This window comes from Carassius gibelio, chromosome B18 (assembly GCF_023724105.1).
Source record: "Carassius gibelio isolate Cgi1373 ecotype wild population from Czech Republic chromosome B18, carGib1.2-hapl.c, whole genome shotgun sequence".
Taxonomy (NCBI): domain Eukaryota; kingdom Metazoa; phylum Chordata; class Actinopteri; order Cypriniformes; family Cyprinidae; genus Carassius; species Carassius gibelio.
This window is the reverse complement of record NC_068413.1, coordinates 16,156,549-16,300,727: the sequence shown is the minus strand read 5'-3', so window position 1 is coordinate 16,300,727 and position 144,179 is coordinate 16,156,549. Positions and strand designations below refer to the sequence as shown.

Below are 144,179 nucleotides of genomic sequence, written 5' to 3'. Positions count from 1 at the left end.
ATGGACAGTCACAGAATTTGTCAAAGTTAGCAATTAATCAAATCAAATCTCCATTTGGACCAGTATCTGTAAATGTTATGCCACAAAAGTTGATTGAAATATGAATCCTGCGTGTTCTGCGCATCTCTGTGTGAATGAATGAATGGTTTGTTTACTACAGGCTGAAGTGCGTGACACAGTCATTTCAGCATCTGCCGTCTCAATGAGGACTTAAATACATAAACAACATCACCAGAACTGTTCTGAGTCACTTCACAAGCATTTTACCCTTTCATTTGAGTAAAACCAGTGTCAATTTAAAGGTATTCACGGCAACCCGCCAAAATAGAAGTTCATTTTTACATAAAGGCATTGTGCTAGAAATATCACTATTATTTAGTAGAGTATATGTGATACTGCTACTACTGTTGACAAAATTGATAAAACTTTATTTTTTTAAGAAATGAATCACACAATATTTCTTCCATATTTTATTTTTAATAACAAATCCCCTTTATTTACCAAAAAATAAAATGTGTTTAAATTTCCTTAATTAAAAGGTGAAACTTGTTTACCGTTTTTCATAATTATATTACTTGTTGAAAAACTTTAAACACAATTGTAAATAGGTATAAAGAATGACATTGGTTTTATTTTCAGTGATAAAAAGTTTTTGTTTGTTTGTTTGTTTGTTTTTGTTTCATTAGCAAATTTTTGTGTTTTGCTTTGGTACCGAAATTTGTACTGAGAACCGTGGTATTGGTACTGAAAATATGTATAAAACGATATGATTTTTTAAAAGGGGTCATATGATGTTGCTAAAAGGAACATTATTTTGTGTATTTTTGCTCCATGCCCCACTTTCTGAAAAACGTTGATTTTTGGGAAATGGAGTCTGGGGTGAATGACAAAGGTACAGGATAGTGTCTTGTGAGCATGGCATCGCTGTGGAAGAGTATTTACTGGTGTGTTGTTTCTCTGCTGCAGTGAGGCTCGTGTCAGAGGCGTTCAGATGCGATGGTGGCAGCCACGGCACGAGGGCGCAGGACACGATCAGTGGGCGCTGGACCATGTGGAAGTCATTCTGTGAGTACTCCTGCCTACAGACATCAAACCAGCCTTCTGATAATCATTTCTCCATCACTCAGACATCAGTAAAATCTATCAGAAAGCTGACACCTGTGAGAAAAGTGCTTAGATTTGCCAAAATATGATCTTATTAGGCTTATAATGAAGTATGCTTATTATTAATACTATAGTTTCTAGATAGTGCTGCATTGCTGATAGACAGTAAACACTCCCTGTTCTCATCCTACACACACACACACACACACACACACACACACACCTCTCACTCAAGGTCTGGTTTCTCTCTCTCTCTCCCCCCCCCCCCCCCCCCCCCTCTCTCATCACTGCCCTCCACATGTTCACTGCACTCCTCCGTCTGCCTCCACCATCCTGCGCTGTTCTGCAACAACCTTTCCCTTTCCTGACCTCCACTTAAATGTATGTTCCTCTTTGGCCCCTGTTGTTTTCACTCCCAACACTCGACTCTGTTGGCACTGCATCCCTCTGTTGCTCTGGTCCTGCTGTCGCAGGTCAGGGCTCTTTCACCCCCAGACCTTTGTGCAAGCCAGCAACAGCCCTGTCCTGCATCTTTTAACCTTTCCTCTCTTCTGTATTCTGCTCCCTATGGCATGGCTGTAGTGTCAGGTAAGTGCTTTGCTGTTCCCAGAATGCACCAGTGTTCCCTGCCTTTGGTCTTCCCTCATTGACCCTTTCTTGAACATCACTGTCAATCAATCAATCACCTTTATTTATATAGTGCTTTAAACAAAATACATTGTGCCAAAGCACTGAACAACATTCATTTGGAAAACAGTGTCTCAATAATGCAAAATGCACTGTAGACCTCATCACCCCATACATGTGGAAAAAATAAAGGAAATAGCACATGAAAAGTTAACTAAAGTTCATCATAATTTAGGTAAATCAATTACAATTGCAATTGCAGCACAGCACATTCATTAGCTGTTAGCAATACAATGTTATCTTGAACAATATGCAAATATTAATCAGTAGGACCATATTTCAAGAGGCACTGAAAGTAAATATACAGTTTTGTACAGAAGTTAACATTTTTATTTTAAGATTATGCCTTTTGTTTTTGCCCAGTACTGTGTGCATGTCAAACTTTCCATTGTTGTTTTCCCCTGTATCCTACCCATCTAATCTAAAGACTCTTTCCTCTAAGAAAGTGGTGTAACATACAGCCAAGTATAGTGACCCATACTCAGTGCTCTGCATTTAACCCATCCGAAGTGTGTACACTCACACACACACACACACACACACACACACACACACACACAGAGCAGTGGGCATCTTTTATACTGCATCACCCAGGGGTTCAGTGCCTTGCTCAAGGACACCTCAGTCGTGGTATTATCAGCCCAAGACTCGAACCCACAACCTTAGGGTTAGGAGTCCAGTATCATCCAGGTCACTGGAGTATGTGACAATAATAATAATCTTATACACAGCTGGAGCGTCAAAAACAATCTAAGCACAAGACTGTATACCAGAGGATGTACTCAAGCCAACATAAAGCAAGATGGTGTAGCAGTGAAATGAAAGACCCATCGTACACTTACTGCTCACTTTATCAGGTGCACCTTTCTTATTCTGGGTCAGACACTCTATTCTCCCAGAACATGATTGGCTGATTACACACCTGCATTAGCATACAGATGTACAGGTGTCCCTAAAACAGGCTACTGAGTGTATAAGAGTGAACCATTGTGGACACGACTCTTACATACAAGAGCAAAAGTGACAATGATGTAGATAATCTGAACAGGATGAACAGATGAACTGAGAAAGGAGAGAAAGAAGCCCATTGATCCATTTACACATTGATCACACTTCTCACCATCAGAGAGTCAGATCCCACAATTAATGCGTCCTATTGTGGTGAGTTAAAGGAATAATTCACACAAAAATGAACATTTTGTCATCATTTACTCATGATGAATGAATGTAAAAGTTAATGTGCCATGTCAGTCTTTTAATAAATAAAATTACTTTTATATGCAACCTTCAGTTTAAAAGTTTTAAAAGTTCTGCTTAAAGGGGTCATATGATGCGATTTCAAGTTTCCTTTCTCTTTGGAGTGTTACAAGCTCTTGTTGCATAAAGAAGATCTGTAAAGTTGCAAAGCCTAAAGTCTCAAATCCAAAGAGATATTCTTTATCAAAGGTAAGAGTCAACCACACCCCACTAAAATGTCTAATTTTACCAAGCCCCCACATCTCCGTCACAATGAAGGAAGATTTGCATAACACCACCCAAATGTTCACGCAAAGAGAGCAGTAACTTTTATTCTCTCTGTTGCTGCCAGCGTCATGTCGTGGAGAAGCTGTGTGTTTCGTTGTTTGGTCTTCCGAAAGAGGACATGACTAGAAATCAGTGGTTAATTTTTATGAACAGCACTGTTCCAGAACAGTTCAGACCAAATATTCAGATGTGTGCAGCACATTTTACAGAGGATCAGGACTGTTTCTGAACCAGAAGCCTGCAGTGCATCTGTGGCACCATGTTTCTATAAAGTTGGGCAGTTCAAACTTTGCAAGGACAGTCTGGCACTTCAGTCTGTAAGTATGTTTACATATTTAAAGAATTTGCCAATAATGATTCAAACGTTAGTTTTGAGCAGTGTAGAGTAGCACTTGTTTGTTGTTTCTCCAATCATAAATGCAGACGTGGTAAAAAGACAGTGTAAGTCATTATAATCAGTCATTATGTCCCCACTAGATGCAACAAATGCCTCATTTGTAATGGGTTTTATTAGTTTCGTCGTGCCGGGACACACAGCATCACAGTATGGTGAGGGGTGTTACATTTTGACATCACTACAAACTGGATAGCTGGCCAATCAGAGCACACCTCGCTTTTCAGTCTGATGAGCTTGGTAAAAATCTATGCGTTTCAAAAGGTGGGGCATAGAGGAGAAACAATAATGTGGAAAATAATGTGTTTTCTGAGACTTAAACTTAAACTTAGAGTTGTTTTAACTTTTTTAAAGTGTATTAAGATGTTGCCACAAGCCTAATCAGATTAAAATGCAGTCAAACATGACATGTGTGTGCATGCTTGGTAAAGAGCTGGTTCCCTGTCCCAGGTCCCTTATTAGGGGCCAAGCACCGAAGGTACCCTATTGTGTTTGTTCCCGTTCTTCTTCTTATTATTATTCCTTTTTCCGACAAGGAGTCTATGGCAGCCCATAGAACCGATTGCGGGAAAGTTGTTATGGTTTGGCATTCTGATAGAGGACAGTGCCAACATTAAGTACACCAATTTTGGTGTGTCTAAGACATTCCCTCTAGCACCACCAACTTTCCAAAGTTTCACTTTGATTTTGTTAATAACTTTTTAACCGTAGGGCCAATCAACAATTTTTCCTCTGATTTCTGAGCTCATTCCGATTTGATTGCACGCTATCAAGTAATTTTCCGTCATAGAAGTATGGCCGCCATTTAGAATTATTTGAAAAACCTACTTTTTCAAACTCGTCCTAGATGGTTTTTCCGATTTACACGAAAATTTAACCAGATCATCTTTAGTCAGTGCTGACCAAAAGTTATGCAACTCAAATTGTTTCTTCAAACCGTTTTCGATAAACGCTCAAACAAATTTTACGTAGCGTTTACAAAAACAGTCGTAAGGCTGTATCTCTGCAACGATTTATCGTATTCAGACCAAACTTGGTACACGTCATAACAAGCATGACCTGAGGCTACATGCTGTGTTTCAGCGCAGCGCCACCTACTGGTCCAGAGATATGAAAAATGGCTATTTTTGCTTACATCTAAACAGTTTGTCCAAAAATCATAAAAATGTTCTTGTTAGATTCAGGGCCACATGCTGAGTCGACTGATTTTCATCGACCATTTCGGCCATTTTGACTGTTGGACATTTTGAATTTTGTGCTAAAATGCTGTATTTTCAGAACGCATCAACGGATTGTTACGAAACATGGTATGGGTCATCAGCACAATGTCCTGAAGGAGCGTGAGAAGTTTCGAAAAAGCGCCACCTAGTGGTGATCATCTTTTTTTAAATGCTTATAACTTTGAGTGTGGTTGACTTATTTTCGCAAGACTCATCAAATTAGTCTCCTGAAACCTTACCGAGTCCTATGATACCAAACATGCTAGGTTTTGCCTACCGTTTGTGTAGCGTTGTGATTTAGGGCTTAAAAACAATTTGGCTATATCTTCAAAACCGCTTGTTCGATCGAGACGAAACCACCGTCAGAGGTTCGGAAACATAGGTCGATAGCTATACACCAATGCCCAAATGCCAAAATATTGATAGTAAGGGGTAGTAAAATTCAATCAAAGTCAAGAGTCAGTCATTTTTTACGTGATTTTAATGGTGGATGACTGAGACTCTTGGTGGCGCTATAATAGAACAAAACATGAAATTCCCATTGACTTCAATGCAGTTTTCTGATATAGAATGCTATACTAAACAAATGCATTGGTGTAATATTACGAAACTCAGAATGTGCCAACAACACCAACCCCTGAAGGTACTCAAAATATTTCGAAACAGCGAAAGTTATAACAAAATTTCCAAAAAGGCCAATAACTTTTGAATAAATCTGGCTATTGAAATGACGCTGGTTTTAATAGATTCCTTGGGTCAAGCCGAGAACATAGATACCAAGATTTCCTTATTTGGCCAAACTTCCTGTCCGCCATCTTGATTTTCTGTCAAAACCTACTTTTTCGAACTCCTCATCAACCGTTGGTCCGATTTTCACCAAAATTTAATCATATCATCTTCAGACTGAGCCACCTAAAAGATATGGATTTGGTGTCTATATACGAAACAGTTCTCATTTAGCGCATCAACAAATTTGCTGGAAGGATGCCAACATGCATTTGAGGCTATATCTCAGCAAAGCTTTGACATTTTTGCACCAAACATTGGATGTGTCATCGTCACCTCACACTGACCATTCCACACTAATTTGGTAACAGTGCCACCTATTGGTTACACGTGATAAACCAATAAATCCTATTACTAGTGGTCGTGTTTTTGTTTTCAATCCATTTTGCCTAAAATAATCTTAAAACGGTTTTAATTACTCATTCCTGCCGTTTTGTCTGAAGCTTGCTTCTGTAGTGCTTGGCCCCGTTACTGCTGCTTGCAGCTATATTTTGTGAATATATTTGTTCATGAGCCATTGCTAACTCTGTGTGTGGTGGCTGTATCTCCACTAGTCCAGAGACTCACAGATAAGCACAGATCCCTTCACCGGTCCCTCACCCTCATTACAGCACCATCTCCCCATCCTGTCCCTTCATGCTTTGCAGACGCCCCTTCCTGTCCTGGCTGCGTTCCTGGCTCATTGGTCCCATCCTGACGGACAGAAGAGGCAATGACAGGCTAAGCAATTAGCGACTCTCAGAATTCTGTCTGTCTGTCCTAATCACAACCTCTCGCTCTTCTTACGTTTGATCTCTTAATCTTTTTCCATCTGCCAGTCTTTCCTCAAGCTCCAACCTCAAGCACTACCGTATAGATGTTTCCACTCAAAACCTGAACCGGATTGTTGTCTTTGTCACCAAAAAATTACGATGCACTAGCTCCAAAAGACCATGAAATGATACTTTGACAGTGTTTGAGGTTAGGAGTGAACGATCTGTTTGATTCTGTAGTTTGTGGATTCAGTGCTGTGTGAATAATTAAAGAAGTCTAGTTAGGAATTAGAGTAGTGATTGCACATGAAAAATCTTTCCTTGCATTGGTAAACCTGTCTGCTTTCCTCTTCACAGCACCCGTAAACAGAACTACATGATGAACTACTCCAGACAGACTGGTCTACATCACTACTACAACAGGAAGAGGCGGGCACTGCGGCAACGAACCTAAAAGATTCAAGAGAAAAAGCTGCCGCTCACACGTTATTCTGTTGGCTACAATCCGCTTTCCCTGATGAGAAAACAGCATGTCAGGTCACTTCTGTCAGCATCTGGCCATACTCTCTCATCTGAACGATACATTGGACCATCTAGTCCCATTTCTAGCCAATCAATGCCTTCCCAGAGCAGTGTGATGGGAAAGACAAGCACCTAAATGTGGCGATTTTTGTATACTATCTATGAACTATTGGGTTCCTAATTCTGTTTATTATAACCTTGTTTGAATTCTCCTGATGTGAACGACTGCAAAGCTCTCCTGCTCTCACCTCACTTTCTGCCACACTGTGAAGTTCTTCTGATGGTTCTGATGCTGATAAAGCTCTGAAGAGGAGAACCGAAGACGACTCGTGCTGAAGCAGTTCCTTGGATGAAGATAATGACAATGTGTTTTGCTGTTGTGTGTCTGTGGGTTCGTTTTGTGATGCGTTGATTGTGCTGTTCAATTGTTTGTTAGTTTTATACTAACTTGTATCTTTTGGGCTTGGATCATTTTTCCTTTGTGAAGCAAGGCTTGTGGAGAAGTCAGGCTTGGAGAGGCAAAAAAGAAGCAAGCAGAGAATGAACAGAAATACATTTAAAAAGAGAGACTAATGATGTTTTGTTGTTGTTGATAAATCACTTTTTTTTATATATCTTGGTTCCTTAAGAATATTTATGGTGAATGGTTCTCCACTAAACCTATTTAAAATACACTGTGGGTGAAATCTGTGTTGTTGATGTTTTTTCTGTTTGTTTGTTTTTGGTTTCAGTTAGGTTTAAGTTATAATGTCAGGTTCTCGGTTCTCATCCAGTTGTGCTGTTACACATCTCCTCATCTCCACTCTTTCTTTGATGACCTGTCAGTGTTGTTTATGATGTTACCTTCTCCCCTCTTGGTGTAGCTCTCCAATATAGCAAGTTCCTGGTATATATATATACATATATTGTATAAAAATATATATATGCAGGGATCCATCAGCCTTATAAAAGGGAAATAAAGAACTGTCAAAACCTCCAGCAGAAGAGTGGTGATTTATTAAGGTGTTAGATACACGCAAACGCTCGTACCCAATTCATATCAAATGTGACCCTGTACCACAAAACCAGTCATAACTTTGGGTACATTTTTTGTAATTGATATTTATAAAGCTGAATAAGCTGAACAAATTATCTTTATGGTTTGTTATGAGGACAATATTTGTCTGAGATACAACTATTTGAAAATCTGGAATCTGAGGGAGCAAAAAAATCTAAATATTGAGAAAATCATCTTTAAAGTTGTTCAGATGAAGTTCTTAGCAATGCATATTACTAATCAAAAAATAAGTTTTAATGTATTTACAATAGGCAATTTACAAAACATCTTCTTCCTAATGAGTTTTGGCATAAAAGAAAAATATTTTGCCCCATACAGTGTATTGTTGCTTCTGTGCTGCAGGGTTATATATCCAGACTTATTTAAACCGTTCAACCGCCGAAACAAACGATAAGATTTGCACGTGTCTTTTTTATCATATTTAGTCAGTGACGCCACGTTAGACAGTTATGTACACTTATTTACACACACCGTAATTCTGATTCAACTATAGTCTATTTAAATATCCTAAAATATTTGATTTGTTTAAAACAATTATATACTGCTTTGTCGGGAGGAAAAGAAAGAGATTGAAGTATTTTATACAATTTTGTTTTTACATTCATTTTGATATATTTACTCCTAAACAATACAAGGACAGTGAATGATTTTGCACAATGTAATGTACACACAATCTTCCACTGACAGGGAATTATGAAAACATTTTTGCCCAAGTTCTGGTTTTATAAATCTGAAAAACTTAGAAATTCTATTAGAAAATCTATCTTTTGTGCGTGCGTACACTTATAAGATGAAATCCACGGAAAGTTATCTACATGAGGCTCCTGGTTTTCCATTACACTCAGAATCACGTGACCTGTCTGAGACTTGAACCTGGGACATGCAGTGATCAACACTTCATAGCCACGCCCTAGCAACCATTAAGAGCTACCTAGCAACCTAAATCCAAAGAGGGATATCTTCATGTCTGAATATCATAAAGGCTTGGGGGTTGGTTTATATCATTCATGCTGGCAAGCAGACTTTGAAGTATCATCATTGGCAGCTGCCAGGCCACTCCCTAGCAACCAAACACAGTACCCTAGCAACCATTTAGTGAGTCTTATATCTTTGCAACAGAAAATTGTATCGACGTGGGAGTTGGTTCTTTTGACCCATTTTGGCTAGTAAACAGGAATTACAACATGCTAGTCATGCTAGTAGTCAATAGCTTCATTCTAATATTGATTAGCTAAGTGCTAAATCAGGCTAAGAACTCTATAAAACTATATAGTAATGATCTGTAACAACTAGTAGATGCATAGCAAACACCTCAGTTACCCTAGTAACCATCCTAGCAACGTCATATACACCCTGGGGTTCCTAGCAACCACACAGGTTACCATAGCAACTGCCTAGCAACCACTCAGAACACCATAGCAACCGCCTAGCAACACCTTAGCAACCACCTTATGTAACCTAGCAACCACATAGCAACACCCTAGCAACCACCACAAATATCCTAGCAACCATTGTACCCCAATGGATTATGGGGGAAACTCTGTGCTGTGCTTTCTGTCCTGAAATCCTCCTGTAGCAACCTCGTTCCTCGTTCTGAGCCAGTCACGTGTATGGAGCCTTCTCTTGAATTCACTTCACAGACACACTTATAATGTGAAAGTGAAAGCTACACGCTGTTTACATCATCATAGTGTGTGCTTACTCTCTGGTGATTATAATGCAGAAAGAGACGATGGTCTCTGAGTTTGTAAGAGCCCAACAGCAGAACTAGTTTTTCTTGTATGATAAGGCAAGGCGAGTTTATTTCTATAGCACATTTCGTACACAATGGTAATTCAAAGTGCTTTACATAAAATAAAGTAAAATAATCATTAAGAAAAAAAAAAAAACAAGCAATTTTAAAACTTTTAAAATTATTAAAAAATTTACTTAATTAAAATGAATTTAAAAACAGAAAAAAAAAAACAGTGAAAATATAGTGCAATCAGCTCGGACATCGCACAGTGCTCATTTAATAAATGCACAGCTAAACAGATGAGTTTTGAGTCTAGATGTAAATGTGACTAGTGTTTTAGCACATCTGATCACTTCTGGAAGCTGATTCCAGCTGCGAGCGGCATAGTAACTAAAGGAGGACTCCTCTTGTTTTGTGTGAATCCTTGGTATTTCTAACTGACTCGATCCTAATTATCTGAGTGCCCTGTTAGCCTTATATTCAGTGAGCATATCTGCAATATTATTTCGGTTCTAGGTCATTTAGTGACTTATATACGAGTAAAAGTACTATAAAATCAATCCTAAATGTAACTGGAAGCCAGTGTAAGGACCTGAGGAGGACTGGTGTCTCAGTTCCTGACATTGAAATGGGGGCAATATACATGTTGAAAATAACAATTATGGAAAGTCTTTGGAGTCTGCCAGACAGTCATCTTTAACCCCGCAGCACTGAGGGAGTCTACACAAACATATCACCTCATGTGTGTTAAACGCGCGCTCACGGCAGCGCAGAGTAGAGTCAGTGCTTCCTCCAGACCGCAGGCGGCGCTGTCTCTCGCGCAGCGCAGTGTCAGTGCTTCCTCCAGACCGCGGGCGGCGCTGTCTCTCGCGCAGCGCAGTGTCAGTGCTTCCTCCAGACCGCGGGCGGCGCTGTCTCTCGCGCAGACTCACGGACGCTGCGCTGTTGATCCGAGCGATCTTCAGCGGATTCATGCTACTTATCTCGCTCTAAACACCGTTTCTCCTCCTTTCACACCGTTTCTGGCTGTTCGGGTGATTTAAGTGAACGCCATGTCCTACAACTACGTTGTGACGGCGCAGAAGCCGACGGCGGTGAACGCCTGCGTCACGGGTGAGAGTTGTTTATCTCCCGCGCTTCGGGCCTCCGCGGAGAAACACCGATCGGGCGTCACTGTCGTGTTTCGATCATAGACTATAAAGAAGGTTTAGATCCGTCCGCGTGTGTCTGTAACACCGACCGACCCACCGATTCTGTGTTATTTTAATCGATATGGATCCGTTGGCGTGTCTGTGACGCTTCGGTGAATATGTGACAAACTTTAGTTTAGGTGTGCTGCTCGTGTCACGAGTGTGTGTTCATACCCGCGTGATGCTGCAGGTAAACACACCTGTGTGACCGCTGTCCGTCAGAAACACGCTGGAGGACACTGACTAGCATCAGAGCAGCGCTAGCGAGGAGTGTTAGCTGGTGTGTGTGGTGTTCATGTCGGTGTGTTGTCTGTCTGCAGGTCACTTCACATCTGCGGAGGATCTGAACCTGCTGATCGCCAAGAACACGCGTCTGGAGATCTATGTGGTCACTGCTGAGGGTCTGAGGCCGGTCAAAGAGGTCGGCATGTACGGCAAGATCGCGGTCATGGAGCTCTTCAGACCCAAGGTGTGTGAGACAGAGCAGAACGGATCAGAAATCATTGGTTGAGGTTTTGCTTTTTTATCAAATTGTACTTTAAATATGAAACCACAACCTTCAGTAGGTGTTTGGGAAAGTGTGCACGAGGGACTTATTGGATATTGTCATTGTTAAAACAATTCTCTTGTCCTAGATGATAAATGTGAGATGTGTTTGGTATCAGTGCAGAAACACCGGTAGAGTCGAGACTGTGTCTGTCAGAGCACTGCAGTTATTCACAGATATCTGCAGCATGTCAACACGTGTCTGATTTGCATACTGTTATTAAAAGCTGTCCGTTTGCTTTATGTGAAGGGTGAGAGCAAAGATCTTCTGTTCATTCTGACCGCTAAATACAACGCCTGTATCCTGGAGTACAAGCAGAACGGAGACAGCATCGACATCATCACCCGCGCTCACGGAAACGTGCAGGTAACACACACACCTGTCCAAACACACTGCATCATACGGCCTCGGCCTCGTCTGACCGCTGCGTCTGTGTCAGGATCGGATCGGCCGTCCGTCTGAGACCGGGATCATCGGGATCGTGGATCCGGAGTGTCGTATGATCGGCTTGCGGCTGTACGATGGGCTGTTTAAGGTCATTCCTCTGGACCGTGATAACCGCGAGCTCAAAGCCTTCAACATTCGTCTGGAGGAGCTGCAGGTCATAGACGTCCAGTTCCTGTACGGCTGCCAGGCGCCCACCGTCTGCTTCATATATCAGGTATGGATCTTCATGAGCCTTGTGTTTGAGAGCGAGTGTCCAGTCTGCTCATGTAGCTCTGTGTGTGTGTGTGTGTGTGTGTGTGCAGGATCCTCAGGGTCGGCACGTCAAGACATACGAGGTTTCTCTCAGAGAGAAGGAGTTCAACAAAGGACCCTGGAAGCAGGAGAACGTGGAAGCTGAAGCATCGATGGTCATCCCAGGTGAGGGGACGCTTACTGACCGATCTGTTGAGCTCTTTTATTTAAATGTTTGTTAATTCATTCTCACAGGCTTTTAAGGTTAGCATAACCCTCACTGGACTGTTCTGATGTTCCTGAAGTTGAAGACATGCTGCTTCGAGTCATTGTTGTGAAATGTTGTGTGTTCTTCTATATTCAGTCCCAGAGCCGTTTGGAGGAGCTATAATCATCGGACAGGAGTCCATCACTTATCACAACGGAGACAAATACTTAGCCATCGCTCCTCCAACTATCAAGGTGAACGCACCTGCTCATGTCCTGCTGTGGTGTTATGCTGTGGGCTGTGTATTCTCATGTTCTCCTTGATTAAAGCGTGTTTCAAACATCACAGCAAAGCACCATCGTGTGTCACAACCGCGTGGATCCGAACGGCTCGCGGTACCTGCTGGGAGACATGGAGGGACGACTCTTCATGCTGCTGTTGGAGAAAGAGGAGCTGATGGACGGAGCTGTGGTGCTCAAAGACCTGCGGGTGGAGCTGCTGGGAGAGGTGCGTCACACATACTTTACTCTACATTACTCTACTCTACACCACGCTCCTCTCAGAGGAAGCTCACGCCTAATGTTCTTTTACAGGACACCTATTATGGCCCTTTTTCCAAGATGTATTATATCTCAGGTGTTTGTGAAGTTTCAGCTCAAAATACCCCACAGATCATTCATTATATCAGTTTGATCATGCCTATATGGAGTGGAAGCAGAAACAGGCTGTTTCAGTCCATTTCTCTTTAAATATCATTGAGCTGCTGCTCTAGAATGGAGTGAAAGTTAGTGTCTGAAATGAGTTGAAAGCTGATTTTTCTGCATAACCCCAGAACATTAGGCTCATGAAGAAGTGACCGTGCAGATCAGTTTTCAGCTGTGTGTGTGTGTGTGTGTGTCACTAGACCTCCATCGCCGAGTGTCTGACGTATCTGGACAACGGTGTGGTGTTTGTGGGCTCCAGACTTGGAGATTCTCAACTAGTTAAGGTTGGTATTCTCACAGATTGATTATTGTTCTGTGATAATGACATGTTTGTTAAGGCCAGTGTGGTGTGTGTGTGTGTGTGCAGCTGAATGTGGACAGTAATGACCAGGGTTCGTATGTGGCTGTAATGGAGACCTTCACTAACCTGGGGCCGATAGTGGACATGTGTGTGGTGGACCTGGAGAGACAAGGACAGGGTCAGGTGAGAGACGTCTGCGCTTCACTGCAGGTCAGACGAGGAGAGAAGCTGTGTGCATCATCGTGTGTGTGTGTGTGTGTGTTCCTGTAGCTGGTGACGTGCTCCGGAGCGTTTAAGGAAGGCTCTCTCCGGATCATCCGGAATGGCATCGGGATCCATGAGCACGCCAGCATCGATCTGCCCGGCATCAAAGGTGCGCTCCGTGCTCTCCGTGCTCTCCGTGTTCATCTAGCTGTGCTGCTGTGAATACACACTATATCTGTGCTGGTTTCCTGCTGTTCAAACACTGCTGATGTTTCAGTCCGGTTACTTGTGCAATTAAGGCACCCCAATTACTTTAATAATATTTGAACTTCATAACATTATTAGCATCATCCAAAAAATCATCCAGTTTTATGCATTGAGTGTTTCAGTTTAGCAAGTTAATTAAGTACAATAATTTAAATAGAAGCTCATTGCAGATCTCTTCACCCTCAGTAAACTGATGTCAGACATCAGCTGAGAGCTGAACTTCCTGTCAGACCTAACCCACAGATTGATCGCTGTGACCTAATGTGATCTTTTGCTCTTTTGGGTGGAGCAGCGCTGACTGATAGTGGATTTTGTAGCGTGACTTTGTGCTGTTCTGTAGCAAATATCAGATTAAATGAGCGCTTCAGCCGGTTGCATCTTACATGTGCATTTGACAACAGCATTTCTGACACAAACTGAAGAAATATTGCTTCCTTCCTTGCTTTATCAGCAGGGCTCTGACACAAACATCTGCTAATAAACTGTGTGTGTGTGTGTGTGTGTGTGTGTGTGTTTGCAGGTCTGTGGCCTCTCCGCTCCGAGTCGGGCAGAAACACTGATGACATGCTGGTTCTGTCGTTTGTGGGTCAGACCAGGTGAGAAGTGTTGGGTTTCAGTGTTTCTAACAGTGTACCGCTCGTATAGAAATAAGCAGATTGTTTCTGCCAGCAGGAGGCGCTGTTAGAGGTTCAACAGCTGTATACAAAGCAGTGCTGAGCTCACAAATTACTCACAAGATGGAATAAAAATGACATCCAGTATTTTCTTACAGTGATATATTATCATCCGCGGTGATTTTTGATTTAGAAACTTGTAGTGTTCGTTTATTCAACTAGGTAAAGTATTTTGGAAAATCTGTTTGTGGCGGTCAGTTCTGATATTGTGATGGCCTGCCTCAAATAAATCAATGTATGGAAAGCCCTGAGTTTACTCTGGTCTAGAGCTGACACACACCTCGCTTAATCACTACGGTCATCTGTGTGTGTGTGTGTGTGCAGGGTGCTGATGCTGAGTGGAGAGGAGGTGGAGGAGACGGAGCTGCCGGGGTTTGTGGATAATCAGCAGACGTTCTTCTGTGGGAATGTAGCGCATCAGCAGCTCATACAGGTGCGTGTGAACACACACACACACACAGAGACGCACACACCTGAGCTGTACTCTTCTGTGGTGGTGATCACGTGTGTGTGTGTGTGTGTGTTCAGATCACGTCGGTGTCTGTGAGGCTGGTCACTCAGGACAGCAAGGCTCTGGTGAGCGAGTGGAAGGAGCCTCAGGGCAGGAACATCAGCGTGGCGTCCTGCAACAGCACTCAGGTGGTTCTAGCTGTGGGTCGAGTGCTGTATTACCTTCAGATCCTCACAGGAGAACTCAAACAGATCAGGTACTCGCTCACACACACACACACACACACACACACACACACGGAGAGAGACATAGACAAACCGAGACATGCACACACATACAGCGGCACACACTCACTCACTCACTCTCTCTCACACACACACACTCACTCACTCTCTCTCTCACACACACACACACACACACACACAGCCCTAACATCTAGTTAAATAGCTAAACAGTGTTTCCCTTTGTGTAATAAGTTACAGAAAATGTTAAACGCACCAACTTAAATAATAAAATACACTTACCAGCTGTGGTCCATAAACAACACCTTCTCCAGACAAAGAGGGAACTGCTCCATCTTTCAGGAATACTTTGATCCTAAGTCCTAACCAGTGCTGCCTAGTTCCTCTAAACCGAGTGTACCCGTACCGAGGTGTGCGCTCAGAGCTTAGAAATATCTGCTGAATCAACACAACATGGGTGTCATTTAAGAGAAGGGCTGCCTGAGCTCCAGATGCTGTAACCTTGGTTTACTTCATGATGATATCAAACACAGTTTAATTAACAAACAGCACACATGGTGGGAATCATCACAAAAAAAAACAAATCTCCTAATTTTATTTGTTTCATGAGATATTGAACATCAAATAAGAATGACATCAAAAATTTCTCTTTACCACACTGATTTTATGACCTATTTCTCAGCATGAAAATATTCAAATATTATATTTCCCCATAAAAATATAGAAAGATATCTATCAGACGATAAACTATAAACCCTCATTGCTACAGGAACATCATCAAAAAATAATCTTCCTCCTACCTTATTTCGGTCCAGAGATTTTGAATGTCAAATAAGACCATATGATTTTTTTTATTCTTTGAGCTTTATCAGTATTTCTCAGCAGGAGATGCCCTTATGAAATATTTTTTAAACATTTAGACTCTCCTTGCTACAGTCTTCAAATTACTCAAGTCACTCAGAAAAACATGGCCTCAGGGCTTAAAGGGTTAATATGCATCGTTCAGAGGCAAGATGAAAACATTTTATTCTACAAATCCTGTCGTGGTGATCGAGCTGCAGGTGATATAGGCCGAGAGTGTGATTTATTATCAATGCAACACTTCAATAAACAAGACCTTTGTGTGACGAAACCCGTTCCAGATGAAGTCAAAGCAGAATCAGCTGGAGCAGCATGCAGTGTTTCTGTAGCTCAGACACTAGAAAGTGCTGATAACAGCAGAATACTTTGGGTTTAGTGTTCAGGGAATAGATGAACTAATCATATGTACTCCTTGAAGGAAATGTGTGCCATATTCATAAATGAAAGCACCCTGAATGAGTCATTGTTTCTGAACATCTTGCTTGTGTGAATGATTCAGTGACTCTAGTGCGGTCTGCTGCTGTAATTATGATACATCCCCAGCACTAATGAGCACGGACTGAGAGTCTGTCTGAAACAGTGCTTCTGTATCAGTACACTCGAAGCATCAGTGCTGTGATCAGCTGTGATGAGGAGTGTGTGTGTGTGTGTGCAGCTCTACAGAGATGGAGCATGAGGTGGCGTGTCTGGACATCACTCCTCTGGGTGAGAGCGCAGGAGAATCCAGCATCTGTGCTGTGGGACTCTGGACCGACATCTCAGCACGCCTGCTCAAGTTACCCTGCTTCAGCCCGCTGCACAAAGAGATGCTGGGCGGAGGTGAGATATACACACTCACACACTCACTCACTCTCACACACTCACTCACTCACTCTTTCACTCTCACACACTCACTCTTCCACTCACTCTCACACACTCACTCACTCTCACACACACTCACTCCACTCTTCCACTCACTCTCACACACTCACTCACTCTCACACACACACACTCACTCCACTCTTTCACTCACTCACTCACTCTCTCTCACACACCCACTCACTCACTCACACACCGACTCACTCACTCACTCTCACTTACTCTCACTCACTCTTACTCACTCACACACACTCTCTCACTCACACACACACTCTCTCACTCACACACACACACACTCTCACTCACTCACCTCACCCACTCACCCACTCACTCTCACACACTCACTCACTCACTCACTCTCACTCACTCTTACTCACTCACACACACACACTCTCTCACTCACACACACACACTCTCTCACTCACACACACACACTCTCTCACTCACACACACACACTCTCTCACTCACACACACACACTCTCTCACTCACACACACACACTCTCTCACTCACTCTCACCCACTCACTCTCACACACTCACTTTCACACACACTCTCTCACTCACACTCACACACCCACTCACTCACACACCCACTCACTCTCACGCACTCACTCGCTCTCACGCACTCACTCTTTCACTCGCTCTCACGCACTCACTCGCTCTCACACACTCACTCACTCACTCACTCTCACACACTCACTCACTCTCACTCACACACCCACTCACTCACACACCCACTCACTCTCACGCACTCACACTCACACACTCACTCACACACTCACTCTTTCACTCTCTCACGCACTCACACTCACGCACTCACTCACACTCACGCACTCACTCTTTCACTCGCTCTCACGCACTCACTCGCTCTCACACACTCACTCACACACTCACTCACTCCACTTTCACTCACTCACTCTCTCTCACGCACTCACACTCACACAGTCACTAACTCACTCTCACACACTCACTCACACACTTTCACTCACTCACTCACTCACTCACTCACTCGCTCGCACTCACTCGCTCTCACACACTCCCTCACTTGCTCTCACTCACTCACTCGCACTCACACTCACACACTTTCACACACTCACTCTCACACACCCACTCACTCACACACCCACTCACTCTCACGCACTCACACTCACACACTCACTCACACACTCACTCTTTCACTCTCTCACGCACTCACACTCACGCACTCACTCACACTCACGCACTCACTCTTTCACTCGCTCTCACGCACTCACTCGCTCTCACACACTCACTCACACACTCACTCACTCCACTTTCACTCACTCACTCTCTCTCACGCACTCACACTCACACAGTCACTAACTCACTCTCACACACTCACTCACACACTTTCACTCACTCACTCACTCACTCACTCACTCGCTCGCACTCACTCGCTCTCACACACTCCCTCACTTGCTCTCACTCACTCACTCGCACTCACACTCACACACTTTCACACACTCACTCTCACACACTCATTCACTCACACACTCACTCACTCTCACACACTCATTCACTCACACACTCATTCACTCACACACTCACTCTCTCACACACTCACTCTCTCACACACACACACACTCACTCACACACTCACTCTCTCACACTCACTCTCACACACTCACTCTCTCACACTCACTCTCACACACTCATTCACTCTCACACTCTCTCTCACACACTCTCTCTCACACACTCTCTCTCACACACTCACTCTCACACACACACACTCACACACTCACTCTCTCTCACACACACACTCACACACTCTCACTCACAGAAAGGTGCTGTAAAAAAGAGCGAGAGGGAAGCTTGAAGAACACGTTTTCTTTCCTTTGCACAATATTTCTATTTATTCACCTTTATATAAGAATTTTTAAAAAGCACTTTTCCCAAACTCAAGCTGAAGTCTTTGAGAGTCAGGCTAATGATGAAGGGTGAGTCTGGTGTGATGCGGGACATGTTCCTGTGCTCTGAAACAGTCTTCAGTCTGGAGCTGATCCTCTTTCAGCGTGTCGCTGTGGTCAAAGACGCCTATCTAGAAATTACTGACTAGAGTTCACTCACTGGGAAACGCGCTGCTTCAGTCGCTGTTTGTCTCAAATGATCAATTCGAGTGTTTAAAATATCTCCACGTATATCTGTAGCTTGAGGAATGCACACTTTATATATCCTGTAGTCCCAGTGAGGCGTATCAGAGCAGCACTTATTCCTACAGCTCTTGAGATGCACTTTATAAAGGTAATGGCACTTATGTAGATTGTGCTTTTATTAATAATTGAATTAACTGTCACTATTCATTGAAATCTATTTCTGTTGCTGTGTATGATTAATGAATGAAAGTGTCTGGAGAAGCCTGAGCGTCAGACGTTCATGAAATGTGCAGTGCGAGTGTGTTTCTGCTGTGCTCAGGTTAATGCTGGATAGAGTTAGTGTTAGTGAGTCTTAAAATGTGCATTCTGTAAACATATCTAAATAATACTTGGTTTCCTGTAGAAGATTATAGATTCACAGTGCTGTCGTTTTGGTGCCGTTTGGTGAATCAATCTGAAAAGGTGTCTGAAGCATGAATGTGTTTGCTGAACTGAAGAACGTGTCATTTCCTGTCACATGTCTCTCACTGACCGTTGATCGTGTCCTGTAGAGATCATCCCTCGCTCCATCCTCATGACCACGTTTGAGGGCAGTCATTACCTGCTGTGTGCGCTGGGAGACGGGGCGCTTTTCTATTTCGGACTGGACATTCAGACAGGTGAACCAACACACACACACACACACACACACACATCTAGTGGACTGTTTACTTTTTAAACATGTTTCTATGTTTTTAACACATTCTAAGGAGTTAAATCTTTGAAGCAGGATTCAAGGATTTTTTTTCTTTTTGAATTCTTCTATTTTTCTTTTTCTGGTTTTTATTATCCTACCGAAATGTAGCCATGTAACCATTAACTGTGATATAAAGGTGATTTCCACTGCATGGTGCGGCATGGTCCAATTCGGGTTGGTTCACTTTTGGGGGGATTTCAACTGGGTACTGTATCTGGTAGCTGGTCTTTTTTTACACTACCATCTTAACTGAGGTTCTTTACATTAGGTGTGACGTGTAAACCCTGCTGACCACGGACTGGCCAGAGAGAATGATCAATACCTGCGTCATTGAACTTGAGACACAAGACACCAGAGCCGCTGGATTTAAATCATCACAGCGTGTGTCTTTTGAAAGAAGGCGGCTATTTTGAACGAGCGCATCTTTTGTTTAACAACCGAAAAATGTCTGTTTGGTGGTCTGTAGAGGAAGTGCAGACGTCCCTCTCTGGCCGAGAAGCAGATCCAGCGACAGCTTGCTGGGGTGATGTGTTTAGTCACGGTCACTGTAAAGCTGAACTGAACTGCAGCGGAAACACAAACCCAGCCGAGCTGCACCACGCAATGGAAAGATTGGTGTGATACCAGCATATGTTACCAATTCTTGATTCTAATTCGATACCACAGCAAAAACTAATATAGCTCAAACGCCATTAAAGACGAGTAAACTGTAATAAAATAAAAATAAACAAATTACATGCAATTGCACAAATAAATACAGTAGAACAACTAAAATAAATATTGCTTCAAGCTTTTCAGGCAGATCTAGCTTTTTTTACTCTAGAGGAGTAATACATGTGTCTGATGTGCTCTGTGTGTGTGTGTGTGTGTGCAGGTGTTTTGAGTGAGCGTAAGAAGGTGACTCTGGGCACTCAGCCCACGGTTCTGCGCACCTTCCGCTCGCTCTCCACCTCCAATGTGTTCGCCTGCTCCGACCGGCCCACCGTCATCTACTCCAGCAACCACAAACTGGTCTTCTCTAACGTTAACCTGAAGGAGGTCAACTACATGTGCCCGCTCAACTCCGAGGGATACCCCGACAGGTACAGCACCAGACAGATCACACACACGTCTGGAGCCACAGATGGAGCTGATGCTGATGTCCTCTTCCTTCTGTCACAGTCTGGCTCTGGCCAACAACAGCACACTGACCATCGGCACCATCGACGAGATCCAGAAGCTCCACATCAGAACCGTTCCTCTCTACGAGTCGCCCAAGTGAGTGTGTGACCTCTGACCCATGAACACATCCAGACTGCAGCTCTTAGCTTGGCTGGAAAGAGTTATCGGTGCACTTAACCACGGATGTCGATCATTAATTGCTAATCACAGTTAATTTATAAGAAGACTCCTGCCAGGTGACTGTGTAATTATGAGAGCAAAAGCTGACTGGAGTGGTTGCATTTAATTTAAGCTCATTCTTGTAAGATGACATGAGAATTGTTGATTTACTTTTAAAGTAAGGATAGTTAATGTCCATCAGACTCAGTGAGTGATGGTGTGTGTCGTTGCAGGCGGATCTGCTATCAGGAGGTTTCTCAGTGTTTCGGAGTTTTGTCCAGTAGAGTAGAGATGCAGGACACCAGCGGGACAACAGCAGCCGTGCGGGCCAGCGCCAGCACACAGGTGTGTGTGTGTGTGTGTGTGTGTGTGTGTTTGTGAGAGTTGGTAAGAGTGTTGAGTGTGTTTGTGTGAAAGTGAAGGAGTGAGCGAGTGAGTGTATGTGGGGGAGAGTGAGTGTAAGAGAGTGAGATAGAGTGAGATAGTGGGAGTGAGTGTGAGCAGGGCTTAAAGTTCTCCGGCACTGTGCCGGATTTCCGGCTTGCAGCGTTTAATCCTACAAAAAAAATACAAATAAAAAAAATCTTGTTGATTGATATCACTTTTGAGTCCATGCATGGTATGACATTAACTTACAGTAACTAACATTAGTAGCCAGTCAGAGTGTTTTGCTTCTATAAACACGAGACACATAATAGTATTCAATCGCAGAGTCGCAGCCCTGATAAATGGAGAAGCGCGACAAAAAGCAGTGAGGCGAAATGGTCAAATATATCCATCCAGCGTGTATTTACACAGAAAAGCTCACTATAAAGCAGCGCAGCTTTGTAAACAGCTCCGAGTAATCATGTCATCTCCATCAGAATGATGTTGCCAAAACATATTTACATGGATTTCTGAAAAGGTCCTGTTCACACATGATCTATTAATGGTAACTTTACCAGTGAAGACTGTGTGTGTGAAAGGGGCGAAACTCTTCCTCTGTATACGCTGTGAATTTTAATTGGTTAATGTAATCTGGAAATACTGTGTGCTTTATATCACTAGATTTGTAACCTAAATCATTTATAAACCTTTTGCCAACACCGCAGATATACCAACCTATGTCTAAATAAGACATTGTATTGTAAAATTAATAAATGTTTCTGCACCTGGCCAGATATAAAGATGTAATGGATTTAAACATTGTTTAATCAAGCTGTAAAGTGAACGTCACCAAGCCGTTGGCGCTAAATACAACTGCATTGTTTTACTTTTTGTAATAAAAAGACAAACATTTTATTGAAAACTTCTTAAAAACAGTATTAAAATATTGCCCCATTCTAGTGAACCAAGGATCTGTACTTTGTCTCATCTCATGAGCTCAGTGTATTGTTACACCCCTAGTGTTAATAAGTGGTGATGCACTGTAGCTCATGAGTTTACAAGTGTAGGATACAGCTTTCATTCTTCAGGTCAATCATATATTCATGAAAAAGAAAATCAGTAGAATAAAGAAAGCAATAACTTTGCCATAGTATCCTTTCAAATGTTAGAGTTGTCACAGTCATTGCATGCTTTTCTTCTTTAACCCCTTGTGTGAGCATGGGCGAGTTAGCGTGGGAGAGCGTGAGTTTGGGTTTGTGTGAGTGGAGGGAGTGAGTGGGAGTGAGTGTGAGTGAGTGTGAAAGCATAACTGGGAGAGTGTGAGTGAGAATGAGTGAGTTTGGGAGAGAGTGAGTGTAAGAGAGTGGGAGAGTTTGTGTTTGTGAGTGGGAGGGAGTGTGTGAAAGCGTAAGTGGGAGAGAGTGTGTGTGTGTGTGTGAGACTGTATGTGAGTTTATGCGTGTGTTACCAGTGTTGTGTATTAATGTGTGTGTGTGTGTGTGTGTGTGTGTGTTCTCAGGCGCTCTCCAGCAGTGTCAGCTCCAGTAAGCTGTTTCCCAGCAGCACTTCTCCTCATGAGACGTCGTTCGGAGAGGAGGTGGAGGTGCACAGTCTGCTGGTGGTGGATCAGCACACGTTTGAGGGTGAGTGTGAGCCGTCAGCTGGAGTGTGTGTGTGTGTGTGTGTGTGTGCTGACGCTCTGTCTCTCTGCAGTGCTGCACGCGCATCAGTTCCTGCAGAATGAGTATGCACTGAGTATGGTGTCCTGTAAGCTGGGCAGAGATCCTGCGGTCTACTTCATCGTCGGCACGGCCATGGTGTATCCGGAGGAGGCGGAGCCTAAACAGGGCCGCATCATCGTCTTTCACTACACAGACGGTAACCGCCAGACACACTCCTCGTTATTTCCACAGTCATTACATGTTGCTCAAAGTACAAACTGTTCCTACAAATATTGTGACTGTTTCAGTAATGAATGAAGTCCAGAGTTTACTTCGGTGTTGAGGTGTACGCCTCAGTGTGTGTGATGCAGGTTTCTTCATTAGTGCAGCTGTATGCACACGTCACTTCGGCCTTAAGAAGTCTCTTCATGCGTTGACCATTTCAGAATAAAATAAAACTGCTGATGTCCCACAAAACAAAATGAATTTCCATTCAGAAATAAAGTGACAAAAGTTGTATATTTGTTCGATGCTAGTGTGTGTTAAATCTTGGATCGTTCCTGGTGTTCTGTGTTTCCAGGCAAACTGCAGACGGTGGCAGAGAAGGAGGTTAAAGGTGCGGTTTACTCCATGGTGGAGTTTAGTGGTAAACTGCTGGCCAGCATCAACAGCACCGTGAGTTTCCTCCCATCATGCTGTTCAGTGTGAGGTGTTTCCTGTGCGGCGCTGACGTGTGTGTCTCCACAGGTGCGTCTGTACGAGTGGACGGCAGAGAAGGAGCTGAGGACCGAGTGCAATCACTATAATAACATCATGGCCCTGTATCTGAAGACTAAAGGAGACTTCATCCTGGTGGGAGACCTGATGCGCTCCGTGCTGCTGCTGGCCTACAAACAGATGGAGGGCAGCTTCGAGGAGGTGACGGCTGCCACTCGGCATTTTGGGATTTCTTGTAAGAAAGGAGTTGTGGTTCTTAATTTCCTGTCACTGTTTTCGCTTCCTTAGATTGCTCGTGACTTCAATCCTAACTGGATGAGTGCTGTTGAAATCCTGGATGATGACAACTTCCTCGGAGCGGAGAACGCTTTCAACCTGTTCGTCTGCCAGAAGGACAGGTAACGGACCGAGGGGTGAAGTGATCGATCAGTTGATGTGATTGGCAGGTTCTAGATTTACTCATGATCAGTTAAAATCCTGGTTCAATCGACGTGATCATGAATTGTGAATGTGGGGGAAAGATTTCACATCCGTTAGATGTCTCCGTTTCATCGAGCTGAGCGGCAGAAAGCTGCTTGAATTGAAACTGACCTGTATGTGTCTTAAAGGTACAGTTCACCCAAAAATTATAAGTACCCCATGATTGACTCCCCTCAAGCCATCTTAGGTGTATATGATGGCATGAATCTGAGTTATATTTATAAATGTCCTGGCTCTTCCAAGTTTTATAATGATATAATGATGATGACTGTTATTTTGCATCAGTCTAATAAAGCGCATCATTCCAGAATAAACGATAGCAAAACAATACACTGGGAATGAATTAAAGCACAAAATAAGAATATCTAGAGAAAAATGTAGGAGGATTTAGATATAAACAGAGGAGAAAGGTTCCTTTGCTAAAGTAAGATAACTTTTCTTCCTTTGCTTCCGTAAACATATTCTGGTTCTTGTGAGACTAGCCTGTACTCACCAGATCTGCAACTCATCTGACTTTGCTGCGTCTAGAGTTAAACTGACCAGAGAACACTTTCCCTGTTTAATACTGTAAAGCTGTTTGACCATCTGCACTGACTCCTGAACAATAAAAGCCATTCGCTGCCGTTATAAAGCTCAGAAGAGCCAGGGGGGTTTAAATATAACTCTGATTCTAAAAGAAGAAAGTCAAACACACCTAGGATTAGGGCTGCAACTGACAGTTATTTTCATAATTAATCTAATGATTATTAGAACAATTAATTGATATTTTTTTTAATTTGAATATATAAAAAAATGTTGATTTCAAGGCTGAATTTCTAGCATCATTACTTCTGTCACATGATCCTTCAGAAATCATTCTAATACACTGATTTACTGCTCCAAAAACATTAATATTATTATTATTATTATTATGGTGTTGAAAACAGCTGGATGTAAGTAAATCATAAAAATACTGCACAATATTACTGCTTTTGTTGTATTTAGGATGAAATAACTGCAGGCTTGGTGAGCAGAAGAGACTTCTTAAAGAAATACATAACAAATCTTAACGTTATCTGAAAGCTTTGGACTGGTAGAGTAACCTCTCTTAAAATACTTTACTGGGTTATGATCATCAAAACAGTCCTGAGCTAGACTGAGCTTTGATCTCTGCAAACCAAACTATCACTTTAATCTAATATTTAATAATAATGTTTAATATCGTAAAGCTGCTTGATTTAAGGTGTTGTGTAAAATACTCCAGACGTGATGTGGCTGCTCTACTGAGCTCGTGCACACATCCGCATCGCTGTAAGAAGATGCTTTTTTAACTGCTGCTTTCACACTGCCGGTTTTTCTTTTTCTTTCTCGTTGTTGAGAGGAAAGTGCGTGTCATATATTTTCATATCCAAACGCGTTCGTTTCGTGTGCGTTTCTCTGAACAGTGCTGTATCTCTTCTTCTCTTGAATTGCATCGAGGGCTGAATAAGTCTTGTACAGTCTCAGTTGTGTTTGCAGGCTCTAAATTAGGTCAAAATAAATCTAACGACTACTCGACAACACATATCTGTCGATAATGTCGACTAATCATTTCAGCCCTACCTAGGATGCCTTGAGGGTGAGTCAATCGTGGGCTATTTTTATTGTGTGGACGAACCCTCTAAGGGAAGCGACTGATGGTTGTGTGTCCTCCAGCGCGGCGACGACAGACGAGGAGCGACAGCACCTGCAGGAGGTGGGTCTGTTCCACCTGGGAGAGTTCGTCAATGTGTTCTCACACGGATCTCTGGTGCTGCAGAATCTGGGCGAGAGCTCGACTCCCACACAGGGCTCGGTGCTGTTCGGCACGGTCAACGGCATGATCGGTGAGCTTCTGTCTGAACACTCGCACTGAACCGGTCTGTGAGGACACAGAGGGAGCGATGTCCAAATCCAGTGCTATTGAGAGCAGTTTGTCAGGAGTGAGGTGAAGCAGAGTTTAGCTGTGGAGCCGTTTCACGCTCGTATCAGACTCGTTATGAAGAATGCTTGCACTCGCAACAAAATGGATAAGTTTACAATCTAATTCATAAATAAAGCCTTTTTAACTATTAAATGTACATAATGAGTGACTCATACAATCTTTTTAATGAAATACACATGTTTGCTTTAATTTATTCTCAAGATCTGATGTAAACTATCTGTTTTTGCTTTCAGTATCGTATCGGCTGACATGAGCCTGTCGCTGATATATCGGTATTTGCGAATATTCCAGCGATTTGCAGCATATATATATATATAATTATTTTAATTTTTTTAAACCGAACATATAATGCAGATTAAATGGTGTAATTACTTGGTTTGTCCAGCAGATCGCGCTCCATTGTTTGCTCATGGTGACCTGGATGAAACGCTTTAAAGCTTAAATAAAACCATTGAGGCTTTAAACGGCCACATCTCTTTAACCTCTTGAAGTGATTGTGCGTCTGGAGACCCTCTTTCGACTGAGACCCAGTGTCTGTAGCCGCTCGTGTTCAGGAGTTACCGGCGGTTAAACCGGTGGACCGATGTACTGATCCCGGAGGATGGCGTTAGAGAGAGCTCCTCGAGTGCAGGGTTGCAATGTGTTCTTTGTCAAACTCCAAAATCTGATTATTTTTAATTCATAACACCATTATTTTATTTGAAAATATGTATATATGAACACATTGTGACCATGCTTGGAACGGCCCACATAAATGAGCAAAAATGCTTTAGGTCTTGAAATAATATCAATACATTAAGCATTAACTTTATTCACCTGTTTCTCTCTTAAATAGTGTAAATTGCATCACTAGTGTCATATTATAGCACATTGTAACGCAGCGTTACAAATAATACATAACAGATTGGAGATTAAGATAATAGCCTCTTTTTTGTATTTACTCTTATATCGGTATCGGTCCAAAAAAACCATTGGTCCCGGCTCTAGCTATAAGCTCACGCTAAATTATATTCAAACGCACTTTAAACACGTTTAATGTTGAGTAAAGCACAGGATCACCTGAGATTTTCACTGTCGTAGTTTGTAACAACATCGCAGACATAGAAACCGTTTCTTAATTAGAAATGTTGAGCGTTAGCATTGCAGTTAGTTTGGACAAAAACTGATTAACATGGACAAGATGGCTTTCTTCACGTCACGTGTCGTTTCCACACACTGTTAGATTTCAGAGAGATTCAGTTGAACTTCCAGATGAACTGTGATGTCATTACTGTGTGTGTTGTGTGAGTAAATGTGAGTTTTGATGATGGTTTGTTGTGTGTTTGAGGTCTGGTGACGTCACTGTCAGAGAGCTGGTACAGTTTACTGCTGGATCTACAGAACCGACTCAACAAAGTCATCAAGAGCGTCGGCAAGATCGAGCACAGCTTATATCCTTCAGCAGCTGAGAGAGAGAGAGTGTGTGTGTGTGTGTGTGTGAGAGAGATAGAGAGAGAGTTTGTGTGTGTGTGTGAGAGAGATAGAGAGAGAGAGAGACTGTGTGTGTAAGAGAGAGAGAGAGAGACTGTGTGTGTAAGAGAGAGAGAGAGAGAGAGAGTGTGTGTGTGTGTAAGAGAGAGAGAGAGACTGTGTGTGTGAGAGAGAGAGAGAGAGAGAGAGAGAGTGTAAGTGAGTGTCTCTGTCTGTGTGTGTGTGTGTGAGTGAGTTAGTATGAACTCTGGCAGGGACTCTGTGTTGTTGTTGTTCTTGACTAGCGCCACCTGGAGGTCGTTCCACACCGAGCGTAAGACTGAGCAGGCCACAGGGTTCATTGATGGAGATCTGATCGAGAGCTTCCTGGATCTGGGGCGAGCGAAGATGCAGGAGGTGGTCAGCACGCTGCAGGTGATCATGTGTTCACTCAGAATCCTCCTGATGACGCCAGTCGTCTCTCATAGTATACCGTGATGTTTGGAAAAACTACCTCCGCACGCAAACAGCAGTATTCAGACACCTTTCAGCTCAACTTCAATATAATTGAGGATTGTGGGATATTATAGGTGTGCTCCATGTCATAGCAGTGAAGATGGTGTTTGAGTCTGTGACAATCACATATGGGTCTTGATTTTCAAAGAGTTCTTCATTTTGCAGAAGCGGAGTAGAAAAATCTTGTCCTTATATAAAACTATGAAAGTTACCGGTCTATAATGCTCTGACCTGCGGAGTTCTGACTCTTAAATATGAACATCTGTGCATCTGTGCGGATGAAGGGGTCTGTAGACAGGAAGTGATGCGATCGCTGCAGTGTTTTATAGCCCTCCCGCTACACAGCTGGTTCTGCAGCACACGCTGATGTGAGATGCACACGGTGCTGTCGGTTCTCCATCCTGGAGTGTGCTTGTGTAAACTACATCTGTCTTCATTCCCTCCTGTGTGTGTGTGTGTGTGTGTGTGTGTGTGTGTGTGTGTGTGTGTGTGCTGCAGATGGATGACGGCAGCGGGATGAAGCGTGAGGCGACGGTGGACGAGGTTATTAAAATCGTGGAGGAGCTGACGCGGATCCACTAAACGAGAGCATCACACATCTGTACAGAGCTATACATACATCAGAGTGTGTGTGTGTGTGTGTGTTTCACTCCACCTGAGTGAATCGAGTTCAGTCACGCTCACACACTCACGTCTTCATGTGCTAGTCCTGAGCCTCCAGATGAAGAAGCCAGCACCGATCCACAATCAATTTAGTGAAGCGTTTATCATTTAGGTGTCTCTGTTCGTTAATTTTATTAAAGTTTCATTCAGTACTTTGGGCCTGTTGTGTTTTCTCAAGTGTGTGTGTGTGGTCTTTTAATAAAAGCAGAAAATGTCATACCTGAGAGATGGAGTCTTGTGTCCGCTGCTACTGAACGTGTCCGGATCATGTGCACTAAACCCAGACAGGCTGATATAAGAGCCCAAATCAGAGCGGACTCTACATTATCCTGTGTATTACATGACCGCTCACTGCGTAAATAAATCAGTGGAAATCAAATATTGATTCGAGTGCATTATTTTATTATGGGAAGCAAGAGAGTGTGATGCGTGACAGAAGAATCAGCAGATTAGCATCGCTCGACTCCAGAAAGCCATCCCTGATCGTGTGCACGCTTGACTGAAGGAATAGGAGTAAATACATTAAACCACTTTTTGTGCTTTGTGTCAGCTCTTAAGAATTTTATATTTTTTTTAAGTGTTTGTCCATTTTCCCAAATTCCTGAAAACCCAGGACTGGTGAGGTGTCCTCCTGTAGATACTCTCTGGTCCACAGCCGGGTTTATCTGGTGACCAGCAGAACATCTGTTTCTGTCCTCTCTGACCCTTCTGGTGCAGGTTAACGAGAGGATGAACTGAATCAGCTTAAAGGAGGAATATGAATAATCATAACTGGTTATAATTTATTATAAATATTTACAAGATCCGCTGAAAGTATTTACCTGACCTCTCAGTGTCATCTGTCTGTCGGTTCGAAGAATGTTAATTTCCTGTTTAAGGAAAATAAATTTCTTATCGTACAATACTACTCAGAACATGTAGCAAAAATCTGCATGAGTAGAGACTTCAGTTATGAGCAAACGATGAACAACCTCACGCGTGATACAAAGTGTTACCTAGTGCCTACATAAACACTTAAACTAGTCTAACAAACAGCTGTGTTCAAAATTATTCAACCCCCTAGAGACTGCAGTACTTTACAAATACAAGCTTTTCTGAAGATCCAGGATATAATAAAACTTGCATCTATAATAGTTCACTGGCATATTAAAAGTGATATTGTCAATATATAATGTAATATATTTGAGTTATAAGATTTTTTAATAATACTGCTATGTCATAATTATTTAACATTGCTGTTTTTAAATCCCTTATTTGCATGGTGGGGAATAAAACAGTCTCAAAACACAATTAAGCTTTTAGAAACTCTATTAAAAACAGAATTAGCTTGAGCCGTTACACATACAGTTAGCCCATGCATGTGTTGAAGTTGAGTAGCAAAAATGTCGACAGAGATCTCACAAAAGCAACAGAGAAGAAATATTGTATTACTTTAGAAAGACTAAGGCTATATGAAGGTTTCCAAGACATGAAAGTTCCTAGAGACACAGTTCTCAGCCTTATTCCTTAGCTTAAAGTGTGTTTTACCAGAAAATCTTTGAGGTTGTGGAAGAAAAAGCACAATATCATAAAAACGTTTAATCAGAGCAACTGAGAAAAGTCTGCAATGTTAAGCCAAAGACTTGCAAGATGACCCGATGAAAGGAGGAAAACCATTTCAAAGCAGTGTGTAAGAAGATCACTAGACAAGTATTGCCTTCATGTGGAGACATCTTGTAGAATACCACTCTTGATCAAGAAGAACAAAAGGACAACTTGAACTTGATAAAATTCATTTGTGTGGACCTGTGGAGCTCTGGAGGAATGTTTTATGGAGTGATGTGACCAAACTGGAACTTTTTGGACCCGTGGATCAGCGGTGTGTCTGCTGCAAAACAGACAAAGCTCATAAGCAGAAGAACACCATCTGCATCCTCAAACTTGGAGGTGGATCAGTCCTGTTATGGGGTTTCTTTACTGTAGAAGGAAGTGGAAATCATGACTGTATGAAGGACATCATGGATTCTTTGAAGTATCAGGCCATTTTGACAAGAATTGTGATGCCTTTGGTGCAAAGACTGAAGCTGATGATCAATGGACTTTCCTGCAGGCCAGTCATCCCAGAGTACACATCCAAATCTACTTCTGCTTGGTTCAGGGATCAGTCACAGAATGTTCTTGAGTGACCTGTTCAGTCTCCAGGCTTAATTCTCATTTCAAATATCTGGTTGAATTTGAAGAAAGCAGTGGCAATGTGAAAACCAAAGATTATCAGTGATCTGAAAGCTTTTTCAGGTGTGGAATGGGCCAAAACTATAGTAGAGAGCTGACAGAAGCTTCTAAACACTTACAGACAGCATTTATTGGTGATTTTAAAGTATAAAAGATTCTGCACAAAGGGGGTTGAATAATTTTGAACATAAATGTTTAGAGCCAATTCAAATTTGATCATGATTCATCAATGTTCCATTCTCAGAATCACTCAAAAGTGTAACAAACTTTCTCTAATACTTTACTGATGCCTTTGTTAAATTGGTTTCATAAAATGTTATCCTCCACAGCAAATTGTCTTGCAAGTCAAGGGGTTGAATAATTTTGAACACAACTGTATCTTTACTATTTGTTTGCAAAAGTAGTAATCAAGTCTTTACACTTTGTTTAGACCCCTCCCTGACTGCGGGTGTCTCTGTTAGACAGTGTTTTCTCTGCTTCCTGTTGGCCTTGCTGGAGCTGATCATAGCTCTGTGAAGCAGTTTTTTTTCCTCTAGAATCTTACTATCACTCTCTGTTTTTTAAAGTGATAATATATAACTTAATTTACACCATATTTCTGATATTATCGATCAACCTTATCAGATTAATTTTGATCGTCCACTTTTATTTTATATCCGTGAGTGCAGTAACGTTACACCTGCGTTTTCATTAGAACCTGTCGCTGTTTTCTCCTCTCCTCTCTCTCACTCCAGTTTTTCACAAGTTCATCAAACAACCGCAGTAAGAATATTTCATCAAGCACGGTGAGTAATGGCTTCTCCTGCTATTGTTATTTGCACCGCATGCCACATGTACAGTTTATCTATCTCTGTCGCTGATGCCTAACCTGATTTTACCAAGTGAGACATGTTCCTGGGACAACATCGTTGTTGACCCTGGAACAACATTGTAATTAACCAATCAGATTTGAAGAACCAGTTTATAGATTTTGTGAAGTTTATGCTTAAAATCAGTGTTTGGTGCTTGTACATCAGTGTCATTCATCTATCATTTCCTCTGATTTTAGGGATTACTCATGGTTAAGGTTAGGTTTAGGTGTAGGGATATGGTTAAGAATATATTTTTGGAGTAAAATGTTGTTCCAGGGTCAACAAAATATGTTGACCTAGGAACACATAGGACTTGGCAAAATCAGGACGTGCGTCGCTGATGAGGGATTCACATGTGATAAATGCAGGGAAATAGTTAGGCTGACAGAGAAGATTTCAGAATTAGAGACACGCATCCAAACTTTAATTGAGGACAGTAAGAATGTTAGGGCTCTAGATACGGCTTTGGATGCGTCTAGCTCAGGGATTCCTGTACATTGTCCGGTTCCAGCAGAGCCCCTGCAGCAGGGCAACTGGGTGACGGTGAGGCAGCATAGTCGTGGGTCCAAACACAGATAATTTTAAACATAAATACAGTAAGCGCTAATGATGTTCGACTTCGCCAGTAGGAGATCACTAAAAATAACATTAAAGAGGTGTGTGAACTTGCGAGCACGATGTCAGACACTGTAATATGCTCTGGTCCCCTTCCTGCTTACCGTGGTGATGAGATGCATAGCAGATTGTCATCACTCAATGGCTGGATGTCTAAGTGGTGCCCACAGAATAACATAGGTTTCATAGACAATTGGACGAGCTTTTGGGGCAGACCTGACCTGTTTAAAAGAGATGGTCTTCATCCCTCCTGGGGTGGTGCCACTCTTCTCTCTAGAAATATGGCACATAGTCTTAGTGTTTCTACTTGACTAACTGGGGCCCAGGTCAGGAAGCAGACAGACTGGCTAAACCGACCGTCTGCTAGCTGCCTCCTGTCACAGAGGTCAGTTAATTCTCAGCACATAGAGACTCTTTCACCTAGATATCACACTATAGAGACTGTGTCTGTTCCCCGAACTAGAAAATACAAAAAACGTCCAAACCAAGTTAAGGTTAACAATTTAATTGAGGTTCAACAAATAAAAAACAAATGCAATATGGATAAACAAATGATAAATCTTGGCTTATTGAATATCAGATCCCTTTCTACCAAAACACTTTTTGTAAATAATATGAAAACTGATCATAATCTAGATGTGCTCTGTTTGACAGAAACTTGGCTAAAACCTGATGATTACATTATTTTAAATGAGTCCACCCCCCAAGATTACTGTTATAAACACGAGCCACGTCTAAAAGGCAAAGGGGGAGGAGTTGCTTCAATTTATAACAATGTTTTCAGGATTTCTCAGAGGGCAGGCTTCAAGTATAACTCGTTTGAAGTAATGGTGCTTCATATAACATTATCCAGAGAAACCAATGTTAATGATAAATCCCCTGTTATGTTTGTACTGGCTACTGTATACAGGCCACCAGGGCACCATACAGACTTTATTAAAGAGTTTGGTGATTTTACATCCGAGTTAGTTCTGGCAGATAAAGTTTTAATAGTTGGTGATTTTAATATCCATGTCGATAATGAAAAAGATGCATTGGGATCAGCATTTATAGACATTCTGAACTCAATTGGTGTTAGACAACATGTTTCAGGACCTACTCATTGTCGAAATCATACTCTAGATTTAATACTGTCACATGGAATTGATGTTGATAGTGTTGAAATTATTCAGCCAAGTGATGATATCTCAGATCATTATTTAGTTCTGTGCAAACTTCATATAGCCAAAATTGTAAATTCTACTTCTTGTTGCAAGTATCGAAGAACCATCACTTCTACCACAAAAGACTGCTTTTTAAGTTATCTTCCTGATGTATCCGAATTCCTTAGCATATCCAAAACCTCAGAACAACTTGATGATGTAACAGAAACTATGGACTCTCTCTTTTCTAGCACTTTAAATACAGTTGCTCCTTTACGCTTAAGGAAGGTTAAGGAAAACAGTTTGACACCATGGTATAATGAGCATACTCGCACCCTAAAGAGAGCAGCCCGAAAAATGGAGCGGTGCTGGAGGAAAACAAAACTAGAGGTATTTCGTATTGCTTGGTGGGAAAGTAACCTATCCTACAGAAAAGAATTAAAAACTGCTAGATCCAATTACTTTTCTTCACTTTGGATCACTCAGCAGCAGTCCAGTCCTTTTTGAAGCGAGACACTTCTGACGGTGTCTGTTGTTCAAGAATGGCTTGACTCAAGGAAAGCGACAGGTGAAACCCATGTTTTGCATACGTCTGTGTGTAGTGGCTCTTGAAGCACCGACTCCAGCTGCAGTCCACTCTTTGTGAATCTCTCCCACATTTTTGAATGGATTTTGTTTCACAATCCTCTCCAGGGTGCAGTTATCCCTATTGCTTGTACACTTTTTGTCTACCACACTTTTCCTTCCCTTTCGCCTCTCTGTTAATGTGTTTGGACACAGAGCTCTGTGAACAGCCAGCCTCTTTTGCAATGACCTTTTGTGTCTTGCCTTCCTTGTGCAAGGTGACAATGGTTGTCTTTTGGACAACTGTCAGGTCAGCAGTCTTCCCCATGATTGTGTAGCCTACAGGACTAGACTGAGAGACCATTTAAAGGCCTTTGCAGGTGTTTTGAATTAATTAGCTGATTAGAGTGTGGCACCAGGTGTCTTCAATATTGAACCTTTTCACAATATTCTAATTTTCTGAGATACTGAATTTAGGATTTCCCTTAGTTGTGAGTTACAATAATCAAAATTAAAATAAATAAACATTTGAAATATATCAGTCTGTGTATAATGAATGAATACAATAAACAAGTTTTACGTTTTGAATGGATTAGTGAAAGAAATCAACTTTTTGATGATATTCTAATTATATGACCATCACCTGTATATATAGAATTCTGTATATATGGGTTAAGGTAAGATGCAAGTCTTGATTGTCTTCAAGGAATCAAAGGGTGTGGAGGTTTGATGGTAAACGTAAGCCAATAATTGTAGATGACAGTCATCAAACATATATACTTCCCGTCAAAAGCAGTCCATAGCAACAATCAAATCATGAACCTCGTGGAAGTATTTAAGCGGGATAATCCCAACCAGGACCACAGAGTTGCTACATATTCATTTAGCAGATACAGAAAAGTCCTTCTACAAAACACAAAATGCCTCCTGTTATTTATCTGCATCAAATCCCCTATAATCAATAAGCACAAATATAATATTTTACCACTTAAAACTTAAGCATTAACATGAATGTTTTACTTTACAGGCTGTTTACCAACAGGACTTTGTTTGACCAAGGAGGTCAGCCATGATAATTTATTCTACTGCTCACCTGTCTCTTTATCTAAAAACAGTTGTCTCACTAATACCCCTAGTGGTGAGGAGTGTAAATGTGGGCTAAGTAACTGCCAGGTGTCTGTTACATATCCCTCCCCTCAGAAGAAAGCCTGACATACCCATGACACAGTTTTAAGTTCTGTACATGAAAAGTGTCAACATGTTTAGAGTCATCAAGTAATGAAACAACATAGTTCACAGGTCCTAAACATTTCTCAATTTTGGCAGAATCCTTCCATTTGGCAGACAATTTAGCCATAATTCCATTATATGCCTTGGATCAGGACGAGCTCTACATTTCCTACTTTGAAGTTTGTCTGTTTCCTTTTCTGATCATAGTAGCGTTTTTGTTTGGTTTGAGCCCATTCCACATTCTCCTTTAACGAACGGATCAAGCTTTGCTGTCTGTCTATTATCGCATAAGTAGGACTATCACAATCAGGGGGCGATGAAGAGCTCTTTCCAAAGGTCCCTTTAATTTATGTCCTAATGCAATCTCTGAAGGCGCGTACCCAGTACTTTCATGCCAAGCTATCTTGATGGCGAATCTAAATTCGGCCAACCACCTATCCCATTTTCAGTGGTGATTCTCCACGTACGAAGCCATCATTGTTTTAAGTGTATGATTGACTCGTTCTGTCAGGTTTGTTTGTGCATGGTAAGCCATAGTTAACTTTTGAGTTACTCCCCATTGTTTACAGATTACATTGATTAGCTGTGAAGTGAACTGTGCTCCGCAGTCTGACACGAGATATGCAGGTGTTCCCCATCTTGTGAATACTTCTTCCACTAAGATCCGTGCTATTTGTGGTGCTTTAGCAACTCGTAAAGGAAATAATTCTACCCACTTGGAACAGTAATCAACCACCACTAGTAAGCGTTCATTCTGTTTGCTGCTCTTAGGAAAGGGTCAACCTGGTTCAACAACTGGAGTTGATTGTAAAAGCCCTGACAGCTTTGATAGAGATGGTTTGTACTTCTGACAAAATGGGAAATTCTTACAATACTTCCATACATCAGCATGTGTTGTTGGCCATTAGGCAACTTCCATGAGCCTAAGAAGTGTCTTCATTTGCCCCAGGTGATCACTTAGTGGATTATCATGTGCATACTGTAAGAATGTTTCTTGAGGTTTGTAGGTATGATTAATTGCAGCTTTTTTCCCACACAGACCACCAGGGACACTACGGAACAACAATCGGTTTTCACGAACATAATGCACTCACGTGGGATCACAGCTAATTTTTGAATCAGCTCTCTTGCTTAGCTCTTGAATCTCAGAGTCGTCATGCTGTGCAGAAGAATGCTGAGATAGATCTACTGGCAAGTTTTCTGAATTTACATTAGATTTAATGGCTTTGACTACTGTTACCATACCTGGTGTTGAAATGGATTCCAAACTTTGGGATGATACATCTGAGACAACATTACACTGTCCCTTCTTGTATTTAACAGTGAAGTCAAACCCTTGCAAGCGGATGATCCATCAAGTCAATCTTGAAGATAGCTTGCATCAGTTTGTATTCTGAACAGTTTGGCTTTGGTCAAATCAGGTGGAACTAACACGGGCATTGCTTAGATCATGTTTGATGGTATCAAAAGCTTTTTGGCATTCCTTTGTCCAAGACCACGTGGCTTTCTTTTATTTAAGGCATGGAGTGGAGCAGCCTTATCCGAGAAATTAGGTATAAACCTATGGTACCATCATGCCAATCCTAAAAAACGCTGCACCTCTTTGAGGGACTGAGGTACAGGAAACTCACAAACTGCAGACACTTTGGATGAATCCATCTTAATTCCTTCACCAGAAAAAAAGATGTCCTTAGAATGTAAGAATTTTTTTTAAAAAAAGGTACATTCCTGAAGTTTTAGAGTGAGGCCTGCATTACGGAGACAACTGAACACTTGATCGAGATGTTCTAAGTGTTTTTCTTCATTTTCGGAGTACACTACTACATCATCGTTGTAGATCAGGCAACAATTTCCTTCAGTTCTCGAAATACATGCTCCATCATTCTTTGAAAAGACGCAGCAGCTTGTTTCAGGCCGAAAGGAAGAAGCAAAAATTCAAAAAGACCTGCAGATGTAACTAAAGCAGTCTTCTGTATGCTGTCTGGTTCCATATCCATTTGCCAATAGCCGGTTTTAAAATCAATTGTACTGAACACTGTCACTCCATGTAATGATTCCAAAATGTCCTGAATTTGGGGCACAGGGTAAGCATCTAGGTAAGTCTTTGAATTTAAACCCCGGTAGTCCACGCATAACCTTGATCCTCCATTCTTTTTAGGCACTACTACTACTGGTGATGCCCACAGGGAAGTTGATGGATGGATTATTTTCTTGTCTAATAGCTCTTTGATTTCTGCTTTTATAAACTGTTGTTTTTCTATTGACACTCTATATGATCTTTTTCTGACTGGAACTTCATTGGTAGTGATAATTCGATGTTTGACTACGGTTGACCAATCTCATTAGTGCACACTGTTTGCCATTTCAACATTAGCTCTTTCAGCGACTCTTTGTTCCATTGCTCAGTGTCAGTTTTTTTTTGGACTAACTAATATATTGACTGTAGAGTATCATCTGAAACTCTAGGAGAAGATAATGCAAGGTAGAAATGTACTAATGAACCAGATACCTGAGGCAGGAAAGGGAAATTTAAATCTTCATCTGCATCTTTCAATCAGTCGATATTGAGATCTTCTGAAATCTAGAATGATCCCTGAGGACAACATAAAATCCATTACAAGAATGATAGGTACCATCAAATCTGCATCTCTCATAATTTAGAAGGTCAGGTGGTAACACTTTAGAATAAGGTTCCATTAGTTAATGTTAGTTAATGTATTAATTAACATGAACAAACAATGAATAATACATTTATTACTGTATTTATTCATCTTCGTTAATGTTAGTTAATGAAAATACAGTTTTTCATTGTTAGTTCATGGTAATTCACAGTGCATTAACTAATGTTAACAAGCACAACTTTTGATTTAAATAATGCATTAGTAAATGTTGAAATTAACATGAACTAAGACTTATAAATGCTGTAGAAGGATTGTTCTTGCTTAGTTCATGTTAACGAAAGTAGTTAACTAACATTAACTAATGGAACCTTATTCTAAAGTGTTACCGGTCAGGTCCATTGTTCACCCATGGAATTCACAATGCAGTAATAAAAGCTGCTTTTAGGAATTTCATGAGTTTTCCTGCCCATCCAGTCCTGATGGTTGATGGGAAACAAACATTAATTTCTGTCCTCGATGGAGGCTCAACCCCGAGACTCAGCCTGAGCTCTGAGTTCAATCCTTCATTGTGCTACTGCCTATAGAGGGAGGATAAGAGAAAGACAGGAGGAGATGGGGAGGTGGGAGGTGCAGTGAGAGCCGTGAATATGCTTATAGAGGCTCGTGATGATGACTGAATGATTAGGTTCCTCCTGTTTGGAGCTTGATTTTGACCCAGTGCATTGAACACCTTGGGTCTTTGAAATCTTGATGTATACTTTCTTGAGTTCAGCATGAACCAGCCATGAGGACTGATGATGGATTCCTGTTGTGTCAAGCAAGTTGAGGCACAAAACCTCTGATTCCTGCCATCATACACATAATACAGCAAATCTTTAGAAGTCTTCTGTAATCGTGCAGATCAACGGTGAGCTTCAGATCAGAAGAAATACAATATATAAAGGTACCTGGACTTTATTAGTCAGTCAGTAATCTTCATGTCTGTGATCATCTAAAGATGTTCCAGCTGTATTAATATGTCCTGTCACACATCACTAAATTAATATTCAACTCTCTCAGTTCTGTTGATCCAAACATAAAGATGCATCGTTTTCAGTTGTAAACCTTATTAGCTGATCTGTTGTTCAGGCATGTGAACCACAAACTGCATAACATAAGCTTCAAGTCTTCATGAAAATGTTCTTGCATGTTTTGTCAAATGTGAACTCCCAACTTTTCCTTCAGTCCATTGCAACTCTTCAGTTTGATGTTACACTCCACAAACATTACTTCTGTTTCAAAACAAGTTGAACATGTAACTTAACATTTAGTCTTATTCTAAGATGGTGTTTTTCTTTAGCTACAGTACTGTGACGAGTGGGGCAGGGCCGAGGGACGTGGGAACGAGTGAGGCCGGTGGAGTGATTTGAGATGAGCGACACCTGCGACACTCACCGGTCTCGAGTCCCACGGAGGAGATGGAAGGATATAAAACAGGAGCGACAACAGTGAAGGACGAGAGAGGAACAGGCCTGGGCTTTATTTTATGTTTTGGTTTTTATCTGTGCGCATCAGTCGTCCGTGAGGGGCTGATGCACTGTTTTGTGTTTATTTTGAATTATTAAAGTTTCAGTTTGATTGTCTGCCGGTTCCCGCCTCCTTCTTCCGGATGAATATGAAGGTTTTATTATTACAGTGGCCGCCCGCGATGTGGAGGGGCGGCTGCCATCCGTGAGGGAGCAGAGGAGTGTCGTGCCTTCCGCCGAGGGCCGTCCAGTGCCACTACCAGGCACCGCGGAGGAGATCACCCAGCTGGTGAGGGCCGATAGATAGTGCCAGTGATAGAAACAGCAGGCAAAAAAGTGGAGCGGACTGAATCCAGAAGAGCTACTGAAACAGAAGCAGCTTCAGACAGACAGGATGAAAGACAACATAAAGGATGAATGCAGGAGGATGAAGGCATCTGTCCATGTGAAGTTACTGTGGATCTGATGTTTTAGATTGTCTGCAGTGTTTGATTTCTCAGGTCCATTTCATGATGTTTTACAGCAGTGTGATTGATTCGATTACAGATGCTCCTGCTGAGATATTTTCTTTCTTAACAGACAGCGCTCCAGTCTGTTGATGACTTGCAAGATTACACTCTTCATTCATCTTTCTTGATTAGGAATCATATTGAATATTGTTATTGCAGTAAAAGAGGATTTTTAACATTCAGGTGTTTCATATAATCCACTGCTATATGTAATCAACTCGAGTCTCAACTAGAGATTTATGAATCAGAGAGAAATATTGCCTCATATCATGATTCTTAGATTAAAGCGAGTGTCACACTACAGCATTCACACTGCTGCCATAAGATCGTGTGGGTGTTTTATTGCAGAGGTAGAGAAATCAGGATGAATTATTGATCAGTGAAGCTGTAATGGAAGAAAGAGAGAGGCTTATTGTATGGAGCCAAATCATCATTTAAGTGTCTGGGGGAATGTGTGTGTGTGTGTGTGTGTGTGTGTGCTATTTATGAATGTGTTTGTGTATGTAAGTATATATGTGACCCTGGACCACAAAAACAGTCACAAGTGTCAATTTCTTAAAGTGAGAATTATGTTAACAAATAACTAACACATTTTGTAAGGATAGAATAATATTTGGCTGAGATACAACTGTTGAAAAAATCTGGAATCTGAGGGTGCAAAAACATCAAAATATCGAGAAAAGTCACCTTTAAAGTTGTCCAAATGAAGATCTTAGCAATGTATTTTAAAAATCTAAAATTAAGTTTAAATATGTTTACGGTAGGAAATTTGCATCTTCACGTAGTTTTATAACAAAGTTCGGGAGAAGCAGTCGCAGTTCATTAACCTGATTAACACAAGTGGAGACCAATCAGTAATCAACTCATGACAAGGCATAAATAACAGCAGAACCTACCTCTGTTCATTGACAGTTTTCAGCAGTCAACAGCTCTTCAGCTCTCCTCTCTGCAAACCATGTCGAAAAAACCAAGCTCTTCATCTGATGAAGAAGTGAACATCGCCAGGTATGCACCTTCGCATTCCGAAGGCCACACGACCATCCTTCCTACGCCGGACGTCGCACCTGAGCCCCAGGCTTCTCCTCGCGGCCGCACACCGGCCTGATCAGACCTGCGCTCACCAAGACGCCGAGGCCAGCCTTCACCACCCCTGGCAAGACTGCCATCTTCTCCAGCATCCTCCTACCGCTCGGCCACCCTGACGATCCCACCTATCGGGAAATGGACCGTAGCTGGATTAAGGAAAGCGCTGAAGAATGCAGACATACAGGCTTCAAGGAAAATGCACAAAGCGGAGCTGTACGATCTGTATGTCTCGTTACAAGCAACACCTAAGACAACCCACAGACCAAGCAAATCCCGCACTGCCCGAAACTCACCGGTCCAGTCCCCACCGTCGGGTTCCCGCACAAGATCCGGCTTGCTTCATCAATCGACCCGGAGGAACAAGCATTAAGCGAGCCTGGGCCGCCCCCCTCAGTCCGCCAGGGCAGGTTCACTTCCTGAGGAGGCCCAGCCCTCCACCACCGCTTACACCGCAGCAGCGCAGTATGCCGCCGGGCCCAGCAGCCCCCCCACAGCTACTCACTCAGGCACTCCCGCCGTTTATAACCCTTTTCCCTTTCAGTGGCCTCCAGCTCCTCTCGCAGACGCTAGCGCGAAGCTACTGACACTGACGCGGGCCCGCCCCCGCCGGCAGCTCATGCCTATAATCCTTCCTATCACCCTTCCTTTCCTCCACATCATCCAAATAATTTTTCTCTTCAAACTTCAACAGGTCATCAAAGTGCGAGGCCTCCGATGACAGTTACAGACCCGGCGCATACCCTCCCCAGCTATTCACTCCAAACTAAAAACCAATACTCTCTTTCCACAGCAATACAGATGCCCATTCTGTCCAATGCTGTCGAAATGGAGCCACCTCACGTGTCACAAAACATCCTGGCACAGATCCTCGCAGGTATGGACGTAGATCTTTCATCTCTACTCTCTCTGCTACCCGCATACCAATCAGACAGGCAAATAGACTGCGGGGACTTCTCAGTCACTTTAAAAAATCCAACCACCCACTCATCCCGCCTACTGTCATTTCCTGAATTAACCATCGCTTTCGCTAGATACACAGAAATTATCTGTTCAGCTTTCCCCCCACAGGCGGCACAAACTGAATGATTATTTGGCTATAATAGCAGAGCTCGCGCTGTCCTATGGGAGCAGGCATTTCTACACCTATCACAAACTCTTTTCAGCTAAGAGTGCAGTATGAGTCGCCCAGTGGAACCAGTGCACATACTGGGGGGCTCTCGACCAGGATCTCCACAGCAGAGTATTTCTGGGCTGTAAAAACATTTCCTGTGCAGTTGGCAGGTCAGTGGCACACTCAACCATGTTGTGCCCCCAAGTTAATCCTTCTGTTCCACCCTACTCAGTAACCAGCCCAGTGATATCCACCAGCTATGTGCCACGTCCTGCAACAGCCTTAGCTAATCAAAGATTTAAAAACCCCTCCTTTGAAGGAATCAGGCAGCCCTGCAACCAGTTTAACGCTGGTAAATGCACCAAATCGCGCTGCCGGTACCTACATGTTTGTAGTTTCTGCGGCAGCGCTCATGCCCGCTTCGTGTGCCCAGTGTACAAATCTGCTAATAAAAATTCAAAAAATTACTCATCGACTCCTGTAAATATTTCACGCATGCACGCTGAACTAGCTCATCATCCGGACCCCGAATTTACCAAATACCTGCTGACAGGCCTCGAAAACGGCTTTAAACCCGGCGCAGAATGCCCGCTCTCACAGAACACTATCTGTAATAATCTTCAGTCCGCCCTAACAGAACCTTAAGTCGTCGACAATCTGATTAAAAAAGAAGTCGAATCTGGTTTCATGATCGGCCCTTTCGACACTCCCCCATTCAACACGTTTCGTATCAGCCCCATCGGAGTGGCTACAAGAAAATTTTCGAGTAAAAAACGTTTCATAATCGACTTATCGGCCCCGCATAATTCCCCGTTTCCAAGCATTAACAGCTTAATTCCTCTCGGTGAAAGACATAGATCAAGCAATCGACATGGTTAAAATCGCAGGTCGGGGTGCTTGGCTCGCAAAAATCGACATTACTTCAGCCTTCAAAATTATGCCTATCCATCCAGATTAATGGCATCTTTTTGGAGTGCGCTGGCGTGGGAAATACTACTTCGCCGTACGCCTAACCTTCGGAGGCAAAAGCAGCCCAAAAATTTTCAACATGCTATCAGAAGCAGTTTGCTGGATCTTGTCAAATAATTACGCCCCCCCGAAGCCATACACGCCGCCCCCTCGGTTGGTTTCGGAGGATTTTACCAAGGTCGCTGGTTCGCGTCTCCTTGGCCACCACATTTACAGGACATACCTCTATCCTCTGCGTTATTTGAGATCTACCCCATAGTAGTAGCAGCCTTTCTGTGGGGAAAAGAATGGACCACTAGCAGCATTCTGGTGCATTGTGACAATGATGCAACAGTGCATTGCATTAATAAAGGCCGCTCTCATTCACAGGCTATAATGCCTCTTTTAAGACGCCTCACCTGGATCTCAGCGTGCGACCAGTTCATCTTAGTCGCCAAACACGTTCCGGGCTCAGAAAATCAAATCGCTGATTCTCTCTCTCGCTTTCTGTTTCAGAAATTCAGGATGCTGGCTCCAGGGGCGGACAATTTCCCAACGCCCGTTCCTCCATATTCAGAACTGATATTACCGTAACACATCCGCTAAAACCCCTCCTCGACACATCACTCGACACAATCCTCCAAGCAGTTTCCCCCACAACCCTACAAACCTACGTGAGCGCGTGGAGATGTTTTAAATCATTCCACGTATCCTATAATTTACCATTCCCAGACTTTTCTCTCCTCACAATCACTTCATTCATATCCTACCTTAACAGCATCAAGAGCCTGCAAGTCGGCTCTATCAAAGGGTATCTGAGTGGCATTCAATTTTTCCACAAACTGATATACAGCGCCCCCTCACCTGAGATAAATAATTCACAAACCTCCCTCTTAATCAAAGGAATTCAACGATCCCAGCCAAACCGTCCCGACACCAGACAACCCATAACATTAGATATCCTCACCGGCAGCGGCTCGCCCATAGAGGGCGCTGGGGCGCCGACCTCCCTGTCAGTTTTTATTTTTATTTAATTTTTTATTTAATAATAATAAGCTTTTAATAATCTCTCATTTTGAAAAATAATCTGTGTTAATGACATGCTATTAATGGTTTTACTTTAGAATGTGTTTAGAACTCTCCAGAATGATATTTGCATTCACTTCATGTTGGTGTAGTCTTCCCTGGGCTCCAGTTCGCTCAGTCCTACAGTGCTGGAATTTAAGCCAATGGATACCCTGTTGCTACGCAAGAAAGTTTATATTTTGCCAATCATGGTCGTCTAATTTTATGGTTTGGGGGCTCTGAAAATATAGCCCGTGATTAGAGCAGTGCACCTGCTGCACCACGGGATATTTACCTCAGAGGAGTACGAGTGCAGTATGGAGGCGCCGATGAAGTCGAGTAGCTTTAATGAAGTCGTGGGAGTTGAGCTAGCCCCAAATTCAGTTAAATCTCTACACCTGTATCCATTTGAAAGAAGAACATTAGCGGAAAAACTAATTGTAAAAGAACTCGGACCAGACAAGCCAGAAGTGAATATAACCCAACAGGCACGAGAAAAGGAGAAAACCTACAAGAGATCATTTTCCCGAGGTTGGTTCAATCGAAACCTTTGGCTTACTAGCTGTGGTTACGCCAATGCAATCTTTTGCTTTCCTTGCTTACTGTTTAAATCAAGTGCTTGTGATAGCTCGTGGACACAGACAGGGGTAACAGACCTGAAACATATGTCAGAACGCATTAAGAAACACGAACGGGCAAGAGTGCATATGGACAACTCTGTGAAGCTAGCCATGCTAGGCCGAATTAGCATAGCCACACAGCTAGATGAGGGACACCGCATTGCGATAACAAGGCACAACGAAGAGGTGGACAGGAATCGGCATATTTTGTCAAAGATCATTGATGCCGTGAAATTTTGTGGTGCCTTTGAACTTGCTTTGCGTGGTCACGATGAGAGTGACGCATCAGAAAACCCTGGCAATCTTCCTGGGTCTAATTGATCTCATGGCCTCAATCGACCGCGAGTTGGAGGTGCACCTGGAGAACGCCACTGTGTTTAAAGGCACTTCGAAGACCGTGCAAAATGAACTGTTAGACTGCATGTTGTCAGTTCTCAGAGACCGCATTCTGGAAGAGGTGAAACAGTCGGACTATATTGCCATTCAGGCATACGAGACAACCGACATATGCACTCATTGCCAGCTTGTGCTTGTGTTACGGTACATAGATGGCCACAACAACATTCAAGAACGCTTTTTTGAGTTTATCGCGCTTCCAAATGCGACCGCTGATACGATTGCCACTGCATTATTGGAAAGACTGAGCACCATCCTTCCTGTGGGACAAGAGGGAAAATTAATTGCCCAGGCCTATGATGGTGCCGCAGTGATGAGGGGTGCTTCTGGTGGAGTGCAGCGTAAAGTGCAAGACGTCTATGGGAGTGCATATTACGTTCACTGTTATGCGCATCAGTTGAACCTCATTATGCAGCAGGCAACATCCCACATCCCAAAGATCGGACAGTTTTTTTCAGATGTAGGGGGGTTTTCTACATTTTTGATGCCATATCGAAGAGAGAGGCCTGGGGTTGTATGAGAATGTTGGAAGATGAGGTTTTCTGTTTCATCCTGGCGTTATTCCACAAAATCATGCCACATGTAGACATGCTGTTTAACCATCTGCAGAAGAGGAACATAGACTCTGTCTTCATCGCAGGGATCATCCAGAGGTTCACTCACAGCATTCAGGCCATCAGGTAGGCTATGATTTTGCATATTGGCTGAAAACATGCTTATGTAGCCTAAACAATAAAAACATAAATCCACATGGCTGAGTACAATAGAACCTATCATAAATATCACAATTTCACCAACATGTTAGACTAGTGAATTTATTTGTGATGAATCTAGATAACATTGACTAGGCCCAACACAACAATAGCACATATTTTAATACAGTTTTATTAAAATTATTTTTATATCTCCAGCAAGTTTGTTTCTGATACAGTAATTTCAGGGTGGACAGTGACTTGTGAAACTTATTTTGGATCAGGGACTCCGTTCCTTCTCTAGTTGAGGATGAGGAGTATAGGGGACCTGTACAGAAACCACCCCTGAAGAAACGGAGGGCAATGGGAGAAGAAACGCAACAGCATCTGGCAATAGAGGTAAGCAGTAACAGAAATTCTATATCTGTATTCTATTAGCAAACATGTGTTCATGTTTGTTTGAACATTTTTGTATTTTGAATTGTCATTATTAGACATATCTATCTACTGGAGAATGCAGAAATTATAAAAAAAATTTCACATTTGTGCTTTTATTAATTATTGTGTATATGGTGTGTATGTGTGAGAATGACACAGACAGCCAATAAAGCTTAGAGAGAGAGAGAGAGAGAGAGAGTGAGTGTGTGTGTGTGAGACAGAGAGACTGAGTGGATAAGAGAATGACAGCTAGTGTGTGTATTATAATTAATAAAACTTACTTGCTCATAACAAAATTGTATCTTAATGTTTTGTGCTTACTTTTCTACAATTATGTATCGTTGCATAGGTATGTGATACCATTATGAGCCATGCCAAGGAGAGGTGTTCTTTCACCAATCATCTCATCAGTGCCACTCTGTTGCAAGGAGACTTGTTTCCACAACACAGCAGAAAGTTCCCGGATTCAGCACTAGGAACCACGGTGGATGCCTATCCCATGTTGGACAAAGCCAGACTTAAAACAGAACTGTCCCTGATCTATGAAAATGAGGACTTCCAGGGTTGCAGTGGTGCACTGGCTCTCTTTCAGGTTGTAATGGAAAATAACCTTCAAGACACATTCACCGAAACTGTAAGTCTTCTCAAGATCCTCATCACCACACCAATGACAACAGCAGAATCAGAGAGGTGCTTCTCTACTTTAAAGAGGATACAGACTTTCCTTAGGAACACGATGGCACAAGATCGCCTCAACGCTCTGGCTATGCTCTCTATAGAGAAAAAACTCACACGGGACATTCCAGATTTCAACACAAGGGTCATTGAGAGATTTGCCACTCAGAAAGACAGACGAGCAAAGTTCCTGTACAAATAAGAGTTCTCCATCCCCTTCACTCTCACTCACACATTCACTCCATCTACTTCTCTCATACACAAATCTAACTGTCACAGACACCATATGTTAGTCTCCCTCTACTCTTTACTCTCTCTCTCTCTCTCTCTCTCACCCTCCCATCGCTCTCCAACAGATTACAAGCAATATTATTGATTAAATAAAAAAAAAATAGAATTTAGTCATTAAATTAATTCCTTAAAAGTTAACCATTTAAAATGAGTAAAATGTACACATTTTTTTAAACAAATATCTGAATTAAAAAATCTTTCTTTTTTATTGCCAACATTGAAGACACCTGATGTTAACGAGCAGAGTTAACTAACTTCTGAGTTTAACTTTAGTAATTATAGCAGCACTGGCCTAGTACAACATAATATTTTTAACTTTCACAATGTAATCCATTTTATGATGTTATAAAGCATGTTGCAGTGCATTCTGGGCACAGAACATGCTTTATAATTGTCACCATTGTTGAGATTCACAGGCTGATTCTTGATGTCTGTCTCTCTTTTTTGTATAAGAGAAACTTTTTAGAAATTATTTGGATTACATTGTAAATATAGCGTATTATTCATTTTTATGCTGTCATTCTCTTACTCACTCAGTCTCTCTCTCCCTCACAGTCACACACATCATATTTCACACACATTTGCCATTAAAATAGTGATCTCAATATGAAATGTAACAGTATATTTGCTTTTTTTGTTTTGAAGTTCTGAGCTGGATTACTGTGTTTCCATACTAGTTAAAATGTTGAAATCATCTTTCTTCTCATACTTGGTGTTCTTCAAGGATGTTGTCCCACCCTTTCTTTGAGAGCCTTCTCTCTTTCTCTAGTATCAACACAGACTGTTATCCATTATCCAATTTGTCTACAGTGAAGTTTTAAAGATATGTAGTCTACAGCTGGGGATTGATTAAAGAACTAGATTGTTGTATTCCCTATTATAATTTATTGTTATGCGTTTGCACTTTTTCTATCTGGACACGGAGCATAATAAACTTGCAACTTGTTCATTATCATTACCTGTGAAACTGTTGATTTCTACATGGCAGTTCAATTAATATTGTCTTTTTAGACCATTGGTATTGACTGGTTTGAGTTATAAGCAAGGGACATGGGTGGCCTAAAATGCACCAGAATGCAGGAAATCACAACTATGAAAGAAAAAAAATTATGGGGGAGGAGCCCCCAGACCCCCCACTTTAACAGCCCCACCTAAAATATTTTTCACCAGCCGCCACTGATCCTCACCCAATGCATTTACACCCTCCACAACGGCTACCTGTCTCTCCATATCACCCGCACTTTAGATGCCATGTTCATTTTAGCCTTTTTCGGTTTCCTTAGATGCTCGGAACTCGCCATCACCTCCAAATTCCATCCTAAAACCCACCCCACCATCTCAGACTTATCAGTCATAGACAACGAAACCATATCATATTTGATTAAACAAAGTAAGACAGATCAAACCAAAAAAGGCCATTTCATTTACATTTTCTCATCACCCATCCAACCATTCCAAGCCGTTCTGGCATACCTCCAGTGGAGAACTTCCCAAGCTAAATCCCATCTCGATCCCCTATTCATAGACGAATCCAACAAACCAGTCACCCGCTTCTGGTTTCAGAAACATCTCAAATCCGTCCTCCAACACTCAGGAATCCCAGCAAAAAACTTCTCAAGCCACTCTTTCCGCATTGGGGCAGCAACCTCAGCAGCTCAAAAAGGTCTCTCCCAGCAGCAGATCCAAGCTCAGATGCCTTCCAAAGCTACATAAGAACCAACTGTTTCCACATAAAAAAAGTCCACCAAACCCTCATCGAGTAAAACACGCAAAAAAAAAAAAAAAAAAAATATATATATATATATATATATATATATATATATATATATATATATATATATATCTGCTCTTTTTCCCCCGCATGTCCAGCGAGCACGAGCCTCCCAGCGGATGCAGTAAATATCTATTTTTTCATTATTATTTTTCTTCCCTCTGTCTGTCCAGCGAGCCTCAGTCTCCCAGCGGACGCAGAAATACCTATTTGTCTCCTCTATCAGTCCGCGAGCACTAGTCTCACAGCAGACTCAATAACCTCTATTTTTCCTCTGTTTGTCCAGCAAGCACTAGTCTCTCAGTGGATGCAGTAAATATCTAATTCCTTCTACCTGTCCAGTGGGCCTCAGTCTCCCAGCGGACACCGTAAATACCTATTTTTCCTCTGCCTGTCCAGCGAGCACTAGTCTCTCAGCGGACGCAGTATGCATCCATCTCTTCCTGTTCTTCGTCCAGCAAGCCCAGTCTTCCAGCGGACGCAGGGACATAATTCGTTTCCAAAATCTGTCCAGCGAGCATCAGCCTCACAGGCAGACGGTATAACCTGTCTTCCCGACATCGTAACCGCTTCTTCCTCATCTATCAACCAATAGGACATGCCTGCTCCTCTGCTTCTGCCAGAGGCAACGCGAAATCTCCTGGTCAACGACCACCCTAAAAAAAAAAAAAAAAAAAAAAACTTCAGCCCGCCAAATCTCTGCGCTTTGGGGGGTTCGTAGTCCGGCAGCTGTCCTTTTGCTCTCTTGTTTTAGGAGGAGTACTCTGGGTTCGGGCCACATCCCGAGCTCGGAGCCCTCCACCCGGACAGCACGCCAAATACACATAAACTTACTGAATTAATATACGTAGATGTGAACTCGTGAAATGTAACATGATTTTGTACTTAATATCCTAAAGATTTTTGGCATAACAGAAAAATGTACAATTTTGACCCATACAATGAATTGTTGGCTATTGCTACAAAATACCTGTGATACTGATGATGTTTTTATGCTGCAGGGACACATGAGATCTTTCCTCTGAGAATGTGATGTGAGTCCAATTACATCAGAAAGAGTAGAAGCAGCTACTGGGTCCAAAAACATCTCAAATCAATCTGAACACATCTGAAGCTGAACTACTTCTGTTACTATTAGAAAAGAGAAACTGAAGCAGAAGTGATATTCAGTAATAGATATAACTGTTAAAACAACTAACCACATCTATTTGTAAAATAATTATTTGTCAAACAGGTGTGTATGTTAGATATGGTCACATGACTGTAATGATGTGTTTCATTCACACAGTTCAGTATGTTCAGAGTGGAAAACTAAAAGAACACTACATACTGTATACTAATAAAAAAAGAATCAGTATTTTAAACAGAAAACATCATCCAGTAATACATGTATCAAACAGTACTTTTACTTTGTCACATGACACATTACAGAGTTAATTGGTATTAACAAAGGTTCAGAGCAGAATCACCTGACTTCTAAAAACCTCCATATATACCGGGCCACTTCATACCGCACTGCTAGTCTCATTCTTTCAAAGGCCAGGTGGACTTGCCTGGGCTGGACGGCGCTCTGTTCGATTCAGTATCAATGGCGACACTCAAAGATCACCTCTTATCATCCCGATCGCAGTCTCTTTCGGAGCGGTCGCACACATTCTGGGCCACTACTCCCAGGCTCCTCTCGGGAGGCTTCTGAGCTGTTCCCGGTCTACACCCTCTCCGTCAGTGGGATCCGCGGGCCGAGATCACCTTCATCGCTTGCGTTTTTTAGAATCCAGAGCCAATGACAACTGAACCACGGGTCGCCTTCAACACGCACTTGAATCCAAGGTATTCAAATCGTGCAGATAACAAACATTTATTTCAACTATATTCAGTATCAATAAAACTTCTGTCATGACAAACTCAGCACTTCCGGCAACTCCAAGGGAGTCACTCTCCGTCACACGTGACGTCACGAGAATTCTCCTCCACAACATCAAAAGCAGCACCCCCTAGCTTCAGGTAAGACGTAATTCCACCTGCATTCACTCAGTCTGATCTCTCTTCTCTTCTCTATGCTCACAGTTTGCTTATAAAACTCCACTCACAAACATCCTTTCATCCCAACATCTATTTCTATACCTTAGCTGATAACCGCAATACAGCTCACAGCACAAAGACATGCAGACTGGTTAAATTAAACATTCTTAATTGTTCCCCCTTGACTCATATGTATTACATACTTGTGGACGGATCGATTTATGTATTAATTGATTTTCACCATGAAATATAGCCACATATGCTGGTATGGCTTAATAAGTATATAAACAAATAATCAGCAATACGGCTCCATCTAATAATTATCTATAGCTACTTCTAAATTCCAGATGCCCATTCACTGCACCTCACCCCATTCAAAATTAAAAGAGTGACACATCTTGGGTATTCTATAGTCTTTGCACACACAGACCAGCCGGTGTCCTTCAACCTCTAATTCTATTTCCAAATCTTCTAGTCATTCTCTCCCTGCCTCCCTCCATCTTGCAGCTAACAACAGCACCGTTATCTTATTCAGGCTAGATCAGTCAGTACGTACGCGCAGTCCTAAGCGCATGTCTAAGACCGCTGACTGTTTCTATAGCAAAAGGGACACTTCTAATGTCAGCTGCAGTGACACGCTGACTTACTGATCGGCTCTTTCATTCAGAGACCTATTGACCTATTGAGCATTGCATATTCTGTAGTGTTTGCTCACACAGACCAGGCAGTCTACTTCAACCTCCAATTCTATTTCCATAATCTCTTTCGATTCTCCCCCTCCCTCCCTCTCTTCCTCCCTCCCTTCCTGCATCTTGCAACACACTCCACTCACAAACATCCTTTCATCCCAACATCCCTTCTTCCACCCTTCCTTCAGCCTATTCTACCCTCTCTTTACCTCTCAATTGCACTCTCTCCTTACCTTCCCCTACCTCCTCCCCCTCCTATATCCTCTCATCCTCGACCCCCCCCCCCACTCAAAGACATCCTTTCATCCCAACATCCATTCTTCCAGCCTTCTTTCAGCCATTGTCAAGGCTGCCTCTCGTCTAACTGCAGGCGCCTTCACACCTGTGCATTCTGTGACGGAGCCATGTGAGAATCTCCTGCTCTCATAACACTACGACACCAGCAGACTGACTTGCAAAGCACCTCCGCACTCCTATCAAGAACCTGACATAATCGACAGGCCACTAGCAGAAAGAATTCAGAAAACGTCGACAGCTGTCAAAGGCTTACAAGGCTGCCCGTCATGATCGAAGCAGTGGGCAGAACGGTCAGCATTGAGACTGAGACTATTAACTTCAATATGGATAACAACATGGAGATGAAACGCAACATGGATAAAATCATGGAGAAGCTCACGGCTTTGTAAAAAGCAATTGGATCGATCAAAGACCAGAAATGGACAAAGAGAGTAGCCGTGGAAGTGGAATGCGGCTACTCGCCCCAAGACCAAACAATTGCAATTTTGTCTTCTTTCGGCTTCCCTCTACCAGCACTGGTCTCAGCCAAGGCCTCTGTGGGAGCAATAACAAACCTGGAAGAGCTCTGTAGTGAGTGATGATTGTTGTCTCTGTCTGGGACCTGAACAAGGCTGTCTCCATGGCAACTTGCTCTGACGCTATCACAATCTGCGGACTGAGGCACCTAGATTGCATCGCAACTCTCCAGGCCTACAGATACACAAACTCTAAGATACAGATACAGATACAGATATGCATTCTCCCCCAACCTCCCCCCATCAAATTCAATTCAAATTCAAATTCAAAAAAGCTTTATTGTCTATCCCCACAGGGGTAGAAAATTGTCTTTAGACAAGAGGCTCAACAAACAACATACAAACATACAACTATCAATACACAGCTAACAACAATACAATACAACAGACAACCACACAATTTAAGATAACCCCCTCCCCTATTTCCTATTTAAAATGTCAACGGCCGTCGGGATGAAAGACTTCTTATATTTGGCCTTTTTCGCCAAAGGTACTTTAAATCGTCTACCAGACGGAAGTAAATCAAATGAGCTGTGCAGAGGATGGGCAGAGTCTGTCACAATAGCAGATGCTTTCCTTTTTACTGCCACAATATAAAGATCAGACAGGTTTACTTGTTTCTCACCAATAATTTTAACAGCTATGTTTATAATCCTTAGAAGTCTATTTTTGCATTTAACAGAAAGAGAGTTATACCAGGATACAATGTTGAAAGTAAGCACAGATTCGATAAGGGATTTATACACCACAATCAGAATATCTTTTTTCATATTTAAAGCTCCTCAATTTCCTCAATAAGCCTAGACGTTGATATGCCTTCTTAAAGACACTTTCTGAGTGCTTTTCAAATTTATACTGGCAGTCAATTTCTGTACCCAGATATTTAAAAGATCCCACCTGCTCAACTTCCTCTCCATTAATTATCAAGGGTTTAAAATATGTGCGTGCATTAATTACCCCAGAGCACATTTCTTTGGTTTTGTCAATATTAAGCTGGAGAAAACTCCTTTGTCCAGGCCATGATAGAGTTGACAAAATCAAAATAAATGTCCAGTGATTGGGTACCTCTCATACATCCCACCAATGCCATATCATCTGCATATTTTATCAGCATCAAATTCTCATTATTACAGGTAATGTCATTTGTATAAATAGAAAAAAGTATCGGGGATAGAACACATCCCTGTGGAAGACCAGATTTTAAAACTACAATCTCTGACTTTTTACCATTTACTATCACGTGTTGGGGATGGTCCCGTAAAAAATTGTTAATCCATAAAATAAAGGTTTGATGCACATGAAGCTCCTCTAAACAACTCAAAAGTGTATTTATGTTCACTGTATGAAAAATCCCTCGCTTTCACCGCTTTGTACCGCCAGTCTGACAAGCGGGTCGTGACCAGCGCTTTAATAACTGCAGGGTAGGAAGGCTGTTGCCTGCACTGGATTACCTCGACCCCCCCCCCCCACACACACACACACACACACCAATTTCCATCCCCAGCTGCAAAGTCTTGTGTTTATGGTGTATGTGCTTTTGTTGCTGAGGTGTTTTTTGGTTCCCATACTGTACTCCCAAAAGGAGCATAGTCTGGGTGTTGTTGTTTTTTTTTCTCCTCACTTCCCTAATGTTATGCTGTATTTTTTCCTCAATTCCCTGTCTTCCCGTTCTGTCTACCCCATATTATGTATGTTGTGTATGTATGGACAGGTTGATGGCTAATTTCGCTGGTACTTGTGACTAGTGACAATAAAGGGCTACTACTACTACTTAGTCTCTCTTTCCGAAGCTACAACGGATTCTTACTAACAACCACAGTCTACTTACGTTCAGACTTCAGACAGTTGCACCTTCATCTGCACCACCATAATGAAGATATCCACACCAATCTACGTTTCACTGAGCTCTGCCTTCCATTATCAGAGTAGAAACCTCAAAGCCTCACCCTTTATCTGAGCTAGACAGATGTACTAAGCATCAGCTACCAGGACTTCTAGGCCACCTTACCAATGCCATCCAGAAAATACTTCAAGGGAAATCCTTCATATCAGACATTCAGACAAACCATCCCTTCACCTGCGACAGAGTCACATTAGATAAACACGTAATGGAATTGTGCCTCCGGCAACAAATGGAACAACTTTTTGTTAAATAATATCTACATCTCTCATCCAAGCTGCATCCAACTGTATACTGATGCAACACCCTAAATAGACTTCAGCAGTTAATATGGTGGCTGCTGGGTTGATTCTCAACAGCTTCCGGAATTCAGTTCCTACAGTCCACAGTCAAGAGCAGTCTCCACAGCATCATGAAATACCTCTCTGGCTTGAATTGTCTCAAAGCTTCCTTTCCCATCAACCGACCTGCCATCCATCTACAACTTCATATCTTATGCTCATTCCTTCCTCGGATCCCCATGTGCATTTTTAAACCTACTTGATCAACTATTCCTATGAATAACCACTGGCTACGATTGCCCAGCTTCTCTCATTCTTACACATTCATACTTCTAAAGGCTTACGAAAACAAGAACCTGTGTTAACCATCTAACGCCTGAACTAATTAACCTCTGCATCCTCTCCGCATGATCAGGCATTCTGAGCTCACACTTAACTCGGCTCTTCCCAACTTTGGGGGTCCTCATTGTCTGGCCAAAATATATGCTAGAGACGTTACCCCCACCCTGAATCTCTGTGAGCCATTAGCTCAAGATGCCCTGATCAACCTGACCATCATCCCATTCCTTTCGACCCTTCATCCCATTCCTTTGACCACTTAATCCTCTTTCTACTCTTCCCCAGTTTCATAGCTTGTTTGTGGCGTGGTCATATAGTGAAATGGAGTTAATTGGTATTAACAAAGATTCGGAGCAGAGTCACGCCACCCAAACAATCACCTGACTTCTAAAAACCTCCATATATACCGGGCCACCTCATACCGCACTGCTAGTCTCGTTCTCTCGAACTCACCCTTCCCTGCCTTTCTCATCCATTCAGACAACATTATCCCACATTTTATTTCTATCAGGTTGTTTCGGGGGGTCCTCAATGACTGGCTTAAATGTATGCTAGAGACGGTACCCCCACTCTGAGTCTCTCTGAACCATCAATTTTAAGATGCCCTGATCAACCTCTTTCTACTCTTTTTATAGCTTGTTTGTGGCGTGGTCCTAGCTAGTGAAAATGTTTATCAGGGTTGCCAAGTGTGTGGCTTTACTGCAGAATTGGACTACATTTACACACTTGCTGTGGGTTTTTGTGAAGTCCACTGGTCTCCCTGAAACACAATTTCATCGGAGGGGTTGACTCCGTATTATATCTGGTTATTGCACAGGTAACATTCAGTTAGATTCTCTTGATTGACCAGACTTGTCTGATTTCTAATATGTGCATTAGTTTTGTTTCTTGTAGTGGGTATACAGTATATTTACAGATCTGATTATTTAGAAAGTGTGTAAGCATATAGTGGCCCTAAAAGCATCAGGACAAAAATCACACTGAGAACATGAGACATTGCAGAAGGTAAAGCATGTGTAATTTATTTAAAGAGAGCACAAGCACACATTAATTCATTTTGTTAGCAAAATTCAATTCCATTTACACAAAATGGCAAAAGATGCCCAGAGAATATAAACACAGAGAGTCTTGTTTCATTGTCATCATCAGATAAATCTCATGCTGTGCATTAATAACCTGAAAGCTGCAGTGCTGAATCTGCAAGACGACACATCTGAACCCAGGGATCATGTCAAAAATGAGTGAAATGCCTTCGTTTAATGGATTTATGAAGGCAGTATGTCCTTCACTGCTTGTGATTTTCCACAAACCTGTGCCTTTTGTGCTGTGAATGCTGTGAAATGCATGTTTCTGGGCAACTTTTTCAACCTTTGATCTCATTTTCTCATGAGAAGTTAGTATCGTGGTTGCATGAGGAGTGTGTCTGCTAATTCTGCCTGCGGAGTCACTGATTGAGCTATGAGGCGCAGCCGGTCTATCAACCAATGTTGACAGGTGTGCTGCTGTTCATACCGTTCTTAGAGGACCTCTACATCCCTGAAAGACAGCGGAGACCAGGACAACTAGAGCCCAGATACAGATCCCCTGTAAAGACCTTGTCTCAGAGGAGCACCAGGACAAGACCACAGGAAACAGATGATTCTTCTGCACAATCTGACTTTGCTGCAGCCTGGAATTGAACTACTGGTTTCGTCTGGTCAGAGGAGAACTGACCCCAACTGAGCCTGGTTTCTCCCAAGGTTTTTTTCTCCATTCTGTCACCGATGGAGTTTCGGTTCCTTGCCGCTGTCGCCTCTGGCTTGCTTAGTTGGGGTCACTTCATCTACAGCGATATCATAGAAATTATTGCACAGATACTAATTAATATGAAACTGATCTGGAGAATGACATCACTGAATTCAATGATTAACTGCCTTTAACTGAAAACTGAGTGTTTACTATTGTCCTTCTGCATTATTGACACACTATTTTCCTGTTTAATACTGTAAAGCTGCATGATACAATCTGTATTGTTGAAAGCACTTTATAAATTAAGGTGAATTGACTTGACAAAAAGGTCACACTGGATTCTGTTACATCAGTGGTTCCCAAACCTGTCCTGGAGGACCCCCTGCCATGCACATTTTATATGTCTCTCTAATCAGACACACCCAATTTTGTTCTTGCAGTCTCTACTACGAGCTGATGAGTGGAATAATGGAGACATACAAAAGGTGCAGGGCAGGGGGCCTCCAGGACAGGTTTGGGAAACACTGTGCTAAATTCTTTGTGAAATATCCTGAAAATATAAAATTATTTATTAGTGTAAATGCTTTGAACAATAGTGTTGCTGCCCTTACTGCATTTACAAATGAAATCATAACACATTCTGATCGGTATATATAATGCTACCAGTAGTATTTGAAATGGCAAAGGAAATTCAATAAATTAATTCTTCTCAATTTTGTACATATTTATTTCCATTATTTCTCATAGGTATAGGAAATGTAGATCCAAATACAGGAATTTAATGACATGTTACATTTTTTCATTTCAAAATTGAATTCTGCTAAACGCTTCCATCAAGTTAAACATTTCACAAACAGAAGCTTGTTGGTTTCAAAATGATAAAATTATACAAATACTGTTAAAATGAAGATCTCTGAGATTCGACCGTGAGTTTGTGGTGGATCTGTTTTGTCAGTTTTAAAGGGATGATGAACTGCCTCTGCTTGTTATTTGTTACTGTTCTCTGAGTTTCACTTATAATGTTATCATGTTATAATGTTATGTTCATTTTTACATAAACAATTTCTTATCAATAGGCTATTTGCTGTCCTATTTTACCCCCCTCATCAGACTATAGACTAGGAAGGACACGCCCACTGCTGTGATTGGCTAACAGTTTGGTTAGCAGGCGCTTTTATCCAAAGTGACTTACAGTGCATTCAGGCTAACATTTTTTTTTTTTTACGTTTTTTTTTTTACTTAACACGTGTTCCCTGGGAATCAAGCTTATGCTGCTAACGCAATGCTCTACCACTTGAGCCACAGGAGCACATATGATTGATAGGCTACATTCCTCACAGATGAACGCTGCTGTGATTTAGGTTAAAAACGCAAAGATACTCATGTGATTCCTGTTAAATTAGCTGTAATAATAAACAAAGTAATAGTGATCAAATAATAATAACAGTTCCTCACACTTGTGTTGCAACTTTAATATTGGATCCAAAATGGCCACAGCATTTAGTTTCAATCTTTCTGAAAATCCTGTGTCGAATTGTGCCTTGTTTGTTAACAAATCATACAATCTTGTTTGAATCGCAAATAAAAATTAAGTCAACAAAGGACAGAGTTCTTATTAATGCGGTCTGTATCTTCTTTAAAAAGCCTTAACCCTAACATTGGGATCAGAAGGAAGACAAAGCTAACTGTTTTTCCACAGCTTGGCACTGCACAGCATCTTGTTGTCTTCAGAGCATCTTTATTGTTTGGTTTTGTGTAGACCTGGGGTCCGTTTAAATAAGATGGTTCATCCAACTCTGAGTTATAACTTGAACTTCTAGTTGACACTCTGAGATGGGAAACTCTTGAGTTTTTGGGTTCAGAAAAGCTGAATTGAGTTGACTCTGAAGCTGAGTAGGTTGACTGAGTTTAGCACGTGGACCAGGACTATGAATCAATGGAGCTCTGATATTACAATTCACCATGGCCAGGGCCATTTGAAGGAATTTGGGGGCCCCAAGCAAAATGGACATAGAGGCCCCCCGACCCCTTCACGCACGCAAAGCCTACAGGAACCACAGCATAGCCATACAGTTTAAGTTCACCCACACTTTATATAAATAAAAAAGGTTTACAGTGCAAATACTGCTTGAAAAAATAGTTTGGTGGGAATTCAATAGTGATTTGCAATAATATGACAGCACACACTTATCAGTTTAAACTCTGGGCTGTGCAGGATATCAGCTATAATTATATATTGTACTGTGAACAATGACAATAAAGTTGACAGATGAATTAAGTGCATTTAAGTGCCATTCAATTGGGGTTTTAAATAAAGCATTTTCTGAGATGCACATTAAACACAAAACATTGATTTAATTTATATTTAAATTACTGAAAATTAAGCAAACTTAACTTTTTGCTAAACAAAGGGGATTTACTATTAAAAATAAAACATGGAAGAAATTTTGAGTGATTAAACCTTAAAAAAAAAGTTAGATTTTTTTTTAGCAGTAGGCTATGTTCTGCTGAACAATAGTAATATATCTCTGGCAAATACTTGTCTAAAACAGGACTTTTATTTTGACGGGTTGATGTACCATTTATTCAAATCAAACGGTCAAATGCACATGAAGCGACTGTCAGAGCAGTTCTGGAGATGTTGTTCATGTGTTCACGTCTTTAGTGAGACACCAGATGCTGAAATTACCGCGAGCGTCACGTGCGCTTCAGTGTAAAGGAAGTCGCGCTTCTGCTCCATTCATTAACAGAGACGAGCAGAACATGCAGGATTCATATTTAAATAGACTGTTCCAGCTTAATATTTACAGATATTAGTACATATAGTGATTTGATGTAAGTGCAATGACCTATTTTTAATTAATTCATTCAAAATCGACACAAGCCACGCCAGGTCAGCTCGGGGCCCCAAGCAATTGCTTGGTTTGCCTGCCTTGTCTTTTACTGTCTATGGTCGCGACGGGCCTGACCATGGCAACAGCTCCTGACAAAAATACATCTGCATACTTCAGACTCAATACAAGTTTAATTCTTATAACTGCTATAATATCACAGGTGATAACTGACAGAACGATAGGTTATTGAACTAATAGTCTATTCATGGTATCTCACGGGCAATATATATATATATATATATATATATATATATATATATATATATAATTTAATTGCAGTTTTTTATTTTGCAAATGATTTGCCAATAGGGTAAGAAAAATACGGCAGTGGCTATTTACACTAAGTGGAATTAACATACTTTCTTAGTGATAGATCCTATTTACAGTAGGCTAAGTGCAAATAGCTCTAGATGCTGTTTACAGTTTACAGTTTTCTTTGCAACAAGCTAAGTGTCAATAATAATTAGATGCTCTTTATACTTTATACTGGCAGATACGTAATTTTTGCACCTTAGTATTGTTGAATATTAACAGGATGCAATAGTAACAGATTGTAAATGATTACGCTTACTAAAACTATGAATACTTTTATCATTATTAAACACTCGTTAGGCACTTATTTATTTTTTATTGAAAATAAACTCTAATGTGATATATGATGGGATAAGTAAGAAGAAACCTGTCAATCTTATTAAAAGCCAGTTCTCAGCACCATACACGTTGCTGTCTACACTAATGAAGCCATTATTCACGCAAGTCGTTTTTAACCTTGTGTGACAGTGAATGAATGAATGAATGAATGAATGAATGAGTGGAGTATGAACTTCGCTTGTACTTTAAAAAGGGGGATTAGACCAAAAGAAACTCTGGATTTACCAAAGAAAACCTGCTCCTGACCAGGTTAGGTTCACGAAATTAGTTATCACAGTAACTGACTGTATTAGATACCTTTCTTTCGGAAACGGGCTTGACTTATCCTGCTTTATTGGGTTTGACAAATCTCCCATTCTGAAATGGAAAACCCAGAGTTTTCCTCATTTCAGGGTTAACATACTCAGCGTTTTCACTTAACCTCCTTTCTGAAACAGGCCCCAGCTTTCCCTCTCATAAACACTAAGCAGTCAGTGATGTAGAATCTGTGGGCGGGGCTAAACAGGCAGTGATGTAGAATCTGTGGGCGGGGCTAAGCAGGGAATGATGTAGAATCTGTGGGCGGGGCTAAGCAGGTAGTGATGTAGAATCTGTGGGCGGGGCTAAGCAGGTAGTGATGTAGAATCTGTGGGCGGGGCTAAACAGGCAGTGATGTAGAATCTGTGGGCGGGGCTAGGCAGGCAGTAATGTAGAATCTGTGGGCGGGGCTAGGCAGGCAGTGATGTAGAATCTGTGGGCGGGGCTAAGCAGGCAGTGATGTAGAATTGGTGGGTGGGGCTAAGCAGGCAATGATGTAGAATGTATCATGTAGAACTGCCTGGCACAGAAAGGACACACATTGTGTAAAATCGGTTCTTGAGCCCACAATCAATCCCATAACGTTAATCTGTGCTTTTGCTCTTTAACTGAATCAGCTCTGCTGAACATACTTGTGCTTCTTCCTACATATGGCAAGTACTTTATTTGCTCAAGTAAAATGTGTCTGTTTTATTACTTTTTGTTTTAAAGACTATGCCAAACAAGTCAAATATACAAAAATGTTTTCTAAAATCTTACCTTTTAAATCTATTGAGAACTCGCTCTGACTAAATATAAACAGTGGATGTTAATTTCACGCATATTAATATGAAATTATACAAATATAAAATTAGTTTCCCGTTTCCCTCTTTAAAATTGCTGTATTTTCTTCACAAATAGACCAAAGAAAACCCTAACCAAAAAAAAAAAAAAAAAAAAAAAAATTCCATTAAATATTCACAATAAAGAGCAGTTATTTCAGTTGATCTGGCTTATAAAATCCTTTTGCAAATAGCAGTGTGTTAGCGAAACATGATGACTGATTTCTACAGCGACGAACACAGAAGTGTTGGATGGAGAAGCAGGAATGCGTTTGGTCGGGTTCTGCATCTCTATGCGTAGAAGGTCTCCACTTTTACAGCGTGACAGAATATGGTCATGGAGAACACCAGCCCCAGGATCTGCAAACACACGTAATGATGATCACCACTGAGCTTTCGTGTATGGACTGTTATGATAAGTGTTCAGTACCTGTGTAAGAGCCGTACACAGAGCGAAGATCCACAGAGCCACCAGATTCTCCTGCAGCCAGCCCTTCACTCGCTCGTAACACGGCTATGGACACAAACCACAGCGCTCAGTCAGCAAAGAGAGAGATGGGCAACACCACATTAACACTAGACTTTCTGTCCGTCTATTTCACTCAGAAGATACACCAACACAGGAGACAGAAGAACATTGCTAAACTGTTCTCTGTGTTCTTCAAAGCTGATGAAGCTTCTTACCGCTGTCCACCAGGTGCCAGGATTCTCCAGACCGCAGTTATCACTGTACTCCAGACAGCAGGAGTCCGGCACACGCGTCGCGTTATAGACGTGAAACCAGTCCGTGTGATTGTTCACTCCACAGCAGCGAAACTACGGCACACACACACACACACACACATACCATCTTCATGTTTCCTTCCTTCAATACACTCAATCATATCTTACAGTGCTACACCAATAATCACGAGCATAGAAATGAATGCAGTAACAGTACGTCAGTTTGGACGATGCTCCAGGCGTTGGTCAGGCCGATGTTTCCTTCAGTCCCAAACAGCTGCAGGCCTTTCTTCAGGTCGCTTTGTGCATACAGATCAATCTAGAACATGCCGTAAAGAAAAGCACATTCACCGAAGAATGTCATTAATGCCTGACTTTCATTATCTGACGCATACATAAACATAACTTGACATTCTGTCACAGAATGTTGATACAGAAATTATTTAATCTCACCCTGATCTTGTTTTTAGGATAAGGACCCTTAGTCTAATCCAGTTTCTGTAAATGTGCCAAGTCCAATTACAGTCAAACATAAAATAATGTCCCTGAAATGTACCATTAATATAAGTGTCAGTAAATCAGTGTAACTACTCTTAAACATGCTTTACATAACAGCGCAATGTAACATAATACACACACAGTGTTTGCATTTAAAGTTTATTGTTTTCAACACACTCAAAACATACGCAGGTGAAAGCAAGCCTGTTCTTGACTCCACAGGCATCGGATCAAACTGTGACGTGACGAGTTACATACTGTACGTGACTATAACAGATCTAAACATGCTGTGATTCTTCAGAGCGACAGATGATACTCCTGATAGTTCTTCTGCTGCATTTACAGATACATTTAGAAACAATTAATATCTGTCACTGATATGCCAAGGACACAAAAAAACTGTGCATATAGTTGCACATATGAGCCTCATTCATTAAACACATCACACTTTAATATCTGTGTAGTAGAAATCGTTGTACTAAATTTCAATTCAATTCAAGTTTATTTGTATAGCGCTTTTTACAAAACAAATCGTTACAAAGCAACTTTACAGAAAATTATGTTTCTACAATATTTAGTAGTAGCTAGTAGTTTGTGCACATTTGACAGGATTTTAGAAAAAATAATAATAATAAAAGACGTAGTCAGCTAGACGATGGACTATCAATATTATTAATTAAGTTATTATATGATTCAGTCACACATTTAGCAATAATTGTTAGTTCTGTTTGTTGATTCAGGGTCAGCATCATCTGAGGTCCTCTGAGGGTCAGCATCATCTCTTCTCAGGTGTCCTGGATCCAGACTGGAGCTTGTGTAAATCCTAGTTACGCGAAACATAGAAACAAAATAGAGACATCATTAGCATAGCGGCTGATCCAACAAATTAAAATTAGTTTAACCCAAGCTAATGAATAAAAATGCACCTTTGATCAGATGCAACTACACTCACAATTAAAAAGATACATTATTCGAATGCTTGGCGAAAGAGATGTGTTTTTAATCTAGATTTAAACAGAGAGAGTGTGTCTGAAACCCGAACATTATCAGGAAGGCTATTCCAGAGTTTGGGAGCCAAATGTGAGAAAGCTCTACCTCCTTTAGTGGACTTTGCTATCCTAGGAACGACCAAAAGTCCAGCGTTTTGTGACCTTAGGGTGCGTGATGGGTTGTAGCGTGGTAGAAGGCTAGTTAGGTATGCAGGAGCTAAACCATTTAGGGCCTTATAGGTAAGTAATGATAATTTGTAACTGATACGGAACTTAATAGGTAGCCAGTGCAGAGACTGTAAAATTGGGGTAATATGATCATATTTTCTTGACCTGGTAAGGACTCTAGCTGCTGCATTTTGGACGACCTGTAGCTTGTTTATTGAAGAAGCAGGACAACCACCTAGAAGTGCATTACAATAGTCCAGTCTAGAGGTCATGAATGCATGAACTAGCTTTTCTGCTTCAGAAACAGATAACATGTTTCGTAGCTTGGCAATGTTTCTAAGATGGAAGAATGCAGTTTTTGTAACATTGGAAATATGATTTTCAAAAGACAAATTGCTGTCTAATATAACACCCAGATTTCTGACTGTAGAGGAAGTAACAGTACATCCGTCTAGTTGCAGATTGTAATCTACAAGATTCTGTGTAGTGTTTTTTGGTCCAATAATTAGTATCTCTGTCTTATCCGAATTTAATTGGAGAAAATTGTGTGTCATCCAATCTTTTACATTTTTAACACACTCTGTTATCTTAGATAATTGGGAAGTTTCATCTGGTCTCGTTGAGATATATAGCTGAGTATCATCAGCATAACAGTGGAAGCTAATTCCGTATTTTATTTCTAATAATATTACCAAGGGGCAACATGTATATTGAAAATAGAAGGGGACCTAGGGCGGATCCTTGTGGCACTCCATATTTTACTGATGATAAATGAGATGACTCCCCATTTAAGTAAACAAAATGGTAGCGATCGGACAGGTAGGATCTAAACCATCTTAGAGCCTGCCCTTGAATACCTGTATATTTTTGTAATCGATCTATGAGTATGTCATGATCTATGGTGTCGAACGCAGCACTAAGATCAAGTAAGACTAGAAATGAGATTCAGCCTTGGTCTGACGCAAGGAGCAGGTCATTTGTAATTTTAACAAGTGCAGTTTCTGTGCTATGGTGGGGCCTAAAACCTGACTGAAATTCTTCATACAGATCATTTTTATGCAGGAAGGTGCTCAATTGAGCAGACACAACTTTTTCTAAAATTTTAGACATAAATGGAAGATTTGAAATAGGCCTATAATTTGCCAGTACAATAGGATCTAGTTTTGGTTTCTTAATAAGAGGCTTGATAACCGCCAGCTTGAATGGTTTTGGGACGTGTCCTAAAGATAACGACGAGTTTATGATATTGAGAAGCGGTTCTTCGGCTACAGGTAACAGCTCTTTCAGTAATTTAGTGGGTACAGGATCTAATAAACATGTTGTTGGTTTAGATACAGTGATAAGTTTATTTAGCTCTTCCTGTCCTATGGTTGTAAAGCACTGCAGTTTATCTTTGGGTGCGATGGATGAAACTGAAGTGTTAGATGTTGTAGGATCTACATTCCCTATTGTATTTCTAATGTTTTCTATTTTATCAGCGAAGCAATTCATAAAGTCATTACTATTTAACGTTGGTGGAATATTTGAATCAGGTGGCGTCTGGTAATTTGTTAACTTAGCCACTGTGCTAAATAAAAACCTAGGATTGTTTTGGTTATTTTCAATAAGTTTGTGTATATGCTCTGCCCTAGCAGTTTTTAGAGCCTGTCTATAGCTGGACATACTGTTTTTCCATGCAATTCTAAAAACTTCCAAGTTAGTTTTTCTCCATTTGCGTTCAAGACTACGAGTTACTTTCTTGAGAGAGTGAGTATTACTGTTATACCATGGTACAGTACGTTTTTCTCTAACCTTTTTCAATTTGATTGGGGCAACAGCTTCTAATGTATTAGAGAAAATAGTGCCCATGTTATCAGTCATTTCGTCTAATTCATGTGTATTTTTGGGTACAAATAGCAGTTGAGATAGATCAGGCAGGTTATTTAGTGAATCTTTCTTTGGTGGCTGGAACAATAGTTCTGCCCAGACGGTAACGCTGAGACATATAGTTAATATCAGTTATACGCAGCATGCACGATACAAGGAAATGGTCTGTAATATCATCACTTTGAGGTACAATATCTATAGCAGTAAGATCGATTCCATGCGATATAATTAAATCTAGTGTATGATTAAAACGATGAGTGGGCCCGCGGACATTTTGCTTGACTCCAAAGGAGTTTATTAGGTCAGTAAACGCAAGTCCTAATGTATCATTTGCATTATCAACGTGAATATTAAAATCTCCCATGATTAGCGCCTTATCAACTGTAACTAGAAGGTCTGACAGGAAATCTGCAAATTCTTTTAGGAATTCTGTATACGGCCCTGGTGGTCTATACACAGTAGCCAGAGCAAGAGATACATTAGATTTCTTTTGCATGTCTGACAGAGTAACATTAAGCAGAAGTATTTCAAAAGAGTTAAACCTGTATCCTGTTTTCTGGGTAACATTGAGAATATCACTATATATTGTTGACCAGTCTGACGGGGCTCATGCTTATAACAGTAGTTTGGTGGAGTAGACTCATTTAAACCAAAATAATCATTTGGTTTTAGCCAGGTTTCAGTCAAGCAGAGTAAATCAAAACTATTATCTGTGATCATTTCATTTACAATAACTGCTTTTGGTGTGAGTGATCTAATATTTATGAGACCAAACTTGAAAAATAGTTTTTGTTCATTTACTTTACATTTTTCTGGTTTAATTACGATAAGATTTTTTCTAGATCCTACATTATATTCATATTTATATTTTGACCTCACTATTCGGGGAACAGACAGTCTTAATAGGTTTTACAGCGCAAGTACTTTTAGCATTTAAGCGGTACAAAACTCATCATAATGGTTATTTGAGAATTGTCTTACTAGTCACATGGAGCGAAGTGTCCTGGAGATGTTGTCAGAGAGAAGCTCCGCTCCAATTCTGCTGGGGTGTAATCCATCAACGCGAAACAGTCTAGGACGCTCCCAGAAAAGATTCCAGTTTAAATTTGGTGTAACAGTTTACTTGTGAATGAATAATGTGTGATTTTCACAGAAAAGCGTTGATTGTATTGGAGTGTCATGCATGAGGCCCATTGAGTGTATGAGCTCATGAATGAACAAAGCTGTGCTTGTCTCCAGGCATTCCCTCTGGCCAAGAGCGATGTATGTGAGAGAACGGCAGGGGAAGATGAAGAAAGAGACAGGAGCACATTAACACAGATTCTGAGAGGAGAATCATAGAATAATGTAATTAAGGCATAATGTTTCAATTAATGAAACTTTCTTAAATATTTGAGTAAATTCATTGTCATTCCTGAAAATTCTTTTCGAATTCACAAAGATATCATACATTATATATTTGTTAGTTAAGAGTATGTGTGTCGCCAACTCAAAAGAGACAAACTGACCACATGGTTGCTCTTTCGGTTATCAATAAATGCATTTTGGGAGCAGTGAAGCTAATATATAGGCTTGACTCTTTCATAAACTTTAAAATAAGTGAATACACCACAAGATGAGAAGCATTTAATGTGTGTGTACAATAAAGGAAATTTTTAATTTCACTGATTTTAGTACTAGATTCAGAAACAGCAATATAATGAAAGGCAGCTCTATAAATAGTTAAATTCCTTAATGTTAATAATCAATTAGGCAAATCATATTGCTCATTAGTGTAAGCTGTGGGAGATTTCACCACAACACAGCACATTAAATTCTGATGCCGATGAACACATAGCTGCAATGGCATGTTTTATATTAGAGTCGGAGCAATCATTTGTTTGATTATCTGCAAAAACTACTTTAAAGCAAAACGTTTACTTAATATGCAATGGTACAGATGCATACGCATATTAAATATGATCAGACTGATGAATCTCTTGACAGAAGCAGTAAACACAAAGACAGAAAGGTGGAAACTAATTATTCACATCTAAAATATTTAACCTGTTCCTCTCTAAATATGAGAGTGTGGTGTTTATGGAATATCATCCCTTTCTGATCACTGGCATATGAGTAATAAATGAGGGTTTGCAGTCTTTACTACAGAGAAATTGCACTTCCGTCATCAATCGGCCAAACAGACTGTCATCAATGAATTATTCAACACCACAAACAGAGAGGAAATAGGAAAACAGGAAAAAGGCAGTTAGAAAGACAGCAATCTATTCTGTTGAAGCTGCCAGTGAAAGCCATCCTCAGAGTGTTTCTGTGTTTCTTTCTCCAGACAGGATTTGATTGCACGCATGCTCTAGAAATGTAAATGCGTGTTAAATAAGCAACACGGCAGGGTTTTCATGCCAGGTCAACAAGGTCATTTCTAATCATCTGTGTAGAACAGAATCAGGGAACGCAAGAAAAAAAAAAACATCTCAGGTTGCAACCATGGTTCCCTGAGTAGGGAACGAGACACTTTGTCCTCTAGGGGTCACTATGGGGGAATGCCTCGTTGTGACCCGAGTCTGAAGCATACATTGAAAAATACTAAGAAAACACTGCAAAGCGACAACCCATGATGTCACTATTGCTGCGACTATAGTATAAATATTGAAGCCTGAAAGTAGCAAGTCTGACACTTGCATCTGAAGCATGGCAAAAAAACCTAGAGGACACAGTGTCTCACTCCCTACTCAGGGAACCATGGTTACATAAGTAACCTAAGGCATTCCCTTTCAAGGGAACTTCAAACTGTGTCCTCTAGGGGTCGCTATGGGGAATGGTATACCCACGCCACCATGCTGAGGGGGGTACAGGCCAGAACCATGGCAAGCACTAAGTACCAACTCTACCATTTCCATGGGAGTTGCCCCTGGGACATAAGACGGCTGTCTGTGACATTATCCCTTACAGCCAAGAACCTAGGCCACATACCCAAACGTACCTGTTAGGGCCAGACTACAGGGCTGGGGTAGAGCTCAAGGCTTGGAATAGATTCCTTTAAAGGGATATGACCAAGAGCCTAGCATCATACTAAGTCTTGCCTGTCACACAGGGGCTACCACTTGCTCTTGTAGATCCCAAGAGATCCCTAGTAGTAACACCCTGTTTAAATAGGTATCCTGGGTATACATAGGTGGAGTGGCACCCAAGATGAATGGGGCTTTTACCAGCTCTAGAAAGGGCACGAAGCAACCAAACAAAGCCTTCACCGTATAGGATTTTAGAAAAGAACGTAGAGTACTAGCATGCGAACTTACCACATTGTGGATTTTAGAAAGTGGGCAAAGACTTCATGTGCACACTTACCATAACATGGATTTTAGGATACCGTTCTAAGTGTCACAGTCTTTTGTCTTTCTGTCAATGTCTTCTGTGAGTGTTGTGTTTGTTTGGTGCCATGTGCTTTTGTCCTGTCTCTTTTCTTACCCCGCCTATCGTTACCTCATCATTGTTTTAGTTGCTACACCTGTGTTCCGGACTCATTTACCTTCACTCTGATTTGTTTCTGTTTTGTTTTGGCCTTGTTTGCTTTTTTGTTTAAGTTTTTTTTTCTAGTTAAAAGATTCTTCCCTGCATTTGGACCCAGACCCTGGTTCTTCCTCTGCGCGTCTTACCGCACTGTGACATATACAGCCAGCAAACATGGGTCCAGCAGGGAGGTTTCTCGATGTCCACCAGGAAGATCTGGCCATCGAGGATTACACCAGGGACTTTGTGGGGGCGGCTCAGTTGTTGGCTGCAGAGAGTGTGCCTTATGGTGTGCTTTTGGGGAGGCCTAGCCGAGCCCTTCAGGTCTCTTATGCCATTCTGGCACCCCGAGGAGACTCTGGAGGACTATATCAACCTGGCTCTGCAGCGGCTCAGCTGTCGGGGGGGGGCTACCCAGGATGTTCGCTGTGAGGCGATGGCAGTGGCCGCTCACGATTCCCCCGAGGTGGCGGTGACTGTTCACGAATCCCCCGAGGCGGTGGTGTGCGCTCAGAGAGCTCCAGAGGCTGAGGATTCCCACGAGGTGGCGCTGTCCGCTCACGATTCCCACGAATGGCGGTGTCTGCTCAGGATTCCCACGAGGCGGCGGTGTCCGCTCAGGATTCCCACGAGGCGGCGGTGTCCGCTCAGGATTCCCACAAGGCGGCGGTGTCCGCTCAGGATTCCCACAAGGTTGTGGTGTCCGCTCAGGATTCCCACAAGGCGGCGGTGTCTGCTCACGATTCTCACGAGGAAGCGGGGTCCGCTCACAAAGCCCCCGAGGCGGCGGTGACCACTCTGAATTCCCATGAGGATGCGGTGGCCACTCACCATTCTCAGGAAGCGCCGGTAGTCGCTCACCATTCCCACGAGGAGGCGGTGTCCGCTCAGGATTCCCACGATGGCGGCGGTGTCCGCTAAGGAGTCCCACGAGATGACGGTGGCCGCTCACGATTCCCACGAGGCGCCGGTGGCCGCTCCGAAAGCTCCAGAGGCAGCGGCATCCACTCACTACCCTCTCGGGTGGCGGCATCCACTCACAGTTCCCCCGAGGCAGGGGCAGTGTGCGCTCTCAGTTCCCCCGAGGTGGCGGCGTCAGCTCACAGCTCCCCCGAGGCGGTGGCATCTGCTCTCGGTGCCCCTGGGACGAACCTTTATACCTCTTTTTCCAGGCCCTCTTCCACTACACGGGCCTCCCACTACATCCCTCCCCCGATCCACCTCCGTTCCGCCTCCCTCCGTGATTTCTAACTTTGGAGTGTCTGGAATCCACTCCTAAGTGAGGGGTTTTTTCACAGTCTTCTGTGAGTGTTGTGTTTGTTTGGTGCCATGTGCTTTTGTCCTGTCTCTTTTCTTACCCCACCTATCTTGCTACCTCATCATTGTTTTAGTTGCTACACCTGTGTTTCTCCCTTGCTCCCGGACTCATTTACCTTCACTCCGCACACCTGTCTCTCAATCACACACACAGCTGTTGCTCATTGTAATGGACTATATATTCTCATCTCACACACCACTCTATCTGGATGTATGATATGTCTGATGTTTCGTGTCTTGCATTTTGTCTGCGTCTGCTCAGTTCCTGTGATTTGTTTCTGGTTTGTTTTTGCCTTGTTTGTTTTTTAAGTTTTATTCTAATTAAAAGATTCTTCCCTGCATTTGGACCCAGACCCTGTTTCTTCCTTTGCGCGTCCTACCGCGCCGTGACACTAAGGGGCTCTCGTAGCACTCTAAAATAGCAGCTCATAGATGGAATGGTGCATCCATGAAGCTGGAACCAGATACTTGACAAAAGCACTGACGCCTTGTCTAAATCAGATTCCTTAGGCTTTGCCTACCTTGATTTGACCCGCGATTCCACCTACACCTACCCTGGGGGAGAAGCGCAAGCTGTGACACTGACTTCATCTACAGCGATATCGTTGACTTGATTGCAAATAAATGCACAGACACTATTTAACTGAACAGAGATGACATCACTGAATTAATGATGAACTGCCTTTATCATTTTGCATTATTGACACACTGTTTTTCTAATGAATGTTGTTCAGTTGCTTTGATGCAATGTATTTTGTTTAAAGTGCTATATAAATAAAGGTGACTTGACTTGATTGGCCTTCTGTGCCAGTCTTTGATCCTCAGACCAAGACAGACCAGGACCCTTATGTTGTTCTGGCTCAGACCTGGACCTTCTTGGAATGGAGGATTTGAGGCTTAAGCACTATTCGGACGGGACTAGTTTTCTAAACTACGTTTGAGTTTCGATTCTTACCACCTGACGTCTGTGATTTTCATGTACCAATTCGGACGGGACTAACATCTCTGTGTTTATTACAGAGGTGGGAGGGTCTGATTTGTGCATCTGGGCGTCACAGAGATCACGCGCTCTGTATGCGTGCATTGCATTCATTCAGAATGATTGCCTTAGTACTATTACACAATAAATAGTAAATGGCTAGTATAACAAAACCATGTTAATGTGTGGTTCCTTTAGTTTAACTTGTTTTCCGTTTTTTTTATATATATATTTTTTTTAATTAAATTTAAATAAAACATTGTGTAACTGAGTACATAAATAAACGTGAGTAATCTTACCTGATGCTGATATTACAATAGCCCGTATTAACAGTTTACGTGATCTTGCTCTTGATTTTATTATTATTATTTTATTATTTATTTGCTGCTAAGCAAATATATCAAACATCCGCATGGTAAGAGCATCTACGGTAATTCACGTTGGCCAAAACACACAAGGAAACGCGTTGTGAAATAAAATATCACCGGCAATCACAGACATTCGCATTCGGACGGGATTAGTTTTCTCAGAGGATCACTGAGTTTGCTGAAAAACGGTAGGTAATTTGCTCTGGAATTATCACAGAGGTTGTGTGAGAAAAACACAGACGTGGCAGATTCGAACGGGATTAAAATCACCAAGTACGTCTGTGAAACGCAGATTTCTCTAACGACCCCCTGTAAAACTAGTCCCGTCCGAATAGGGCTTTAGATAGCAAGGAGGGAGTATTAAGAAAGGATGTCTCACCCATAGAGAGATAGCTAGCCAGCATCTCTTCTACAGGAGGCATCCTCTCGTAGTCATTTTTGTGCATTGCCTCAATATTGGCATAACTCATATGCTGGAATCAATGGATGCATGAGAAAAATGGCCTCACCACTCCTCCTCGGTCTCTGTATGGCGATCTGGAAGAAATGGAAGGCTCAGTTGAGCTGGAGGGCTATGGCCAGAAAAATAATGCTCATTGAGATGACCTTGCTGTTTCACTTTCTTAGCCTAATTCCAGAGCAAGTCCAAAATCCATAACCTCCAACTGCTCATCATATCCAAAGCTTGTCATGTGTGCATGAATCCTGCATGATCACATGTTCTCTGCTTGATGGTCGGTCTGTGTGAATTGAATATGTACAGGAGGAGAGTTCAACTTCATTGAGACACACGATCCACAAACGTTAAACTCATGTTTGCAAATTAGGTTGCACTTCATGCTTTTGCCTATTGTCATATTCATGTAATTTCCAATGTGCTCTATGTGTTACCTTAGGTATATTTAAAAAAAAGATTCCCAATGCACACAAACTTCCCAGAAGTGTTTACTTCCTTTTTAATAATATTTGTATTAAATATTTATTTGTGAAAAAGACTTTGTCATCTAAAGTATGCGTATGTTTATTTTACACATTTATTTTTAAATCCATGGTCAAATGATTTTAAATTTCTTAAATATTAATTAAAATAAATACAATTATAGTAGCTTTCGGCCATCAGCCGCCCTGCTTTCCAAGATATCGGCATCAGCTGTCAAAAATAATAATAATAATAATATCAGTCGACCACTAATCTCTATACATACTCCATATGAGAGCAGTGAGATACGAGTGATGTCTCATAACCCTCACACCATCTCTGCATCTGTCAGAATCAGATTAGTAACTTAACACACACACACACACACACATCACTGATAAACACACAAACCCTTCCTTCAATTTCGATCTCCTTACTTAACGTTCTGAATACTTTTGTAAATAATATAATAATTTCTTAATTCAAAATAAAACTCGTGGCCACGAGAAAAACATGTCGTTCCCTCAACACAGCATCTTGAGGCCATGAGATAAGAATGTTTTTACCTTGACAAAATGATCTCCTGGCCTCGACATTACATCAGGTTCCCACGAGTTAATATGACATTCCAACAAATTATTATCTCATGGCCACGACATATTATCACGTTACAAAGAGTTATTAAGTCATGGCCACGACAAAATTAAGTAAACCAAACAAGTTACCTTACGGGCACTGTACTTCTGTAAAAATTGCCCTGTGGATATATTTTAAACATATATATTCTAAAATGCTTAAAAACTCTGTAAATGAATGTGTTTATACTTATTTTCAAATAATGTACTGTAAAAAAAAAAAAACTTTAGCTGGGTTTTCACAGGCAGGGTCACATATGGTTTGTTTCGGGGGGTATTGCTGCTCTGTCTGCTAGACAGCATGGATGTGCAGGGTGTTCTTGACCAGAACAGAACCATACCACCAATCCAAACTGTATGCTAATTTTCACTCACCTTTGACAATAGTGGTCATAACAGAATATTGATTTGAGTGTGATTATGTGAGAAGTAAATCTGGAGTGATATCACTGAGACAGTGGGCTGATTGAGGAGTTTTCTGTCATTATAATTAAATATGAGCACTGAATGCTGCCAATGACCAAAAACAATCTATGTAATAATATAAAATAATGAATAAGACAGATCCATTCTGTACGTACCTCATCTTGATATGCGAAGAACAGAATCATGAACAGAATCTCCAACAATAATATCATAAGCAACAGAATGAAGAACTGTAGAAACACAGACAGAGAGATTATTAGATGATATATCAATATCGATGATAAATCAGTATTTTCCAGCATTTTATAATGACTGTAATTAATCAGTGAAATCAGTACAACAAAATCCATCTATGCCCTGCAGAAGTGGAGAGAAGCCACATCTGATGTGTTTTTTAGTGAATTTACACAGACTGCTTAATGTCATTTTTTTTTAAATGCATGTAAATTAAGCGTAAAATTAATGTTTTATATTAAAAATATTTAAGAATAGAATTATACATTAAAATGCAACTAAAACTGGCAGTAGGTGACAGCATTAACAAGGTAACACAGCCTTAAAGGGTTAGTTCATCCAAAAATGATGTCATTAATAACTCACCCTTATGCTGTTCCAAACCCGTAATACCTCCGTTTATCTTCAGAACAGAGTTTAAGATATTTTAGATTTAGTCCGAGAGCTCTCAGTCCCTCCATTGAAGCTGTGTGTACGGTCTACTGTCCATGTCCAGAAAGGTAAGAGAAACATCATCAAAGTAGTCCATGTGACATCAGAGGGTCAGTTAGAATATTCTGAAGCATCGAAAATACATTTTGGTCCAAAAATAGCAAAAACAACGACTTTATTCAGCATTTTCTTCTCTTCCGTGTCTGTTGTGAGAGAGAGCTCAAATCAAAGCAGTCTGGATATCCGGTTCGCAAACGAATCATTCAGTTCACCAAATCTAACTGAATTGTTTTAAACGATTCGCATCTCTAATACGCATTAATCCACAAATGACTTAAGCTGTAAACTTGTTTAATGTGGCTGACACTCCCTGTGAGTTCAAACAAACCAATATCCCGGACTAATTCATTTACTCAAACTCAGTGTACTTGACTGAACTGCTGTCACATGACCCTCTGATGTCACATGGACTACTTTGATGATGTGTTTCTTACCTTTCTGGACATGGACAGTAGACCGTACACACAGCTTCAATGGAGGGACTGAGAGCTCTCGGACTAAATCTAAAATATCTTAAACTGTGTTCTGAAGATAAAAGCAGGTCTTACATGTTTGGAACAGCATAAGGGTGAGTTATTAATGACATCATTTTCATTTTTGGATGAACTTACCCTTTAATGAGTTATGAATGAGTCGTTGATTTATTCACTTAACGGATTCAAAACAAATAAAAATAATAATAATAAAAAAAAAGATTCATTTAGAAACAAAATGCTTCACTGGGCACGTCCTCATCCCCATCCTGAGCAGTCTGACTGACCCTTCTGTGCGACATGAATACAGGCTAAGGTGATAAATTACTGGTTTGATGGTCCCTGTTCAGGCACCAATCAGTACCGTCCTCCGCTTTTTGAAAGGCACAGCTACTGATCATTTTTAAGGGAGGGGCCCACCAACCACATTTAATAAAAGCACCTAAAATGCTGTTCACTCAAATGTCAACCAAGATAAGAAATAAAGTTTGTACCAACACAGATAGAAGAGTAATACCAAGTTATTATTGAATATTGGAGAATAGGCAAAAACAACAGACAAGGAAAAATAAAGCAAACTAAATCAGCATACTCATTTCAAGAAGAATGGAAAGTGCCATCAACAAAACCCGTAAACATAAAGACAAACATCATAGTAAACCAAAGTGAATTTTTGGTATGAAAAACCTTATACGACCATTGTCCATTTAGAATCTCAACTGTCCGTTGCAGACTGTCTGTTAAACCCAATGTACAGGACATAGAAGCTGATGATGCTGACAATGTCTTTTTCAATGAGCAATAAACAAAAATCCAACCTGATCCCAATCTACCAGTTGGGAAAACTGAGGCTTTAGTCGTGGGGAATGAATATTCCTGGTATATCCACTATAGGTTTCTATGAAGTCGTGTCACAGTGGAAATGCTCCTCACATCCCCATTGTACATCTTAGTAGTGATTCTACCAATAATAAATAGTCCTTATGATTGAGCTTGAAACACATTTCTCAATCTGGACTCTACTGCCTGGAATACTTGAGGAGAAAACCATGCTTCCACTTCACCAAACAGATCTCTCCTTTCTCTATTACCTCACTGGGATTTAATCTACTGTAGATGAGAAGATCCATTTAGGGTCCCTAGAGGACAGGAGTGTACCACACCCTACTTAAACCATAGTAACAGAACTATGGACTGTTACAACACTTACCCTGCTCGGGGAGTAGGGAGCAATGAACACTGTGTAGGGAGCCTGAACACCGTTTATACACTGAGCTCACTTCTCATGAGCTGTTTTTATCTGAATCAGGTGTTAACACAGAGAGAGACATGCAAAATATGCAGAGCTGGGGGCACAAGGACTGGAATTGAGAACCTCTGGATTAATCCCTATGCACAAACAGATTGTATTAGACAAAACATCATGAACTCTACAGGGAGCATTGAATGAGCGAGTGATTTAGGACGCAGCACATGTGATTCACCAGCACTGACTGTTTAAATGATTAATTGCTTGTCAAGCTAACCTTAATTCCTCATGTCACTGATCTTGTGCCTCTGAAACTCCCTAGAGCACTCAAACTATATCAAACTGTGAACTGAGAAGATCATAATCATAGACCCATAACAGTTCTCACACTTCCAGTCGCTTTAGAAATCATGGTAGAATCTGGACAATCACCTTGATCAAAAACCATCAGAAATAAGATTTCAGAGTGAGCTCAGGTTTAACAAGTAATGCTGTTGTGTGTGTGTGTGTGTGTGTGTGTGCACTTTGCATGGGTTAAATGCAGAGCATGAATTCTGAGAATGAGTCACCATACTTGGTCACCATAAAAAATCTCTTTTACATATTTATATGTTTATCTGCACACCATATTTTGCTAGAAAAAAAACAAATTCTAGGCCATTATTTTGGATAATATATAGCAGCTTCTACTTAAACATTTATGTAAAGGTCTACAAAAACATCCAAGGGCCACTTTTATCAGCTTTTATCACTTTTTAAAGCTGAGAAGAAGACAAATTTCAGTGGAAAAGTCCAAAATGTATTTTATGGTATGTCATCTTGAACTCTTCCTGGTCTCATCTATGGGGAATAAAGATGGTGTTTTGTGTGGTGTTATCATCACAGTGCTGAACACACACAAGAGAGCACAGGCCTTATGACATCAGCATCCATCATCACCCATGTGGAATATTTAATCATAAATCATCTTCAGGCTAAGATAATCTTGAAGGTGAACAGCATTATATATTCATAGATTGCTCTGACATTTGCTGCTCCGTTCCAGCAATGAACCAAAAACACAGAGCCAAGGAACAGACAATGTGACTAAATCAACATCAGCAATTAAGGCTAAACATTATAATCATAGTGTATTGAAATAGGTATTTAGTGTAAGGATAGATTTAAAAACATTTGCATACATATTACCAAGCAAAACCAGGGGCCTGTACCATGAAGCTGGATTAGGTGGATAGTCAGCTATGTTTCAGCTTAGTTTCCGCCAACCCTGGGTTTTAGGTACTATGACAGTAGCTCGGCTTTAATCGGTGTTCGTTGCCATGGTATCTTACGCTGCACGGCTAACCTGCTCCAGGGCAGGTTATGTTCTGGATTCAAGATCTCAAACTGAAGGTGAACCAATCAGATGTGAGAGAAGTGACACATGTCTGACACAAAGTCACTCCAGTTTATCTTGCTCCAAATTAAAGGTCACTTTTGCTTAAAAAAAAAAAAAAAAAAAAAATAGAAGTCTGGCTTTAATGATAATAACTGAGTCATTTTATGATTTATATAATTATTGTGATTCATATTATTATTTATCTCTTACACACAAGCAATTTTAGTTTAACAGTTATTATAAATTCTTTTAAATAAATATTCAGTGTTGGGCAGTAGCGTCGCTACAATCAGCGAAGCTACTAGTTTAACTACATTTCTCAGTAGCTTGGTCGTAGCTTCGCTGCTTTCTGAATCAAATAGCTTTCCAGTAACGAAGCTCTTATTTTACCAAGTAGTGCGGTAGCTTCCACACAAGCTACATTTTCGCAAGCATTTCTGAAGCTCAAACTCAAATCGGGAAATACCATAGACAGTAAAAGAAATGGACACAGCGACCCCATTGGAACTCAATTGAGACAAGTGAAGCCCATTTTAAGCGTTTTTTTAGCACTTCCGTTTCTGACGCGCAGACTCAAACGAAGCTTGATGACGTCAGCAACCTGTCTGACAGATGTAAATCTTCTAGTAGCTGTGCGTGCAAACTGCCATCGTTAATCTTGCAGAGACGGCGAGCTTGAGCGGGGAGTTCTTTGGCGTGAGTGAGCAGGAGTAAGTATTCTGATTAATTATTTTGTATAGTATTTTAAAATGTAACGCCAGTACGCCATATTAAGTTAATTGCCTGCGAGCTTCTCCTCCTGTCTGTACGGTAATGCGACAGAGAGCCGAGTGGTTATGACGCAATCGTTAGCCTATTTATTACAAAAACTGTTTATACGGGGCCATAATGTAACATAGAAGGTAATGGAGCCCTTTATACATTGTCGTGTATCTTCAGAAATAAATAATGGACAAACGGAGTCTTTAAACGCCTCAAATGTTAAGTTATTCGCTGTCAAAGTGACGCCAAAATGAATGGGAGTCAATGGGAATGCTAACGCAAGTGAAGTTCTGCTAAAGGATGGCAGCCCCCACCCGACTTCAACTTCCGGTCGAGTTCCTTGCCCCCTGGGAAATACAACTGCTAAGATCGCTGATCCTGGATCAGTAGTGACGCGACGGCGCTACTTCATCTTTTTCGTGTTTACGGTGGATAGCAACCAACCATCTTTATGATGCATTACCGCCACCTTCTGCTCCGGATGGTAACACTCCTTGGCCAGTCACGCAAAAAATTATTTGATGTAATGATGGCATAGGATGAGAACAGTTATTCCCGAGGAATGAGTCGCTGTGGCAGTACCTCGACAAGTACATGACACTGAGCGAGATAACAGAGAGAAAATATGTTTTCTTAGGGCTGGGCGATATACGATATTATCATGTGCATCTAATCAGTAAAGCTGCTTCCGTGATCACTGCTAAAATCGCCATCACCTGCTTATAATTGTAATGGCATTTAATAGACAGAGCCATACATAGATAGCTGACAAGTTACGCAATATTGCGTTCATTGTCACAGATGCCTTTGATAATGAACACGATATTGCGTAGCTTGTCAGCGATCTACGGCTCTGTCTATTAAATGCCATTCCAATTATAAGCAGGTGATGGCGATTTTAGCAGTGATCACGGAAGCAGCTTTACTGATTAGATGCGCATGATCATATCGTTAGATATATCGCCCAGCCCTATTTCAGATGCTGCTTGTAAAAATTATCAGGGTCCAGCCTGGCCATTTTTTTTGTAGGCTACTGTTTGGAGGTCTTGCACTTTGTTCTGCAAAGGCCTACAGTATATTAAGCATGCCCATGCAACAGGTGCATACACTTACTTGTGCGCACATTGTTAATTACTTGTATTTTGATTGTTTTTGTTGCCAAATTGATAAGGAACACAAAAAACTATTAAACTAAACAATTATACATGCCTATCTGTTTGACTGACAGTTTTGAGCACTGAGATAACATTGTCTTGTAATAAAACGTGTTCAACATAAAAAATTAATTTTAAAAGTAGCTTAGATGTAGCAAGCTACTGTTGATGTAGCCTAGCTTGCTACATTTCCCAGGGGGTAGCTTCAGTGTAGTGAAGCTTCATTTACTGTAGAGTAACTGGTAGCTTAGCTCACTACATTTTCCAAGTAGCTTACCCAACACTGTAAATATTAATGTATACAGATCATGTAATATAAATAAGCTGTAGTATCAAAAGATTTAACTATTTTAAAAATTACAAATCTGAACTTACATGTTCAAGTCTCTATCACTATATATTTTCAAATGTATAAACTAAGTTAACAAGTTCCACTTGTGACTACACTGATGGAGCAAGATAATTTATTTTATTAGTCCTCCTTCATTTTTCATATGACATTTAAATTTGTCATATTCTTCAATCTCTTAACCTTTAGCAAAACCTTTAAACTTAAGTTTTAAATCTCGCTGGGTCTCTCGCAAGAAGTAAATCAAACTTGCTTTGTATTGCAAGGCTTGTGATTGGCGGTTCGCCAGTGATGTCACACATTCATTGTCTAAGACTTGATGGTTGCTCTGTCAATTCTTCGTCATCAGTTAGGAACCTAGGTGTGCTACTTGATCGCAATCTTTCCTTAGAAAGCCACGTTTCTAGCATTTGTAAAACTGCATTTTTCCATCTCAAAAATATATCTAAATTACGGCCTATGCTCTCAATGTCAAATGCAGAAATGTTAATCCATGCATTTATGACTTCAAGGTTAGACTATTGTAATGCTTTATTGGGTGGTTGTTCTGCACGCTTGGTAAACAAACTACAGCTAGTCCAAAATGCAGCAGCAAGAGCTCTTACTAGAACCAGGAAGTATGACCATATTAGCCCGGTCCTGTCCACACTGCACTGGCTCCCTATCAAACATCGTATAGATTTTAAAATATTGCTTATTACTTATAAAGCCCTGAATGGTTTAGCACCTCAGTATTTGAATGAGCTCCTTTTACATTATACTCCTCTACGTCCGCTACGTTCTCAAAACTCAGGCAATTTGATAATACCTAGAATATCAAAATCAACTGCGGGCGGCAGATCCTTTTCCTATTTGGCGCCTAAACTCTGGAATAACCTACCTAACATTGTTCGGGAGGCAGACACACTCTTGCAGTTTAAATCTAGATTAAAGACCCATCTCTTTAACCTGGCATACACATAACATACTAATATGCTTTTAATATCCAAATCCGTTAAAGGATTTTTAGGCTGCATTAATTAGGTAAACTGGAACCGGAACACTTCACATAACACCGTACTTTCTACATCATTAGAAGAATGGCATCTACGCTAATATTTGTCTGTTTCTCTCTTGTTCCGAGGTCACCGTGGCCACCAGATCCAGTCTGTGTCCAGATCAGAGGGTCACTGCAGTCACCCGGATCCAGTACGTATCCAGACCTGATGGTGGATCAGCACCTAGAAAGGACCTCTACTGCCCTGAAAGACAGCGGAGACCAGGACAACTAGAGCCCCAGATACAGATCCCCTGTAAAGACCTTGTCTCAGAGGAGCACCAGGACAAGACCACAGGAAACAGATGATTCTTCTGCACAATCTGACTTTGCTGCAGCCTGGAATTGAACTACTGGTTTCGTCTGGTCAGAGGAGAACTGACCCCAACTGAGCCTGGTTTCTCCCAAGGTTTTTTTCTCCATTCTGTCACCGATGGAGTTTCGGTTCCTTGCCGCTGTCGCCTCTGGCTTGCTTAGTTGGGGTCACTTCATCTACAGCGATATCGTTGACTTGATTGCAAATTAAAACAGACACTATTTCAACTGAACAGAGATGACATCACTGAATTCAATGATGAACTGCCTTTAACTATCATTTTGCATTATTGACACACTGTTTTCCAAATGAATGTTGTTCAGTGCTTTGGCGCAATGTATTTTGTTTAAAGCACTATATAAATAAAGGTGATTGATTGATTGATTCATGTGCACGCGCTCCACAAACTCAGGATCAAAGCCTGAATTGACAAAGAAAGTTGATGAACAGCATCATGGTACTAACAAAGCCGGATTGGAGAGGTTTGGTTTTGTCAACTCAAAACTAATCCTATAACTCTGAATTTGTTCAGCTACCATCATGGTACAGGCCCCAGGTGTGCTGCAGACATGCATGTTTAGATGTGCAATGCTCCCTTCTCTTAAAGATAACAACAACTTTTATGCACGTTTTTCTTTCTAAAACTATTAAAATGTTTTTTTAAAAACCTTGTAAGCTCCTCTCTGTGTGGTGTAAACCAAGTCCAAAATGTTATTACCTCTTGTTGGAAAGTTAATGTGTTGGTGTATTTTTGGAAACACACTCTTAAGGTCAGCATGGTTGAAATCCCCAGCTATGATGAGAAAGCATCGGGGTGTGCTGTCTGCTGCTCACTGATGTGCTGGTACAGTTCATTGCGTCGTTCCTGTTGCTGTTATTCGGGGGAATGTAACCTGAATGAGCGGTTTAGCATTATATTCCCTCGGCAGATAGAACGGCTGGCACTTCATAATCATAAACTCCACCAGGGGTGAGCAGTGTTTGCTGATCACAACAGTATCGTGGCACCACGCGTCTCTGATGTAAACACAAAGCCTGCCGCCGCAGGTTTTTCCTCCCGCTCGATAGCTCTGTCTGCTCGATAGCACGTCAGCTGGTCGAGCTGAATAGCGCCGTCTGGAACGCTGTTGCTGAGCCGAGTTGCCAGTGACGCTGTTGCTGAGTTGAACGTAGTAATCGAGTGTAGTACAGTTTTTTTTTCAACGAGCGTACGTTAGCCAGTATGATGGTGGGGGTAGATGGCTTGTGTGGGTTATCAGTTAGCCTAGCCCAGATACCTCCGCGGTTACCCCTCATTCTGACAGGACAGAGAGAAGCCGCTGCATGTGGACACGCCGACATCTTGGTTTAATATGGTTTAATATCAAACCATCATTCATAAAATATAATTATTGTGGATAAATATTGTGGAACATATCTCTGCTAATGTCTTTTTTTCCACATTCCTTTGGTGCTTTCAAGTTCTCCTGAGAAGTTGGGAATCATGACTACGGCTTCAGGGAATATCAGCACTCACAGTGCTTCTCGTTCAATCAGATCCAAGAACCAGAACCAACCATTATGGTTTACTTAAGGCCTTTTAATTATGTTATGACTTCTGTTGTTGTTTTATGACATTTCCATGTTGACCAGGGGCCTGTACCATGATGGTAGCTGAACAAATTCAGGATTAGTGTTACAGGATTAGTTTTGAGTTGACAAAACTAAACCTCTCCAATCTGGCTTTGTTAGTACCATGTTGCTGTTCATCAACTTCTTTGTCAACTGAGGCTTTGATCCTGAGTTTGTGGAGCGCGTGCACATGAATGTGTGACATCACTGGCAAACAGCCAATCACGAGCCTTGCAACACAAAGCAAGTTTGATTTACTTCTCGCGAGAGACCCAGCAAGATTCAAAACTAAAGGTTAAAGGTTATGCTAAAGATTAAGAGATTGATGAATATGACAAATTTAACATCATATGAAAAATTAAGGAAGACAAATTAAATAAATTATCTTGCTCTATCAGTTCAGTGACAAGTCAAACTTGTTAAATTTGTTTACACGTTTGAAAATATATAGTGATAGACTCGAACATGTAAGGTCAGATTTTTTTTTTTTAAAATAGTGCAATCTTTTGATAATACAGCTTATTTATATTACATGATCTGTATATATTTATATTTATTTAAAATAAATGATTTATAATTTGATAAATAACTGTTAAACTAAAATTGCTTGTGTGTAAAAGATAAATAATAATAATATGAATCACAATTATTAATTATATAAATCATAAAATGACTCAGTAATTATCATTAAAGCCAGATTTCTGGTTGTTTTTTTTTTGTTTGTTTTTTTTTTCTTTTTTTTTTTTAGCATTAGTGACCTTTAATCTGGAGCAAGATAAACTGGGGGAGTGATTTGTGTCAGACATGTGTCACTTCTCTCGCATCTGATTGGTCCAACTTCAGTTTGAGATCTTTAACCCAGGACATAATCTGCCCCGGAGCAGGTCAGCCGTGGAGTAAAAGTTACTATGGCAATGAATGCTGCTAAAAGCCAAGCCGCTTACGTGGTACCTAAAACCCAGGATTGGTGCAAACTAACCTGAAATTTAACTGGCTAGCCAGCTAATCCAGCTTCATGGTACAGGCCCCTGTACTGTTGCCCCAGTGTAACAGCGAATGGTGACGTATTCAGTACAGTCATGTTTGATTGATCTAAATACTATAGCTTATAATACTGTGCTGTCATGTAAGCTGGTAGAAATCATACCTCTCAATTTTTCTTGTTAATCCTTATTAACATCAAGACATTATAGCAATTAGCTTTTGTAAATAATCTTGCTGTCCTGTCAGCTCACAGCAGAAATGCTGGGTTGAATCCTCACAGACGTGTTCATGTTTACCTGTTCCTGATGCTAATAAACTTTACCCACAGGTGCTAATACGAATTCCTCCTAGTGCCTCTATCACAGGAGCCATCAAACTGTGATCAACGTCAATATTGCCACTCAATTGCTACATCTTATTATCTGAACAATGAGCAGAAAGTAAAATTGTGGTTCAAATGAATAACATCAAACACATCACCTTAAGATGAAACAGTATTTCTTATGCTTCTGATTTGTATATGTACTGTACTGACTCAAACAGGGTGTTTAGTTTGCTCCTTCCTCTTTAAGCATGCTAGTATGTTTGATTTACTTACGCTCAGGAGTAATGGCCGGTTCTCTTTGACCGCACCCACACAGCCCAGGCAGCCAATCACCATGATGATGCTTCCCACAGCGATGAGCAGATTGGCGGCGGAGAGCGATGGTAGAGACGAGGAGAGCGTGGCGAAGTTTCCCTGCGTGATGGAAAGCCAAACTCCCACTCCCAGAATCCCACAGCCGCCCAGCTGAGAGAGAGAACAACACACTCAAAACTATACAATAACAGGCTTGTACACACTTATTATTCAACAGAGTTGTGCTTGTATGTATAAAACATTGCTCTGGCTCATTAAAACGCAGTCTGTCAGTACGATGGATGTAAAGTGCAGCAGAACACCATGGTGACTCAATATCTGTTGTCTTTTTTTAAATATTTTTTGAAAAGGGTCTGTTTCAGTCCTTTAAGATGCCAGATTGACCCGTACTCAAGCATGTGCCCTTAATTCACAAAATAATAATAATAATAATAATAATAATAATAATAATAACAATTAAATCCAGTTCTTCTCATATATCCTTCAAATGAGTTCATATTGAAATTTAACTCTAAACTGCTTCATCCACCAGATCAGCTTTGTGTGCATGCATGTGTGTGTGTGTGTGTGTGTTTGTATTAAATTAAAAAGTTGACTGTTAGGCAGACAGTTCCCTTTGACTGTAATGAATTCTGATTTGCTAGATATTTGTGACCTATCACGGAAAGTAGGGAGGGACACAAGTCGGTTCTGGGGCATTTTGAGTTATTCACAGATTCTGAAAGTGTAGTCTCCAAGCTTTCCAACGATGTGTAACACATGGAAATCTGATCATATTTGGGGAAGTTGTGGCCATTTGAATGTAGTTACTCAAAAAAGCTCAAAAAGCAGAAAATAGCCTCTAAAGATTGTTTAGTTCTCACCTGTTCTCACTGCTGGGAGTGACAATAGGGCTCATTTACATCTAATTACATCTCATTTACATAAGCCATACCCCCTGTAAAGCTCCCCCCTTTAAAGCTGCATGTTTGCATAGTAAAGACAGACACAATGGGAAAAATTTGACCGCATACTATTAATAATAATGGATAATGTGCATTGTAAATGTCAGTAATTTATCTTTTTTGACTTTTATAAAAATGATTTAGAGACTGAAATATGTGAGTTTTATCTTTTTATAAAACCTGTTTTGTCAAAACTCTATTTGAACTTGTGCATTGTAAATAACGTTGCAAGACACTCCTTTAAAATCTGGCCATCATTTTAAATGTTATTATTTTAATGTTTAGGTAAACAAAAAGTACATATTGATGCTACTTTTATTTGTTATTTGCTGGTTTTCTACATAAAACTTGGTGAATTGATTTCATTGTGTAGAATTAGGACTTTTTGAACAGGATTCTGTGATAACCGTGATCATTTTGGTCACTATAATCATGAAATGAAATTTTCATGCCATTTCATCTCTAGTTATGATCAACTATGATAAACTAAAATTCAAGGACTTAATATGGGGACACATTTCGAGTGAGAGCAAGGTTACATCGTGTTACCTTGTAAAATGCACTGTTACAGTTTCCATGTGTCAAAGACAACTATGCAAAAAGCTTTTATTTTATTTTTTTGCATTTATTTTTGGCCATATGACAGAGGTCTGATATTCTATTCTTCATATTTCTGTTTTGCATAAAACTGAAGAATATTCGGTACATCCTATACTGTATTCTAAAATGATCTGATATTAACTTTTGCATGGATTTTATTCAAAAGACCTTAGGCTCATGTAACCAGTCATTTCACAGTGTGTCTGTGAAATGCTGAAGGACCATAGTAGTTTTGTGCACGCGTGAACACCATGGCAACGTACAACAAAAAATTACCTCACGCGGGAAACACTTAACGTAACGTGTAAATGCAAGTAACTAACGTAAGGTCTAAACATGGACTAAACATGAGATAATGTGTATGTGTTCATAGAATGAACACAAAATGACAAACTTTGATGTTTATGGAAACTTGCAGATCTCGTTGCCTTCAATGAAATAAGTAACCATCTCCAAAGTTTGCACTGTGCGTCTGTTTGCCTAAAAATGTCCAATAATTTGCATGTCCTGCATGTCTCTTTTTCCGCAGCTAAAGAATCCAGCCGTATGTTGTACATAATGTCTGGAGAAAGCTTCTGGCTACCTTTCTCCTCGTGTAGCATTTACAGTCAAAATCACGGATTTTCCCCATTTATCTGTCTTTATCCCCATCAAATGTTGCTATCGATATAGCCTCTGATATCTTACGGTCCAACTCGTCTGACACCGGTCCAATACATTCGTATACAGCCGGCCAGAGCGCTGCATAGTAAGTAGCCACGCTTCCCTCGGAGGCCGGGGGCAATAACAAAAGAAACAAAAGCCGGCTTATCCAGTATGGAAATACACACATGCCCCTCCTGCGTGCTAGAATCTCCTAAAAACTAGCCGATTTCAACCTCAAAATGTACGCTTTTAAATATACAAATACTGCTATCTCAAACACGGAGAGGCTTCTTCGTGATCTCAACTAACAGATTCTGCAAAAAAACGAAAATCACCAATTTTGAAAAAAAAAAAAAATGCTTCTTTCTCATTTTGCTCGTAAGTTGTACTGTCGACTTGTCACTAGTTTCCATGACGGGTGACATTTTTAAATTACAACTGAAACTTGAAGCGAACAATTATGCTAAAATCCTTATATTCACCAGCAGAGTAATGAGGAAATAACCTTCTTTAACTGATCACCGTCAGTCATCATTTGATGCCGAGCCCAAATGAAGAGGCAGGAATAAGATGATCAACTGTGCTGTAACCTCAATACTGTTGGCTCTGCTATTAATTTCTTAAGCTGCTTTATTGTAAGAACTTAATATATGTAAATGTTAATGTGAGGTTCATGCAATAAATGTCCTTCACATATAATGGCCAAATCTGCTGCTGTGTCAACTAGTCAGAGTGTTTGGATGGAAATTACTCTAATGACTCCAAACCTGTGTCTGTCTTTTCATTAATGTTAAAAGGTATATGTGTGTGGTGCTGGTAAATCACGCTCTGATCACTTCACAGTTTCTGAACTCAGATAATCACACTCTTTATCCTGGCTATAAATCTATCCTCAGCCCTTTGTGTATCCAAAACCAACCCGGAGCAAAGCCCATCTCACAAGAATTCTCAAGATGACAAAATGTGTACACAATTAGCACACTGTATTAAATGCTTCATTTATGGAACAATGTACATAGTAGTTTAAGGCACATAACGCTGAAGTATAGACTTTTAAATATCTCAATATGAGAATGACAAGTTGTCGTCATAGCACAAAGCCCCTCCCTCGATATCACGGTCACCGCCATGTTGGAATCAGAATCAGAATGAGCTTTATTGCCAGGTATGTTTACACACATACGAGGAATTTGTTTTCGTGACAGAAGCTCAGCAGTACAACAGAATGACAGCGACAGCGAAGGATACCGGCGGCGAAACAGGATTGTTTACATGTGTTGTTAAGGGGAGGTTCTCGCAATTCTGCACTGTTTTACCATGCCTGGAAGTTACTGCTGCGTTAAAAACTGCTCCAGTACCTCACACGATACAGGTGGAAACATAGGAACAATGGAATACAGTTTTTTTAGGTTACACCAAGCGCAAAACAGCGGTATTTGGAGAAGCTCTCAAGCGGCACAGAGACCTGGACCATTTACCTCCATGCACACATATGGACATTGGGAATTATATTGTTTTCGGTTAAGTTACTACACAATGCAGGAGTTTAAAAGTCACAAGTCTTTGGAAAGTTACGAGGCTTTCTGCTGTGGCTGGGTCCATCTACAGAATGTGATGAAAACAGTGTTGTACTGGCCAAAGTAAGTTTATTCACATGCGTTTTAGTGTATTGTAATTACATTGCATTTAGAATGCACTTCTTGACCAAAATGACAAAGTAATTAACTGCGACTGAACACTAGATTGTAACGAGATTGTAACGAACGTTTCCAACATGTTTTGATTTAGGCTAAAGCTGTGTATGTTTAGTTATAATTTGATTTTAACCCAATCACACATACTGTACCAGGTTTTTTTTGGGGGGGGGGCTGCAAAATGGACAAACCAGTTCTGGGTTAGCTAGGGTAGTTAAATGTGTGATTGCGAGATGTAAATGTCCGGGTTAGATTAAGCCATTAACAGCGTGAATGCAAAGTGACATACACTGTAAACAATATAATTCCCAATATCCATATGTGTGCACTGAGGTAAATTGTTCAGGTCTCTGTGCCGCTGCAGGGAGCTGCCTGAGAGCTTCTCCAAACACCGCTGTTTTGCGCTTGGTGTGAGCTTGTTCCTGTAAGGTCCCCTTTCTTTCGCCTTATGTTTTCGCATTGCTTTACTTTCTTCCTTTTCTTTCTCGTATTCGTAGATCCGTCTCGATCTGTTCCGCCGACAAAATAAATGCGCAAAAATGAAAGCGCTCTGAAATGTTTAGTCGCGCCTCTGTGAAGTTCTGAAGGCATTGCCCCTGGCAACAGATAGCGTATCCTTCCATCAGGGCCGACCGGCTCAGACCCCTCCCAAATCAACCCAAATCGGCACGTGACTCCTCATTCAGTAGAATCAGTGAACATGGATCAGTCATTGCAGTTTTATCAGGCACCCATTTATGACCAAAAAATTACCCTAATCCACCCGACCCCTCCGCGAATGACTTTCACTGATGTGCTTTCTGATTGTGTTGTGTTAATAAATGATAAAGCAATCAAATGATTCCAGATCAGACTATATCTTTGGACATGGATTTGTTATGTGAGTTTATTCTCTGTCTCCGAATCTGAGTGCTGCTACTGCTTCATTATGTATTTGTGTTTGTCATTACAGACGTGTAATGGGCTCATACACTACATCACTGTCCTTTCATCTGTAACTGAGATTCATTTCACACTGCAGTCACCATTTACAGCAACAGAGATTCAAAGGTCAAATACTGATACACCCTGTGAACACAGTTAGTGAGAGAGCCAATAAGATATGAAGTAGAAAAAACATCTTCAATAAACAAAAAGCCTGATATATATATACATGTTATATATATATATATATATATATATATATTTTTTTTTTTATAAAAGCTTGCTACAATAATCTAGATGACTGAAAATCTATTTGAACCATCACTTAACTATCCCTTTTGCTATGGGGAACACCTCATCGTGACCCATGTGTGAAGCATACATTGAAAAAACACTAACAACACGTTGGCTGGCGAGGGCCCATGACATCCCTACCGGTGCAACGAAGGGATAAATATTCACCTGGAGAACACGTCATTCTCTTCATCTTTACTGACTGTTTTGTTTGAAGTGTGCATTTTTAACATGGTAAGAGCAATCTTTATTATATCATGGCAAGCACTGGCAAAACGTTTATAGGATGTGTGCATCTATGTCATCGATATTTGAAACCTGATGACACACACAATCTCTGTTTTTTTTTTTGTTTGAGCGAAGAGCACCCACGTTATGTCCTTGAAGGGAACAGGCTGCGCTTTCTCAATCCTTCTGCTCTGTGTATGATGAGCTGTTGGAGGTTATCTCAGCAGGTTAAGAAGGGGATGCCACGAGGTTGTCTTGATGAGCATTATTTTTCTGACCCTAGCCTTCCAGCTCAGGTGAGCCCTCCATTTCCACCTGATCTCTATAGAAAAGATGGAAGAGACCATTTTCCTCATGCATCCATCGATTCTAGTATATGAGTTATGCCAATATCTATGCAATACTAAAAAAAAAAACAGCTAGTAGAGGATGCCTCTTATAGAGGAGATGCTGGCTAGCTATCTCTCTATGGGTGAAACGTCCTCTCTTAATACTTCCTTCTTGCGATCTCAGCCCCTTCAGGATACATCTCGCTTAAATGGCAGGGCATACGCAGGTCTGGCTGTGGCTTCATTGCATATGATGGTGGTGTTCCAGGCATATCAAGCTTATCTGCTGAAAGACCTGATAAAGGTGAGGGCTTTTCTCCTGATGAGGTAGCTGAGATGTGCCACACCAAAGATGAAGCTCTCAATGCTACTAGGCAGGTGGGTGAACCTGGCAGATATCAGGAAGAAAGCAAAGGGCTTTTCTTCTTGATGCTCCAGTTTTGCCTTATGAACTGTTCTGTACCTCCACTGAGATGACGGTCGAGAAGTACAGGGAGGCAAGGGTGCGCACAACAGCCTTCAAATCCTTCTTTCCAAGAAGGTCCAGGTATGAGCCTGAATAACATAGGGGTCCTGGAACAGAAGGCTAGTGTCGCGGCTCGCACACCTCACTCACCTGCGGGTAGGTGTAGGAGGAATCGCGGGTCAAAGGAAGGTAGGCAAGGCCTAAGGGATATGATCCAGACAAGGCATCAGTGCATTTGTCCAGATCAGAGCAATACTTGAGTATCTACTCGTTCCCTTTGGGGGTTTTACATCTGCCCTTATCTTCCCCTTCCTAATTCCCCTATAACAACAAGTTCTCCACCTGACGAGGTTAGGTGGGGACTTCCTGCACCAGGACAACTAGACCTTGTCTCAGGTGACCACCAGGACAGACCACAGGAAACAGATGATTCTTCTGCACAATCTGACTTTGCTGCAGTCTGGAATTGAACTACTGGTTTCGTCTGGTCAGAGAAGAACTGGCCCCAACTGAGCCTGGTTTCTCCCAAGGTTTTTTTCTCCATTCTGTCACCGATGGAGTTTCGGTTCCTTGCCGCTGTCGCCTCTGGCTTGCTTAGTTGGGGTCACTTCATCTACAGCGATATCATTGACTTGATTGCAAATTAAAACAGACACTATTTAAACTGAACAGAGATGACATCACTGAATTCAATAATGAACTGCCTTTAACTATCATTTTGCATTATTGAGACACTGTTTTCCTAATGAATGTTGTTCATTTGCTTTGACGCAATGTATTTTCTTTAAAGTGCTATATAAATAAAGGTGACTTGACTTGACTTGACTTGACGACATCGCCAAGCTGGTCCACTCAGTTTGGAATAAGGGAGAGAGATCTTAAAAAAAACAAGTATGTGATCTGAAAAAGACGCTTCACAAATTACAACATTGCAAACCACATGATAAAACAAGATCTAATGTGGGTCCATGCTCATGTGTAGGATCTGTCACACACTGGACCAATAACCTTTAAAAAATCGTTGACTAGTGGCTTCATAGGACATCAAACATGTATATTAAAGTCGCCAACTATTAAAACCGTGTCATAGTTTGACATAATTCCAGACAAAAAGTCAAAAAAATCATTGATAAAGTCCTTATTACTGTATATTTAGGTGGTGTGAAATGAACATTTTCATGAATCTGCAGTACTTTTCTCGTGTTGTGTTTGGTCAATATATTTATGTACTTAGGGTTAGGGTTAGTTTTTTCTATTGATTAGACACAATTTTAAAAACAAGGCTCATTTTGTCAAAACACTAAACATTTAACACATCCACAAACAAGTATCAGAACATCTCAGATCTTTTGCAAAATGAAGCACTTCATTCAAAACTTTACAATAATTTAACAAAAACCAGTTTTGGTACCATATGGCAAATACATGCTTCATATAGTTGGATTCAGTTTGAACTACAGCTGCTGTGACGCTCGGACACTCTTCAAGACTTTCTCTTCTTTTCTTAATCCACCTCCTCCATCGACTCTTACAGCGGACGACTTTGCAGCTTTCTTCACAAATAAGACAAGATCCATCAGTGACCAATTCTCCACACCGCAGACTGAGGATAACTTCACAATGACTGATGCACACTCTTTCTCCTCCTTCTCCCCACTCTCAGAGATGGATGTCTCCAAAATTATCCTGTCCAATCATCCTACTACTTGTCCACTTGATCTGATCCCCACTCACCTCCTTCAAGAGATCTCTTCTTCAGTCATACCTTCGCTTACTCACATTATCAACTCCTCTCTTCACTCTGGAACATTTCCCTCAGCATTTAAAGCTGCGGTAGGTAACTTTTGACGCTCTAGCGGTTAATAAACAGAACTACTTGCCTCATGTGGAAGAACATCGTAGCCGGATCTACTTCTCTCTGTTTATTCCTATGAAGAATCACAAAGGTACTGGGTTACTCCGCCGCGGTATCCCCGAAGCAATCTAAAATAGTCCGAATATAAACACTTATTATAGGTGCACCCTAGTGATTCAGGACAAGCTAAAAACACGGTTTGGAAAATGGATTCATGGTGTACTCGCTTATTATATACATTTTTCTACATTTTGAACACAAACAAAGTTACGGACCGCAGCTCTGATTGGTTGTTTCTTACCGGGAGCGATGGAGTTTCTGCAAATGGCAATAGGACACTGGGAGGAGCCAGAGGAGCTTGATTTATTCACAGATTATCTGTCTCATATTCTACTGTCAGGACATAATGACAGGTTTAACAAATATGTAAAAAATATATTTTTACAAAAGTTACCTACTGCAGTTTTAAGCAGGGTCGGGTAAGCCCACTGCTCAAGAAACCATCTCTAAATCCAGCACTTCTAGAAAACCACAGACCGGTATCCCTTCTTCCATTCATTGCAAAGACACTTGAGCAAGCTGTGTTCAGCCAGCTTTCTATGTTCCTTGTACAGAACAACCTCCTGGACAGCAACCAATCTGGCTTCAAACCCAGCCACTCAACTGAGACTGCTCTGCTCTCGGTTACTGAAGCCCTGCGACTAGCAAGATGACATCATTAGGATCTGTCATTCAGAAGCATGGCTTTTCTTATCATTGCTACGCTGATGACACCCAACTCTACTTCTCATTCCAGCCTGATGACCCGACGGTAGCTGCTCGCATTTCAGTCTGTCTGAGTGACATTTCTAGCTGGATGAATGACCTTCATCACCATCACCTTCAGCTTAACCTTACCAAAGACAGAACTCCTGGTGATTCCAGGTAACCCATTGATTCATCATAACTTCTCTCTACAGCTGGGTTAATCAACCATTACTCCTTCGAGGACAGCCAGAAACCTAGGAGTTGTGATGGATCATCAGTTAAGCTTCACAGACCACATTGCTACAACGACCCGCTCCTGCAGGTTTGCCTTATACAACATTAGGAAGATTAGACCCTTCCTGTCAGAGCAAGGCACCTAACTTCTTGTCCAAGCTCTTGTTCTCTCCAGACTGGACTACTGTAATGCTCTCCTGGCTCTTCCTGCATGTACTCAAGCCTCTGCAGTTGATCCAGAATGCAGCAGCGAGGGTTGTCTTCAATGAGCCAAAAAAAGCTCATGTTACTCCTCTCCTCATCAGGTTACACTGGCTACCAGTAGCCGCTCTCATCAAATTCAAGGTACTGATGCTTGACTACAAGACGACCACTGTCACGGCACCAACATACCTAAACTCACTAATTCAATCTTATGTGCCCTCCAAAAGTTTGCGATCTACAAGTGAACGACGCCTTGTGGTGCCATCCCAAAGAAGTTCAAAATCAATCTCACTGACATTTTCCTGGACTGTGGCCAGCTGGTGGAATGACCTCCCAATCTCAGTTCTAGTCTTTACTCATTTTTAAGAAACATCTAAAGACTCATCTTTTTCGCCTGCACTTAACCAACTAATACTAGCACTTTTTCCTTTTCTTGTCTTTTCCTAAAAAAAAAAATACCAGGCTATGCACGTGTATACTGTTGTTGTTCTCTTGTTGATCTGATTGCTTCAATTGTTCTCATTTGTAAGTCGCTTGGGATAAAACCGTCTGCTAAATGATTAAATGTAAATGTAAATGTAATGTAAACTACTTAGACACTGCTGGGCACATTTTTAAGATATTGTTAAAGTACATGAATATATTGGCCAAACACAACACATGAGAAAGTGTCATTTGTACTGAAAATCAGAACGTATTCCAAATACAATATACAGTAGAACATAAAACTCAAAAACGCAATAAAGCCATTTTGAAAGTGGAAAGATTATATTTTCTGTTTTAAACTTTCACATAGTATCTTTAGGTTATAATAACATAAAATCCAGGTTTTGATTTTCCAATAACTCATTGAATATAGCATTTTGTGTCAAATTAACACAAAACTGATTTTGATGGGAACTTTTTATTTTTATTTTTTATTGAGTTTATCGCATTTTGGTACCAAACTCTTTAAATATAAAACAAAGTAAAAGCATACCCAATCAAGACAGACAAAGGGACAAATTCAATTTTACACCCTCAAACAGAATTAAAACATACAGAATAAAAATGGGTTTTCAAAGAGGATTTAAACAAAGAAATAGAAGAGGAAGATTTTATGTGGAGGAGAAGACTGTCCCAGAGCCTAGGAGCTGCCACAGAAAAAGCCTGGTCACCTTTAGTTTTAAATTGTGAACGAGGGAGAAACAGGCTCGCATCTGTGACTGTGATCTGTGATCTAGAGAAAGAATATGGAATGAAAAGATAACAAATATACTGTTGAGTATTGATCTTCTATAGCGCTGCTTTATAGCTGAATTTAACTCGTTTAAAAATGATTAACTTTACACTGTTGGTTCAGTTCAGATTAACAACACTGAACTGATTTGATCTGAATAATGACTCTATTGTCTTCAGCTGCTTCACTGCTGAATGTGAATTGTCTCATATCTGTTAAAGTTTGCTTCACCGATTCTGTTATTTTCCTGTCTATTTCTGTGAAGCTTAGACTATTGTATAAACTACTCTAGAAATGAAGGTGACTTTACCTGCTATGATGCTAACATCGCAAATCTGTTAACATAATAATTGTTCATTTCTATCTGTGAACATTAGACTGTGACCAGTACATCTGAATACTGGAGTCAGCATAATCAAAGCTTTATTGGTTATTATTTACAAAACTATGCAGAATGTGAAGTAAAGAGATCGAAATTAAGCAAAATATGAATATAAAAAAATATAACCAATAATAACAGTCTAATAATAAAAATAAAAATAATAATAATATACAAATGTCATGGGGAAAAGACCATCAGTTAATGGACTTAAAATGTAATTTTATTATTATGCACTTTATGTAACATTTTTTTTCATGATAAACTTCATTTGAATGCTGACTATTGTACATAATAAAGTCCAATAGCCAAGACCTATGGTTAATATAATAGTTTAATAATGAAATATTTTCTATAATAAAAAATATAATAATTTCTTAATTCAAAATAAAATATTAATGATTAAATCTCTGATAATCCCGGGTTGCTATGGTCACGCTGGTTTGTTTACGCATTAAACTCGTGGCCACAAGAAAAATATGTTGTTCCCTCAAATTAATATCTCGTGGCCACAACAATACTAAGTGAACCGAACATGTCATCTCCCAGGGACCGTAGAATGATGAAGAAAGAGAGATAGTGATATTAGTGGAAATGACTGCAGGCTAATTATTCATAGTCCAGGATAAAAATCATTGCTTGAATGGTCTGTAGATTATAAAACTGTTGCAGCACAAATGCTATAATGGACATGTTTAAATTTACTTGCACTCACATGAGCGGCTGGGAAATACTGAATGAAAAATAGTTGCCATGACGATACTAACTGCGGCCTTATTAATGAGAGAAATGTAAGATGCTGTATTTTTTAGGCCATACAACATGAATTATCACTATATTTAGATTGCAGAATGAGCCTCCACTGTCTCAGTGTTTTGATTTTGTATTTTCCTTCTTCCTACACTTTCATTTTTTTTTCCTGACACTTTAAAAGCATAGGTGACTCATAGATTGGCTTTCATATTTTCTAAGATTTAGTATTGAGCCTTTCAGTGGTCTACTGTGCTGTAACATCATCAGAGTTCAAGCATTTAACCATTTCTCTCAGTATTTAGATTTCTTTTAACACTAAAGTTCATTAGAGCTTATTGAGATAATATGCTGTACTCCAATAATAACATTAACTCGTTCTTTAAAGGGGGGGGGGGGGGTGAAATGCTCGTTTTCACTCAATATCCTGTTAATCTTGAGTACCTATAGAGTAGTACTGCATCCTTCATAACTCCAAAAAGTCTTTAGTTTTATTATATTCATAAGAGAAAGATAGTCTGTACTGATTTTTCCCGGAAAAACACGAGTGCCTGGAGGCGTGACGTGTGGGCGGAGCTAAAGAATCATGAGCACCAGTAGGCTTTTGCATTGAGAGCGTTTGGAAGCTGTGACATTACCGTGAGGGAAAACCCATCATCCAAAACAAACCGTGGCTAACAGTCAGATTCAGCCGTTTATTTATGATCCAGAATCAGATCCAGAGGCTTTAACTGAACGAGAGCGGCAGCAGCAACGACTCACTCTGAGCGGGGCTCGAACCCGGGTCTCCGGCATGGGAGGGGACGCACTAACAAGGAGGCAGAGATATTTTAAGCAGTTTTACTCACCGCCTGCGGTTCCAACACACGATTGTGACCCTTTTTCGTTGGGACTGCATTATCCTTAAGAAATAAACTATACGCAAATCCGGCGTCAAACTGGGCCTTGTTTGTAAAACAAGCATCTTCGAAATGCAGGGAACAAACAAAAACAGTTGCACTCCGTTGATGCTCTGTAAAAATAAATTCCATCCACTGGTCCCTTAATGCTGTTTTTTTTTTGGTAATCTGTGCAGGGTTGTCTTGCCCTGGCAACCAAAAACACACTTCTTTTGTGACATTTGGCGACGCTCTCGCTCTGATCAGTGAAGTCTGTTGTGCTCTCAGTGCTCTGCTATACGGGAGTGCGCTCTTCCGGCAGAAGTGCCTCAGGACCCATATAAGGAAATTCCGCTCCATCTAACGTCACACAGAGCCATACTCGAAAAAAACTTTCCCAAACTTGTGATAAACCGGAAGAGGTATTTTTGGAACAGAAATACTCCTTCAAACGTACAACTTAATTTTTGAAACTTTGTCCATGTTTAGCATGGGAATCCAACTCTTTAACAGTGTAAAAAACTCAGTATGAATGAAATAGCATTTCACCCCCCCTTTAATGTTATACCCTTAGCTTCATATTAATTTGCTCCGTGCCTTCACGGAAACACAGTGTGTTACATAGACAGTAGTTTCAGTGTTTGAGGTGAAATATGTCAAGTGGTGATGAAAAAAACAAGAACTGTAGAGAAAAGAGAGTTTTATTTTTACCTTTATACAAACCCGAGTCCAAAAAAGTTGGGACATTGTAAAAATTTTGAGTAAAAAAGGAATGGTATAATTTACATAAACATTTTATTCACAATACAATTTAGATAACATTTCAAATTTTGAAAGTGAGAAATTTTGAAATATCGTGCCAAATATTGGCTCATTTTGGATTTCATGAGAGCTACACATTCCAAAAAAGTTGGGACAGTTAGCAATAAGAGGCCAGAAAAGTTAAATGTACATATAAGGAACAGCTGGAGAACCAATTTACAACTTATTAGGTCAGTTGGCAACATGATTTGGTATAAAAAGAGCCTCTCAGAGTGGCAGTGTCTCTCAGAAGTCAAGATGGGCAGAGGATCACCAATTAAAGGCTGGAAAACCATACTGGATGCCCGTGATCTTCAGCCCTTAGACAGCACTGCATCATATACAGGAATGATACTGTAATGGAAATCACAACATGGGCTCAGGAATACTTCCAGAAAACATTGTTGGTGAACACAATCCACCGTACCATTCTCTGTTGCTGGCTAAAACTCTATTGGGCCTGCTACATCGCACCGAGCCTGTGCTGACGCTTGGGCCTGCTACATCGCACCGAGCCTGTGCTGACGCTTGGGCCTGCTGCATCGCACCGAGCCTGTGCTGACGCTGGAGTCTGCTGCATCGCACCGAGCCTGTGCTGACGCTTGGGCCTGCTGCATCGCACCGAGCCTGTGCTGACGCTGGAGTCTGCTGCATCGCACCGAGCCTGTGCTGACGCTTGGGCCTGCTGCATCGCACCGAGCCTGTGCTGACGCTGGAGTCTGCTGCATCGCACCGAGTCTGTGCTGCTGCTGGAGTCTGCAGCGCTATTTTGGGCCTTGGATAAACTGAGATCTGTACGGTATGGAAACTGCCACTAAGGTCAGCATGTATCCATCTATTTTTCCTCTTTTCCTCTTTTTGGCTGTACTATGTCCATGTGAGGTAGAAGTCAAACATGGATATCAAAGTTGTCCTTATGTTTTTTCTGCTTCTAAAGTCACTGACTGGGATCACTCTTTTTTTAATGAATTGATTTTTAATAGGAGTCCTGCAAACTATCTTTTACTGGTTACAGAAAATATTCTGACTGTGCACTCGTGTCTTGTATGAACCATACAACTGGTTACTGACTTTTTACAGTAGGTCTTCCATCTGGACGAAGCACAAGAAAATCAATTTTATGTCTGTACACAATTCTGTAAAGAAAAAGTGTGTTATTTTATTGCTGCTTTTACTGTCAGGGAATGTTGAATCCAACCCTGGTCCAGAACCTTCATGTTTGAGTACTCCTGATATTTTTAAAGCTAAGTGTGGCTTTGGAATTGCTCATCTAAATGTCAGAAGTCTTCTCCCTAAATTAGATTTGATAAAAATCTGGGTTGACAGATTGAACACTGATATTCTTGTTTTGTCTGAAACATGGCTGACAAAATCAATTACAGATAATGACATTGCTATCAGGGGTTACAATGTTACAGACCTCCTTCAGCAACAAATGATGCTTTGCCCTTATTGACTGAACAGCTAGCAATGTTAAATTTTAATGAGATTCTTCTTGTCGGGGATTTTAATCTGGATTGTCTTACGTCTGTTTCTGATCATTTTAAAGTAATTTGTGATTCTATTAATCTTACACAGCTGATCAGTGATCCAACACGGCCAAATCTTAAACAGCTTTAAGATCCATCCTTGATCTAATTTTTACAAATGTTCCACATAAATATACTGCTGTGGGAATATTTGCCAATGATTTAAGTGACCATTGTGTTGTCACCATATTACTCAAATATATGCACTGTGTAAAAGAAGACCTCAAATTGTGTTTAAACGGGATTTTAAACATTTCTGTGAACAAGCTTTTTATCATGACTTGTGGATCTCTGACTGGAAAAAGATTTTTCTTATTAATGATGTAGAACTAGCTTGGAAATTTTTTTATGATGCTTTGTCTGAAATTATCAACAAACATGCACCGTTTCGCAAATTTAGAGTGAAGGGTCGCAATAATCCCTGGTTCTCCTGTGAGCTGTCTGAACTTTTGAAGGAAAGAGATCATGCTTGGGCTAAGGCCAGAAAAACAAAGTCTCAGGTTGACTGGCTGAGTTTTAGACAACTCAGAAATCGCTGCACTTCCCTTATTAAAAAGAGCAAATATGAATATTACTTGTCTAAAACAACAATAAATCTAAAGTAATCTTAATGATCCCAAAAAATTTTGGAAAGTTATTAAATCATCCTACGGAAACATACAGACCAATGAACTCCTAACATGCATTATGGAAAATTCACTTATTCTCACAGATAAATCTGAAATACTAAATTGTTTTAACAAACATTTTGTTTCATCAGGTTGTCTATATGAGACATTGAATCCAACTACCAAAACTTTTGAACAAAAAGGGATTTCATCGCCCCCTCTATTAGCTTCCTCAATAGGCTCATTTGTTTTCAGACCAGTGACTGAGGCAGAGGTCTACAGAGCTCTTAAAGAGCTGGAAACAGACAAATCTGCAGGTCCAGACAATCTTGATCCTTTTTTTCTTAAAATGTCAAAAGATTTTATAACTGAACCTTTGACTTATCTTTTTAACTTAAGCCTTTTAAACAATGTCATCCCTATGGTCTGGAAGTCTGCTTTTGTTCTTCCCTTGTTGAAAGGAGGGGACTCGGCCAATCTTAATAACTATAGGCCGATATCAAAGTTATGTATCCTGGCAAAGGTCTTTGAGAAAATTGTTGCAGAACAGCTTAGAAAATTTATTGAGGCTCATGAAATTTTATCAAACAATCAATCTGGTTTTCGAAAATTACACAGTACAATAACTGCTGCAGTTAAAGTAGTTAATGATATCGTTGAAGCTCTTGATTGTAAAAAGTTCTGTACAGTGTTGTTTATTGACTTGTCAAAGGCCTTTGACACCGTCGATCATGTAACCCTGTTAAATCGGCTTCATAAAATTGGTCTGTCTGGCAATGCTATTGGCTGGTTTTCTAACTATCTATCAGGTAGAACTCAGTGTGTACACCTAGTTGGCATGTCTTCCTCCTTTCTTTCAATAACTAAAGGAGTACCCCAGGGTTCTGTTCTGGGGCCATTGCTGTTTCCTATTTATGTAAATGATCTCGGTAAAAAGGTGTCAAATGCTTTTTTTCACTTTTATGCTGATGACACAGTTATCTATTGTTCGTCTCCTTCAATTGAACAAGCCTCTGATTTCTTACAGTCTGCGTTTGATGCTGTTCAGTCTCATCTAAATCAGCTGAGACTAGTGTTAAATGCTGACAAATCTAAAGTTATGGTTTTCTCAAACAGAAAACAGCTACCCTCTCAGTTTCCTAAAATAAAAACAGCTGATGGAAAAGAAATCCAAATGGTCTCTTCTTATAAGTATTTAGGCTTTGTTATTGATGAAAATTTGTCCTTTAAACAGCATATTGAGCATCTTGTACGTAAACTGAAGCTAAAGCTCAGTTTTCTTTTCAGAAATAAATAATGTTTCTCTGTTTATACAAGGAAACGTTTGATTTCTGCAACTTTTTTACCTTTATTGGATTACGGAGATCTCCTTTTTATGAATTCATCGGACCGTCTTTTAAAAAAGCTGGACACTGTTTATCATTGTGCTTTACGTTTTATGACTGGCTGTGGAAATCGTGTTCACCATTGTACACTGTATGCTGCAGCTGAGTTTCCGTCCCTGTATGTTCGCAGGTGGTCTCATTTGTTGACTTTCATTTATAAATGTATTCTTGGGCTCCTCCCATCTTACCTCTGCAAATACATGCGAAAAAACCAACAACAGTATGCTCTGCGTTCTCAGAAGAACATACTGATGGTGGTTCCCAGAGTGAGAACAGAGTTGGGTAAGGCAGCATTTCAGTACATTGTCCCCGTGCATGGAATGAACTGCAAAAGGACCTAAATCTTTCTGAACTTGTGACATTGGGAGAATTTAAATCTATTCTAAAGAAGCGTGAACTCTATGAACTTGGAAAATGTAACTGTTTCTAAACTTGTACACATTGACTAAATATCATTTGTTTTTTTGATGTCATGTATGTTTTTTTTAAATTGTATGTAAATGCTGTTGTCTTGACCAGGTCACTCTTGAAAAAGAGATTTTTAATCTCAGTGAGGTTTTTATCTGGTTAAATAAAGGTTAAATAAAATCAGCGCTCAGTTCAGAAGTCTGCATCTCTGATGGTATGGGGTTACATGAGTGTGTGTGGCATGGGCAGCTTACACATCTGGAAAGGCACCATCAATGCTGAAAGGTATATCCAAGTTCTAGAACAACATATGCTCCCATCCAGACATTGTCTTTTTCAGGGAAGACCTTGCATTTTCCAACATGACAATGTCAGACCACATACTGCATCAATTACAACATCATGGCCGTGCAGAAGAAGAGTACTGAAATGGCCAACCTACAGTCCAGATCTTTCACCCATAGAAAACATTTGGTGCATTATAAAGAGGAAGATGTGACAAAGAAGACCTAAGACAGTTGAGCAACTAGAAGCCTGTATTAGACAAGAATGGGACAACATTCCTATTCCTAAACTTGAGACACTTGTCTCCTCAGTCCCCAGACGTTTGCAGACTGTTATAAAAAGAAGAGGGGATGCCACACAGTGCTAAACATGGCCTTGTCCCAACTTTTTTGAGATGTTTTGATGACATGAAATTTAAAATCAACTTATTTTTCCCTTAAAAATGATACATGTTCTCAGTTTAAACATTTGATATGTCATCTATGTTGTATTCTGAATAAAATATTGAAACCTCATAATTGCATTCCGCTTTTATTCACAATTTGTATAGTGTCTCAACTTTTTTGGAATCGGATTTGTAGTTTATAAAGTCCATTCAGGGAATTAATAGAACAGGGCAATATATAACATGATAATACACACTAAAACCGGTCAGATCCTGCATTCCTCCAATCAATGAGTCTGACAGCACAAATATGCAAATAAAAGACATTAACCCGGGGATAAGAATCTAGCATGTTAAACCTCTGGAACCGGCTGAATAAAGTGCTTAGACTCTTGTGTTCAGTTACAAAAAGGCAGACTGGTCTACTCTGAATATGAAATTTTACTAATAATAATACCTTACCTTTTATATAGCGCTTTTCTAGGCACTCAAAGCGCTCTACATAGTCAGGGGGTATCTCCTCATCCACCACCAGTGTGCAGCATCCACCTGATGATGCGACGGCAGCCATAGTGCGCCAGAACGCCCACCACACACACACACACACACACACCAGCTTACTGGTGGAGAGGAGACAGAGTGATGAAGCCAATCAGCAGATATGGGGATTGTTCGGAGGCCATGATAGTCGAGGCCAATGGGCGAATTTAGGCAGGATGCCGAGGTCACACCTCTACTCTTTTCAAACTACAGAGAGTCAGGACCTCGGTACCCCCCGGCCTGCAAGGGGCGATGGGGGTATGTGGCGAGTGGGGCGGGGCTGAGAGGCATGGGAACGAGGTGTGAGGCCAGGTTTAGTGATTGGAGTTGAGCTGCACCTGCGCCCCACCGCCAGTCTTGAGTCCCACGTAGGAGATGGAAGAATATAAAACTGGAGTGACGACCGTGAAGGACGAGAGAGGACCAGGCCTGGGCCATATCTTATGTGTTTGCTTTTTATTTATGCGCACTAGTCGTCTGTGAGGGGCAGGTGCGCTGTTTTGTGTTTATTTTGAGATTATTAAAGTTTCATTTGATTGTACGCCGGTTCCCGCCTCCTTCTTCCCAAGATTATGGAGTTATTAATATCATTACAGACGGAGACTAATTTCCCATTATGCTAGTTGGTCAGACTAGTTTTAAAACAAAGCTTTAACATCATGGCTAAGTAAAGCCGGTGTCACGTCCTCCCCAGTCTAGGGTTGGGGATTCTGGGCAAAAGTAAAAAAAAAATAAAATGAAGAAAGTTTAGTGACTATGCCCACCCCTCTACTGTCCCAGTTCACTAAACACGACAGAATGAGATTAGATTTAAAAGAGAAAGCTTTTAATTCACAAAGTAACATAACAGGAAGCATGAATCTTCAGGAGGGGTTATAGCCAAAACAACAAAGAAAAAGAAAAACTAAAAGACACGATTGAACATTAACCTAACAAAACAAAACCCCAAAACAAAATATTAATCTCCCCTTAACTCCCTAGCTGTCCCAAAACAAGGTATTATAAAGCAAATTGCAACCTCCTCCCTACGGCTTCCAAAACAAACATAAGAACAAAGAACTCTCACTCAAACAGCAACAACCCAACAACAGCTACTGCCAGACAACAAATGCGATGAATGTCTGGGGCAGGATATAGCAGGCCGAACGACATCCACCAATACCACAGAACTCTGCGACATGCACAAACAGCAAGCTCACAACGCCAAACCACATCAAGCGACGGCCCACATGTCAAGTGACCAACGTGCCATCCTCCTCAGCTTTTAAGCACACTCAATCCTCCACATAATCACCTGCAGCTGCATGCAATTAGCCTAACACTGCACAGAGGAAAAGAAAGAGAGAGAAAGGAAACTGCACAATGCACAAACACATCACCACAGCAAAGATAGATAATAAACGATTAAGTCCAGAGGATGTAACACCGGCATACTCTGTACGAATAAATCGCATGCGATGTCAAGCCAGAGCTCAGGAATGATGTGCTCACTCTATATCGAGATAAACTTGACGGTCATTAACGGTCATCGCTGTCCCTTCAGAAAACTCAAGCACAACACATTCTCTCTCTCTCTCTCTCACACACACACACACAGATGTACTGTAGAAGCAGAGTGAGCAGATATCGCTATGCTTCATGTTTATTGTCAGTCTTCTAAAGCAGGAAGGGTTATTATTACTCAAATATATGCACTGTGTGACAGCAGTGAGAACATAAGAGTTGCAACAAACATTCTAAATGAATTCTAAATGAATAATTAAAAAACAACTACAATGAAAAATAGAAGAGTAAGAGTATGAGTATGAGTATGAGTATGAGTATGAGTATGAGCATATGAGCATGATGTAGAGCCATGGAGATTCATTCCAACCCAGATCAAACACACCTGAAGTGTTCCTGAAGATCTCCATTAGCTGGTTCAGGTGTGTTTGATCAGGGTTGGACCTGAACTTTGCAGGAGGGCAGATCTCCAGAACAATAATAATAATAATAATATGTTTAATTTATATAGTGCCTTTCCCGAGCTCAAGGACACTGAACATTGTACACCAAAGCAACAAAAATTAATAATAATGAACAATTTCATTGGACATTTGCCCAATGCAAATACTGCAAATAATGCAGTTGCATATAATACAGATTATGTTGTGAAGACATAAAAATGGGAAACAAAACGGACAAATACACATGTAAATTAGTGATAGTGATGATTAAACAAATACATTTTAAGTTTTGACTTGAATTCACTACAAGTGGTGACTGTTCTGAGTGCCAGGGGAAGTGAATTCCAAAGTTTGGGTGCAATAACGGAAAAGGACCTGCCGCCCATTGAAGATAGGCGGAGCCTAGGTACAGAAAGGAGTTCAGAATTAGAAGACCGGAGTGTGCGAAAAGGTATATAAGAAGACAGTAAGTCGGAAGGATAGGAGGGAGCAAGACCTTTAAGTGCCTTAAAGGTGAGCAGAAGAATTTTTGTATTGCACACAAATAGAGACGGGCAACCAGTGAAGTTTAAATAAAATAGGGGTGATGTGAGCAGATTTTTTTGTTGAAGTTAATAATCTGGCAGCAGAATTTTGATTCCGCATCTTTTCTACTCAGAAAAGGAAGAAGCTGTGCAATTCGACGTAGTTGAAAAAAAAGCAGCTTTGGAGAGTTTGGTAATGTGGTCATCCAGGGTTAGCAATGGGTCTAGAATGACACCTACATTTCTAAAAGTAGCTGATGGAAAAATAGAAATAGGGCCAAGGTCAAAGCTAGAAAAATCTGTTTTATTTTTTATTAGAGATGGGGGACCAATTATTATAATGTATGTTTTATTCAAGTTCAGACTGAGAAAATTAGAATGTAGCCAATCCTTTAACTCACTGACACATGAAGATAAGGATCGACTGTATATATCTGGATGTCATCAGCATAACAGTGGTAGTTAAAACCATGACGACAAATTATTTGGCCAAGAGGCTGAAAATAGACGATGAATAATAATGGTCCGAGAACTGAGCCCTGGGGAACTCCTTGTTTGAGCAAGACAGTAGGAGATTTGGACTTGTGCAGTGAGATGAAGTATTGCCTATCTGTGATATATGAGCAGAACCAAGATAATGCAGAACCTGAGATGCCAACTTCTGCAAGGCGAGAGAATAGTATCTTATGACAAATAGTATCAAAAGCTGAGTTAAGGTCAAGTTATAATAGAATTGATAAACTGCCTGAATCGCCAGAAAGTAATAGGTCATTGAGAACCTTTACTAGCGCAATTTCTGTACTGTGCCGTGTTCGAAAACCAGACTGAAAAATATCAAAGAGATTGTTGCGAGCTAGAAATGACTGCAGCTGAGAGGCAACAGTCTTTTCCATGATTTTAGATACAAATGGCAGGTTACAGATCTGATGTACCTCAAAAGATCCGCACCGAGGGAAATAAGCTTGATTAAGATTCAGTCGAACCAAACAAGACTCAGTGTATTTTGTCTGTGTGTGTTTTGGTTTATTATGATAAGACCATTATTAGACAGGAGGTGAAGTGGGAGAGAGAGGAGGGGATGTGATCTGGACGCCCGAAGCGTAGCAGTGTCATCATGCTGTCCACAAGGATATTGCCGCTGACTTATCTATGTATTTCCAAGAAAAAATAATGGATGTCGCAAAATGTTCTGTCCTTACAGTGAAACAGTGAGATCATGCTCATCAATAGTGTAAAGCTGGGTTGATTATTTTAACTATCAGTGGTTCCATCATGAAGTATCGGACAAAACAAAAAAATCTGGGGGTGATCTAACATTTGAGCCTCATATTCAGAATACTGTTAAAACATCTTAGAAATATTTCTAGATTACATCCAATGCTTTCCTTCCCCGTTGTTGAGAAGCTGATTAACACTTCTGAATATTCCCCTATTAACTATTGCAATGCTTTGTTGGCTGGGGTTTCAAAGGCTACCCTAAATGAATTGCAGGTCATGCGAACTCTGGCAGCTAGAATCTTAACTAGAACTAGGATTACAGATCATATCACTCCTATCTTGAAGTCCTCACATTACCTACCTGTTAGGTTTAGGGTAGATTTTAAAATCCTGATGATTCCTCATAAGGTTTTGCATGGTCTGGTATCTCAATATTTGTCTAAACTTTTAACTCGCTAAGATCTTCACTCATCTGAAACTGGTCTGTTAACTCTTCTGTCAATCTGTTTAAGATCAATGGAGCTCAGGCTTTTTTCTTCACTAGCTCCAAAACTATGGAACTTCTTACCTATTAAGAAAAGTCATGCAAAATCTCTTAGCATTTTTTAAGCTCGCCTTAGAACTTTGTTAACACAAATGTTTGGTATTAATTCAACATTATTGTTGTTTTATATGTTTTGAATGAATATTTTATTTTCTTGCTTATTTTATAATCTTCATATGATGTATGTTGTTGTTTTACTTGTGTATGTAAAGCACTTTGAGATGTAACATTCAGAGGCACTATAGAAAGATTTAGATTAAGATTTTAATTATTATTCATGTTTTGGACAACATGAGTAAATAATGAACTGACTGAGTGAACTATTTTGACATTTTCCTCAAGAAGAGCAGTTTTGGACAGAATAAGAGCAGAGATGAAATGAAGAGGAATCAGACTCACCCAGAAGAGCAGATTGAAGAAAACCATCCCGTATCTCAGGGCCCTCAGGCAGCCCTCGGCCATCCTGCAGCGCCGCAGCTCTAGAAGAAAGATGAAGGACAGGTCGAGGTAAAACACCACATATTTCCGTCCCTGTGCCGTGGTGTAGCTGGCTGTAGCTTTCTTTGAGCCCGGTGTGCTACGAAGGCCGAAGATGAAGGGCGAGCTGTGGTACTCGTACTCGCCGCTGTAGCGCAGAGGCGCCGACCCCTTGCTGTCCAGAGACGGACTCCGGCGGTACGGGGTCTCATCTGTACTAGAGCGACGCATTTTTGGTTTGGGGGCCGGGGCCGGGGCAGCCCGGACCCCCAGGGGCCAAATGATGCCCACTTTTACAAGACTGAAGTCACAAAATAAGGAAAGTGATAAGATGGCAAGTTAGAAAGCAAAAGCCCACAACCCTTACAACATGACTATTATTATTATTATTATTATTATTATATATATATATATATATATATATATATATATATATATTTTTTTTTTTTTTTTTTTTTTTTTTTTTTTTTTTGATAAATCAGGGTATACAGTTTTTAAATAGAAACTCAGCGGGCTTTGGTCCACAAGGCAAACGTTAAGAAGTGTAGCAATAAAATACTACAGTCCTTGGCCTTCTTTAATCACTTTAAACTGCAGAATTAATATCTTTCACATGAACTTCAGAAATTTCCTGCAATGAAATTAATCCTCTCTTGGAGCCTCAATCAATGGCATAGGTGCTCTAATGCTGCTTCATTAGGGAAGATGATGCATGGAAGTTAACCTCTTTACAACCATACATTTAACAGGATTCATTTCTGACATGTGCACGCTGACACTCGTGCCTCTGGCCTCCTAACATATGAACAACCCTTGTCCTGTTGGACATCTACTAGGGGACCAATGAGAAGTCCTGCTCATGGCTGGACCGTGCAAAATAATCCAGTATTTTCTTGACCTCCAAATCATCTGAAGGTTTCCCAGACAGCATGAATGAGCAGATGAATACAGATGAACCGACACGCTTCTTAATACACAGAGGCTTGTCCTGCTTTGCCAGTCAAGGTTCTGGCTTTAGTTTTGCCACAATGCATCTTCTCTTCATCCTGTCCCTTATCCTGCTTCTCATTTTCTGAAAAACCTGCAGTCAGTTTTTCTCCTTAAATTCGACATCCTTTATCCATGCTTCTTCTTGATGCTTCTTCCTCTACCTGTGCGTCTTTGTTCCTCTCGGTTGGGAAGGTTTTCTTCAGGATTCAGAGGTCCAGCAAAGTGTTCACAGCTTAACTCCTTCGACCCTCTTCTGTCCTCCGCTGTGTCAAGCGTTGCTCATTCCAGGTATTAAGCAGAGACTGATCCTCACGGGATGAAAAACCCAGCAGCTGCCGCAGAACAGGATCCACACCGCCCCGTCTCTCTGTGATTATCCTTGCGCTCATACACCCCCTCAAACACACACACATACTCTCTCTCTCTCTCTCTCTCCAGCAACTGTGGCACAAATCATTCCGACTCTGGCCACGCCTCCTCACTGCTCATCCAATCATCTTCCGCTGCTCGCCATCTTCCTTCAACACAGCTTCTCTGTATCTCATATCTCCTCTTATCTAGTGATTACAGCAGTGTGATGCAGAATATCTCCTCTGCAACACTCTTTCATTTCTGGTTCTTCATGTCTTCTCATCCTGATGCTGTTTTCCTGTTTTTCTCTTGTATTTATGAGCTGCTGGCTTGTATCAGCATGAAACATGCTCGCTGACATTCATCATGATTAGAGTAAATGGCAGTGTGCCTTTGTTTTGATACTGTGATGCACAAATAACATCTGATAATTAAGATTCTTCTGACTGCAGGATGCAGTGAGCTAATTAACCAGCTAACAGAAAGGTTCAGTATTACAGAGCTCATTTCATCAAATCCTTCAACATATTTCTTCTTCTAAAAACATATTGTTATATCTTTAGTGTTTCTTGTAATACTGCAAGGTGTTTGTGTTAAACAAATTACTACAAAACTACTAGTATAAAGCAGAAGCATTCAGTCATGCTGTTGTCAGCCCACAGTGTTATAATGTGCATTCATCTAAACATTAGCTGTCAAAATATTGTGGTCTGTGTGTTAGGTCTTGCAGTACAAAGGTTTGTGAAAGTCTCGTCTGCTCCTGTTTAACACTTTTATTCCCAACATACATGAATGCAGCCCAGCTCATCAGCAGAGAGTGTGTCTAAACTTCATTATCAGCAGTGCTGCTGTCTCTCTATTCAGATCTTCTGATCCAATCTAACCCTGTCTTATCAATGACATGTGCATATATTTTAGAGAACTATACATTCATCTGATTTGATTTAAAACACATGCAATCAAATGCATGCAAACAATGTGTAAGATGTTTGGAATTAATGACCTAAAGCTCCTTAAATTCCCCTTCCATCTAATAAAGCAAGGTACCAGGGCTCACAATCAGCTTTTCTGTCTACTAGGATAAAACATCAAGTCCAAAAATTATTTATATTAGTATATTTACAATATATTAACATTATGTGACATGGCATTAGAAATATAAAATCAATGTTATAGTGATAAAAAAAAAGAAAAAAAAAAAGACCTTCCCCTTTATTTACTCCTTTCTAGTTTGTAATTATTTGAACAATGTCTAAAACTTGGTGTTACGATCACTTCCTATGTCTGTCTGCCTCTTTAAGAAGAATCACTTTATGTATCCCCAGACTGTAAGTGGCTTTAGATAGAAGCATCTGCAAAATGAATAAATGTAACTATAAATGACTCAGATTACATGAGCGTTTAAGATCTGTATTGATTACACCACACGGAATGAAATCCAGTACTTGTTTCTTACTAACTTTGGAGTGTTCATTCTAAAATTAGTGCCTACTTTGCTGGTGCATGTCACATTTTCTCACAAAATATGATATATTTCATAGCAGTTTTCTTTTCAAAATTAATCTCAGCATATTATACAAAGCCGATTCCAAAAAAGTTGGGACACTGTAAAAATTGTGATTAACAGAAGGAATGGAATAATTTATAAATCTCATAAACTTATATTTTATTCAAAATAGAATATATATATAACATATCAAATGTTGAAAGTGAGACATTTTGTAATGTCATGCCAAATATTGGCTCATTTTGGATTACATGAGAGCTACACATTCCAAAAAAGTTGGGACAGGTAGCAATAAGAGGCCGGAAAAGTTTAATGTACAAATAAGGAACAGCTGGAGGACCAATTTGCAACTTATTAGGTCATTTGGGAACATGATTGGGTATAAAAAGAGCTTCTCAGAGTGACAGTGTCTCTCAGAAGTCAAGATGGGCAGAGGATCACCAATTCCCCCAATGCTGCAGCGAGAAATACTGGGGCAATATCAGAAAGGAGTTTCTCAGAGAAAAATTGCAAAGAGTTTGAAGTTATCATCATCTTTAGTGCATAATATCATCCAAAGATTCAGAGAATCTCATGGTTCTGGAGTGGTTCTCATGGTTCTGGAGTGGTTCTCGTGGTTCTGATGTTTCTGGAGTGTTTCTCGTGGTTCTGGAGTGTTTCTGGATTGTTTCTTGTGGTTCTGGTGTTTCTGGAGTGTTTCTTGTGGTTCTGGAGTGGTTCTGGTGTTTCTGGAGTGTTTCTTGTGGTTCTGGTGTTTCTGGAGTGTTTCTCGTAGTTCTGTTGTTTCTGGAGTGTTTCTTGTGTATTTCTCGTAGTTCTGGTGTTCATGGAGTGTTTCTTGTGTGTTTCTGGTTCTGGAGTGTTTCTCGTGGTTATGGTGTTTCTGGAGTGTTTCTTGTGTATTTCTCTTGGTTCTGGTGTTTCTGGAGTGTTTCTTGTGTGTTTCTGGTTCTAGAGTGTTTCTCGTGTGTTTCTTGTGTGTTCCTCATGGTTCTGGTGTTTCTGGAGTTTTTCTTGTGTGTTTCTGGTTCTGGAGTGTTTCTCGTGGTTCTGATGTTTCTTGTGTGTTTCTCGTGGTTCTGGTGTTTCTGGAGTGTTTCCCGTGTGTTTCTCGTGTGTTTCTCGTGGTTCTGTTGTTTCTGGAGTGTTTCTTGTGTGTTTCTTGTGGTTCTGGTGTTTCTGGAGTGTTTCTTGTGTGTTTCTGGTTCTGGAATGTTTCTCGTGATTCTTGAAACAAAGTTACTTGTGGACTTAGGAAAACAGACGGAACACTTAGCAGACCGTCATCATGGACCCTGTCAGCATACAGCCGGTGAGTCCCATGAATCTTCTGAATCTCAACAGTTTATACCCTAATCAATGGCACAAACAGGGAGTGAGACACAAAGGAACATGAGACATCAGATTGTCACGAGTTTCTCATATTGCTGCCGTAGCTTCTTCTACCCCAGATGTGAACAAGAAACTTCAGAACATTCTGATGAAGCACAAGACTGCAAATCGAATCACCATCCATGTGAGAATGATATTCGGAAAGAGCAGTCAGAACTCCTTAAGAGGGACCTCAGTGAACTCTTTGAAACACTTCGAAGACTTAAAGTTGTTCAGTCGTTCATCAGTGGACCACTCCCGGTAAGGGGAACAAATATGTTTCACGGTTGCTTGGGCTGAACACATGGCTACAAAGATCTTGTAATATAAAAGGAGTGAATTTCATTGACAACTTCAATCTTTTCTGGGGCAATAGACAATTGTTTAAACCGGATGACCTCCACCCAAACAAACTTGGTGCTAGAGTGTTTAAGGACAGTATCTACTTTTCCCTCTGTCATCCTTCAGCAGAGTGTGTCAATCCATTTAGCACACACACACACCGGGTCCAAGTCATCATGTGGTTGACATATCCCACAAGGACACTGATAACACCATGCAGCCAAAACAAGCACTGCTGATAGACACTATCCTGGTTGAGCCCTGCCCACAGAGCTCCTCACAAACTGACTGTGATGTATTAAAACAGCTACAAGTTTCACCACCCAGGGATGACTTTCTGGAAAACAGCCAGGGAAGCCTGGACAACATACCACAGCCACCAGAAACACCAGAGACACAGCCCATCTCACCAGACACATTATCCCTTTCCCCAGCATCTCCACTTCTGTGCTTTTCACAGAAAACGGAGGAATTGGTGTATGCTGGGACTAAATTCTCTCATTTGCTGCAAGCCCGTAGATATCAACAAAAAAAAACGGCGGGCCCCAAAACCACCAAAGCCTGTGGTCCCTGCTCCTGCGAGAGCTCTTCGATCACTGCCACAACGTGAGGGCCCAACCCTCTATCTGCTGAAAGTGAACCAAAAACAACTGATAGAAGCTCTCAGTGATATGTGTCGGGTCCCCGCTATAATAACAGCAACATTCAGATTCAAGATTTTTATTCGTCACATGGACAGTGCAATTATTAAAGAAAAAAAAAAACAACACATATGAAAATATACATAAATATAGCTTTGTAAGAAATACAAATAATAAAATATAAAAAAAGATGTATATTGTAGAATTAAATATAGAACGCCAAAATATGTGCATGAAAGTAAACTGTAGTCTTAAATATTAAGATACACAGGGATGTACAATGTGCATATGTGCATTATACTGTAGCCTTAAATATTAAGATACACAGGAATGTACAAGAGGTAAATGTGCAAACAGATTGACACTGTCAGATTGTCAATGTGAGGTGGTGAATGATGAATATCATTTTGATTAAGTAAACATTAAGTGGAGACATGAAGATGTTAAGAGGCTGGTTTTGAGTTTAGGAGCCTGATGGCCTGGGGGAAGAAACTCCTCCTGAGTCTCTCGGTTTTTGCCATCAGGCTACGGAAGCGCTTACCAGATGGCAGCAAAATGAAAAGATGAAACCTGTGTTTGAATGTGAGTAGTCCAAGTCAGGTCCTCGGAGATGTTTACACAAAGGTACTTGAAGCTGCTCACCCTCTCCACAGGTGTCCCTCTGATCATAAGAGGAGTATAGGGCTGCTACTGTCTCTTCCTGAAGTCCACAATCAGTTCTTTAGTTTTGCTCACATTCAGAGAGAGACAGTTGTCCTGGCACCATGATGTTAATTTCTCTACCTCATCCAAGTATGCGGTCTCATTATTGTTGTGAATGAAGCCCAGAACCACAGTATCATCAGCAAATTTGATTATAGATGTGGAGCTGTGCGAAGACACACAATCATGTGTGTAGAGAGAGTAGAGCAGGGGACTCAGGACACAGCCCTGTGGGGCTCCTACATTCAGGGTGATGGAGTTAGAGGTGTACTGGCCTAGTTTCACCACTTGAGGTCTGCCGGTGAGGAAATCAAGAATCCAGTTGCAGAGTGAAGAATTCAGGCCGAGATCTATGAGTTTAGAAGCTAGCTTTAAGGGGACTATAGTATTAAAAGCTGAGCTATAGTCAATAAATAGCAGCCTTTCATAGTTCCTGTTATTGCTGTCGATGTGTGTGAGAGAAGAGTGCAGGATGTGAGAGATGGCATCATCAGTGGATCTGTTTGGGCGATAGGCAAACTGAAGAGGGTCCAAAGTATCTGGTATGGAGGTGCAGATGACATTTTTAACCAGTCCCTCAAAGACCTTCATGACTATTGATGTGAGGGCAACTGGACGATAGTCATTCAGACAAGAGGGTTTATTGTTCTTAGGCACAGGGATGATGAAAGGTTTTTTGAATGAGGTGGGAAACACCAATGTAGCAAGAGACTCATTAAAAATGTATGTAAACAAACCAGCGAGCTGATCAGCGCAGGACCACAGAACACGGCCAGAAATCCCATCAGGTCCATCTGCTTTCCTTACATTCACTCGCTTTAGTGCCCTCCGAACCTCGTCCTCCTACACGGTGATCACATGATGATCGCTGCTCTGACTGCTACTTCCTGACGCGCTGATCGGCAGACTCGCACTGCTTAGATTGCTTTCAAAGCGGCCGTAGAAAGTGTTTAGCTCGTCAGCCAGTGACAGATCTGCTCTCACCTCTGTGGAGGATTTATTTCCAAAGTCACAGATGGTCCTTAGTCCTTGCCACATGCGTCGGGAGTCATTTAGCTGGAAATGTGTCTCTATGTGTTCCCTGTATCTGTGTTTGGCGGCTCTTACTGCGCGTCTGAGAGCATAGCACGATACTTTGTACTCACTCATGTTTCCTGACAGAAGACCGGCGTTGTAAGCAGCAGTGCGTTTGTTTACTGCTGCACGGATTGATCTTTCCACCCACGGTTTCTGATTTGAGAATGCCCTTAAAGATATTGTATCTGTAGCTTGTTCGGCTAGCGTGTTTACAAAGCTTAATGCTACATCCGTGAATTCGCTGACGTAAGATGAACTTGCGCGAAGCATGTCCCATTCTATGTCATCAAGAGCAGCCTGCAGCATGGCTTCTGATTGGTCCGACCATCACGTCACCACCCTCTGAACCGGGGGATCTTGAACGAGCCTTTGTTTATATTCTGGTGTGCGGAAAATGGCGGCATGGTCCGATTTGCAAAAAGCCGGTAGTGAGCGAGCTTTGTAGGCATTTTTTAAACAGAGTGTAGCAATGATCCAGTGTATTCGGTCCTCTGGTTGGACAGGATACATGTTGATAAAAATTAGGCATAACTTGCCTGAGTTTGGCTTTATTAAAGTCCCTAGTGATGATAATAGCAGCGTCAGGATGTTTGTTGATGTCTGCTTGTGGTGGGATGTAAACAGCAGTTATGATGATCGATGAAAACTCCCATGGCAGATAAAATGGGCGGCAAATAATGGATGAATGTTCCAGATGAGGTGAGCAGGAGCGCGACAGGGTGGAGATATTCCTGGGAACACACCATTTCTTGTTAGTCATGAAACACACTCCTCCACCTTTGGCTGTCCTGTCCATCCGTAAAACAGAGAAGTTTTCAGACGGCATTACAGCAGCATCTGGGACCAAGGGCGTGAGCCATGTTTCAGACAAACGAAGGATGTTACAGTCCCTAATGTCCCGTTGGAAACTTATCCTGGCTCTAAGATCATCCATCTTATTCTCCAGAGACTGGACATTGGCGAGCAAAATGCTCGGTAGAGGAGGGCTGTGTGCTCTTTTCCTCAGTCTGTTGCTAATCCCAGCACGTTTCTCGCTGTTTCTTGATCCGTTACCTCGGGTGGTTATTCAGGTGACCATTGTTCATCTCGGCATTCCGGAGAATCTCATATGGCCACGATGGGTTGGAGGATAAAGTTTCCTGAAACAGGTCAGTGAAGCGGTGTCCAATGTCCAAATGTGTTTCTTTGTCGTAAATGATCAGTGCAGAGGTTGTGTGTGTAAAAAGAGAAAGCAAAAGTAGGTAAAAATGTAAATAAAAACATAATCTAAGCTGAGCGACCTGGACGGCGACCGGACTCGGCGGCACCATCTTGAAGATCCCAATTCACAAATGCCTACAGAACAAGCGGGAACCCAGTGTGCCTGTAGCTTTCTCTATTTCAGTTTTATCACGTGATAGAAAGCCTAAAGCCATATCAAGCCGAAGGGCAAACTCATCTAATCTGGGGCCTATTATGCATCAAACTAAGATTGATGTAAAGACACAAAGCACAGCAATCAAGTTAGCATCTTTAAACATTCGCTCACTAAAAAATAAATAATTTCTAATCAATGACTTTATAACCACAAACAATCTGGATTTTAACCCTAAACGAAACATGGCTTTAAGACAGCTGCAGTGCAACAGTCCTTAATGAAGCAGCCCCTCCTAACTTCACTTACATGAGTGTTTGCAGGACTCTTAGGAGAGGTGGAGGTGTAGCTGCTCTATTTAAAGATGTCTATCAATGCAAGCGTCATTTGGTCAGTACTTGTCTTTTGAATATCTAGGGATTGTGCTGAACGGTGCTCCACGCATTCTGTTTATTATTATTTACAGGCCTCCAAAATACTCTCCAACCTTTGTTGAAGAGGTCACAGAAATGTTATCCATGATTTCCTCAGAGTTTGACTGTTTTGCTATTGCAGGGGATTTTAATATTCAAATAGATAATGCAGAAAACAAAACTACAAAATATTGGTGCTGGTATTGCTAGATCTCAGTGCTGCATTTGACACTGTCGATCATAACATACTACTAGAGAGACTGGAAAACTGGGTCGGGCTTTCTTGGATGGTACTCAAATGATTCAGGTCATACTTAGAAGGGAGAGGCTATTATGTGAGTCTAGGAGAGCATAAGTCTAAGTGGACATCCATGACATGCGGAGTCCCACAAGGCTCGATTCTAGCACCGCTCTTGTTTAGCCTGTATATGCTTCCACTAAGTCAAATAATGAGAAAGAACCAAATTGCCTACCACAGCTATGCTGATGATACCCAGATTTACCTAGCCTTATCTCCAAATGACTACAGCCCCATTGACTCCCTCTGCCAATGCATTGATGAAATTAGTAGTTGGATGTGCCAGAACTTTCTTCAGTTAAACAAGGAAAAAACTGAAGTCACTGCATTTGGAAACAAAGATGAAGTGTTCAAGGTGAATGCATACCTTGACTCTAGGGGTCAAACCACTAAAAATCAAGTCAGGAATCTTGGTGTGATTCTGGAGACAGACCTTAGTTTCAGTAGTCATGTCAAAGCAGTAACTAAATCAGCATACTATAATTTTAAAAAACATTGCAAGAATTTGATGTTTTGTTTCCAGTCAAGACTTGGAGAAACTTGTTCATGTCTTTATCACCAGCAGGGTGGACTATTGTAATGGGCTCCTCACCGGCCTTCCCAAAAAGACCATTAGACAGCTGCAGCTCATCCAGAACAGATTAAAGTACTTTTACTCATTTACTCATTTAAGTCACTAAATGACCTAGGACCGAAATATATTTCAGATATGGTCACTGAATGTAAACCTAACAGAGCACTCAGATAATTAGGATCGAGTCAGTTAGAAATACCAAGGGTTCACACAAAACAAGGGGAGTCCTCCTTTAGTTACTATGCCCCCCCGCAGCTGGAATCAGCTTCCAGAAGAGATCAGATGTGCTAAAACACTAGTTACATTTAAATCTAGACTTTAGACTTTTTTATTTTATGTAAAATCATTTTCTAACTGTTTTAAATTCATTTTAAATAAGTCAATTTTTTTATAATTGTAAAAGTTTTAGATATTGCTTGTTTTATTCTTGTTATTATTTTTCTTCATTACTTCCTTTTATGTTAAGCACTTTGAATTACCATTGTGTACGAAATGTGCTATATAAATAAACTTAAGAGTTTCTGGAGTGTTTCTCGTGTTTCTGGAGTGTTTCTCGTGGTTTTGGTGTTTCTGAATTGTTTCTTGTGTGTTTCTCATGTTTCTGGAGTGTTCTTGTGTGTTTCTCGTGGTTCTGGTGTTTCTGGAGTGTTTCTTGTGTGTTTCCAGTGTTTCTGGAGTGTTTCTCGTGGTTCTGGGGTTTCTGGAGTGTTTCTTGTGTTTCTGGGGTGTTTCTTGTGTGATTCCAGTGTTTCTGGAGTGTTTCTTGTGTTTCTGGGGTGTTTCTTGTGTGTTTCCAGTGTTTCTGGAGTGTTTCTTGTGTTTCTGGAGTGTTTCTTGTGGTTCTGGTGTTTCTGGAGTGTTTCTTGTGTGTTTCTTGTGTTTCTGGAGTGTTTCTTGTGTGTTTCGCACGGTTCTGGTGTTTCTGGAGTGTTTCTTGTTCTGGTTGTGGTCAGACTCAGGGAGGTATCGATGGCAAACATCTCAAGAATGCTCTTCTTAACTCAGACTCTATGTTTATACTCTGACTTGACTAGAATATGGGTTTTCCTCTCATCTTTGTCTACTTCAAAAATCTCTAACATCTCACTGCAATAGAAATAAGTTGAAGTGAACTTGTACATGAGTTTGTGACAGTGTTGAGGTTTGGTGTTCATGCAGTGCAGATATTAAAAAGCATTGTTTTGATCTGCCCCTAATTAGCATTGGCGGCACCATGGAGGGTCTTGGGGGGTCTCTAGACCCTGCAAAAAAAATCGCTCTGACCCCCCATTTGACCCCCCATCCTCTTCCTGATTAAAAAATATATATCCGGGATAAAGATAAAAAAATGTTTCTCTTCAAACTACGTAGAACAATAATAAATAATAATTATTTCGACATTTATTCATACACTGAACCGAGAACCGTTTTTGTCAGACGCGTCTGATTCGAGAACCGAGGAGCTGATGATACTGCGCATGTGTGATTCAGTGTGAAGCAGACTGACAGCTTTGACTAAACTTTTATTATATTACAGTACTTATTTATTTTTTAACACGTTGAGTGCCTTAAAAATAATTATCACAACACTGGTAAGGCTTATTCAGATTTTCTCATTCTCTGAATTATCATTATAAAAAAAAAAAAAAAAAAATCAGAAATTAATTATATAATTATACTTTAATTGTGATGCAAATATTTTTTTCTACAATAGCAACAGTATTTACAACAGCAAGACCACTTTAGCCTGTAAACTCAATAATATCTCTCTGGAAATAAATGTAAAAATATCAGTGTCAATAAAAAATGCATAATATACCTGAAATCAAAGTGCAGTGTGAAGGAGATGAATAACAGATGTAGCCTGTCATTTGTTTACATTGCAAAAGTGTTCAATTTTAGACAACAACAACTACAACAGTAATAATTATATTAATCACTATATTCCAGTGTATCAGTTTTTTTATGTTTTGTATCAATATTTAAGGTGGACTTATTGATTAGGTGCAAGACTGGTAGTGATGGTTAAAATAATAGATTAATGCTGAAATAGTAAATTGAGCCTTGTTCCTAGATGGACAGAGAGTGGAAAGTAATAGATCAAATGAGGAGATGGATATAGAGGAAGAAAAAGAGGGAAATGTAGAGGCACAAGTGACAGAAAGAGAGCATGTAACAACAAGCCAGGAGACAGAGGCTGGTGAGAAAGAGGAACATGTAGAGGCACAACTGTTTCTATAGTTTTTACTATAATCGCTGTTCTTAATTATTCTGTAGAACAGAGAAGAAAAAGAGAAAAAGAGCTATTATTATTTTAAACTTAAAATTATCTTCTCTATTGTTTCTTTTTCAAAACTGCATCAAAGCTGCTGTATCAATACATAATCATCCATATCGATATGTGAATCAGCAAGGAATGCATCACAATATATTGCTGTATTGATACTTTGAACAGCGCCATTTAAAGCCTTGCTCCATGTGCCCCTTTTATACTTTGAGCACCTGCCCCTCCAAAGGTCTCTACACGGCCCTGTTCAGAGGGAGGGTCAGCCACATTAAAAAAGTTAACCACTTAAGTCATTTGTGGATTAATGCGTATTGGAGATGCAAACTGTTTCAAACGATTCAGTTCGATTTGGTGAACTGGTTCAAGAAGATCCGGTTACATCGAATGATTCGTTCGTGAACCAGATATCACTACACTTCAGTGTTTTGAACTCTCTCATTCACAACAGACCTGGAAGAGAAGACAATGCTGAATAAAGTCATAGTTTTTGCTATTTTTGGACCAGAATGTATTTTCGATGCAGTAATATGCAGTTATTAGCTGTGCCCACTGTATTTTTTGAGACCCCACTTGAAATGACCAGGACCCCCCATTTCCCCCCAATCAAAATTGTCTGGAGCCGCCACTGCTAATGAGAAGATGCATCTAGATTAGTTTAGAGCTGAGACAAACAAGGATTTATTTCTACTTTGAAACATAATTCATGGAAAGACTGGCATTAGTATCATCTGCTGAACACGCATACAATTCTATATTTACAGTACTTTCAAGGCAGACTTTCATAAAGATTTTTGCTTTCTTCATAGTATTTAAGCTTCAGTAGCTATATTCTGTCTTATAACTATCATCACCAACATTTGACAACACAGTTTATCTGTTTTATTAGTTATATATTATATTATATTATATTATATTATATTATATTATATTATATCGCTTGATTAATGGTTCAGCGAACAGTGTTTAAGAGCTGATTAACGGTTTGATGTAACCATAGCGACGGAAGCATAACGAGGCTCAGATCACGCGATGTACACGTAGAAGTTTTGAACAATTTACAATAGAAGATATTCTTATTTATAATTCTAAACTGACGAGGGATCTTTCACTTTTGATTAACCTTATCATCATTATGGGTAAATACCACATTCACATAAGTAAATGGAAAAAACAATTACCAAATGTAAACTGTTTTAAAAATGAATTTCGTATGTTATTATCCTCCTTGAACCTTGTAAAATATTCTAAACAAATTTTAGAAGCTATTTGTTATGCTGCTGAAATGTTTTTGATCCTGTAACACATATTTTATTTTAAAAAAAAACATGTAGAAGCACCGGTTATACAATTTTCTCTTCACTTTTTACTTATTAAATCAAATTAAATTGAATTGAATTCATGCATTTAGCAGATGCTTTTATCCAAAGTGACTTAACACTGCATTCAAGCTAACAATTTTCTACTATTAACAGACTGTTATTGTTATAATATTATTGTTATATTAAAAAAGATAACAGTTAGAGTTGCCTGAATTTATGTTTACCTTAATTACTCCCGTGTCGAACTGTTTGTCGAGCTCTTCAATAAATTAAAGGTTTTAAAGATTATGGGCCCTATCTTGCACCCAGCGCAATTGACTTTGTACACCGACGCATGTGTCCTTCCTATTTTGCACCTGCGCAAAGCGCGCTTTTCCCTCCACAGAGGCACGTCGCTAAACTAGTGAATGAACTTGCGCTCCCTGGGCGGTTCAGCGCAAAAAAGGAGGCGTGTTCCGGCGCAAACAATCCCTGGTGCTATTTTGCTTTTCCATTAAACAATTGCGCCACTGACCAGAAAAAACCTAGTCTAAAGTCAGTGGCGCGTTGCGCGTTGTTCATTATGCTATTTTAAGGGCGCATGCTTGACCATAATGTATATAGCGTGCACAACGCGCATACACTTTGCTCATGTAATCTACACAGATGCAACAGTTATTTTTGCAAATCATAAATTGTTACACTAAAAAAATATTAACACATGAGATAACGGAAATCATTGTGGTGTGCCACGAAGATGTGAAAAAAATAGGCATAAATCTAGCTTACAAATTATTCAGGCTAATTATTCTCCCATCCCCATACAACACAACTTCTCTGTCTTTCACTGCTCTTACAAGAACATCAGTCTCCTCGGCAGTGAACGCTCCTGGCGTGCGCCTGGTAAATACGCCATAATAATAGCAATCTATAATGGAACTTGCGCACCTGCTTTTAAAGGGAATGTTGGATGACGCTCTGATTGGTTTATTTCACGTTACGCCCAAACCACACCTATGAATAATGAAGCTGCTTCAGACCAACCCACTTTAGATTTGCGCCGGGCGCAAGAGCCATTTATCCCGCCGGGAAAATAGCAACAGCGCCGAGACCCGCCCACAAACTTACTTGCGCTTCGCGCTTTGACACTTGCGTTTCAGATCGTTAAAATAGGGCCCTATGAGTTTTCTGTTTCCTCGGTGAAGAGTGTCTCTGACGCAGCGTCTGTCCCCCTCTAGCGGCGGCTTTCTGCTTCTTCTTCTTGAGTTTTTTTTTTTTGTTTTGTTTTTGTATTTTTTGAGAACATCAAAAGGCGCTTTACCGCCATTTGCTGGAGGGAAAGAAACAATCTGTTTTTTTTTTTTTAATTTTTTTATTTGATTGAATTGTTTTTATAGTCACTGGAATGAATACTTGTTCTTTATCTTTAGATACTCTGTTAAGAGTTTAAAACAATGGCTGTGTAGGATTTCTTTGTAGAATACTTTTCATTTATTTTTCGATACAGTTCAATCTGACATGCTACAGTCTCTTTATGATTGAAGTCTGAAGTGTCTTTAACATTTCCCCTTATTCTGTTCTATAAGGTGTTTTTTTTTTAAGTTCGGTACCAAATCTAGGTCTAAAGATCATGCTTCTTCACTTCTGCTATTTCTCCTGTACCAGAATTTTTTCTTCATCTTCTCCTGTTATTCTTTTAAAGGGTCATGCCATGATCTTTTGGAATATAAGAGAACTTTTATACCATTTAAACATCCTGCAAGTTTCATAGCTTTAATCTCTGTTTTAACAGCTCGTTCGTATCTTTGTGCTCTGTTTCGCACTTTCATCTATCATTTTAGTTTCCCTTTGTTGCCATTATTTTATGCCTGAGCTAAAACACAACTGTAAGCTATATTAAATCATCTGAATCTTGAATATTGTTTGAAGTCTCTAAATCAACATATGTGCTGTGGTTTCAGTATTATTTAGAGTCTTCAGAGGTCTACGTTCCTCAATCCAGTGTGAAGCATAAATCTAATAACATAAAACACAGCATGCAGCAATGAATGCTGGATGTGAAAGGAAACAGAAATATAAAGAAAAACAGAAATATAGTTTTTTGCGAAAAACTCAAACAATACTCAGGTATTCAATTAATATATAAAACAAAACTATAGTAGGCTACATATGCATAAATGTACAGACAGATTTATTGATGATCATTTAAATGTGGAGGGATCAACCTCGTGTTTTCTGCTGGATGTCATAGTATCTATGTGCTGGATGTGGGAGACGCGCCGGGATGGCGAACAGGTCACATCGGGTTTTCTAAGCTCGCTATCAATGCCCCCGAAATAATCTTTAAATCAATGTCAGCCACCCAAAATAGTTGCTATCATATAATAACATTTAACACCAGCATCTTTTTTTGAGAAAAGCCAAGCAGTTGCTTTACTTTTTTTGTCAACCCATCCGAGATATGTCAAGCAAGAAAAGCGAAGCTAATCTAACGGCAACCTCTGCTCAAACCAACGTTTATGACCACGATTAAACACCAATGGAAACTTCAGGAAGCAGCTACGGTAAGAGGAAAGACCACCCTCGGGAAACGGGGAAGAAAGGGGTCATCGCCAAGTGATCATCCAGTTGGTGATGAGACATCAGAGGGATGAAATCTGGAGACTGACTAAAAACTCTAAGTTCTGCAAGGAAGCTGGGATTCGTATCAAGCAGGACTTTTGCAAAGCAGACAGAGAGGCTCGAGCAGCGGTGTGGCCAAAGATGGAGCAAGCCCAAGCTGGGAAGAGCATCTGCTACAGAGGCCACAGGGGTTTTACTGATGGTAAAAGGGTTCTTGTTGATACCTGAGGTTGATTCTGATAGCTCTTATATCTGATCAATCAGGCAGATATGTTTACATTCAATACTTGAAATACAATTTGATATACTTATAAAAAAAAAAAAAACTTAACTGAAGTTAAATGTTCAAGGTTCTACCACACATTAATGGTGTGCAGTTTTATGCAGATTGAGATTATTTACTTTAATTTTGCATTCCTGTTTCAGGCTCCCTCTTTTAGAAGAAGTAAACATTACCGGCAATCTATTATATTCCTTTAAGTTCATTAATAAAACTGCTTAAGTTTCCGGTTTCTAAGATACTTATTACCGATTCAAAGTTTGATGTCTGATGTTGATTAATACCAACATTTGTTAGGGGCCTATCACAACTCGTTAGTTACAACTAACAAACCTACGTTCTACAACCTTTCATCTTTTTCAAGATATTCTTTCCTTCATCCTTTTAGTTTTTGTCATGTCTTTATTTAATTCTAACCTCTCTTTTGTAACACTTAACGCTAGGGGTTTAAGAGACTCTATTAAAAGGAAAGCAACATTTTTGTATTTAAAAAGTGAAAAAGCACAAGCTTATCTTGTTCAAGAAACTCACAGTAATGAGAAAATTTTGGTCAAATCAATGTGGAGATAAGATACTGTTTAGTCATGGTTCAAACAGGTGTTGCCCTACTCCTGAATAACTTTCCAGGGAAAGTGACCGCTACTAAGAAGGACCCGCTAGATCATTGGATAATTTGTGTTTTTGAGACGGGTGATAGAATTCTTATCCTAGGGAATATTTACGGTTTTAACAACCACAACCAGAACAAAAATCTTCTAATAAATCTAACTAATACTGTAAAAGACTTATCCAAACATTATTTCGACTATGATATCTTTATGGGAGGAGATTTTAACGTAGTAATGGATTAAAGGCTTGACAGGTTCCCTACAAGATTTCAAAATTATCACTACAATACAGCTTTGTAACTCACTCAAGCAGATAGATATTTGGCGCTATCTAAACCCAGACACTTAAGTATTTACTTGGTTTAAACCAGAAGGAACAATTAAATCTAGACTAGACTACTGGCTTGTGTCAGATATAAACTATCTAGTTAAAATTAATGTAACTCATCAAATATGCCCTTAAGAGAAAATGGATATTGGAAATTCAACTCAAAAACCTCCTTAATTATGATCCCTTCTGTCAAGAGATAAAAAAAGAACTATTAATGATATAAATATGGATCCATCATTCACAAGCTATAGAGCCAAATTGGAATATCTGAAATATAAAATTCGTCAAATTTCCATCTTGTTTGGTAAAACTTTAGGTAGAGACAGTAAACAAAAAGAAATGCATATTGTAAAGGAAATCAATAGTATTTACAATAAACATCTGATAAATGAAGATGATAAACAAAAATTAGCGACGCTGCATTCCCCACTGGACAGCATTTATGTTAATAAATAAAGCTAAAGGGGCTTATAGCCGCTCTCGAGCAAAATGATGGAAGAAGGAGAAAAGAGCACAGCATATTTCTGTCGTCTAGAGAAGAGAAGTCAGGAACGAAATGCGGTAAAAATGATCATTTTTGACGCTGATAATTGACAACCAAGAATGTACTGACCCTGATAAGATCTCCAGAGCAGTTTTTCAGTTTTATAGTAATTTATATTCCTCATCTTATTCGCAGGTCGATGATGAAGCTTTCTTTCATAAAATCTCTGAACAGATCCCTAAAATTGATGATTGTTTTAAGATTATCTGTGATGCTGAAATTAAAATGGAAGAGGTGGAAAAAGCCCTAAACTGTGTAAAACTGGATAAATCCCCAGGCTCAGACGGTTTAACAAGCAACTTTTACAAGCATTTCTGGGATAACCTAAAAGATCTCTTACTAAATATGCTAAAATAAATATGTAGTACACTCATTTTACCAACAACAATGAAGCAAGGAATTATCTCCCTTATTCCAAAACCTGGCAAAAACTCAAAAATAATTGACAATCTAAAGAATTGAAAAAAGGCATTTGGTCTGTTTCTCATTTACTGGACTGTAATGGTAACTTACTCTCATTCGAGGATTTTTGTGCTAAATTTAATATTATAGACAAACAGCAATATAAAAAAGTTTTTAATGCAATACCTAAGCAAGTTCTTTTAATGATATCTCACCGGCATCGAGACTGTTCGACTCCAAAGCTTCCTTCACTTTTGGTACAATGGAGTAATCTGTTTGAAGGTAAAATAAGTAACTTCGATATTAGACGAATATTTAACAAAGAACTGTACCCGTTCTCTAGATCTTACAATTCAATCTCCAGGTTTTATTTTCCAAAAAAGACTCTGAATGTTTAAGATCCTTTTTCTTTAAATTTCCAAATGTGCCAAAAGTTAAGGAAGTGCACTACAAGGTCCTAAATGGAATCTATTCATCTTCTGAGTTTCTTTCTAAGAGATTTGGTTTTGACTGTAAGAACGGTATGTTTTGTACCAATAACACAGAAACCACAGATCATATATTCTATGATTGTATTTACATCAATGCCCTCTGGAGTGATTTATTCCATTGGTTGTCAAAATATCTGCCTGTTCCTGTTTTAAAGAAAGAAAATGTTTTATATGGTTTTATTGCCAAAGATAACTATCACAATATGTTGATCAACTCCATAGTAATACTTGGAAAATTCTTCATACGTAAGAACAGATTTATAAAATCCATAAACTGTGACTACTGTTATACTGTTACTTTTCATCTCTGAAACACATGAAAGGAAAGAATGCTGTGAAACTCTGTACAACGATAGATGATCTCGAAATACTAAAAAAATCCCTAGCTCTCTCCCGTTTTTTTTTTTCCTCACTATGTTAATCTATCTCTATCTCTTGTAATTGTCTCGCTTCTCTTAAGCGTGTTTTGTGTTTGACTCTATCCGCAAGCCATCTTAAACTGTAATGTTCAAATGGTTATGTTTATAATTGTTATGACTGTACTGGAAAGATTTCAATAAAAAAAAATTTAAAAAAATGTGCTGGATGTGAGGTGTGTGCCTCAATCCCTCCGTCATTGGGTGTGACGCGATGACGTCACGTGCAGTGGCTCCGCCCTCACGCAGGCGCGCGCTCCCGCTCTCTCTCTCTCTCTCTCTCTCTCTCTCTCTCTCTCTCTCGGTACTGCTGACGGTTGCGTCTCCGTGTGCAGTTATAAAAGCTCGGTTTTCTCGGGATCATGTCTGTGTCACCGGACAAACGGCGAAAGATGGAGTCTGCGCTGGAGCAGATCAAGAAACACACGGTGGTGGTTGCAGACACGGGCGACTTTAACGGTACATTTCTTATAGATATTTCCGGTAATGTTAGCGGAGTCCCTTTAAAGGGAACTTCAGAGCGGTTTATATTTACACGTTTATAACTGACAGCCGCAATCATGGACTCTCTGTAAAGAAAACTCTCATACTTTTTTCCTAAAATGAACGCATGGACGTTATTTGGTTAATGATTGCTGCAGTTAACCCTCAGTGAGGAACTGCTGTTTTCACAATAGATTGCTTTCTACACTCACGGTATGAAGGGCAGATATATATATATGTTTAAAGCGTGATTTGAATGGGAGCCTAGAAACGTGTCGTGTTGAGTTAACTAGATCGGAGTGAAACACGTGATCTCGGTCATTGGTTTAATCTGACCTAAAAAACAAAATACAGCATGAGAACCGGAAGCGAAGTTTCATTGGGCGATCACGGCTCATCTCATGAATATTAAGCGTTTTAAAGAGGCAGTCAATCTGATTGGTCGATAGGCAGATCGACTAATAACTGAATGCTTTGCTAATTAATATTAATCATCTTACGTGCATTGTGCTGCAGTGCGTGCGTCGGTTTAATAATTTAATTATTTAATATTTCTGAATTTGGCTGATTACTTGGAACAGGAAGTTCTGATAGCACGGATTGTGTTTCCTCTGAGAATGCGGATACACATGAATGATGGAATCAGATCTTACTGAAACACGAGAATAGTTCATCTTCTAATAAATGTATTGGTTTCTTAATGCACAAAATGACCAACTCAATCACTAATGTTGATGCAAAGCCTAATCTTGATTTACACATTAATTTTGTACAAAAGTATTTAGATTCTCTCTGATTGTAGTCTGCATGTAGAGCAGAGTTTGTAAGCTGCTCTTGACAGTAATGTCTGTGTAAGTCTGTCCGGGACACAGAAATGAGCGTGGGATCAAATCCAGAATTTCTTGTTGTATGAACAACTGTAACTTACATCAGATTGAATTGCCCAAGACTGTCTTGTGAAAGTGTGCCGTGCTGTCAGTGATTTCAGTGTTTGTTACACAAGCAGCAGAGCTGGATGAAACTCCTCTGTGTGTTTCTGCTTTGTCATGATGATGAGGCTGTCGATCCGCTGACTCGTTCCTGAACTGTGTGTGTGTGTGTGTGTGTGTATGCAGCTAGTGTTTGGATGAATGCTCCTGAACAGTGTGTGTGTGTGTGTGTGTGTGTGTGTGTGTGTGTGTGTGTATACAGCTAGTGATTGGATGAATGCTCCTGAACACTGTATGTGTGTGTGTGTGTGTGTGTGTACAGCTAGTGTTTGGATGAATGCTTCTGAACACTGCTGTACAAGTCCTTCTCAAGAATTTGCATATTGTGATAAAAGTTCATTATTTTCTGTAATGTAATGCTAAAAATTTAACTTTCATATATTTTAGATTCATTGCACACCAACTGAAATATTTCAGGTCTTTTATTGTTTTAATACTGATGATTCTGGCATACAGCTCATGAAAACCCCAAATTCCTATCTCAAAAAATTAGCATATTTCATCCGACCAATAAAAGAAAAGTGTTTTTAATACAAAGTCAACCTTCAAATAATTGTTCAGTTATGCACTCAATACTTGGTGGGGAATCCTTTTGCAGAAATGACTGCTTCAATGCGGCGTGGCATGGAGGCAATCAGCCTGTGGCACTGCTGAGGTGTTCTGGAGGCCCAGGATGCTTCGATAGCGGCCTTAAGCTCATCCAGAGTGTTGGGTCTTGCATCTCTCAACCTTCTCTTCACAATATCCCACAGATTCTCTATGGGGTTCAGGTCAGGAGAGTTGGCAGGCCAATGGAGCACAGTAATACCATGGTCAGTAAACCATTTACCAGTGGTTTTGGCACTGTGAGCAGGTGCCAGGTCATGCTGAAAAATGAAGTCTTCATCTCCATAAAGCTTTTCAGCAGATGGAAGCATGAAGTGCTCCAAAATCTCCTGATAACTAGCTGCATTGACCCTTCCCTTGATAAAACACAGTGGACCAACACCAGCAGCTGACATGGCACCCAGACCATCACTGACTGTGGGTACTTGACACTGGACTTCAGGCATTTTGGCATTTCCTTCTCCCCAGTCTTCCTCCAGACTCTGGCACCTTGATTTCCGAATGACATGCAAACTTTGCTTTCATCCGAAAAAAGTACTTTGGACCACTGAGCAACAGTCCAGTGCTGCTTCTCTGTAGCCCATTTCCTGCACACGCCTGTGCACGGTGGCTCTGGATGTTTCTACTCCAGACTCAGTCCACTGCTTCCCCAGGTTCCCCAAGGTCTGGAATCGCTCCTTCTCCACAATCTTCCTCAGGGTCCGGTCACCTCTTCTCGTTGTGCAGCGTTTTTTGCCACACTTTTTCCTTCCCACAGACTTCCCACTGAGGTGCCTTGATACAGCACTCTGGGAACAGCCTATTCGTTCAGAAATGTCTTTCTGTGTCTTACCCTCTCGCTTGAGGGGGTCAATGATGGCCTTCTGGACAGCAGTCAGGTCAGTCTTTCCCATGATTGCGGTTTTGAGTAATGAAACAGGCTGGGAGTTTTTAAAAGCCTCAGGTGTTTAGAGTTAATTAGTTGATTCAGATGATTAGGTTAATAGCTCGTTTAGAGAACCTTTTCATGATATGCTAATTTTTTGAGATAGGAATTTTGGGTTTTCATGAGCTGTATGCCAAAATCATCAGTATTAAAACAATAAAAGACCTGAAATATTTCAGTTGGTGTGCAATGAGTCTAAAATATATGAAAGGTTAATTTTTATCATTACATTATGGAAAATAATGAACTTTTTTGAGCAAATTTTTTGAGAAGGACCTGTGTATATATATATGCATGTGTTCTTTTGTTTTTCAGCTGATGAATGATAAAGACAGCCAATAAGAATACATGTGGCAGACCGAAAACTGCTTTGATTTGGCATGTAAATATGCATCTTTGGCTGAGACTCCCTCTGAGTTCAAACAAACCAATATCCCGGAGGAATGCATGTACTCAAACAGTACACTGACTGACCTGCTGTGAAGATGAACACCGAACCGAGCCAGATAACGAACAATAGACTGACTCGTTCATGAGTCAAGAACCGGTTGCATCGGTGTTCGGATCACCAGTAGTTCTTTCGGACAGTTCGATTCAATAAACGGTTCACCGGTTCTTTTGCGCTCGATGTAATGTTGTCATTTGTGATGATTGCCCTTGATTCAAGCCTTCGGTTTAGCCGCACCCATAACACTAGCACAGAATCAGTTCAGTTCAGACGTCCTGTGTGTCGGTCTGCTTCACGATGAATCACACATGCGCAGCATCATCAGCTCCTCGGTTCTCGAATCGGACGCGTCCGACAGAAACTGTTATTGATCGGCTATTATTCAATAACTGTATATTATGATTTATGTATCGTGTTGAACCAGAAGTCTTGTTCCAGGCAGAATAGCAGTAAGATTTCATGTCAAATATATTGTTGACCGTCCTGATTACCTGTTAGCCACTTCTTTAAGTTAATTTTAAAAGAAGCGTACGTTCTAAAATTCCTAATGTGAATTGGAATAAGGTTCCATTCACGAACACTGACTTCTCCACCACAGAAAATTCAGACAACGTCCAGTGGTCAATAACGCAATAAAATACTATAGTAACGTTTTTTTACTTCTCGAAGTATGGTGACCGTGTCCTGCTGTCTAACCACAGAAACGGCAGATCTTTAGCATCTCTACTCTCTCTGCGCTCTTCTCAGGTGTGCACCGGTCAGACACAGGATCATTAATACTGCGCTCCATCTCTGTTTTCCTCGGAGCGCTCCATCTTCAGCCGTGCAGCATAGACCAGACACATCTCCCAAGCTTTTATTCACATCCCAGTGTTCTCTGAACAGAAAGATACATGAACATTCACACCTCAATAGTGGAGTAGAAATCAGTGTCACTCAAGTCGTCTTGGTTTATACTGACCTGATGATTACTTTAAGATCATTTAATCAAATGACTGTTATTTCTACTGTGTTGAGCACTGCTTGGGGAAATCTAGATGAACATGATCTGTGACCTGAGCATCCTTTCTGAGGACATTACGTGGAACATTTCCATCATACTCCAGATGTTCTGCTCACTATACTGTTCTTCCATTGTCTGCAGACTGGAGATCTGATGCTAGTAACAAACACCTAACTTCTCTGATCCACATCTCATCTGTTGAGAGTGCACTCGCTGTAATCTTCCTCGTTTGCTCTTCTCCGCAGCTATTGAAGAGTACAAGCCTCAGGATGCCACCACCAATCCTTCTCTGATTCTGGCTGCAGCGAAGATGTCCATCTACCAGCCTCTCGTGGAGCAGGCCATCAAATACGGCATCGCTAACGGCGGGTGAGAGCCCGGAGGACACGGATCTGATCTCTGTCAGTTCCTCACAGGTCTAATGTGTGTCTCTCTGTGATCGCAGGAGTGAGGAGGAGCAGGTGACCAATGCCATGGACAAGCTGTTTGTGAACTTCGGTTTGGAGATCTTAAAGAAGGTTCCTGGCCGGGTCTCCACTGAAGTCGATGCCAGGTAAGAGTCTCCATGATCTGCTCTAGTGAAGTCAAACCTCACCCTGCCAGAATAATTATTCTACATATTTCAGCAGGGCAAGTGGAGTTATTGATATTAATTATGACATTGTTAAATTAGATAACGTACATAACAGATCCCATGAGTGCAGCTGATGATGCTTTAAAGTGAATCTTGATTGATCAAGAATATTCCATTCACAAATAAGTGCTCTTTCCTCACTTCCTCTTCCTGAAGAGATGGAGCGGAGGCAGTGAGAGCAGGTCTAGTGTCTGGTGACAGAGATGTGTGTGTGTGTGTGTGTGTGTGTGTGTGACCCAGGCTGTCGTTCGATAAGGAGGCGATGGTGTCTCGTGCTCGGAGGCTCATCTCTCTCTATGAGGAGGCAGGAGTCAGTAAGGAGCGCATCCTCATCAAACTCTCCTCCACGTGGGAGGGCATTCAGGCCGGACAGTGAGTGTGTATTAAGATTAGAAGATGTTTGTGTGTCACACATCTTCAGGTGTTGCTCCTGTCTGCCGTCATGACCACAAACACCATGTGAAGCTGACTGCTTCATATACAGCTGTGTTAATAAACGGAGCGAGAGCTGCTCTGCTGACGTGTGTGTGTGTGTGTGTGTGTGTGTGTGTGTGTTTGTCAGGGAGCTGGAGGAGAAGGACGGGATCCACTGCAACATGACTCTGCTGTTCTCCTTCGCTCAGGCTGTTGCGTGTGCAGAGGCTCACGTCACCCTCATCTCGCCCTTCGTGGGGCGGATCCTGGACTGGTACAAAGAAAACACCGACCGCAAAAACTACGAGCCCCATGAAGATCCAGGCATGTTCTCTGATAACTGAACTTTTCTTGTTAGATCTGAGAGAATCGTTATGCATCTTGTACTGTGAAGCGTCTCGAGTAATCCCAATATCACACGCACGGCATATCATTGTGTGCTCGCCTGCTCCGGTTCAAGGCAGCAGTCCAGATCAGTCAATCTAACCTCCATACAGGCAAAGTGTTCAACAAAGTGACTGCAGAGAGTTGACTAATCGAGGACTGAACACCTCTGCTCCACGATTGGTTTTTATGCGGTTGCACTGTTTTTGTCAAGTCTGCTTTATTGTCAGTTCTTCCACATGTACAGAACATTCATACAGAGAAATAGAGAGAAAACACTAACAGTAGAACATTACAGATCAAATATAAAATACAACTATACAAAAAAAAAAAAAACGTAGTTTGTACCAGACCATATCCTTCTTTCACTGGTCAGTCAGCGTCTGTCTCTGTCCCGGTCTTTCTCTCAGGTGTGCAGAGTGTCACCAAGATCTACAACTACTACAAGAAGTTCAACTACAGGACGGTGGTGATGGGCGCCTCCTTCAGGAACACAGGGGAAGTGAAGGCTCTGGCCGGCTGTGATCTGCTCACCATCTCCCCGGGGCTGCTGGGAGAGCTCAGTCAGGACCACAGCGCGGTGACCTGTTCCCTCACGCCGCAGGGAGGTGAGCATCAGCTGACACGTGTCCCTCACGCTGAACCGCCCGCTTCAGATCATTTAAACTCCTCTCTCTTTCAGCGAAGCAGTGCGATCTGGAGCAGGTGCACCTGGATGAGAAGAGCTTCCGCTGGCTACACAACGAGGACCGCATGGCCGTGGAGAAACTCTCTGATGGGATACGCAAATTTGCAGCTGACGCCATCAAACTCGAGACCATGATCAAGGTACAAAAACACATTTTTTTTTATTTTTATTTCTTATTAGATTTTTTTGTGATCACATTTGCAGAATGCAGAAGTGTAATCTAAATGCTTCTTTAACTGAAGGCAGTCTGATTGGTGATTTTTTTTTTTTTTTTAAAGCTCCTTGACGAGGCTCAGTAATAAAAACTGTAGTATTATAGCACAGTTAAACACATTGGGTTAGCCCATAATCGTATATTGTCTTGTTTGCACTTGGTTTATGGTGATGTGCAGTTTGGTTTTATTTTATTCTATTCCTCTTGTGTTTCAGGAAAGGATGTTTAACGTGAAGAACGGCCAGTAGTGAAGCAGAGAGACTCGTTCGAGGACCAAACCCTTCTCTCCCGCTGCTCTCTCTGAGCAGAAGATGTGTCTGACTGCAGTCTTAAAGAAAACAGTGTGCTGCGTTTATAAGCCACTCATTTTAACAGGAAACTGATCCTTTGACCTTTAATGGAGTGCTCAGATTAAACTAGAAACCCAGACTAACTCTCAGCAGACCAACAGACTTTGTGCTTTTACTGTAGCTTTAATAGTTTGTAATCCATTTCTCCTAAATTGTCATGAGAAGTGCATCAGTGTTGTCCATCCAGCCACCCACGTTTTGATGATGAGATGATTGATCTTGTATCTATCATTAAAATCATATTTTTCATTCCAGCTATAAGGGTTATTTTTTTTTTTGAATGGGAGTCAATGGAATGCTAACAGCAGGTGGGGCTCCGCTAGCCAATGGCGGCGCCCAGGGGTGCTTTAAAAAAAAAAATTAAACCCTGCCCCCCTGATAAATACAGTAAGATTGTTATTCATGCCGGCGCTAATGATGTTCGACTTCACCAGTCGGAGATCACTAAAAATAACTTTAAAGAGGTGTGTGAACTTGCAAGCACGATGTCAGACACTGTAATATGCTCTGGTCCCCTCCCTGCTTACCGTGGTGACGAGATGCATAGCAGATTGTCATCACTCAATGGCTGGATGTCTAAGTGGTGCCCACAGAATAACATAGGTTTCATAGACAATTGGACGAGCTTTTGGGGCAGACCTGACCTGTTGAAAAGAGATGGTCTTCATCCCTCCTGGGGTGGTGCTGCTCTTCTCTCTAGAAATATGGCACATAGTCTTAGTGTTTCTACTTGACTAACTGGGGCCCAGGTCAGGAAGCAGACAGACTGGCTAAACCGACCGTCTGCTAGCTGCCTCCTGTCACAGAGGTCAGTTAAATATCAAAGTCCTTTTCTATAGTCCTGTTCTATAATATTTTATCATTACATACATACATACATGCATACATACACACACACACACACACACACACACACACACACACACACACACACACACACACACACACACACACATATATATATTCATTTATCTTCCTTTTCTTCACCATCAATATCAAGATCCAACAGTCAATGAAGTCAGCCAGCTTCTGTGGAACATTCTAAAATAATAGAATATCATTCAGTTATTCCTGGAATAAGAATATAAAAAACACATAATTTGTATTAGTAGCTTTGTTTTATGAAAGCCTTATAAATCTCACCTTTTTTTGATCAGCTACCTTATCTATCTATCTATCTATCTATCTTATTATCTGATTTAATCATTATATAAAAAATAAAAATTATTTATTATTGCCTGCAGGATTCACACACGATATAGCATACTAGCCTTTTTTTATTTAATTTTAATTTTAAATGTTTTTTATTTTTATTTTTATAATGCTTTATTAATTAACTCTGTCCCATCATTAATGGGGTATCTCGACATTTAGAAGACATTGCTTCCCAGCCACTTGTTTTCACTGTTATACACTTGGGGGCTTTAATTACACATCTTCTGAACAAGTACAAAACCTCCCAATTAAAAACACACATGAACAGGATGGAGAAATTAACTCTCTCTTATGTAAACCGATCCATATATATATATATATATATATAAAATAATGCAATCATCAGCAATACACAGCATATAAATGAAAACTCATACGTTGAGTGTTGGGTGTCTGCACAAGGAAAATGTCTCCTTTCTGGTACTTTAGGGACCCTAGTGGACGTCATCCAACAGTGGCCACCTACACAGTCAGTGAAGGAACTACAGAGATTCCTAGGATTTGCCAGCTTCTATAGGCAGTCCATTCACCAGTTAAATCGACTCACTGCGCCCCTTACCTCTATGCTGCGCAGCAAGCCAAAGTCTCTGTTCTGAAACCCAGATGCCCACGAAGCCTCCCACATTCTCAAAGAAGTATGCAGCATGGCCCCCATCCTTCATCACCCAGATCCTCAAGTCCTCTTCGTAGATGGTGGTGGAAGGCGGATGTCTCGACCACTGGAGCAGGGGCTGTGCTATCTCAGTACCATGGTGAGCCTCCCCACCTCCATCCTTGTACATATTTCTCCTGGAAACTGACCTCTGTAGAACAAAGCTACGACATCGGCAACCGTGAACTGGTGGCCATCAAGTTAGCTCTGGTGGAGTGATGTCACTGGCTGGAGGGAGCATCTTCACCATTCACCGTCATAACTGACCACATGAATTTACAATATCTCAGAGATGCTAATAAAGATAACTCCCATCGAGCCTACTGAGCCCTATTTTTCACACATTTCCATTTTACATCAAGCCCTCATTCTCAGCCCTATACACCGAACACATCCGTGACGTCACCCAAACCAAGCTATTTCCACAGGGAGGCTCAGTACACTAAATACCGGGCTCTGGACACCCAGTCTGCCTGAATGTGCAACAGCATGAAACCACCCTGTATCCTGACCCAGAGTAATTTCACAATAACCACATAGTTATCTCATTAAAGAATGTATTTTTAATTTACAAATTAGGCAAACAGAAACATTTTTCCCGCCAGACCTGTTGCTTTCTGTGTTTCCACCGTGATTTAAAGTACCAGGAAGATTAGGCAAATAGTCTGGTGATGTAGGTCTGCGCACATTTCTCAATACAAAGTACGCTGATTTTGGACGTACATCCTCAGTGGTTCAGACATCGCACATTTGTAGGGTGACCATATGTGCCGTTTATACCGGACACGTCCCAGCCAGGATTTGATAGGATAGGAGCCCTATGAGGTTCCAGCTGTGGACTTCTGGTTCTGAGAGAGCAAGATGTTATGGTACTCAGCACACATCCACCTTCAGTGTGCAGTGTGGAGGCATAAGTTCTTTACAGACGCTCATCAGTCAGACGCTCATCAGTCAGACCCTCCTCAGTTCCAGCAAGGCGATCAGGTCTGGCTATCGACCCAGAATCTCTGCCCCCACCTGCCCTGACCCTGCTATATAGGTCCCTTTCCAATCTAGAGGCAGATCAACAACATCACATATCAGCTCCATCCCATAATCCACGTCTCACTTCTAAAACCTGGCTTCCCTTTCTCCCCCAGAGAGCTTAGAATAGGCGAGGTCTATTAGTTCTGTGATATTCTGGAACTTTACCAGACTCCCTTATATTAATCTGCGTGCTCTTACCCTAAGACAATCCTATTTCTCCTTCACTCAGATCCTCCACTGCTCCTCAAACCATCCGTTGGAAAGCAAGGACTGACTCTAGTATCTGTGCAGTCAAGTTGATGAAATCGCTGGAAACGAAGTGTCCCCAACTAAGCAAGCCAGAAGGGACAGCAGCAAGAAACCAAAATTCCATTGGTGACAGAATGGAGAAAAAACCTTGGAAGAAACCAGGCTCAGTTAGGGGGCCAGTTCTCCTCTGTCTTTACCTGAATGTCCATTAAGCTAAAAAATGGTGAAACAGTTTTGTTCAATGAGACACTGAAATAATGCACTACTACACAACTACTTTACCATAACAAGGTCTGTCCTCTCACTGATCTCCAGTGAATACTGGCCCTCTGATATCTTTAAACAAGTCTTTGAACTTTTCAAGTATTTTCCATACTTGGACCACATTGTTGGTGACATGCTTGCGAAAACATGCTTGAGGAGAAGAAGGAGGGGGTTGAATGATTGACGAATTAGGGTACAGTATTTACAGGTGCATCTCAATAAATTAGAATGCCTAGAAAAAGTTCATTTCAGTAATTCAACTCAAATTGTGAGACTCGTATATTAAATAAATTCAATGCACACAGATGGAGTAGTTTAAGTCTGAGTTAATTACATTTAAGTTTATTGTGATGATTTTAGCTCACAAAAACCCACCTAACCCTAACCCTAATCTCAACAAATTAAAAAATGGTGACATGCCAATCAGCTAATCAACTCAAAACACCTGCAAAGGTTTCCTGAGCCTTCTAAATGGTCTCTCAGTTTAGTTCACTAGGCTACACAATCATGGGGAAGACTGATGATCTGACAGTTGTTCAGAAGACAATCATTGACACCCTTCACAAGGAGCCACAAACATTCATTGCCAAAGAAGCTGGCTGTTCACGGAGGGCTGTATCCAAGCATGTTAACAGAGAGTTGAGTGGAAGGAAAAAGATGCACAACCAACCGAGAGAACCACAGCCTTATGAGGATTGTCAAGCAAAATTGATGGAAGAATTTGAGTGAACTTCACAAGAAATGGACTGAGGCTGGGGTCAAGGCTTCAAGAGCCACCACACACAGATGTGTTGAGGAATTTGCTCAACCACAGACAACGTCAGAGGCGTCTTACCTGGGCTAAGAAGAAGAAGAACTGGACTGTTGCCCAGTGGTCCAAAGTCCTCTTTTCAGATGAGAGCAAGTTTTGTATTTCATTTAGTAACCAAAGTCTGGAGGAAGTGTGGAGAAGCTCATAGCCCCAGTTGCTTGGAGCCCCCAAAAAGACCACTAGACAGTTGCAGCTCGTCCGGAACACTGCTGCCAGGATTCTGACTAGAACCAGAAAATCTGAGCATATCACACCAGTCCTCAGGTCCTTACACTGGCTTTCAGTTACATTTAGGATTGATTCTAAAGTACTTTTACTCGTATATAAATCACTCAATGACCTGGGACCAAAATATATTGCAGATATGTCAACTTCACTGAATATAAGGCTAACAGAGCACTCAGATCACTAGGCTCGAGTCAGTTAGAAATACCAAGGGTTCACACAAAACAAGGGGAGTCCTCCTTTAGTTACTATGCCGCTCGCAGTTGGAATCAGCTTCCAGAAGAGATCAGATGTGCTAAAACACTAGTCACATTTGCATCTAGACTCAAAACTCATCTGTTTAGCTGTGCATTTATTAAATGAGCACTGTGCAATGTCTGAACTGATTGAACTGAATTTTAGGTATACACTGTATTTTATATAAAATCATTTGAAATTTATAAATATTTTAAATTCATTCTATTTAAATCATTTCCAAAGTTTTAAAATTGCTTGTTTTTATTTTTGTTATTATTTTTCTGCATGTTAAGCACTTTGAATTGCCATGGTGTATGATATGTGCTGTATAAACAAACTTGCCTTGCCCTGGAGTCCAGTGTTAAGTTTCCACAGTCTGTGATGATTTTGTGTGCAATGTCATCTGCTGGTGTTGGTTCATTGTGTTCTTGAAAACCAAAGTCACTGCACCTGTTTACCAAGAAATTTTGGAGCACTTCATGCTTCCATCTGCTAAGCAGCTTTTTGAAGATGCCAATTTCATTTTCCAGCAGGATTTGGCACCTGCCCACACTGCCAAAAGCATCAAATGTTGGTTAAATGACCATGGTGTTGGTCACCAGACCTGAACCCCAGAAAGAATCTATGGGCTATTGTCAAGAAGATGATGAGAGACGAGACCAAACAATGCAGATGAGCTGAAGGACACTATCAAAGAAACATGGGCTTCCATATCTGTGCCACAAACTGATCACCTCCATGCCACTTCAAACTGAGGCAGTAATTAAAGCAAAAGGAGCCCCTGTATTCAGTACATGTACAGTTAATGAACCTACTTTGCAGAAGTCAAACAATTCACTAATATGTTGTTCTATTGGTCTTATTAAGTATTCTAATTTGTTGGTGGGTTTTTGTTAAATGTGGGCCAAAATCATCACAATTAAAAGAACCAAAGACTTAAACTACTTCAGTCTTTGTGCATTGAATATATTTAATGCACAAGTTTCTCAATTTGAGACGAATTACTTAAATGAACTTTTCAACAACATCCAAATTTGTTGAGAGCCCCAAAAAACCACAACCCGCGACCTGGGATTTTTTTCACGCAACTTACAAAAAAGAAGAAAGAAGTCACGTGGTATAATAAGGGGACTTTGCAACAGTGATGATGAGCTCAACATCCAACACAGCAGACTTTGGAGAAATCCTCATATTTTCATGTGCCTTGATAACAAACCCATTACAGTCTTTGCTTCATTAAATTGCTGTCAGAATGGTCTGTGACTTCTTTTAAAAAACAGCAATATTTTTCAGTTTAAATGTATAAAAATTAATTAGCCTGTTGCTTCTTTATGTACTAATTAAATCACTACCAATATTATAACTGTGGAATTAGGATCACATCCTCCTGAGGCTAAAGACAAAAATCCATTAACTACAGAAGACACCTTCAAGCATCTCAGTGGAAAGTTATTTAACTTGTGTAGTTGTGATAAATATGAGGGTGTTTCTTCATGTGACTGGAGCAGTTTCTGTGAAACATGAGCACACAGAGCTCATATAACCTTTGATCTTCACTGACGTGTGAGGAATTAAGAGCTCAGTCACAGAATTCAGCTTCATGTCTGTTTAATGTTTGTAGCCTGTACATTTTCTCAGTTTACTGGCCATTAGCAGTTGTGAGTTTTGTGTTCTGTCTACGGTATTCAAAGAGGAAGCAGTATTTTTTTTTTTTTTTTCTTTTTTTCTTTGTTGAGCTTCACAACATATTGTCTGTTCCTGGCATTTATGCTGCTTGACAGGTAAACACTTAACAATAGACATAAATGCCTTCACAAATCTCGCCAAGCCAGTTTGCTCTCCTCTTTTACAACATTTTACTTTCACATTGATGCTAGGAAACAAGATGTTCAGAAGCTTGGGACATTCTCTAATCTATCCAAAATATCCAAGTTACTGACAAACCAGCGATAATCAGAGTGAAGGGAAACCATTCTGAAGGCAGACAGACATCAGGAGGTCAGTGTTTCTGATTCTTTCACAATCATGACATGAGATACTTCTTTTAAAGGACTGCTAAACTGCTAATGCAAGCTTTAACATATTTGATCAAGGTTTTGGAAAATCTGAAGATTGATTAAAAAAAAACAGTTTTCTTGAGAGGAAATCATAATAAAACTGAATTAGCAGCTTAAGTTAATGAAGATTCTGTTTAGATGTTTCTTGATGGTTAACACTTTGAATATATTACTGTCAGCAGAAAGAAAGGTGAAGGATATTTTGTGTTTGTGTTGGTCTGGATCAGCCCGTGCACAGCAGTGATGAAGCTGGATGTGGGCTGCAGTGTTTGGTTTCTGGCCGTCAGTTTGCTGCCATTTGTCCGAATCACTGCCGGATCTATTTTGGGTGCAGCTGTTAACATTGAGCTGCTTGACCAGGACAGATCCCAGCCGGTGAGACCCATCACAACTACAAACACAATATTGCTTTCTCTGTTCTGTATCTTTTCCCATGTGTCTTGATTTAAAACCTCTGATTCAGGAAAAATGTATTTACCCTCTTTATTGTTCATCTGTATCATCTTTAATAATATAGTGATTGTTTTAATGAAGTGAGGGTAGACATGAGCATGTTACACACTTTAAAAGCATTGTGTGATGAAGCCTATGAGAATTCAGTTAGAAATGACCCAAGAATTCAATAAATTCCCATGTGTGAGTTTGTGTCTTATATTTATATCATATGATGTAGTTAAGTAATACCACACAATGTTTCACTGATTATCTGCACAATCGCAAATGTGATATTGATTTTAAAATAAATATTTTACTATTAACATTTAGATGCAGCTTATGTTTGGCACATTGTGTAGTGAAGAAGATAGTTGAGGCTCAAACTATTTGCAAATTATTCTTTACCAAAACAAAGACAATATATATATACACACACAAGAACAGACAAAGAACTGAACTATCACTCGTAGGCCAAACAAGGGATAAAGAGCCACAGGCAGGGCTTATTGTGTTAAGATCTGGCGGCTGTGTGCTGCAGGTCAGGGCTCATTACAGTGTGGTGTCCAGTCTGCCGTGTCCGGCCCTGGATGAGCTGTGTAACGGAGGAGACTGCAAGGATCAGCTCAGCTCCTCTCCTCTGACAGGGGCTTTACCTTCACCTGGCTGGTGTCTTCATCAGTGGCAGAAGAACATCCCTGAACACCACACATCTGCCCTTCAGCTCGGGTGAGTGATCACGCACTCTGTCCAAGTCGATCACCTGTGGAGCGACTGAAATCTCACACTGCGTTCCCTCCCTTCAGATCTGAAGGAGCCGTGTCACTGGATTCACGAGCAGATCTGTCTGTGAGAGCTGACACTAACCGTTTTAACCAGCCTCCGTCTGTGGCTCTTCCTCCTCCAGTCAGGTGAACAGTGCTTCCCATGCCCTGAAATACTGACAGAAAATATACTGTATGTCTTAAACCTGTACTTCTCTTGTGTCAGGTTACAAGCTGCTTGTCCTCAAGAAATCCCGGTGAATGTGATGGATTTGGATGGAGATGAGATTCGCTGCCGTTTTAAGAAGAATGAACTTGGTGAATTTCTGCACCTTAATGAAGTCAGACATCTTTACCTATATTTGCATTTGTTTCAATCAATTTGTAACAATATTTTTTTTTAAATACATTCAATAATGAATATGATGTGGTTTCTTCCCAAAATGCTTGTGTTTAACCCTGGAAGGAGACATGTACACTGCTGTATGAAGGTAGAGCCGGTCTGGGTCAGTATTCAGTTCTGATCATGGTGGAGGATTTTCCTTCATCTGATAGCAAGGCCGAGCCGCTATCTACTGTACCTGTGCATCTCCTAATAACAGGTCAGCATTTCATCTGAATATTCACAGTGGACTTATGAATTACTCTAGCTTGAAGCTGTAAAAACATTCAACAATATAACTAATGAAAAAACTGAAATGGGCGAAACTACATCAGATATACATTCTATCAGTCATATGTTTCATAATAGTTAGTAATATAGTAACAAAGTTACAAAGGTAGGAAATAATTATGTTGCTTCTCTAACATATCTGAAATATATGAATTATGTAGAGATAATGTTCAAACAAATAAAATAGAAATGATCCAGATTCTCTCAACTAACTTCATCCATGTTTGCTGGACACTTGCATTAGAGCCGTGAGATCACAGTTTCTCTCGATTGCTGACACACTTTATATGATTCACTTGGCCCAATTACCTCAAGTGTCAAAGAACTCAAAGAGCAAGCATTTATCTCAGGAAAATGAATCCTACATGTGCGAGACAAAGAGAAACAGGAGGGGAAAGAGAAATGAAGGGGTCAGAGGTTATTTGTTTTTGATGAAATGCAAAGCACAATAGTTGACCATTTTCTTGCATGAGGGAAGCATGCTTACAGGCTCACCTACAGGGATTTTACAATAATTACACATACAGTGTAACTACAGAACACACTTTAGATGAGAGAAATTGTACTGTTCTACGTACAGTTAGTACTTTAGCACATCGTACACCCACAAACTCTGACAAAAACTGAGGAACTGATGGACTGATTTGTACTTTCTTACATGTGCTGTGTTCTTGCTGGATGAGTGTCTATGGGAGATAGAGAGTGTTTTGTCAGAATAGTAAGAAACTGCTCTAGTACGGCAAATAAGGTCATTACCAACACTGTAATGCAACCTGGCAGAGGATGCTGAATTCAACAATTGACATTATATGGTGTTGTGTTGCATAATGTTAATTGAGTTACTTGAGCATTGAGTTAATATTCAGTTGTTTTATATCTCAACCTATCTTTCCTAATGTTTTTATCTACTGTAAAATATATTTTACATTATTGAATTAATAAGAAACCTTAAAGCTTATTGTTAAATTCCACTGTATCTGCACTCCTGTATTTATGTTATACTGTAATAGTCACACACTTTTGTAACAGTGTTTTTGAATGTATCTCACTAGTGTGTAGTCTGTGTATTTGTAGGTTTTGTGTGTCATGTGAGACTAAAGTGATACTAAATATGAGACTAAATATTTATAAATGTAAAATACAAAAAGCGTTTAGATTAATATATTTAAACATATAAAAAAGATAAATGAGATAGGACTGTTCCATGCACATTTGTAGGAAGTTTAACAGTGTGTAATGATCTATTGCAGTTGAAAGCGGAGCTGGCTGCTCAGTTGTGCCGGAGTTCACAGGCGTCAGTCCAGCAGGAGGCGCTGTAATCCACGTACTGCCCTTTGAGGAGGTCCATGTCAACATTACAGTGGACTCAAGAGTACAGAGGTGAGCTGACAGCACAGGACAGTTATATCTTGTGCTGATCTTATACGCTGATTGACAGCGAGCACACACCTGCTCAACTCTCTGGTTCTCTGCTGTGTTTTTCCTGTATATTTACAACGTCCACTGGATTCGAGTGCTGTCAATGTCACAGCTCAAACACCAGAAGCACGGCTGCAGACCACATCTCTGTTCATTGTCTGTTCAAATAATAGATTCAAATTATAATTATAAGCTATATATATATGATGAAATCGTTATGTTACATTTCTTCCCGTTGTTTTAAAGATTAAAGGACACAATCACTTTCACATATAGTATTAGTAACATGGTAATCGTACTAATGTTAGTGTTCTGACACTTGG

The 144,179-nt window shown here is 40.6% G+C and overlaps 6 protein-coding genes across 11 annotated transcripts in view; 5 read left to right on the top strand and 1 right to left on the bottom strand.

The window, feature by feature from the left end:
• LOC127977511 (reelin) overlaps window positions 1–7,967 on the top strand; it is a 105,217-nt gene extending 97,250 nt beyond the window's left edge. For 2 of the 5 annotated variants that reach the window (XM_052582395.1, XM_052582394.1), the window contains exons 63-65: window positions 967–1,065; window positions 1,578–1,692; window positions 6,825–6,840. In XM_052582395.1, coding sequence (XP_052438355.1) covers window positions 967–1,065; window positions 1,578–1,686 — 208 coding nt within the window. In that variant the 3' untranslated portion in view covers window positions 1,687–1,692; window positions 6,825–6,840. Of the gene's footprint in view, window positions 1–966; window positions 1,066–1,577; window positions 1,693–6,824 lie in introns of all 5 variants that reach the window. The other 3 variants (XM_052582397.1, XM_052582396.1, XM_052582398.1) reach the window with 2 other exon arrangements.
• Window positions 7,968–10,697: 2,730 nt separating this feature from the next.
• On the top strand, window positions 10,698–29,152 carry LOC127977319 (DNA damage-binding protein 1). The gene is made up of 26 exons (XM_052582168.1): window positions 10,698–10,894; window positions 11,292–11,440; window positions 11,768–11,884; window positions 11,958–12,179; window positions 12,268–12,382; window positions 12,561–12,658; window positions 12,753–12,911; window positions 13,309–13,392; window positions 13,476–13,592; window positions 13,680–13,782; window positions 14,401–14,476; window positions 14,879–14,987; window positions 15,083–15,261; window positions 16,764–16,927; window positions 19,630–19,737; window positions 20,689–20,896; window positions 20,976–21,071; window positions 21,368–21,479; window positions 23,020–23,143; window positions 23,214–23,378; window positions 23,742–23,836; window positions 23,909–24,079; window positions 24,167–24,276; window positions 26,033–26,202; window positions 27,628–28,184; window positions 28,764–29,152. The coding sequence occupies exons 1-25, from the start codon at window positions 10,834–10,836 to the stop codon at window positions 27,846–27,848; spliced, it is 3,333 nt and encodes a 1,110-aa protein (XP_052438128.1). The 5' UTR covers window positions 10,698–10,833; the 3' UTR covers window positions 27,849–28,184; window positions 28,764–29,152.
• Window positions 29,153–40,621: 11,469 nt separating this feature from the next.
• On the top strand, window positions 40,622–48,009 carry LOC127976988 (uncharacterized). Its single transcript, XM_052581591.1, has 3 exons — window positions 40,622–46,082; window positions 46,379–46,493; window positions 46,882–48,009. Exons 1-3 carry the CDS (start codon window positions 45,919–45,921, stop codon window positions 47,407–47,409), a joined length of 807 nt encoding a protein of 268 aa, XP_052437551.1. The 5' UTR covers window positions 40,622–45,918; the 3' UTR covers window positions 47,410–48,009.
• Window positions 48,010–61,331: 13,322 nt separating this feature from the next.
• Window positions 61,332–108,233, bottom strand: LOC127977855 (tetraspanin-4-like). Its single transcript, XM_052583028.1, has 7 exons — window positions 107,739–108,233; window positions 84,735–84,926; window positions 74,254–74,328; window positions 62,644–62,745; window positions 62,388–62,519; window positions 62,134–62,217; window positions 61,332–62,063 (listed from the first exon to the last, which is right to left on the bottom strand). The coding sequence occupies exons 1-7, from the start codon at window positions 108,045–108,047 to the stop codon at window positions 61,995–61,997; spliced, it is 963 nt and encodes a 320-aa protein (XP_052438988.1). The 5' UTR covers window positions 108,048–108,233; the 3' UTR covers window positions 61,332–61,994.
• Window positions 108,234–126,981: 18,748 nt separating this feature from the next.
• Window positions 126,982–134,086, top strand: LOC127977697 (transaldolase-like). The gene is made up of 8 exons (XM_052582706.1): window positions 126,982–127,153; window positions 131,394–131,517; window positions 131,594–131,701; window positions 132,023–132,154; window positions 132,345–132,520; window positions 132,991–133,188; window positions 133,263–133,408; window positions 133,698–134,086. Exons 1-8 carry the CDS (start codon window positions 127,057–127,059, stop codon window positions 133,728–133,730), a joined length of 1,014 nt encoding a protein of 337 aa, XP_052438666.1. The 5' UTR covers window positions 126,982–127,056; the 3' UTR covers window positions 133,731–134,086.
• Window positions 134,087–140,122: 6,036 nt separating this feature from the next.
• LOC127977726 (uncharacterized) overlaps window positions 140,123–144,179 on the top strand; it is a 10,279-nt gene continuing 6,222 nt past the window's right edge. The window contains exons 1-8 of one of the 2 annotated variants that reach the window (XM_052582770.1): window positions 140,123–140,292; window positions 140,389–140,509; window positions 140,751–140,943; window positions 141,542–141,729; window positions 141,807–141,911; window positions 141,991–142,105; window positions 142,231–142,366; window positions 143,688–143,817. In XM_052582770.1, coding sequence (XP_052438730.1) covers window positions 140,812–140,943; window positions 141,542–141,729; window positions 141,807–141,911; window positions 141,991–142,105; window positions 142,231–142,366; window positions 143,688–143,817 — 806 coding nt within the window. In that variant the 5' untranslated portion in view covers window positions 140,123–140,292; window positions 140,389–140,509; window positions 140,751–140,811. The remainder of the gene's footprint in view (window positions 140,293–140,388; window positions 140,510–140,750; window positions 140,944–141,541; window positions 141,730–141,806; window positions 141,912–141,990; window positions 142,106–142,230; window positions 142,367–143,687; window positions 143,818–144,179) is intronic. The other variant, XM_052582769.1, reaches the window with a different exon arrangement.

Bases quoted from the DNA above. Each gene is read 5' to 3' on its own strand.
- LOC127977319 (XM_052582168.1), top strand. From the start codon at position 10,834: ATGTCCTACAACTACGTTGTGACGGCGCAGAAGCCGACGGCGGTGAAC. The intron at 23,837-23,908 runs GTGAGTTTCCTC...GTGTCTCCACAG, and splicing joins TGGCCAGCATCAACAGCACC to GTGCGTCTGTACGAGTGGAC. The intron at 24,080-24,166 runs GTGACGGCTGCC...TCGCTTCCTTAG, and splicing joins TGGAGGGCAGCTTCGAGGAG to ATTGCTCGTGACTTCAATCC.
- LOC127976988 (XM_052581591.1), top strand. From the start codon at position 45,919: ATGAGAATGTTGGAAGATGAGGTTTTCTGTTTCATCCTGGCGTTATTC. The intron at 46,083-46,378 runs GTAGGCTATGAT...ATTTTGGATCAG, and splicing joins CACAGCATTCAGGCCATCAG to GGACTCCGTTCCTTCTCTAG. The intron at 46,494-46,881 runs GTAAGCAGTAAC...ATCGTTGCATAG, and splicing joins AACAGCATCTGGCAATAGAG to GTATGTGATACCATTATGAG.
- LOC127977855 (XM_052583028.1), bottom strand. From the start codon at position 108,047: ATGCGTCGCTCTAGTACAGATGAGACCCCGTACCGCCGGAGTCCGTCT. The intron at 62,218-62,387 runs GTAAGAAGCTTC...TTGTGTCCATAG, and splicing joins CTGGCACCTGGTGGACAGCG to CCGTGTTACGAGCGAGTGAA. The intron at 62,064-62,133 runs GTACTGAACACT...GTGTGTTTGCAG, and splicing joins TGTGTACGGCTCTTACACAG to ATCCTGGGGCTGGTGTTCTC.
- LOC127977697 (XM_052582706.1), top strand. From the start codon at position 127,057: ATGTCTGTGTCACCGGACAAACGGCGAAAGATGGAGTCTGCGCTGGAG. The intron at 131,518-131,593 runs GTGAGAGCCCGG...CTGTGATCGCAG, and splicing joins TACGGCATCGCTAACGGCGG to GAGTGAGGAGGAGCAGGTGA. The intron at 132,155-132,344 runs GTGAGTGTGTAT...TGTGTTTGTCAG, and splicing joins GAGGGCATTCAGGCCGGACA to GGAGCTGGAGGAGAAGGACG.